Below are 117461 nucleotides of genomic sequence, written 5' to 3' on the forward strand. Positions count from 1 at the left end.
TGAATAAGCAAGGTCCAAATTGGTTTAATGGTTATTGTAACAATGAGGAGCATTGATGAACAAAACACATTAGTTAAATACAATAAATAATAACTATTTTATATTCCCTCCAAGCTTGCACTTTGTAAATCTACGTAATAATAATTTATCATACAGTACTTCGTCACATAAGATTCAGGACAGTAGGTCACCAGCTTCACTGCCTCTCTGTAGACAGTTTAGTTGCCAAATTATTCATCACTTGAGACGCGTAGCAGACCTCTGCTTGCACTTCTTGTAATTCTCACCACAGCATCGGTCAGCTATGCTGCCAAGGAGAAAAGGCTTTCTCCATCCTGTGGCCCTTCATCCCCATATTGATGCCTTCAAGTGCTCCTTGTAAGCTCTTGTCACTGGAAGCGCAGCATTCAAGTGCACTGGGTCAGAAAACCGGAGCCTGTGAGAAAGTGCTTTTTTTTTTGGCGTTGCTGTTGTTATCTAGTGTTTCATCTCAGCAACTAGCCAGTAAGGAATGTCTTTGTGATGCAGCAACAGAGCTAAATAAAGACATTATAGCCAGCACTCCATCAGGGATGAAGGGCGATTCATGTTTTCATCAGTTTAGATCTTTGCAAATGAAACCGTACCTTTCTATCCAGGGATACAGATAATTGTATTAATCTCAGTTTAGCCGTCTTCCTTGGATGATTTTTAAAGCTTTTTGAATGTCAGAATTGAATATTTATTTCATAGATCTTATAATATCAAAACAAATCGTATCAAGTTGATTTAAGTCCACTTTAGAGTTATTCAGTTAGCTTAGGTTTGGTCGTGAACATGTAATAATTTGCGTCTGTAAATACAAATGTAACATTGTAAAGATGTTTTTTACTAAAAGAGAGAGGCTTGGAGGTAAGAAAACAGATCTATTACCTTTAATGAAATAAAATGAATAAATAAGACACATGACATTACATCGAAAACCTGTAAACATTATGGTACATTAGACTAAAATGCAATGATGGTGGTGCAATTCTAAAATTCTTTTTGAGGTTGCAGAGTGTTGTGTTGCAGAGTAGTGCCTTACTGATGTAAAAGAGCTATACCTGACAAAACAATCTCATCATAAAATCCATTAGTAGCTGTTCTGGAACGTTTGATCATGTCACACAATCTTTCTTTGTCAATTTTTTTTGTCAAGAAATTGAATTTTTTTAAAAAGTAAAAAGTTTGAAAAATTCCAATTTCTCTGTGCAGTGTATTGTTTTCTTCCCATTCATTTTGGGTTAAAGGTTGAGATTAAAAAGTAATTCCTGCAAAAGTAGCTATACAGCAATGTTAAAATACTTAATACTAAATAAAAGTCCTGCATGGAAAATCCTACTTTTTTATATTACAGTAAAAGTAGTGGTTTGGTCCCTCTGACTGATATATTATTATATATGACATCATTAGATTATTAATAGTGAAGCATCAGTGTTAGAGCAGCATGTTACTGTTGTAGCTGCTGGAGGTGGAGCTAGTTTACACTACTTTATATACAGTTAGCTAGTTTAGTCCAGTGGTTTCCAACTTAAGGTCAGCAGATAAATGTTAGGGGTGGTGAGATGATTGATGGGAGAGGAAGGAAGAAAAAGTTCCAATACACAAATATGTTTTCAGTTTTTTGATTTGATTTTTTGCTGAAATATTGGATCATTTGAACATTTATCTAAACGAAACCATTTGAGAAGTTTAGAGGGGAAAATCACTATTTGGTGGAGCTGTTAACAACTCGTAGACATCTGAAATGTGACCCCGACTACACGCTGCTTTTTGTAAAAAGACAAAAAGGTTGGAAACCACTGATTTCATCTTTAACACTGTGTTGTATTTTAAAAGCTTGTTATATTATCCACTGTGTCAAATCTTCATCTGAAAAGTAACTAAAGCTGTCAAATAAATGTAGTGGAGTAGAAGGTGCAATATTTCCCTCTGAAATGTAGTGGAGTGGAAATCTAAAGTAGCATCACATGGAAATACTTCAGTAAAGTACAAGTACCTTTAGTAAATGTACTTAGTTACTTGTCACCACTGGGTTTGGGTTTATACATTTATATTTACCTGAACCTCAGTAAATTATACTTACCATTCAAGAACTTCCATAATTAGCATTATCAATTACAACAGCAGCTCATCAGGTGCCAACCACCATAATTCCAACAGCATTTGAAGGCAACATACGTCTCCAGAGGCAGGAGACACGCCCCTGTCTGCTGAAAAGAGGAGACCCCTTCGCTGGATTCATCACGTCTGCTATTGGTCAGTTTTCCCGTTGCTCAGGTTCTAACGGCGTCTGATTGGCTGTTGCCCGACTGTCGGCGAAGAAGCATCTGCTGCTCACACTGTGCCAGCTGTCCTCGCGCACTCGGCAAGAGCTGGGCAAAGCAGAGAGTCTCCTGTGGAGGAGGAACCGGGAACCTGAAAAAAAAGGGTAAGCAGCCAAAAAAATACAGGAAAATAAAAATGTCAGCCTTTATTATTTAGACGTCCAGTATCCGTTAATAAGACTTTAATTAATTTATTATAAATATTCTCATTTGGACCATTATAATTATGTATTGTACGTTGTTTAACGTAAACCGTTAGGGCGTTTAATGTGAGTTTATTTTCAAACAGCTAACGTTACATTAACGGTAGCTTAGAATGAGATATTTCTGCTCCGTTAGCTAATGATGTGCGTCTAATTTGAATGGGAATTTATTCATGCAAGCATTATCTTTAACAATAAGACAAAACAAATGAATGGCATTGTGTTATTTTCACATAAATCCGACGATAAATCGAGAATTTGTGTGTTACTAGACAGTATTGCGTGATTTTTGGCGACGAAATATGGGTGAGATGTGAATGTGTGTGCGTGCGTGCGTGAGTGTGTGTGTGTGTATGTGTGTGTGTTTGGCGTGCCATCAGTGCAATAAGGGTGTGTGTGTGTGTGTGTGTGTGTGTGTGTGTGTGTGTGTGTGTGTGTGTGTTGCCCGTTATGTAAGTCTTTTATTCGTTCATAGGTTATTCTCCGTTCTCCCAAATAGATCGAGTCACGTTGATGATGATGATGATAATGATGATGATGAAGAGGGGAGGAGAGGTTGTCATGCATACAAACGAGTCTTTTGGTGTCGGTGTGTGTGTGTGTGTGTGTGTGTGTGTGTGTGTGTGTGTGTGTGTGTGTGTGTGTTGAGTACATAATGTGAACTGAACAGGTGATTGGAGTCCCTCTTCTTAATCTTTTATCGGGTTCAGTGTGGAGAGGCTTTTGCCTTGCAACCATGCTCGGTGTGTGTGCATCAGCGGATGTTAAAGGCCTTCACATCCCGGGGTTTTGTGGATGCTCGAGGGTGCTTGAGGGGGGGGATCCGCGGGTCCTCTGTGCAGCACAATGAATTGAATACATTATAAAGGATCCTAATGAGATGACGTAACTGTTGGCCTACACATTGTATTCCATTAGAGCTGAAAACAATGCAGGTTTTTTTATTTATTATTAACTGCATTATCAGCATCTCAGAGGACTGGAAACAGCAATTAATGGTAAATGGGCGGCACCGCGGTCCAGTGAGCGACATGGTTTCTGGGTTTGAATGCTTCTGGCTGTGTCTGTATGGTGTATGATAATGGTGCTCAGTTTCTTCCCACAGTCCAATGAGAGCAGCTCAGGTTCACTGGTGACTGCCTGGAGATGTGGATGCTTGTCTGTTGTAGCCCTGTGTTAGACTGGCGTGTTCCCTGCTTCACACCCATGTCAGCAAGGTCAGCAAGTCATGTTCCTGCCGCGGATGATGGATGGATAGATGATGGATGGATAGATGATAGATGGCTTCAGCAATCCAGCTCATCAGTTATCAGCACTGTCTGTATTTAATCATTTAATATCTATTGATACCGTATACAGTACAGACATGAATTATATCATTTAGTCAATTAGAGTGTTTCCATCAAAGACTGGAGTCAAATTCACAAAACCCTTTTAGGAATTTGATGGGTATAAATAATGAATGGATAAATGTCTAAATGCTAGGTGTGCTTGAAATGAATTAGTTCTCACATTATTTTCCAACTCTATTATAGGAAGCTGGTACCTGACCCAAAAGATGGCATCCATTAATTAACTCCCCTGGCCAATAAAGTCGTCTACCTTCCGGGTTTTCTTCTGCGTTGCCCGACTCACTGCACATGTTCAGTAGCGTTTAAAAATCACTTTTCTCAGCTCTGGTAAAGTTTTACAAATATAAAAGCATAGCAGATTTAAAATTCTAATATAAAGAATAATAATTGATGTTGTTTGCAGCTCCTGTCAGCAGTTATACAGACGTCTCTTGTATAATAGTAATTTTTTAGGATTTCTTTTTTGTTGCACTTCCATAAGTGGCCACTGTGTGACTTAGACCATGGAGCACATACATGATCTAATAGATGTCTTTATAACTGTTTCAAGAGGCCACACTTGAAGACAGAGTTAAAATCCTGCCACACAAGTACCCTGTTGAGCAGAGCAGTGCATATTTTTTGACCCTATGTCCTAAAGCAGGGGTTCTCAAACTTAATGGGGTCGGGGACCCCTAATGGCGCAAAAATATTTTGCAAGGACCCCCTCTTAATCACAACACAAATTTAGGCTTACAACTTACATCATATAGGCTTAATATCTGTTCTGTCAAATACATTGGAACATTTTATTACCAGAACATGTTATGTTGATACCTCAATAGTTTCAAACAGAATCATTTCATTGCATTTTGGCCATAACTTGACCTGTAGCAAACTGTTTCAAGGACCCCCTGGCAATGGCCTGGGGACCCCCGGGGGTCCCCGGACCCCACTTTGAGAACCACTGTCCTAAAGCATTCACAGTGTTGCACTCCTCTACACATAAAATAACAGAGGTGTGTCCAATGAAAAATGTTCAAATCCTGCACACTTTATGTCACCTGCACAGCCAGCCCATTGCTGCATAAAGTGGGTTTGCTGGTCAGACTGCTGACATCAGGAAATTAAGAGGAAGGGGGTTTCAGACACTGTTTAACCATAGTCTGACCCTCTTAAAAATTAATGAATGCTCCTTAGATGATGCCATGTTAATTACAGCCTTCAATATGGACCGTACCCTACTCTCCTCAGAGCCTCAATGTTAAGTTATATTTTCCATATCCATGTAGGGTGAAGTTCTGCTGGCATTAATATCATCATCTGCTGCTTTGGACTTGGCACCCTGAAATTTATAGTAGACCAACATGCCAACTGGACATGTGTCAATACATTCAATGCAGACATTTAGTGTGGTACAAACTGTACTGTCATGTCAAGTTTGTCCTGATGGTGGTGCTTTAGGAAACATCCTCAGGTCATTACAAGGATAAAAATCACAGTTTTTCAGGTTTGTGTCAAAAACAGTACCTGTAGTGGAAGGATGGAAACAAAAAGAGGTAATCTGGCACTAAAAAGACAATAACTTTGAACGATATTAACTTGATTTGACTCATTTGGACGACTGAAGCTTCATTTTTGCTTCTAATAAACTTTGAGATATATTTTTTTGTTCATTCAGAAAATTTTAAAAATCTGGTTTATATTCTGAGGAGCATGAGTGTGTTCAGTATGTTTCATAGAAGTTTTCCCATTAATAAAATCGTCAAATATCAGTGTGCAAAGTTGATATTTTGGCCTGATGGTGGCACCACAGATGAGTCAAGGGCTGCTACTACTAAAGGTCAAAGGTCAAACATTGGTCATTAAATAAATGCATAAAATAAGTACAGGTAGAATGCATTTAGAAGCATTATTATATTGATTTAGCTCATTTCGCCAGTACTAGATAGATAGATAGTCAAGGGAAAGATGGAGACACACCTGTCTGCTGTTCACTAAACTAGAGAAGGGTAGCAGGATGGAGTGAGTGTAGAGAGAAAGAGAGACGTGGCACTAATCCTCAGAGTGATGTCCTAGTTAGTTGTGCGACTGCTGTTGTTATTGTCTGTTTAACTGTGCGTGATTTACTAATGGCTTATTCATCCATGAACCTCCAGTAGCACCCACCACTCTTATAAACCCCATTTGAGACTCTTTGTGTGTGTGTGTGTGTGTGTGTGTGTGTGTGTTTAATTTCTATTCTTATCTCCAATCGGTTGTAAATTTGTCACACGTTTGTTCTGGATTTTTAAATAGCTCACACACACACACACACATCCTGCACTCTCTAGATCAGGCAGGAGTCAGCAGCTGTCTCCTCCTTTCTTCTCACTTACAGCACGCATCAACACACACACACACACACTGACTCACACACACATATATTTCCACGGCACACACAGACAGTCTGCACTCGGCCAGTAAAAGACATCTGAGGACGTCAGCAGCTACTATGTCAAATTAATAATAGATGTTCTTAAACTTTCTTTTCTACATGGAAAGCTGGAGGTTTTCAGACTGTCTCGACCACATGTTGATAAGAATTAAGAGTTCTTTAAGGTGCTTTTTGTGAAAATGACAATTTTTAAGTTATATGAGTGCAAGCATTTTTTAAGTAAGCGTTAAATTGAGGTTTTAAATGTGTTTTTTCTCTAAAGACTGACATGCAACTTAATCAATTAACAGTAATCAACACTGATTGAAAACATTAGGTCAACTTGCATGAAAGATACATTTTTCTCTTGTTTTATTTCTTTTCTTTTAGTTCAGTAGCTCACGTTTGTGTGTCTGGTTTAGGGATGTTGTCTGCGTGACTTAAGGGGGCCAAATGCTGCCTTCTGCTCCTCATTCATTATTAATTAACACCCCCATTAAAAAATACTGTGTGCATGAAGAGAGAAGAGAAGTTAGGGTGTGTCTCAGTGTGTGTGTGTGTGTGTGTTATGGCAGCTGGTCGGACTGTGAGTGAGAAATGCTGCCTGGTGTATGTCTTTGTCTTTGGCTGCCTGTCTGTCATACACACGATGACACAGCAGAAAACACACACACACATACACACACAGACTGCTGACCTACACTTAAGAACTCGAGGACAGCTCTCATCCTGCTGGTACTTTTGGGTCTAATTGAATGTTTCCCTTTCAAACATGACGTCCTGTCCACACCTCCTCCAGACTGGATAAATATGTGGATGTGTGGGCGTGTCAGTACAAGGCTCGTTGGTGTGATGTGATGTATCTTAGTGATCGAAGCACCAGTAGAAATACTAACCATTAATTCTGACTTGTAACCTAATACAATTCCAAGCGAGTGCACAGTGATTTATGTGTTTGTTCTCCCTCGCGTTAGGGTTGTACAGCTCTGGAAACATCATCACGGCAGCCATGAGTCTTTCTTCCATCCCCACAGTTTATTGGTAAACAGCATAATGTTACATGGTAAACATGGGCGTCATCGGTGTGTTTGCCGGCTTACGTGATTAGTCAATGCAGCTTGATGTCGGTTTGACTTCCAGTAAAAGTTGATTCCGGTTTAATTGCTTACCGGACAACTGCTGCAGTTTTTTGCTGAGTCATATGCAGTCTTCAGTCCAGCAGTGTAAATGAACCACACCCATTAGAATACATGGGAGGGCTGCTGGTGTTCATGCATTGCCGAAGGGCTTACAGTAACGTAAGTCTTCCTTCACTAAAACATTTTTTTGTTTCTTGTTCCTTGTTTGACACTGGAAGCCTGTTTTCATATTTATCTGCTGAAAGTGGAGAGTAATAAAAGATTTTTTTATCTATTCTCTGTCTCAGGTGATGTGATCACAACTGGACAGAGCTAAATACAAGTGAGACATTTGACCACATATCTTTTGAAGTGTAAACACTAATGCATCCTGATCTGTCCCTGGCCAGGATGGAACAGGAAAATACATCATCAATGCAGGACGTGGTGGTTGTTTTGGTAAATGGTTGAAAAAATGGAAAGGAGCACAGATACATGGTTGGGCTAATCTGAACAGTTAGAATAGCTCATACATGTTTATTAGTGAATGAAACATTTTTATTAGCTGTTATCAGCAGCTATCGCATTCTCTGAGGGAGTTTAATGATGGACAGAGACCCTCTGCTCTGTAGTAATTAAAAAATGAGATAAAATTAGTATAAAAATCATTGACACCAAGCTGACTTCTTATAACTAGCGGTGACAAAGACGTTTGCACCTCCTCACGTCACCTCACGACGCCTCACAACACTTCATGTGCACTCTGCTCCATCAGGTCGCATCACGTTGCTTCACGTCACCTCACATCACTTCAAGTTGCCTCACATCTCCTCCAAGAGTCTCTATTTACTGATCCAGAAACGTCACTGAAGGTAAAACAAAGACTTATATGCAAGAAGGGAGACAAAGGCTTTCAGTGGAAGAAGCAAAAATTACAGTAAAAAGGTGGAATTACTGATTCACTACTACTGTCATTACTACTGCTGATATTTTCCTTGTAAAAAAACACATATTAATTTAAGATGACCAATGTAGATTTGTGTTTGTTTTTTAAAGCTGTAACAAAGACAAACTAAAAGTGACAGTTGTTTTTGTTTTCCTGTCCTCTGAGCGGCTGAAGGTTGTATTGTTTGTGTGTGTGTGTGTGTGTAAGTGTGAGTGTGAATGGTGTCACTGTGCAGAATGTCAATTATATAAGATGACTTTAATTGTCTTTGGCGTTACAGTCCTTTACGGACACACAAAGCTTCCAGTGTGGATCTCAGAGGTCTGTTTAGTCAGCGTTCTCGGTCCCACACACACACACACACACACACACACACACAGAGTCAGCTGTGTGGGTTCGGACGGAGCCGACTAGAACAGCAGCTTCAGCTTTAAAGTGTCTGTTTTTCATGTACGCATCACTCTCTCTGTCAACTTTACTATCTCTTTACTTATTCTCTCCATTTTCCCATAAGATCGAACACAATTGTGTGTCTGAAATTGAATCATCATTTCCTTCTTCACTGGGAATTTATGGTGGGAAGAGACACTACAGACTGTTTCTTTCATATTTTCTATTCATACAGGAGACCTATACCGCCATCAGCATCACATACTATTTAAAAATTAAAATGTGGGGTTACCTCAGAGAGAATCCAGCCGCCTCACAGATGAATGTCAAGTGCAGTTTCAGGTTCAGGAAATCGTTTTTTGCACTAAGAAAGTGCTGAGTTTCTAAAAAAGAACCCTTTCAGTGATCTTTGAAAAGGTTTGATAAGTAGTTTGATTCTTTATTTAAGAGTCATCCAGAATAAACTTTTAAAGCTGTTTGATAACTGCGGTCTGGGGGGCTCTTTGGGTCTGGCCTGGTCTGACTGAGGAGAAGTATCGAGTATTTGTGCTACATCTGAAGCTATGCTGAAGCTTCTGTCATAATCTACAGCAGGGGTGTCAAACATACGGCACACAGGCCAGAACCGGCCCACCAAGGGGTCCAATCTGGTCCATTGAATAAAGTAATTCCAGTTTTTGTGCTGCTACAGACATTTTTAAACTCTGACCAGAATACAATTCTGAATACATATTGTGGTCATATTTAAATCATTCATATATTGAACATCAATTAGCAGCTTCTGTTCAAAATTATCTGAAAAAACTGAGAAATAATATTGTTGAACTTGAACTCATTTTTCTTATAGTAGATAGATGGTTTATTATAGTAAAATTATAATAGATGTTATATATTATTTGTAGGTTATTATGTAATGGTTTTACTGGTCCGGACCAATTGAGACCAAATTGGGCTGTATGTGGCCCTTGAATTAAAATGAGTTTGACACCCCTGATCTGGAGGGTGGAATGTGTCAAATTAACTTTGTGGTTTTAAGCTGAGTCACAAGCAGCAGACATTTAGCCTGAGATCCACTTACAGACTGTTTGCCTCATACAGAATATTATCTGTAAGAAAAGATGCAAAGTCATTGTGACTGATGCTGAGAGGAAGCAGTAAATAGGCTCTGTTATTGTTATTAATCTCAGAGAAAAAGGATTGCATTGCCTCTTTAGTTCTGAGATATAAATACAAAATCTCTCTTTATAGATGTTATAATGAATCCGGTTTGTTTTTTTGCCACCGTACCAATCTTTTTTGTGCTTTTACCAGTGTGGTCTTCCTCCATGGTGCTCGTTTCTTACTTAGGTGCTCAACAGGAACTGAAGGCAGAGCTGGTTTGGCTGAATAATGTGCAGGTGTTTTTGCTGACTTAGCTTTTTTCTGATTACTTCTGTTTTAATTCTGCTGGTGTCAGCAACGATTGTCATTTTAAAGAAAACACAGTAATGGTCAGAAAGAGCAACATCCGTCACCACAACCTCTACACAAATGTCTACACTCTTAGAAATAACTAGATGCAGAATATGTTGCTTGTTATGTGTTGAGTTTGTTACATGCTGGGAAAAAAACGATTTGCTCGATCGGAAGATCCAAACTGAAGCGCAACATGTTCAAAAGAGCCAAACCTCCCATATGTCCACTGTCTGCACTGTTAGACATCATTAAATAAAGTGGTTAATCCTCTTTAACACTCCAGCCTCCCTGATAAACACGTTTGGGGAAGCTGATCCAATTAGGGAGTTTAATTAAAAACATAAAATCAATATTTTTTGTGGGTGTTTATTTTGGACCCTGATCATGACACAAACAGTGCACTGGAGTCAGTTACATTATGTAGATCAATGCAAACTTACCAAGTGTGCAGCCGCAAGTTACAGCTCACACAGCTGATGTTGTCCCATATAATAATCTGTTAGAAATAAAAGTGAGGTTTAACCAAAGCACCTCTAAGTCTGTTATAATGCAGAGTGGTGGCTTCCTCCTCCAGACTCTGTTGTGTCTGATTAAACAGTGAAATATTCAACCTTTTATCATCAAACTAATTTTATTCCAAATACATTGATATTTTAAAATGTTTAGTAGTACGATGTTTTAGTGTCTAGTCGCTAGCGTGACGTGGTAGACGGGAGTGTTTTGGGAGACCCATATATTACCATCCTTGAAGGCACCACGACAGAAAATATGGAAACATAGTTTTTACTCTAAGGCAGATCTCCATTCATAGAAATCCTCAAAGTTTCCCATTAATGACAGAATACAACATCTTTAGACTCAAATCTTTCTAATACTCAACACAGAAAATCATTCCAAACCACTAATTGTCCTGATAAAGGTCTGAAGGTCGGGCAGGTCAGGCTTTTATTTAAATCAACCTAAACAATATTTATCTGTTTGTTGATTAAATATCAATTTGACCTCAACTGGCAAATCAGTGTTGATGTTTTAGTATGCATCACCATACCGGCATGTGTGTGTGTGTGTGTGTGTGTGTGTGTGTGTGTGTGTGTGTGTGTGTGTGTGTGTGTGTGTGTGTGTGTGTGTAGCCATTTTTCTGCTGAAAGCCCTCCAGTTCTCATCTCCTGGGAAACGAGTCTTTTATTGAGGCTGCCAGGCCTTTAGGGCTCTGCTTTCCATACCGCACACCCCCCACCTCCGTGTGTTTACCACCATCACTGTAACTTTCATCTCTACACAATCACCCCCTTCTACTCTCCTTCTTTCTATCACGTCTTTCTTCAGACGTCCCTATTCCTCAACCTCTATTTTTTTTTAAAGTTTCTACCTTATTTTCATCTCACCTTTCTGTCCTTCTCAGGTCAATCTTCTCTAAACTCTCTAAAATCACTCTGACCTTGAGCTTGACCCACATCTCTGTGTTTAGAGCAATAAACTGCCAGAGCTCAGCTTACTATAATTCAGCCTCGCGAACACACACGAGGTAGGACGCAGAGTTTGAGTCTTGTGTGGTTTAGGTGCACATTTTAGGCTCAAAATCATTTCACCCCTCATTGATCTGTTCAGTGTTCCTCTCTCTCCTCTCTCCTCTTTCTCTCCTCTTTCTCTCCCCTCTCTCTTCTCCTTCCCCCCTCTGTGCTCCTCCATCTCTTTGAGTTATTTCTGTGTGAATGGGGGAGTATTGTGTCCTGCCATCAAACACATTACATACAACCATCCATGCAGAATACACAAACACACACACACAGACACACACACACACACACACACACACACACACACACACACACACAAACACACACACATACACACACACACACACACACACACACAGAGTGGGATGTTTGTCCAAGGACCTCTCAGGTCTGAGATCAACAGTATGGGACTTATTCAAGCAGTTTTTTTCAATGTCTTGTTAAATCTAACAGTATCATGTGGGTTGAACTTATTGCTCTGATATGTGATCAGAGCAATAGGTTCAACCCACATGATAAAAATACACTTTACAAGGCATCATTCAAACATATTGATCATTTATAAGGAACAACATTCAAAATACTTGTCTCATAGCAAATATACACATAAAAAAACATGTTAAAATCACTCAAAATATAGGAACAAAATAAATTATCAATAAATATATGTCATATATGTATATATATATATATATATATATATATATATATATATATATATAAAAATATTTGAACATCATAATATACAGTAATATTCAGGTATTTTTAGTTTTTAGTTTGATTTTGGAATTCATCATATTATATTATTCTTATTCTATCATTCTGACATATGCTTAGCTCAAGGTGTTTTCAAATGTGCTTAAAATTCCCAAACCATCAGTCATATATCTTTTCTCACCTTTATTACTATAATTTTAAAAGGATTACTTATTTCAAAAGAAACAACAAGATCATACACTGGATTTCCAATACCCATAAAGTGGGTACCACATTTACTGTAACACAATACAGTAAAATTACCATAGCCAGAAGCTATAGTTATCTGTAGAAGAAGAGGGGGCAGGGGCACAGAAAGAGCTCATTGTTCAACATACAGTAGAAATGCCTGAAATGAGGTTAATTATTTCTATGTTTCTTAACTAGAAGCTCTGCAGGATCATTAATATTCATCTTGTTTTATTTATATTTGTTGCCGGCGTCCTCAATTATTGAATGTCCAAAACATCCACAATGAAGTCTGCTTCTTTAAAACCTGAAACATCAAAATACATTAACTATTAGTCATTTAAAATTTCTGCCATATAGCTTGTTAGTAAGCACTGTTCTTTATTATTAAGAAGAGACCAAGGTAGAAGTATGTTTAAGTTATGAACATCAACCATATCCCCCTGTTCTCCACCAGTCTGTTATCATTTACATCCAGATACTGTTATCCATTTGTAAATTATACTTCCGCTACTCACCACTTCATATTTCATAGGCTGACACACTCAAAGCTTGGAGGAAGTTTTCTGTTTCCTGAGACAAAAACACAGAATGTCTCATAAACAGTGTGACTCTGTAAAAAAAATATCATACGAGCAGACTTGCGTAATAATACATGATTTGTTCTCTTTTGCTCTGGAAATGGAGGCAGGCTTTGTACTTGCCCTCTGAGCCTCCATAATGCCACTCTGGATGTTTGTTGCATTCATCCTTGTCGGCACCGGCTTTAGATTAGTTCAGGAATTACTGTGAAAGGTTCCTTCTGATTAAATCTGCCAGTCTCTCTCTTTTTTTGTTGTTGACCAAATACTATTTCAGATAATTCTTGCCTTTAAGGCTATTTTTGTCTATGTGAGGCCAAGCCTGGAAAGAAACTTGGCTCGCGGTTAGCTAATGGTTCACATTAGGCAAAATATCATTTACTTTGCGGTAGAATTCATTTACGCAAGGAAATATTGAAACACAGTCTTGTGGAAGGAGGCTTCAGAGCTGAAATAAAAAGTGTTTTTCCAGATGAACTGCCACTCAAAGATACCCAATGAGTCACACATGCATAACCCACTTTTATTCCCACAAGAGGTTTCCCTTGCAGAAGTCAGGCTCTCGATATTAATGATGATTTTTCTATATTTTTCTTATTGTCCACAAATCTCATGAGCCAAACCAACAATGAATGTATATTATATACATATATATATATAATATATACAATATGTATTTCAAGTATTATGTGTGTATCAAAAGCCTGAAATATCTTACTCCTCTGCATCATTTGGAGTCTGTTCTTCTCTTGCACACATTACACTGATACATTACTCTTGTTGGCTTTTTACCTACAAAGCTTTAATTGCACTTACAGTAATGTAACGAGTGTAGCTGAGTCAACTCTCTGCGCTCTGTGTGTGGAAGGGTTGGAACAGAGAGCAGAGAAACGAGAAACTAGCATGACTATAAATGACCATAATTTATGTGCACTTGTTTCATTTCAACTCAGTGTGAGAGTCTCTGCTGCGTTTTGCTGTTATTTATGGTCATGTTGTTCTCCTCTGCTCTGTGCTGCACACACAACAGAGCAGAAGAGAGACACTGAACCAGGTGAAGTAATCGAGTTGATGACAAATACACTTGTTACATTACTGTAAGTGCAATAAAAGCTTCATGAGTAAAAAGCCAAGAAAAGTAATTCATTTGTTGAATTTACAAAAAATTTGCTATATCATGATATGTATCGTTATCAGGGTAAATTATCTATATTGGGATATGAGATTTTGGTTATATCGCACAGCCCTACTACATTTTTGTTTAATGTCCTTTTTTGTTTCTCTCGTAGGACAATGGCTGCCAACATGGGGTCCATGCGTATCCTCATCAAGGGAGGGAAAGTGGTCAATGATGACTACACCCAGGAAGCTGATGTGTACATTGAGAACGGCATCATTCAGCAGGTACTGTACATTAACACACACACACACACACACACACACACACACACACACACACACACACGAGGAGGCTCTCACACATGCACATGCATTTTTTCTCAGGTACTCACAATCACTGACCACTCCAGTATGTCCCCAGCTGTTTGTTTGACTCAGCTCACAGTCATACAGTATGAAGAGAATGAAGCACTCGGTGAACTCTGCGACCCCGATGCGGCAATGGTGAACACTATAATTAGCTCGCAGAATGTTGTCATGGAAATGAGCATCGGCTTATTTGAAGGGGATGCGTTTGACTCAGAAACCTGGAAAGCTCAGTTTTACACCCACTGAAACACCTCACTTGCAAGAGAGCACACAAGCTTTCTCATATATTTGTCAGCACTGACTTCCATTCAAACAACAGCATCATAAATCATACCGTAGCTAAGTAATCATTTTAAGAAGCTTCTGTAAATCGCTGTGCTCAGTTAAACACACGCATGCAGAAGATGCTTCATTTTTAGCAGAATTGAAAGAACACAAAGACACACACTTACTATGCTGCTTATTCTCATTTGCCAGTATTTTGATCTGTTTTTCAAGGCATTATGTAAATGATAATGCAGAATGAGGAGTCCTAATATAAAAAGAATAGACCAGATGAAGGCCAAAAACACTTTGATGCAAAGTGGCATCCCGCTGCCAAGTTCACGATACTCCTGTAAAAATGCAAAGTGCTGTATGTGTTGGCACAATGTTTGTCAGCTCTCCAATGAACATTTATTACTCAAGCATGCAGGAAAAGCCAAGAAGCAGGTGAAAAAAGCAGGCTGGCAACTATTGACTATTTTCATTATTGATTAATATGCCAAAGCCCATGGTGACATCTTCAAATTCATTTCTTTACTGTCAATCGACTAATCAGTTACTCGACTCGGCTAATGAGCGTATTAATGAAGTTGTGTAATTTGTCTGTTTGCGTTCTTTCTGGCAAGGTTGGAAAGGAACTGATGATCCCGGGTGGCGCTAAGGTGATTGACGCCTCCGGAAAGCTGGTGTTGCCGGGCGGAATAGACACCAGCGTGCATCTGCAGGAGTCCTTCATGAATGCCGCAATCCAGGATGACTTCTACAGCGGGACCAAGGTACATACACCACACACACACACACACATACACACACACACACACACACACACACACACACACACACACACACACACAGACACCGTGCCTATATGACTATGTTCGTCAGCATGCCTGTGATAATACATATTTAGAGTCCGGAGACAGCTGTCATACACAGACATGCTTTTCTCCGTCACTCTCTCTATAGTCAAATGTTCATCAAGACTAATGACCACATATGTTTTCACTCTGATCCTATAGAAAGCCAGTCCAAACAGCTGTCACCAGTTTCTGGTTGAAAGCAAAGACTTCTCTTTTTGCACCCACACACACACAGCTGTTCAGTCTTCATTTGCAGAGTTTATTTGTTCATTTTCTACTGATGATCTGAATGTTTTCCACTCATCCCCTGTGACTCAGAGCAAAGAGGATGATTTAATAATAAGAAGACTTAAAAATGTAAGAGGGAGGGTAGTTTTTGCCTGCACATGCATGTGTCAGAGGATGTTTGGGCTGGATTAGTGTTTAGTTGTTGTTGCCTGGTATATTTTTGTCACTGAGGGCTTTACTAATGGGTGTCAACTGGATGTATGAAGGTGTGGCAGTCACTTGATATACATTACACAAACACAAGCTGGGAACAGGACAGGAATCTGTTTTACTCAGGCCATTAAGCAGAGCATTCTCAAACCTGAAATACATTGCTACTGGTTACACACTGTTTTTCACTGGAGCCAGTTTGAAGCTCAGAATTGCAGCTTTTGGTCAGCGCCATTTTTTCCATTTGGAGCCAGGACCTTTTTTAGATAAGGTTTAACCTTTTAAGCTCTGGAAACACACCACGCTACCTTAGACCCAAGCTAACAATAGCTTACTGGGAACACTGAGTGGTGCACACTTGGGCTAACGTTAGCTGCTTTAGCTAAACTATGCTAACACATCCCTCTCAGTGTGAATCCCAGAGCCGGGAAGGTGAGCCAACTGTCAATCACAGCTGTCAATCTACGTCCACATGGCAGACATCAAAGCTACTATAAGTCTTCAAATCTTATTAAAGGAGCAATAATCTCTAAAATGACCACCAATGCACTTATTAGAGGGTCTGCATTAAGAGATTGAGAGTATTATGACTCATTGAATAAGGACTTGGTATTTCTAGAGAGAATTTGACACCTATTCAATGGGAGTCAGTTGGGGCAGCTAGCAGCCCTTGGTGGCACTGTATATTTCTGCATTGGTTTCAACCTCAGCCTGTGGTAGTTGCTACTTGGATATATATTAATATTAAAAAAGCCTACTAGTTATAAAAAAAAATGTTTTCCATCCATCCAACCAGCTTTGAATATTTGCAAGTGATGATCTGGAAAAGATCTTCAGCAAGTCTTTTAGTATCTTTTTTTCTAAATACCAGCAGCACACTTGGAACATTTCTTGGAAATTTACACAGACTTTGCAGTGCTGCAGCTTAGTGAAATAACACATTGACTGCCAACTGAAGTAGGGTGAGAGGAATTTGCGGGGAAGCCCTCCGTATGCCAGTTTACCCCAGCAACCCCCACAATCACCATCCTCCTAACCACTGACCTCGCTACCATGGTAACTAACCCCATTCTTGGCGTGGAAATCAGGATTGTGTGTGTGCACGCATGGCGATGGTAGTATTGTGTGGTATCTATGGCGGCCGCGTTACCGTGACAACAGCTCGTGCAATTGTGATGAACCACAAAACTATTTCCCTCCGTGTCTGTCGTCTACTACTCTGCCTCTCCCTCCCATCGTTTTTGGAACAGTTTGCTCCCTCTGCTGCTTTCCTTCCTTCCTCCTCTTTCCCATCTCCTCTCTGTCCTCTGCTTCACCCCCTTCTGTCTCTCCACCAGCCTCCTTCATACAGACTCACAATGAGCTGCAGTAGGAGGAGGATTTATGTAAGATGGTGAAGTGATGGAAAGTATAAAGAAGGCACATGCAGACAACATTTCCAGAATGTTTTGCAGATGTGTCACTAAACATCTACCTAGCTGAAAGAAGAGAAACCTTAAAAGTTCCCATAGGAATTCTGGAAGGTATTATCTTTTTTGCTTTTTATTAAAGCCAAACTACAGTAAACAATATTATATGATACATTAGATGTATCATCTCTGAATTTAAAAAGCAAAACCTGGAGGCTGAACAACTTCTTGGAAGACAACTATGTAAAATACTTTGGGGCATTTATGTGACAGTAAAGGGAACAGACAGGAAACACAGGGAGAGATTGACAGAGAGAGAGGGATGACAGCTATATTGCAGCTACTGTATATGACAGGCGTATTAACCCCTCAGCTAACTTTAACAAAACAACCAATGTTAATACGACAATATGAGCACTGGCCACTTCTAACACCATCTTCTCCCCATGTTCTCATATTGGGATCAATTACATCACCTGAAAGCCCTTTATTGTATTTATATTTAGTTTATGATGCATTACAGTCAGTCTTTTAAACACAATTTAGACTATTTTAACTACAAGCTAAAAACTGAAACCATCAGCAACAATCCTACATTATCTGTACTATCAACTCCTAACAAATTACACAGGATTCTCTACGCTAGTTTAAACCTACCTCACTGTTGTCCCCAGTCATTCTGCACAGTTCAATGCTGATCATATGAGCTGTCAGATTTGCAGCACTGGAGCAGATCAGTGGGGACCAGTACTGGCCCGAGCTATTGGCAGATCAGCACCTATCACAGCTGGCACTGCAGAGATCATTGAAATGTCTCTGCAGGCAGGAGAGGAGGAGGAGGAGGAGGAGGAGGAGGGGGATGAAAGAAGAAGGTGAGGTGTTCAGCTGTAACGTCGAGTGTGAGCAGAGCTGATAGAGGCTGATCAGAGAGCCGCAGTGATCATCTGTCTGACATTGACAGTCCAACACACACAGATCCTCTCATCCTCTCAGATCAGTCATGTCTCACTCACTCTCACATTCTCCCTCTCTCTCTCTCTCTCTCTCTCTCTCTCTCTCTCTCTCTCTCTCTCTCTCTCTCTCTCTCTCTCTCTCTCTCTCTCTTTCTCTCTCTCTCTCTCTCTCTCTCTCTCTCTCCACCAGGACTTTAATTTAATTGCTCGTTTGATCTGACTTCTAAGGGCTTATTAGTTATTTTTGGGTCACAGCTAAATTAATTATTGAACTACGAAATCATATATTTTCACTGCATACTGGAAACTAGGCATTCAGTGATCATGTCCATTAATTATTTGGTCTATACACTGTCAGGAAATGGTGTAATCTTTTGAAATTGCTCTTTTAAACCTTCAAATGTTTCAATTTACAATGATAAAAATACATGAAGGCACCCAATCCTCATATTTGAGAAGCTGGAACCAGTAAAAGGTAATGAGGTATCAAAATAGTTGTTTATTTTCCGTCTCTCCATCATCATCACATTTTTTTTGTGCCAGTTTTTTTCCTTTCTCTCCTCCTCCATCGTCTCTACCCCTCTCTAACGCTATGTTAATGCTTTCTTTCCAGGGGGATTATCTTCACAGTAGGGGTTGGAGGGTCTTTAATAGAGTGGGGGGATTCATGTTATAACACTGTTTGGGTTTATGTGTCACCACCATCCTCTTCAGCCGTGAGACGTTTAAGAAGTGAAGGGGGTGAACTGCAATTCATGGGGTTTAGTGTAGAGAGCTATTACATTAAAAAGCTGTAGTGTATTAAAACACACTCAACTTCACCATGTGTTTATTGTAGGAATATTTTAGCTCTACTTTTGGATGTCAAACATAATGACACCTAAATGTGTTTTTGTGCTCCATAGTTTAAACAATGAATCAGTTTCTCTGTCAGCTTTATGATTATTGCAAAAATAATACCACATGCTTATTTAACCAGCACTGCTGCAGAACAATAATAATAAAGAAAAAAACATCTTAGAGAGATTTCATGGCTGTTGACACTCATAATAACATGTAGTAGGTTCATTTCTCTTCAATTCTAGCCCACTGATTAAGGTGCATGCTACGTAATCGCAACATCCATGGTTCAAATCTGTTAGTCGATCATGATTTCCTGTCATCTGTCACTATAATAAAGGCATACAATTACCCCAAAAGGTATTTAAAAAAACACATTTCTCAAATCTATTCTGTAAGTTTGATCACGTTTGTTTGTCTTTGTTCACATGTTCAAATTCACATACCTAGGATGAGCTTGGAAGCATAATTTTAACACGAGAGTCCACAGTGAAGTCTTATAATGCTGCATACTGTGTACACATAATGTTTGATTCTAAAACACAGAATTATTGATATCTTGATAATCCTTTTCTTACCTACAATCTAAAAGAAGATATTTGGGAAGGATGAAATTAATGATTCATTTTTTTTGCTCATCAGACAAGTTCTGCCTGCTTATGTCTAACTGCAGATAGAGCCTGTCTGGGAGGATTGGGACCGTCTTGGATCTCCTTCACACATTTATAATTTAGCACAGTCTAAATTTGGAAGATAGTCCGGTGACTGTATTTGCAGCCTAAAAAGAACAAAACAGGGCAGGATGAAAGACATCTCAACCAGCAGACAGCTTTTTTATTACTCTGTCTGCTGCTAGCCTCTCAAACCCTCACACTGATAAAAAGATGCACGCTCATATTCTTCCTCTTCTTCTTTTTCTACCTCTTACAGTCTCTCTCTGGTGGACTAGCAGTAAATTTTAATTAAACCCATGCAGACAAGACAGTGTAAATCCCACAAATCCCCAGCTGTGCCCACATCCTCTGATCTCCGACACACACACCCAGTCACACATTGACATTGATCGATGACACTATGCTCCTCATACATACACACACGTTACCAGAGAGAGACCTTCGATGCTGACGCTGCAGACGATTCAGACTGGTTTCTATGGTAATAGGAAACTTGATAGCTCGTTGGCTGGTGGAGCTGTCACTCGAAAACGGACGCTCCTTCCCTCGTCTACGACACGTCTGGAGTCTGGAAGAATGAGGCATGCACAGAGATCAGGCCTCCTCACATTTCCTCATCACAAGTTCAGTCGTATTAATGATGGAGAATAAATGTTTTATTTTTGGTGTTTATTTGGCTCATCTGGGCTGAAAATTGGAGATGGATTGAGGTTCATTTTCCTGTCAGTGTCTTGCACGATCAGTCATTTGCTATCACTCTCAGTTCATTTCCTGTTTAATAAATGATTATTGCTTGTTTTCCCATCAATCCTCAGTGCAGTAGCCCCGCTAGACTGTGAGGATATTGAATAGGTGACTGGCAGTGCAGTTGTGGATAAGGAGGAGGAGGAGGAGGAGGAGGAGAACATGTGACAGACATGGCAGAGCAGTAACTGTTGTCATGGCTACAATAAAAAAAAGTGCATTTACCGTTCAGCCAACTGAGACGAGTCACTGCAGACCGCTCCCTTCACCTCATCTGTTTTCCATCCTGTCATCCTCTTCCTCTCATTCCACCCTTCTGCTTTTCTACATCAATAATTTAATCTCATTCTTTTCATATTTCATCTTTTCCTTTTTCCATGTTACTGCTGACTCACAGTTGCTGTGAAACACTGGAGACAGACTGGAGATTGTTTGTGAGTTTTTAGGAAGAGGTTTCAGAAAGTTTTTATACAAAGGCTCTTCATAAATGATGTCAGATTTTTGTCAGTAAAAGGTTTTTATAGAGGGGTGCATCAGTGATGACAGCACTAAAACAAAAGGCAGTTGCTCTCACAGGGACATTAATACATTGATTATTATGTCCTTTTTTTCTCTGTCTTTTGATATCAATATTAAAATATAAAACACACTTACTGTATTATTATCATTTTTAATTTAAAACAGATATAATCTATAACAGAAGGTTCAAGAATCACATATGTTTTTTTATCTGTGATTATTGTACCTTAGAAAAAGTACCTTTTTAACACTCAACTTGCAGGAACTGAGAAGTATATTTGTCACAATGTATACAGTTATATGACAAGACATCTCTTATTAACTGTAACTTAACTAGAACCAATAACACATGTATAAAACAAACAGAAAGATATAAATTCAAACATTATACGTACATACATACCTTCAAATAACACATTTATGTTCAAAATATCAAATAAATTGTGCTCTGAATAGCAGAGGAAAAAAGAAATGCTACAAGTTTAACCTAATAAAGGGCTTTTCTCATCATCTCAGGCTTTGTCCATACAGCTGCTTAAATTAAATGTTTTGTATAATAGTCACCTCAGTGTTTGTGCATCAAATAGATCATGATGAGAAAACAGTAAATAAGAAAGGACTATAGCTCACTGTCACCAGGACAATCAGTGTCTATGTGCTTTACAGTGGAATCATTGTTCTCTTTTCTCTCCTCCTTCCTTCTTTACTTCCTTCCTTCCTTCCTTCCTACCTTCCTTCCCTCCCTCCTTCCTCTCTTGCTCACCCTCTCACTTCACCCAGGCTGCTCTTATGGGTGGCACCACCATGGTGATGGCGATGGTCCTGCCTGAACAACACTGCTCCCTGCTGGACGCCTACGAGAAGTGCCGAGCTCTGGCCGACGCCAAGACATGCTGCGACTACGCCGTGCACGTCGGCGTGACCTGGTGGGGACCCAAGGTAAGACCGAAAAAGGGGTGAGAGTGTGACACGTACCAGGAAACACTTCCGCCCATATCTTTAAAGACTAACATTCATTCTTCTCCATTTGGCTCCTCCAGCTTTTAATTCTTCCTGAATGAATAATCAAGCAGTCAAAGCATTTTTTCATTTGTGGGTGAAATGTGTGATGACCTGGATTAAACCTTACAGAAACTAGGTTAACACACATGCTCACTGGGCACGTTAGGCAGACTCTATGAGTCAGTATGCTTCATTCAGCCCTTGGCTGTAAGGTCTCTACTATACTGTATCATCTGCTGACTGTGTGCATGTGCCACATTTTATTATACACAGTGAAGTCAGTTCATTTCATGCCAGATTGATTTAAATTTACTCGTTAGATCCTTTTAATACCATGAATACCACGATGATGATATAATGGAAACTAGCCCTGTAACTAAGAATGATTTTCGATCAATCTGACAGTTATTTTCTCATAATTCATTGATTCTTTTTTTTATTAAACGTCAGAAAAACGAAGTGCTTGATAAGCATCACTGAAAAAAGAAATGACATTTACAAAATCTTACATCCTTTCTGATGAGTTTGAGTTGTTTTCCAGGTATTACATAAAAGCACATACACATACAGTTGTCCATTTTACACCATATTTTCTATCAAGAAGAGGAAACCTTGAGTGAAGAAATATTTATTGTTTGTATTTTGCTTCCATCAACAAGACCATGATGGGTTTTTTCAACTTTTTCTTTTTTTAAATCATAGCATTAAAACCGTTTTACTGAAGTGCAATTTGAATATTTTACTCTGCATAGACCAAACAGTTTGTCTTTACTGCATTTTTTTATTGGATTAAATAGATTTCTCTGTGTGGTGAATGTCTCTTTGGGACTGTGAAAATCACCAATGTGAATTCAGTCTGATCTCATTCTGGCTGCTCTCCAAGCTCATTTCACACCCCATATAACACACACAATAACACGCAAGTTTGTCTTTATATCCTTGTGAGGGCACTCATTGGCATAATACATTCCCGAGCCACCTCTTCACAATGCTGGTTTTCAACCGAAATTTAAGATAGAAAGACACACACACACTTTCCCTCCACTCCCATACTCACACTGTATAAAGCACTTAACTGTCTATCTTCACCGATACATACTTCAGTTCAAATCCCTGATGCCACACCTTTCACCCTGTGATCAGGTGCGTAACGAGATGGAGACCCTGGTGAGGGAACATGGGGTCAACTCCTTCCAGATGTTCATGGCCTACAAAGACATGATGATGCTGAGGGACTGCGAGCTGTACCAGACTCTGCAGACCTGTAAGGACATCGGGGCCATCGCACGCGTCCATGCTGAGAATGGAGAGCTGGTGGCGGAGGTACACAACACACAAACAATCACACAGGCACAAAAAAACTGCACAAATAATCTTATGTGTGTTTTTTAATATTGAGGAAAGAATTAGAAGCTGAACTTATGTTGAAGTTGTGTGTTTGTGTGTGTTTAGGGTGCCAAAGAGGCTCTGGATCTGGGCATCAGTGGACCAGAGGGTATTGAGGTCAGCCGACCAGAGGAGGTGAATTTACATCACAGATTCTTATCTCACTTATTTGGCTATTAGCCTGCAGCTGTAACATACACAGAGAGAGTTTGCATTATCTTCTGCACTGACTTCTCCTACTGCTCCTTTTTTTCATCCATTCCTTTTGATAAGCAGCTTTCAATGTTGATAGTTGAAGTTAAATGTAGCCTTATTTTTCCTCACAGTGAAAATGATATAGGGAAACTGGAAGCCTGGAATAAAGAAAGAAGCTAAAATAGGACCATTTTGAAAAGATTACTTCTACACTATGAGTTGACACAAAAGCTAACATGCAAAATCCAGCTATTGTCACTGATTTGCATCATTCTCTTAAGGGGATACTCCCATAAAGATAACACAATGCTATATGTTACTGTAGCATTCAACTTTTACTGTTTTTTATGGACATACGTTTCTGATAAAAAGAATATTTGAATGTATGCTCGGTTCATGTTAAACTTCTCATCTTGTGATTCTATCTTTGTCTATAGCTGGAGTCTGAGGCTACTCACAGAGCTGTCACCATCGCCAACAGGGTAAACACTAGATTTTAATATCCTGCCTGTATGTCTATGTCATGATAAAAGAACAAATATATGACTGAATGAATTTGTTTATGACTGCAGGCTCACTGCCCAATCTACCTGGTCAATGTATCCAGTATGTCTGCTGGAGACATGATCGCTGCTGCTAAGATGCAGGGTGAGTCACCCGCTCAGTGAAACAATACCAGCATGAGGATGGTAACCTTGACGAGGATGATGATGATTTTCCCCTCCTCTCTCTTCTTGCCATCTCTCCAGGTAAGGTGGTCCATGCAGAGACCACAGTGGCTCACGCGGTGGCTAACGGGATGCAGTATTACCACCAGGAGTGGGCTCACGCTGCCGCCCACGTCATCGTCCCTCCTCTCCGCCTTGACCCCAACACACCCAGCTACCTCATGGGCCTGCTGGGCAAGTGAGTGCACAGAACACACACAAACATACTGTATGCTGGGGTTTTTTTTATCATTTAAGCTGCAGTTCTTAGACATGAACATGTATTTCCTGTTTCTAGTGACACTCTGAGCGTTGTGGCATCAGAGCACCGTCCATTCAGCACCAAGCAGAGAGCCTTGGGCAAGGAGGACTTCACCAAGATCCCTCACGGAGTGGCTGGAGTCCAGGACAGGATGAGTGTCATCTGGGAGAGGGGAGTGGTACGTACACTCACACGCGAACACACTCACAGACACCTTTTTTCTGCACAACAGCAGGTTTAATGTTAAAGAAGTTACTTTAACAGTATGATACTAAATTCAATTTAGAATTCCTATTAGAACAACTTTGGGTTAGGATTAAACTGAGACAGATTCAGATGTGTAGGATGTGTGTGTTTATAAAATAATGCAGATATCAGCTGTTGAAGAAGACAGACATCTCAGCTTAGATTTAGGTGCTTAATTTTTTTGACAGAATGGGGTTTTTTCAGTCTTGGTGCGGTTATCGTATATGACTGTATATTCAGTGTCAGTTTTAGTTTATATTTGTCATGTCTGCTGCCTTACTGTAACACTGACCCAAATGAATAAAGTCCATACATGAGCATTGCCTGAAACAATCCCCCAAAACTCCACAAAATGATTCTGCACATCACTGATTTCCTTTTTTCGTACCGATCACCTGACCTGTTCTGGAAATTAATGATGTATAATACTTGCCTGTAGGTGACAGGAAAGATGGATGAGAATCGTTTCGTGGCCGTGACGAGCTCTAACGCCGCAAAGATCTACAACCTGTACCCACGCAAGGGCCGCATCATCGCCGGGGCCGACGCTGACGTTGTGGTGTGGGATCCAGACGCAACAAGGTACAAGTCTCTCATTACAGCATCAGGTGTGGTTAAAAAACACAAAGTACTGTGCACAACACACACACACACACTGATGCCTCTTCTTTTTGTGCAGGACGATCTCCGTGAGCACTCAGGTGCAGGGTGGAGACTTCAACCTGTACGAGGGGATGCGCTGCCACGGCGTTCCCCTGGTGACCATCAGCCGGGGACGTCTAGTATGCGAGAACGGTGTGTTCATGTGCGCCGAGGGCTCTGGAAAATTCTACCCCCAGCGCACCTTCCCTGACTACCTCTACAAGAAGATGGTGCAGAGAGAGAAGGTGCGTTCGCTTTCACCATCTCACTCTGCTCACTTTAGAAAGACTGAATCAAAATATAGAAAGTGAACCAGCTTCCGGTTGGACACCAAGGCTCACACAGTGCTAAGATATGCTGTGTCAGGTGACAGCTAGCCCACTGAGTACACACCCATCATGCTGTGTCTAACCGCACTGATTTGGCAGTCTATAAAAGGATTTAATGCTCTCTCTGTACGCTGACACTGTTTTTCTGCAGCTGTTGCTGCTGTCTGCAAAACCTCCATCTCAGCTCCTACATGTTCACTTTGGTCCTGTTTTATGCTCACTACATGATTTATTCATGCTTTCAGAGCTTGTTATTTTTGCTTATTCATCTGTGAAAAATATGTGAGTTTATCTGTTTGTTATTAATATGAAAAATGTGTGACAATCACAAACAAAGGAAGGAAAGGAAAGAAAACACCTCAAGATTAGAACCATTACTGTCATGTCAGATAAATGTCAGAAGTTTCATCTCCATTTGAAATTCATGATGAGATTGTTATTGACAGGACTATTATTATTTATCTCTTACTAAATACCACCTGCAGCCACAAAGTATAGACAAAAGGTTTATGCACTTTCACTCTTCGTGGAAATTGGAGATTCATTTTTTACAAGCAAAACAAGATCAACACATTTCTATGAACAACATGTTAATATTTACAAATAATCCATGTTCCAGACTTCATCTCAACAGTTAACGCCACATATTTAAGTTCAACTAAGTTACTAATAGCTTAACAATTCCTGTCTATAATCTATATGTCTCTCTGTTTCAGACTCAGGGTTATAAAAGCGTTGACAGGGACCCTTACTCTGGTGACGTGGTCAAGGTGGCAAACACTATGAAGAAGGAGCTCGGTTTGGGCCCCATCGATGGAGAGAGCCCCACCAAACAATCCGGCCCTCGAGGACACCATGGGGGCCGAGACCTCCACGAGTCCTCCTTCAGCCTCTCAGGTAGGCAGAACAACAGTGAAAACCTCATCACCCCAGTTTTCTGTGACTCCAATCCCATCTAAATGTACGTTGTGTTTCTCTCTCAGGGTCTCAAGTTGACGACCACATCCCCAAGAGGTCCTCGGCTCGGATCCTGGCCCCTCCCGGCGGGCGCTCCAGCGGCATCTGGTAATCTCCACTCCCGGAGCTTCAAACCGTCCAAGCCTCCGTGTTTTCTATGTTTCTGAACAACCAGGAAAACTGCACTGATTTTCAAACACAGGATTAAAGCTAAGAAGGGAAAAAAACAAATTAAATAAAGCATGTGTGTGTGATTGGTGACGAGCTAACCGATGATCAGTGATTCGCCAAAGTGACTTTTACAATATCTAATTTGTGTCTTAAATTGGAGTGACTGACCTGATTAACTACGCAATGAGTGAAGGGCTACCAACGAATTCAAACGTTTTTCTCCAAATTCGAGCTGATCACACTAACATTGACAAAGTCTGCTCATTATCACCCTGCTCGTATCCCGCCAAAATAAACAAACTGTGAAAGATCAAAACCAGTACAGTTTTTGATGGTTTGAACCGAAGTGATGTCGACCGAATTATTTAAAACTCGTAGAACTGGATTCAGTGAAGTATCTACCCCACCCTCCTCACCCTATCAAACACAACAACATGCAGTACACTGTAGACACCCCTAGTCTCATATGAAGATGTGTGTGGATTCTGTTTGTGATTGAACACGCCCGCCGTGCTCGGCTTCCTGCTGCACCGCGGGGTTCCCTCTAACAGTGTTTCTTTTTTTGTTATGTTTCCAATGGACGAACCGTGCTGTGTGGTGGTGAAATCCAACTGCTTCAAACACCCCTTCCCCCCCCTGCCCGCTCTAAACAGAGTCAGACTCCACCCCGTCTACCCTCACACCTTCACTGCCTCTGACTGATAAAACACAAGTCACAGAAACAATCCCAGCCTCACCTGCAACTAAGAGTCTTCTACTTATAGCTATAGAAGTACACAACCTGTGGGCTCACCTGGGATCAGCTACATGTAGGCATTTCTGTTATGGAAACTTCATCATCTATAGGCCTTAAGAAGTGATGGAAGAGAAAGAAGCTCAGTTTCTCTTAAAGTGAGGGTGGATAGTTGATGATCGTAAGACAATAATGGGGATAATTCGGTTTGCTACTGATAATAAAACAGTAAAATAGTGCTTTTTGTAAGTTACATCAACAAAGGGGAATACAGTGCCTTCTCATTCAGATCTCTGAGTGAAAACAGGAGCTGTTTAAAAGCACTGAGGGTCTCATTTATAAAAGCAAATGCATAGAACAGGTTCTAAACGTGTGCATATGAACCTCTCTCATCGTAGGCACAATAAAGTTGGTATAAATCAAACATATCTGTCCGTTTTTTAAAAGGAGCGACTGTTTCCTTATTTGAATCGAGGGTCTTAGGATAGAGGATGTTGTGCTATATACAGATTGATATTTGGCCTTACAAAGAAAAAATGACCAGGCTCAGTTACATAAAGAAGATGTGATTTATGGTCAATATCATTTCTTTAGAAAGTCCTTGTACCTTTAAGCTGCACTAATCAATACATTATATAAATGTGAGTGATAGGTGTTGCTTGTAGTGTCAAGACCACAGAGAGTTATCATCTGAGCCTGCACTTCCTCTCAGCTCTACAACACTTTTTAGTCTTTCAGCTTTTTTTCAGTATTTTGGTTTAACAACTTCATCAACCTTGTTTCCAGCTGCAGCAGACAGCTGTTTCATTAACTTACTGAACGCTACCTACCCAACATCAAACAACAGGCAGACCAATTTAGCAATTAGCTGGTAAACATAGTGGAGCATTTAGCAGCTAAAGATCCAGATAAACAGAGGCAGTATGGTTGAGCTAAACGAGGTTCAGCAAAACTAAACTACTAACTACTTTTCAGATGTGTCATACTTAATATCGGACCAAGAAATGTACTGACTTTAAATGAAACTCACCTAAAAACACTTGAGTTCATGTGTCTGATTTGGGAATTGGTTTAGCTGTGATTACACTTCTCTACCACTAGGGGCTTTTTCGTACGCATACCCTAAACTCACTTTCTCAAGCACAAAACTGTCCTAATGCACAGCTGATAAATGAGGCACCAGATTTAACATCTAGCAACCTGAAAGCAACCAAAAATATAAGATCAAGTTGTTGAGTTTCAGTAGCATCTGCTGGATTTCATTTTGAGAGTAAACGTCCTACTCTAATAGGAAATAAAAGGGGGTTTGTAATTAGAGCGGTGTCTCCACAGAGCAGGAAGATTGAGCTGCACATGCTGAAGAAAAACCACTGATCCTCTCACCTCCTAATGATGTCTCATTCCTGCCTATAACAGTATTATATTTATTCATGATCACCTCTTCTCCTCGTCTGTGTACTGTATATTTAGGATGTTTTCCTTTTATTAGTTGAAAGAATAAATGTGCCAATGTGAATCACCCGTGCCACACACACACACACACACACACACACACACACACACTGACACCCATGCATGAAGAGCACCACATGGAGACGGAAAAGTCAGATATGTCTGGAACGCCACAGGTTCACAACAACTGGTGCTGTTTTTTTACGATTACCTACGATGACATGATTTTATTGTTGGATGGTTTTGTTGTTTTGAAGGCACTGTGACTGGTCAGTGGCTGTGTGTGTTTGTAGATTCTTGTTGTGTTGGACAGTGAACCCGTTGAATCTGTAAGTGGCTGCTTGTTTCTTACCACAGAAATAATGGCAAAAGAATAAAGTGAAAAAAACAAACCTTCATGTGTGTCTTCTGATGTTTTCAAAATGATAGATAGAAAGATAGATAGATAATTGAAATGATAAGAAACAAAATAGATAAATGAAATATTTGCACCGCAGATTCTTATGATAAAATTAATATATATGGAAACATAAATAAACTGCACATGTCTGTCAGTGTAGCACCAGATATTGATATCTGGTCAATCATTTTATGTAGTTAATCCTTTGTAGAGCTGCAGTCATTAATGAATTAGTCAATCAACAGAAAATTATTGTTTTGAGGTTTTTTTTAAATGAAGAACACCCAACGTTTCTGGTCAGCTTCTTAAAAGTGTCTCTCAATCTCATAAATCTCTGATCACCATAAAGGCAACATGTTTGGTATCAGTTGCTGTCAAAATACAGTAGACTATAAGGTATTATCAGAACGTTTACAGCTGCAATATAGCTGAGATTCCTTATCAGGTTGATGAATCAGATTGTTTATTTTGATACTGGAATAAATACAGGAGTCACCATTATGAGTCAAGTCACAAAATTCTATAGGCCTTTAATGAAATACAATAAATAATAAACCATTACTATATTTCCCTGTGGTTTGCATTTGCACATTCAGTATATTCTTTTAAGTCGCTTTTGAAAACAATTTTTACATCTTCTTTATTGATTTATTTTACGGTCTATTATAGTCAGTTACTTTATATTTGTTTTTAATAATACATATGTGCCAATGTCTGCTTATCTGGCATTGTATTCTACCTTGTGTTCTTTTGCTATTTAAATCAACTTGATTATTATTACTATATAGTTGGTATTTATATTGATACTTTGGCAGGGAGGGAAAAGCAGCACTGGTCAGCTTAATCATAATAGATTAAGCATGAGCCGCAGCAGACAAGCTGTGGGACCCTTTCACCATCATGGCTGCTTCCCAGGACTCCAGTTTCACAAGAAGTCCTGTGAAAATCCTGCAACTACATCGCGCATGCGCACACATGCCAACGGCTTAGGTCGGAGTGGTCTCGCGCAACTTGCCGACAGTCGGGGTTGTGGGTTGTAGCAACGGAAAGCCCATCATCTGAAACAACGGCACAGTGTCGCACTTCTGTGAGTAATATTAACTCAACTTAAGTTAGAATAAGCTTATTTACGGTTGAAACGGTCCTATTTTACCGCTAAGTTGACTCATGTCTCAAATAAATAGTTGTACCGTCCCGTCGGTGACATTAGTAATGTGCGTGTGTAACGTTATGATAGAAAAGGCCTCCAGAGGGGGTACCGTTAGGCTCAAAGAGTCGATTTCAGCTTCACTTTTTTGTATATTGAGTTTGCTAACATCGCTGTGGTGAAACTAAATCTGCTGGAAACTCTCCGATGTCAACAACAATAATGAACTGCCAACTTAATCACGCTAGCAGAAGTCGGCTAGGAGCTAGCATTACAATACTGCCTGTCGCACCGTCGGCGGCTGTAGTCAACTGTCAAAGCAGCCAGACTGAGCCGTCAAACCGACCGGTGTTACACCGCATTTGGTGACCCGTCAGATTATATGACATGCACTGATATTCTTATATTATGGGTTTTTTTCTATGACTCATCTATGATATTATATTACCCTTACCATGTCACTCCTCATGCCTAATGCTGCGGTCCATTTAAATCTAAGCAACAATGCAAGTCACAGAATCTGATGGGTCACCAAACATGGTGCAACACAGGCATCATTCTAGAAAGTTCACTCGTAAATGGTAAAACACAGGGCGTTTTTGTCACATGTTATAACGCTATTATAACGTTGTTAACTGCCGTGTCACGGTAATAATAAGTGAATGCTTTTACTGCCGCCGGTTTTGCACCAATAAAACGTTATTATCATACTTTTATCACATACTTCATTTTGATAGTAACTGGTTTCAAATAGGATGCATTCATAGTCGATAGTATTTAGTCAGCGTCACTAACTTTAATACGTGCAAAGGGCATGATACAGATATAATCACATTTATATCATAGGCTTTATATCATAAACTGGGTCAACAATTTCACATAGTTAATAATCAATCCGTCGATTTACCTATCATTCAGTTGATAGAAAGTTAATTAGCAACTATTTTGCTAATCAATTATTCGTTTTGAGTATTTTTTTTAAAGACCAAAACATTTTCTGGTTCTAGATAGCTTTTTTTTTTTTATTGAAAACGTTACGTATTGGGTTTCTAAACAGATAACAGAGAAGTAGTATACTGAGCAAACAACAAAAAACAACAGATTTGGTAAGCTTTGAGAAATAAAAAAATGTGTAGTTACATGGCAAAATTACAAGTAAACATCTACAGTATGTGTGTATACAGCATACGCAACAATAAAACACAAAGTAAGTCATTTCAATGAAAAAAGTAGGAAAATTGAATATGGTGTGCACGTTTATCAGTCTGAGATGACAGTAAAAGTTAGTTTATCAGCATATGTGAGAAAATGGTCCTCTTGAAACAGATGACCCTCTGAGCATGCACCTATTTTATTTCCTATAAACAAAGTAGAACATATGTCAAATCCAAGAATGACAGGCAGGTGCAGCAGAAGAGAATCACACAAAAAGTTTTTCATATGATTTAATTTGACAGATGTGAAGGAGCCTCTGAATAAGGCAGTATTTGGTGATGGTTTGACAGAGACGGAGATCATTAAAAATGATATTGAACATTTCCAACCAAATGCTATGTGTCTAAATCATGTGGCTATGTAGCTGAAGACTGACGACACCTTTCAGTTCTTTAAATGAGTAAGCACTTTAGGTTGCATCTTTGGGAAACAATGATAAACATTTTTTCACAATTTCAGACTTTTTACAGACCAAACAACTAACTGATTTATTGAGAAAACAATAACCAGATTAATCAAATATGAAAATGATCGTTGGTTGTAGCCCTAACAGAATCTGAATTCAATCACTGCTTTTAAATCTTTGGTATCAGCTGCTGTCACATTAAGTATTATGTGTATTATTGTGTGGGAGATAGTGGTAAGAAAGAAACTTGCCTTTTAGGAATGATATATTTTGTTTTTATGAGGAGAGACACGTACTCTAATAACAAAGTCTGTGTGATGTGTTGAAGATAGAGGGAATGTTTTGGAAATTAAAATAGAGAGAGGGTGTGTCAGTCATTGGGCAAGTCCAGGTTTAAAGTTACACTCTTACATTCATGCATCTTATTATAAATCACTGACACTATAATTAACACACATAGCTGTAGTAATAGTTTATTTTTAGTTTATTCTCATCAGCGGTTTACTTTATTTATTTATTTATTTATTTTATGAGACAAAATAGTCCCAGAGGCTGAGCTGATGACATCACAGGTCTTTTTTGTCTGAGCAACAATTTAACACTTTTAATGACTTTAGAAATCTTCACATTTTAGAGGTTAAAACCAGTAGATTTGAATCATTTTGGCCTGGAAAACAACTTAAATTGCTTAATCAACTGTCAGAATTAAATGAAATCATTTAATCTTCTTAGCAACAATGAACACCAATGAATAAAAAGGTAATTACACTGTTGCTCTTTGTTAACATGGATTTTGAGGGGATTGTTTGTTCTGCTCTGTGTGCAGTTTTCGGTATTTATGAACAGCCAGGAAGAAAAACAAACTCTCAAATCAACATTTTACAAACTCAAACCAATGGATTAGTCAAAGTAGATTTCTGCAGTATTTTTCCACACTGACGGGACACTGTGGGAACTTTGTGTAAAGACCGGCATAACTGGCACATTGACCAGTCACAGCCAAATTAGCAGCATTTCCCTGCTGGGCAGTGTCACCTCTGTGAAGGCCTGCAGTCAGGAAGTGATGGTTCAGCACAGCAGCCCAGCACGCTGTTGATTTTGGAGTCGGTCAGTTGACAGGAAACGCTTCGCTCCTGTTGGATGTTTCCTTATCTGCGGCCGTCAGCGTGATGAATCGTAGCTGTATTGAGTTTTTCTGCCTGTTGAATTCACTTACCGCTGATCTCAACCTCCTAACTTTGATGAGTTACATCATGTTGAACCTGTAGAAGAGGATTAACCGAGGCAGAGATTAATGCCCCGGTGAGTCAACTAGTGACTCGCTGTGTGGTGATCTGTGCTGTGTCTCCTTGTAAGCCTTTGAAGGTGCTCTTGAGAAGGACTCTGCTGTCTTGACCCCTCACCGGTTCACAGCGCAGTGTGAATATAAGCAGGACTGATCACTCACACTTGATGCTTTCTGTCTCCAGGTCTTTCTATAAGGTGGTCCAGCACAACCCGGTTCTTAACAGTTTCCACCAACACACACCCAGCACAGGTGAGTAACATGTCTGTTTCTTTTTATCTTCTTTTATCTAGCCATAAAAATCCAAATCAGTCAATTAATAGCTGTGTTAAATACAAGTTATCTTACATTTGCAAAATATACGACTATTCCTGTACAAATATTATAAATTAAATACAATAAAAATTAATTTTAGTGGTGAATTGAACACTATAATGTGTTCCTGATGCAGATAACTTTAATTAATTGTTCTTGCTTCTTCTGTCTAGCTGTAATTGTAGATTTGCAGAATGTATATTTCCTTATCCAGTTAGTACTGATGGAATATGTATAATCTAGCCTATTGTTTTGTATCACTTCATATTATTATATTACTCCATTTTGCAGTCACAAGCAGTACATCTCCCACTGTCCAAAACACAAGAGACAACACACCTGTGTGTATTCATTACCTGACTTTGTCACGTGGCCCATCATCAACATATTAGCTGCCCTCTTGTGGCCTCAGTGCACTAATACCCCAGAAATGTATAAAATATCATATTGGCTCCAGCACATGATTTAGTTATTTGAATCACATTTTGATGTAATCCTATAATTTATTATCATGAAGTATGTGCAGTATTTCTATCATCAAAGGAAGATTTATGGAATCTGAGGTTTATTGTCTATAAATAACCTGTTTCCTGTCACGTCACATTTTACCAATTATTTTATAACTTTGTTACAGTTTTTTCTTTCGAAAAAATGTATTTAAATTATTTGTGTTGCATGATCGACACAGTTTAAAAAAACATACATCAGAGGGTTAGTAACGTTTTCTTAGGGCTGGGCAATATATTGATAATGCACAAATTTAGGTTGTTACAGATCTCATATGATTCCTACCTGACAGGCTGAAGAGACGAATCAGAAAAAATCCAATGCCATTCAGACAATAGATGACTGTTGATGTTGTTTGATCTCACTTTACAAATATCTACTTTGTACTGGCACAAAATAGTATCTAAAACTAAACCCTTATAATCTTTATCAGCCTTCAGAAACTGCTCATTTACAGTATTTCTGTGTGTGTTGCAGGAGGATGGCGGTGAATGTCTACTCCACCTCTATGACCATAGAGAACCTGAGTCGCCATGACATGTTAGCATGGGTCAACGACTCTCTACAGCTGACCTACACAAAGATCGAGCAGCTCGGTTCAGGTAAACAAGCACGCACTCACGCACACACACGTCTCTCGAACTGTGATTGAATTCAAAATGCAAACTTAGCTCTGGAAGTAAATGTGTGTTTTTTTGTGTGACCTGCTCTCTTCAGGTTCTGCATACTGTCAGTTCATGGACATGCTGTTTCCAGGGTGCATATTGGTGAAGAAAATCAAGTTCAACGCTAAACTGGAACATGAATACATTCACAATTTCAAGGTTTTACAGGCTGCGTTCAAGAGGATGAATGTGGACAAGGTGAGAGCACTGCTGGGTAAGCAGTAAGTACACGTCAAAGAAAAAGGGTCCTTGCACTGAAAACACCACCGGCTTACCGTCTTTGCCTTCATATAATACCAATACGCTGTAAAAAAAAGTGTAAAAATACTTAATGTTACACCTTTCATAGCTTTTCAATATCTTCTTCACACTGAATCGCCACAGTTAAAGACACTTCTACTACAGTATTTACTGTGTAACTGGGTAAATTCTTTTTTCTATTTATAATACGCTCATTCTGTATTTAATTTTCCATTTTTTCATCAATGTTACACAGAACTTTCACGGAGTATGTAACGATCCTATAGGCTTATGTTATGACCAGCATTTTTGTCTTTTGGGAATCATTTGTGATGGAGTAAAGGCTCCAAATACTAAAATACCAGAAGCCGGTCAGAGGAACAAATCACAGCAGTAACAAATTGAAAAAGCTGCATCATTGAATTTTTAATCAAAACAACATGCTGTAATCGCTGATGTTCAGTTTATTCCAAATTTGACCCAGAATTCATAATTGATTTAAGCTGTAGGATATGTTTCCAGTTGTGTTGTTAGTGATGCACTTAACAGAGTTTTAAGCTCAGAGATTGGATGATTTTTTTTTTTTTTTTTTTACCATAATGTACCACTGGGAGTTGTATTTAACTTCTCAACTTGCAATTTTGCAGACTTCAGCTTTTTTAACCAGATATTTTCTAACATGGTTTTTCATTTTTTTGTACTGTTAATTTAAAAAGGATCATTTTATGCTGGTCAAAGCCATAGAAATGCTCCAACTGTCACCTCACAGTGTCTATGTAGAAAATGAAGGAGACTTTAACTTTTAGCAGCCAGGGAGCCTGAAATAGCCCATTTACAACTTTATCCAAAAAACTTCCTAATTACAATTTTAAAAATATAAACTAGTGACCCACAATCTCAAGTTGGTCTCTCTGTCTTCAGGGCAGTGGGTTTCTTGGCATTTCTACCATGACTGTTAAATACATACTTAGATGTGGTCTTTTCTATGTTTTAATAATCATAACAGATTGTCATCACATTCTCTCTCTCTCTCTCTCTCTCTCTCTCCCTCCTTTTTCGTGTCCGTCAGATCATTCCTGTGGAGAGGTTGGTGAAGGGGAAGTTCCAGGACAACTTTGAGTTCCTTCAGTGGTTTAAGAAGTTTTTCGACGCCAACTACGACGGGAAAGAATACGACCCTCTACAGCAACGGCAGGGCCAGGATGGCACGCCACCTCCGCCCAACCAAGGTACGACACACACATATACACACGAGTGTATAAGACGCTGTCAGCTGTGTGAAGACATGCTTCATTTCATTGCCTCTCACCTCTTCATGCAACCACATCCCCACCTCTAACCCAGGTGAACCCATTCTCCACAAACCTAAAAGACCCATTCGCTCAGGTAACCCTCCATCTGGCATGTGTGTGTGTGTGTGTGCGTGTGTGCGTTCGTCAATGCTTGCAGAGAGTCATACGCACATTCACTCAGTGTGTAATTTCTGGATTGGTCTGCTCTGACTTTTTGTGGGCATTGAATGCATCACAGTAGTTGTGTGTAGCTGCAAAGTTTTAAATAGGCATATTACACAGTATATTTCTCTTTGTTTTATACAATCCTACAGTAGGTAAAACCTGCAAAAATATATTATAGTATTCCTCTTTAAGGTAATCAATCAAAACACACTGAAAAGACATCCTAATAGGATAAGACAAGATAATCCTTCATTATTCCCACGATGGGGACATTTACAGTGTTACAGTAGCAAAGTGGACAGCAAAAATAGAAAAGAGCATCAATAAAAAATAAAGAACAATAAATAATAAGAAAGTAAGCAAGAAATGTGAATAATAGGAGACAATAGACAATATAAAAAATAGGAACAATTGACCAGAGGAATTATAAAAAATAATAGCAGTATAAACAAGAGGAATAACGGTATTGTCAGAATGATAAAAATACACAAGTGAGATATTGATTGATGGATTCTGAAGTGGAAAAAAAATCAAACTATTTCATACCTGAAGTAGTATTATCGCATTTACATAGTAAGGAGTAATCTGTGCGTGTTTGTAAATGTGTGTGTGTAGTCATTGTCATTGTGCTTTTACAAAGGAAACTTCTGTAAAGGGAGGAGATTGTTAGAGCTGCAATGATTAGTTGACCAATTGATTAGTTGATAGTCATGAATGAAATGCACTAGCAACTACTTTAATATTCATTTAATTGTTTCAGTCATTCTTCATTCTGTGGGCCATTAGGCAGGCGAAATAAGCAATTTGAAGCTTCTAAGAAATTGTAAATGCAACTTATGGAAAAAATGATCGACAGTTAAATCGATAATGAAAATAATCATAGAAATTACGACTTATGACATGGCATTTTGGTTTTGCCTCATCTCTTGAAGAGGCTGGTTAATGGTTGTGACTTTAAGGTTAAGGTTAGAAGTGGGTAAAGCTGGAGCTCATATTTATCTACACATGTAAGAAAAAACTGATTCAAGTAAATATGTAACCTGGTCATATTTATGCATGTAAAATGCAAGTTAAGCATGAGTGTCTACTGAAAATAAAGTGTACCTGTTAACTCAGAGAAAAAAATGCATCTACAGCCAATCTGATGCATAGATCCTATTGGAGTCGGTGGATACTAAATGCGTGTGTGTGCGTGTTTGTTTCTGTCTTCCAGGCCCCATGAGAACATCTCCCACAGTACCAAAGACTGTCCCCACCCCGCAGAGGCAGGTAAATGTTCCGGCCCCCCGCAGGAGCGCTCCCGTGACCCGCAACGGAGGAGATGCTGAACTCATGGAGCTCAACCAGCAGGTACCACCGCTGTGATTTATTCAGCCGTTTCTAATAACACCCCCATATAGTTCCCCACCTTTGCCAGCTCTCACCCATTAAAACTGCATCATCCCAACAGGGTTCAGGGATTAGGAGTCTGACTCAGCATATTTTCTTATTTTAAAGTCTGTTAATAACATTTATTTAATATATTAATGAAAAATAAGAAGTTTTACAGATATTGTCCTCTCCTATCATAGCAGTGCATGGCAGTGATGTTTTAGTTAGTGTCACTCTGTAGTTACTCACACCACTAATATCTTTTGTAGGTATATTACAGTAATTATTAGCTATAACCTTTTTTTGTCTGAGACTCAGCATCTTCTTGACCTGCCTCTGTATCATTTTTGTCTCTGCACACAGCTGCTGGACCTGAAGCTGACTGTAGACGGGCTGGAGAAGGAGAGGGACTTCTACTTCGGAAAGCTGAGAGACATTGAGCTCATTTGCCAGGATGGCGGAGACGAAACCAACCCGGTCATCAACAAAATCATGGAAGTACTGTACGCTACAGAGGTAAATACAATATCAAGCGCTTGTATATGCAGCAAAAATATTACAGGTTTACAGCTTAATACTAACATGAAGCTCAACCTCATTCTGGAACCACATCTTTTTATTTTTGCTGTATAAATGATAGAAGACTCTGCTTCCTGATTTTTCTTCCTTCACACTGAAAGTTGACTTTTATCTCAGACTGTCAGAGGTGTTGATTTAACTTTCTGATCATATTTGAGTCAATTCTTTGTAATGTTATATGTCTTTTTATGTGAGGGTCTTTCATTCATCACAGCTTCTTTTTATTTTTTATTTTTTTGACGTTTCCCCTTGATCCATCACAGCATTTAGCATTTAACTTTGTTGACTCAAGCAGAACAAATACCAAATAGCAGTATGTGTAAGATGTAATAGAGGCCTGATGATGACCTATTTTAGAAGTGATGTTTCAAGGCCTGAGGGACAAAATAGCGTTCTAACAGGCTCACTTGTTAAGACCACTCATCCTGCATCACTGACCTGACACTTTTCTTTTTTCTTTTTTGCAGGATGGATTTGCACCCCCAGAAGATGAAGAAATTGACGAAGGGGCACAGGGAGACCAGGAGGAGTTCTGAGCTCATCCTCTTCACCATCTCTATCTGTGATCATCTGTCCTCCTCCTTCCACCTCCCTCACCCTTTAAATTCCCTAATCATAATTGTCATCTTTCCCCCACCCCTCTTCGTTCCCCCCTTGTCTTTTACTTTTTTCAATCTCTCCTTACTTCTTCCATCTTGTTTGTGGCTGTCCATATCCATGACGACTGTGTTTTTTTTTTTGTACAGCCTAGCTTCCAAAAACTCCTACTAGTAAAGGACACTTTGCCCAGACCTGTCTGGACTAGGGCCCAGCAGCCTATGTTGGCTTATTTGACTGCTTCTCACCTGTTAGCAGAGGCGACAGCTGCACTGCAGGGCTGCAGAGTCTGTCAGAGGTTTAAGGTTAATAGCAATGAGATTACAGGGATCCAGCACTGACAGCCTTGAGCCAACAGTGCTATCAATCGGTGTGTCTGAAGAGGCAGGGTCACTTTTTCTCACCGTTGCACTCTGATTGGTGAAAACACACACACTCACGCGCGCATCAGGGTTCTCTGCAGAGTTTATATATGAAACCATATGATGTTTTCCACACAATGTGATTAGATTGAGGATATTTTTGGCAGGAAATGACACGAGGTGAGATTATAAATGGTCCTTTAAAGAAAGGCCTGCACATGCATATATTTTGAACATTTTGCACATGAATACACATGTGAACGTACAACGTTTAGCCCAGCAGACATATCACAGACTTTGAACTGATCACATGTAGATGCTTAAAAAAAAAAGTCATCATTCCAAGGTTGAAAAAAAAGAAGAAAAAGCTAAAAAAAAAAAAAAAAAAAGACAAATCACAGAGTATGTTTTTATTCATCAAGTTATCCCACCAGAGAGGGTTTGCTCATCAACGGTTATGACAGCTTGTTTATGAGACAGCATGATGTATTTATGTTTTTATTTATTTATCTTTTTTTAAACTCTGCTCTATACAGTTTCTGAAGAAAAAAAAAATTGTGGTTTGGATTTGGGGAAATTGAAAGTCTTGCACTAAATGTAGCGAAACAAACCGACTGAAATGATCCAAAATGCCAACATGCAGTGACTGGCTGCAACCAGAAAGATACAGGAAGATGCAACTTTTTTATCTCGTAGATTTGTTTTTTATTTGCATTGAACTCCTCAATGGGCACGTAAGTGTAAAAACCTATTTATCAGACAAATGTCAGGCTTTGAATTCTATGAATGAACAAATATTTTGAAAAAACTCTAAAAGATACTACAGACAGACACTACTAAATACTAATGTTTGACCGTGTTAATTGAGTTAAACATTTTAGCTGCTATCTCTATTTTTCTGTTGCCGTATTTAATTCAGATTTCATATGTTTAGCATTAAAAACGCCACAGTGGCTGCCAAGAAACTAACTGTGCTTGTGGTTTATTATGATAGGCAGCCAGGCTGAGTGTGATTGACATTAGTTGGACCAGTCTGAGAGAACTTAACATCAAAGCCTCTCTCTACGTTTGTTGCCATGGCAGCCATGTGATAAACTCGCATCATTTGGAGTTACTGCTGGATTGAAATAAAGCTCTGAGGTTCAACAAAAGCAACAAACTGTGTGCTATTTGCTGTGTTTCTGCTGTATTTCTCATTTATTTTCATTTATTTATTATTCTTGTGCAAATTACTATTGGACTCTTGCAAATTGTTCACATTACACAAACACACACACATTCATAGTGCAACCACAAGTATGTTCTGTCTACTTGAACACATATTTTTGTGATGTATTTCTAAGATGACGAAATGTACAATAGACTTGTAAAACATTAACATATTGAAGCAGTATGATGTCCACTGTAATCAGTGTTTAAGCTTCCTCTCACATTGAATGGAGCAGGTCTGGACAGAGATCCAGGAGAGTTGTGCCAAACACTAAGCGACTCATTTGGGCGACAATAAGTACACTCTTCTGAGAGACACTGCAGCCAACACTGACCGTCTGTTCCACAGTCGGTGGCCAGACAGAAAATTGCAGCAGGTCAGCTGGTTTAACTGAACCATTTGTCAGTGATGAAGCCCACAACACTGAGTTCAAAGGGAGGAGACATAACTCACAGTGTATTTCCTTTTACTGTTTTGTATCCTGATGATATCTCAGTTCCTACTATATATCAGAGGGAGAGGTGAACTTTGCCTAAAACTAACTGGATTAAATGTCTTGGCTATCATTTGAGTAAACATTAATGTTAAATGTATTGTTAAAGATGCAAAAAAGACAATTAATAGCAGATCATACTAGTGTACATAAAAAAGTCATGTATCTGGGCTGATTATATCACTACCTATGTTAGACACTAGTACCACAGCTTCTCTTCTTGGGCATTGTTAAAAAATCTAGACCAAACTCCCAAGTTTTCATGAACTCTGATTTGAAATGATTAAAAATTGACAGTTACCATGATGGACATATTCACCCACCTCATATCTGGCAGGGCATGCTGCTCAAATCAGGACTGTTATCAGTTACATCATTTATATTCCTGTAAATACAGGGTTTATTTGGTTTACTGCCAAGTTGGTTCAAACTGCCAGATATATCTTAATGATATGAATTATGAATGAGCAGTTGAGTTATGTGAATTATATAGGACTATAACTTTTTTTTGCTGTATTATTGAAAGATCTAGTTAGCTCTTAAATCAATGAAAATATCACAAAATTTCCAATTACAATTTTGCAGAGCAAGGCAAGGTCTTTAAATTGCTTAATAGATGTCCATAACCCAAAGATATTCATTGTACTATCATAGAGTACAAAGATTATCAGCAAGTATTTACATTTACATTTGAGAAACAAGAATATGTGAGACATTTTTTGTAAAAAAAATAAATAAATAAATAAAAAATTACCAAAGTTGTTCCTGGCTATTTTTCGTGGTATAAAAATAGTTCATTAAAAGTCCTGCATGAAAAATCCTACTTCACTCAAAGTACTTAGCATAATTTGAAGTATTACAGTAAAAGTAGTGGTTTGGTCCCTCTGACTGATATATATTATATATGATATCATTAGATTATTTATAGTAAAGCATCAGTGTTAGAGCAGCATGTTACTGTTGTAGCTGCTGGAGGTGGAGGTAGTTTACACTACTTTATATACAGTTAGTTAGTTTAGTCCAGTGGTTCCCAACCTGGGGGGTGGGTGAGATGATTAATGGGAGAGGAAAGAAGACAAAACAAAGTCCTGATGGTCCTGATATATAAATCTTTTTGCAGCTGTCAAATAAATGTGTAGAAGTAGAAAGTACAATTTCCCTCTGAAATGCAGTGGAGTGGAAGTATAAAGTATCATCATATAGAAATACCCAAGTAAAGTACACGTACGTCAAAATCGTAATTTAGTGTATTACTTGAGTAAATGTAGCTATTTTCCACAAATACTATTTCACATATCAGCTAATTATATGTCAAACACAATTTAGACATAAAGAGTAACAAAACGTACATTAATTGTAAAATAAGTAAGGCTACTTGGGGTGAAGCATAACAAATACGTGTATGAACTTGTCCACTTCCTCACAAATCTGAAAGTAACGGGCCGGGGACGAACGCATCACTCTGACGTCATACCGACAAGGAAACGTGGCACACTGACGGTTAAATGATCAGAGCCTTTCAAACTGTCGTCCTGTGTCATTCAGCAGGGAGGAAGGAGCTAAAAACACCCCGTCCAGAACAGACATGGCTTCAAATAATGGCTCAGTGGGCAAATGGGAGGTAGTGAAGAAAGGAAAGAAAGGCAGCAGCTCGGGAGGAGGTAAAAACCCGAATGACAAGAAGCCCGGCGGCGGCAGCGGCGTTGGAAGGAAAGCCCTGGGCGAGTCCAATCTGCCGGCCAGAGGTAAGTGAACACGGCCCGCTGTTAGCTGCTCCGTGAGTCCCTTCGCCTCACCGCCAGGGCTCACACGAAACAGAGAAGATAGAGCCAGCAGTATGGCTTTATTCATTCCTCTAACTGGCTCCTTTTTTCCTTTTCTTTTTTCCATGCGCTGCTTTCGAAAACGGCTCAACTGATTTGACGAGCTAATTAGCTTTAGCATCATGCAATACTTCCTGCGTTAATTTGATGTCAACCCGAGTGGCAGCTCTTCCCCGCTGCCAAATTGATTTCACAATATCAGCACCCTAAGCCCTTCTGAGTTGTGTTTTCCTGCCAATGCAGCTACAAGGAGTTGATAGTGGGCTAGCTACGGTGCAGTTAGCTGGCTATCAGCCGTGTGTCAACAATGGCAACGTCATCTCTTGAGGAGCTGCAGCTGAGAAGTGTCTGAAAGCTTTAGTCTTTGTGCTGCTGTCACACTAATACTTACATCTTCAAGGTGGTGCTTCATTGTAGAGAAACAGTCAGGCTGACGATTTAACTAAGTACATTTACTCATGTACTAGGGTGAAGTATAACTGTGAGGTACTTCTACATTTATTTGACAGCTTTAATAACTTGTCAAATGAAGATTTGACACAATTGATAATATAACAAGCTTTTAAAATACAACACATTGATAAAGATGAAACCAACGAACCTTTTTTTTTTTTTTTACCTTTTTACATCTTATGAAAAGCAGTGTGTAGTCAGGGTCCCTTTCCCTTTAAACTTCCCTGCATCTATGCATGATACATTAACATGCGTGTACTACACTAACATGTACTGTAGTTAGTTAAAGTTAGGGCACTTATTGTTTTAAAGAAAGGTCAAAATTGAAGCAGCAGAGCTAAATGACTCAATCTGCAAAAAATGCGTGTTTCAAAATGCGTGTTTCAGTGTTTCAGTCTATGTCTGGTAAATGCCACGTCTTTCAAGTTTCACCTCCCCACTTTGTAGCTCAAACTGTCAAGTGCCAGCTGAGACAACCCAGATGACATGACGGGGGTTATTTATTTCAGACAGAAATTCAGAAACTCTCCTTAAGAGCTGCAGAGGACATTACCGTTGATTAGCATTCTAATGACAACATTAAAAGTAGAGTCAGTCATTCCGGAGGAAGGTTGTTTGATATTTGAACTAAACACCCAAACAAATACAGATGTGCAAATCCAAGGTAAAGTCCAAAAGAGGAATTTTAGTAAAATTCAGAGTGACACATCAGCTGTAGAGTCACTTCCATCCCCCTCACACTCTATCATGAGCGTGAATATAATTTCGTAATTTCTAGCACAACAGTCCATCCACACTGTCCGTCTTTCTGAAGCCTCCTCCCTTCTCAGTCGACCTGCGTTCAGAGTTTTTATTTATAGATTAATTGATATGATAGATGATGTGAAGTTAACATATATATATATGTGTGTATATATATGTGTGTGTATATATGTATATATATATATATATATGTATGTGTGTGTACAGCAGGATATTTGTGGGATTTAAACAGCTGCCTGCTCAGATTACACTTACTAAATGTGACAGAAACTGATGCGTTGCTGAAAACATGCAGGAGATTCAGTGTGGATTGATACATTTGATAAAATGGAAGCATTATCTATTACGTGAGAAAAAATTGTCTATGTGAATTGACCATGGCGTCTCTGTTCCACTATACAACGGCTGCTGCAGACAGGAGACTGTCATATCCTCACACAGACATCTGCTCTGATGACTTCCCCCTGTCTGTGCACCAGCATGAATGCCCGTTGCTGCTGATTGGCTGAAATAATGTCATGTGGCCTTGTCTGACCCACTTTGTTTGTATTTCATCCAAGAGTCTGAGCTGTGTGTGAACATTAGGTGTTTTTTTTTTCAGCACGCACAGAGAAGGGAGCTAGCGGACTGTGAGGAGACATTCACTGTAACTTTATGAAAAGTGTATTAAACAATCTGTCTGCAGAATGACTGATTTAACCTTTAACCTAATTTCTAGACTTTCAGTATTTGTGTAGATGCGTGATGTTTTACCTTCCATTCATAGTTCAGTTTTCATCTGTAGATCTTAGTTAAACTGCACTAGAGCTCAAATTGATTGATTTGTCAGTTTACAGACAAGTAATCAGCAACTATTTTAATAAATTATGAATTGTCTTTGTGCGATCAGTATATTCACATTTGAAAAGCTGGAGTCAGAGAATTTTGGCATGGCCAAAAAAACTCCCTCAAAACGATGAATCAATTATCAAAAAAATGTCAGATTAATTTTTTGGCAATCAACTCGTTACATCTCTAGTCTCAGTCATTTTCCATGCTTTAAAGGCAGAAAACATCAGTGCTGGATCACCAACTGAGCTAAGTGGGTGTCTTCCTTTCATTAAACTCCAGGCTGACAGTGTGTTTACTGGTTTGAACTGATTTTATTTACCATTTGACTGTAAACAGACCAGTTAAACACATTATCAGCTGACATGATAAGCGACTCAAGGGTGGACCTGATTTATTACCTGATCATGAAGCCCTGTATCAAAATGTAGTTGCTATATCTTGATTATATCAGCTGTGCTTGCATGCTCTAAATTCCTGAATGTATTTAGTTAAACCTTAAAGCTCACCTGCAGCCAGTATAGAAAAACTGGTCCACTTTGCTGAAACAGGTCAAACATCACAGCAGACCTTTAAACTCTGACTGAGTGTTATTGTATCATACCTTCACTGGCGTCCAGCCCAATAGGACATAATTACAGTCATCTGATTGACTGTTTGCAGCTAACACACACACACACACACACACACACACACACACACACACACACACACACACACACACACACACACACACACACACACATATACCCGCCACCACCTCACCCTCTCTACAGGTATGTCTATGTAAATAATGTAAACATGACAGAAAAGATTAGATCACACTCTGCCGTTGCTTATTTGTTTATGCACCAGTTTAATCAGTCTGATCAAAGTCTCTCTGGCCTGTAGAAGAGCAGAGCACAGTGACCATGACCGTGTCAGTGGAGAGGCGGTGTCAAGCTTTTATCTAAAGGGAATAATCATCAGTAAATAAACTCTGTAATCAACAAAGTATCTATCTATTTGCACCTGAATGCTTAATACTGAACATGTAGAAATGATCAATATTGTCACACTATCAACAGGCCCTCGTTGTTAAATCTCTGTCCATTCCTTGTAGGCCTCCAACACTCGGATCATGAGACCGATACTGTTGAGTTTGTGGGTTTTGGAACATTTAAAATAATCCTCCGGCCTCGAGTTGAGCTGTAGGCTTCAAGATCTGTTAGAGCAGGTTCCAAGATATCTGTGGGCGGCGTCTAAGTGAGGAAACATCAGAAAGAAAATAACACTTCAGAAATATCTCGATAGAAATGTGATATTTTGCTAGGAGCTGTGTTTAACAGACGAGACTCAACATAATATTTATTCACCATGTCTATACAGTCATTTTTTTGATCTTATATTGAATTAAAAGTAAATAACTCTGTCCCAGCCCATAATGACAGTCTGTGTTTTAACGAAAGTGTAGTCCCCACTCTCCAATCATGCCCCCCTTCCATTAGTGGAATAAAATGATCAATGAGATGACAATAATATCGTTTATTGCGATTATTTCTGAGACAATATATCGGCCAACAAAAGTAGTTTATCCTGACAGAGCTAATTAAAATACATTATTATTAACTACTTTAACAAGCTGATATTATAAAAAACAAAAAGGTCTTCCACTAATTTGATTTCTCACTTAATAAAAAGTGTGAAATCATGCCTGTGAGCTGTAAATAGTTTATATCTGTTGTATCACTGAATAGTTTTTCTGTCCTCCATTCAGTGAATACCAGAATAATGATTTATTACACAGTTCATGCATGTTTTAGTGTTCACTGCCAGAGAGACACAAGCTGCAAATCCAACAGTTTTAATAAGAGAAAAGAGGCTCTGTATGTTGATCAGTGTCTTTTTGTCTACATGTGAATAATCCTGCCTGCTATTCTTCTGCTAGTGTGAGTATCCTCTCTGGTCCACCCTGTTACATGGCTATGTTGGGCCCTCAAATTACCACTAAGAACCTCTTCCAACACACACCCCGTCTTATTCTCATGTACAACAGGTTTATTATGTTGTGATGTACAGTATATGTCACATTGATGCCAGTCTCTAGTCCTTAGGGACTGTCACGCAGGGCTTCCCTCCAGCTGATCCAATAAAGGTTTACGCATCATCATCATGACCATTTAATTTCATCAGCTGTTAATCAGCAGGGTTTATTATAACCCCTTACAAAACAGGTGGGCTGGACACTGTTTGTGTAAGATGTCCTAAAATAAGACACAGGCTGTGTAGTGATGCCAAGACTGTGCTGCTTTATTACTCTGTGAATTCAACAGTGAGACTTAAGTTTGTGTTAAAGCCTTTTAATGTTTCCACGGAGACAGTTTAGGAGTAAGGATGAATATCAACCTCCACAAGGACACAGAAGTAATTTAATATTCATCTAATGTAACACATACACCAAGTTTACATTATAAATAGCAGAGAAGTGAAGCTTTTCAGAGTCAGAGCCCAAACAGATGAATCATTTGAACTCAATCAGAAGTAACAATGTAAAAGGTATCATATATACTGCTGTAATCCATTCAGATGATACAAATAAGTCAGGTAGTCACTCCTCCTCTTTTCTGTCTAATGTTTTTGGAATATCAATGCTCCTGTTTTTGTATGCACACCTTTTTGAGTTAAGTCTAACATGTTTTATCTTTAGTGGACACTCCTCTCTTTATCTTGTGGTGTTTGACATTTCCAAGGCTTTTTGTACTTGGAATATTTGGATTGTTGTGAAATTTGGTCCTAACATTAATGTTGCATCAGGATAGAGTGTGTTGACTGTAGTGATCTCTTCACGTTTCATTTAGCTCCATCATAAATTCAAAATTGGCCAATATTTTGGTTTATGACAACATACCTGCACAGCTGATCCTGCTAGCCTCACCTGTTGTGTTTATTACCAGTTAGCAATGTTAGCGTGCTACATTAAGTTAAAACATTATAACGGCTAAACATCAACCTGTTAGTATTATCATTGTTAGCTTAAGTGCAGCCTCACAGAGCTGCTAACATGTCTGTAGACTCTCACTCAGTTTCAGTCTCATTTTTAGTTACCAGTCCAGTCCTGTCTTGTCTTGTGGCTTCACTGGGTGTCACCCTCTGTCACCCTCTTACTGTTTGTCACTGAAGCAGATGTCTTCTCATGTCAGGAGCTGCCACTGGAAATGACAGACTTCTTCACTCTTACGGGTGTTTGTTTTGTATCAATGGACACAAACCTGATCAGATTGTCTTATTCTCAGCTGTCAGTGCTTTAATCATTCTTCAGCTCTGCTTATGAAGCTGTTTATTCTTACATGCCTGAGCTTCATCAGACCTCATTTTTACCTAACACATTTATAGAGATGACTACTAAAAAAAAAATCTCCAAAATGTTACCCCTGAGTCGAGCCTGCTTTAAGTGACGGCCTTATATCAGCTCAGCAAAGTGTAGAATGATCCAACATTTGAAATGGGGAAGTTATGGTGTCACTTTAGCTGAGGAAATAGGAGACGCTGTGATGAAGTCCCGTCTTTGCGTCACAGCTATGCGTTGTGCCGACACACACATACACACCCCCCAATATAGATTTAGGTTCCTCAGCAACAAGTACGGCCGAATGATCAGCGAACAACTGCTGACCTCTGTCAGCACCGGCTCAAGACTGTGGGTTGGGTCTGACAGGAATTCCTGCGTGCAGTCGCCAGGACTCGTAGTTAAATATTGTAAATGTGTCTACTACATGATTTAGAGCCCTGTTGAGCAGATTTTAATAGAACGGGTTCACAACATGGATTAATCCTGTTAGTAAGTGTTGTTTTCTGTAGCCAAAGAGCTGATATAGTATATTTAGCTCCATTGTTGGTCAAATGCACATAAATGAGCCAAACTGTTACACTGTGTTTCTTCTTTATGGTGAACATGGGCCCTGTAGTTAATTTAAAGTCATTTACACACATAGTGCCACAATGATTTTAATCAGAAAGTCTAAAACAGAAAAAAAAACTTTGATTGACAAAAACTTTATCAGCAACAAAAGAAGAACTTATTTTATGGTTTTAAAATTGAATATAAGTGTATATGGAATTAGTCAGCTCCACACACAAATACCAGCATTAACCATCAGAACTGATGGCCCAGCTCTAACATGGCAATTCTTTAACTCAGTTGACCTGCATGGCGTTTGTTTATAAAAGGGTCTTAACAAGTAAGACACGGGGGAATACTAGGAATGTGCTTAACTCTGGTCCCTTGTGGATTGTAACTTGTGTTGCATGAATATTGTCTAACACAGGCACATTATGCAAGGCATGGAGGGAGGGATAAGAAAAGCACTGTGAAGGGGCGGGGAATGCAGCGGTCTCATGGATTAACTTGATTTTAAGGGCGCAGTGGGAGGATAGATGAGAAAGAGTTAGAAGAATAAACAAGTTCAAAAGGACGCCGTGTTTGATATCTGAACGAAAAAAGAAAAAAAAGGGTGTGTCTGACCACCACTGCCTCGTCTCTTTCAGCGCCCCTGAAGATGTCAGAAACCCTGTACGACGGCTTCGAGAAGATGGGCAAGAAACAGAACAAGGAGCAGGTCCCACCACCGGCCGAGCCTCAGAACAAGAAGCCCTCGTCGAGTAAACCATCCAAGAAGTCACACTCCAGCAGTACACCACCCCCGGCCCCTCACAAGACCCTCGAGGAAGCCTTCAAAACTGTGAGTAATAAACATTCTCATGACTTTCGTTTGTCTCATGACGTTTTAAAGCATTCTGCGTGTGCTTAATCACCTCATCTGTTTCTAAAAGTTTAAATGAGAACAAAGACCACGTATCTTTTTAAAGCACTGGTGTTTGACCTTTGTGAACAGGCTTTGTAAAACTGTTGAAGGTTGTAAATATCTTAATACAATCACACAGAAACAATGATGCACTGTGCCGTCTTTACAGAAAAATATCACATGCTGGATCACAGTGTCATCTTTATGTAATAGATGCTGTTGTTGGAGCGGCGTTTTAATGTTTCCTCTGTCCTGTCCCGTTCTGTCTTTAGCTGGATGTCGGGGACCTGAAGCAGCAGTTGGCTCGCAGTCAGACCCTGTTCCCAGAAAACCCGTCAGTGTGGGTTAAAGATCTGGCGGGATACCTCAACCTCCATTTGACCACGCCAGAAACGGAGCCCACACTCAGCAGCTATGCTCACGGTCCGTCACACAAAGACAGAGAAAGAAAAAAATTGGACATTCAATGTAGCTTTTTACTCCTTTCTTCTTTTCTCATGGTTTCCTGCAGCTTTTTATATTGTGTTTGTTTATTTAGATCCCAATGAGCTACTGTTGTTGTGGAGGAACCTCATTTGTGTCTCACCTAATGTCTGAAGAAATGATTACATTTTGGTGACTGATAATATGATGCTTATAATGTTCAGGGAAAACAATCTTGTATTTGTAATCTTTGTATTTATCTTTTTACGATGCAGGTTATAAAGCATAAATGATTACAAAACTCTGAATATGTTGCATGATTCAACAGGCAGATATTACAAGTTTGTGTAAACACTGACACCAAAATCATCCTTATTAATTTCATATCCATCTCTTTCTGTCTTTCGTCCCCAGATTACCCATACTGCCTTACAGGAAAGGAGCTGAAGGGCGTCATCAAAGGCCTCATTGGACGTTGCAGTGACATTCTGCCAGATTTCTTCGACCACTGTATTTACACTATGCTCAGGGAGCTGGACAGACAGCCAGGTACGGGCAAGAGCTTGGAAATCATCAATCTTTCTTTTCTTACTGCCTCCACTGTCACCATACTTATCTTTATCATTGTTTGAAATGTGGAATGATGAGTTTTCAGTAAAACGATGTGAGCAGATTTTGAAATTTAGCTTACTGCTTCACTTCTGTTTGTTATCGTTCAAGTTTGTCATCGATCATGGAGAGACATGTGGTAGAACATGTATGAACATTTTACCTTTTAAAGGACCAGCATGTAGGATTTAGTGGTGAGGTTGCAGATTGCAACCAACTGAATACACCTGCCTTCCCCTTCCAAGTAAGAAAAAGAACCTAAGGTGGCCCCAAAACTAGCGAAACATGCATAGTCCCTCTCTGCAGCCAGTGTTTGGTTTGTCCATTCTGGGCTACTGTAGAAACATGGCGGGCTCCGTGGAAGAGGACCCGCTCCCTATGTAGACATAAAGAGCTCATTCTAAGCTTTTCAGCTGATTAAACACTATTTAAAAATATTATATTTCATTTCTTCCAAGTCTGTTCCACCAGATGCCGCTAAATTCTACACACTGCACCTTTAATTGTGAAATAATGAAAAAACAAAATGAGATGCCTCTGTTTTGTGTAGAGCATTGAAACTATCAGCATCAGTTTGATATGCCCATGTTCAGAATATACAGCAGTGGCAGTGTCAAGAACAAACAATCCAAACCTTCAAAAAACACCAAATTAGTGCTGAAAAAACAGTTTCGTAATTGTTTAATCTGCTGGTTATGTTCTCGATTAGTCTCGCTTGATAAAATGTCATAAAATAGTCATCAGAGTTTCCAAGTTTACATCTTGAAATTATCTTGTTTTATCTTTCTAACCACCCAAACCCCCAAAATATCTAGTTTACTGTTGCATAAGACAAAGAAAAGTGGGAAACACTCATATTTTAGATGTTGGAACTAATTCATGCTTGACAGATGATTTATGTTTCTCTTTTGTTTCCAGGGGAACCACTGCACGGCTACAGAGTTTGCATTCAAGCAATCTTACAAGACAAACCCAGAATAGCCACCCAAAACCTGCCAGAGGTAAGTGTGTGTGTGTGTGTCCTGCCCCTATCTGCCATGAATGTGCTTTTTAAAGATTAAATCACAAAAACCAAATTGTACAATTGCTTTGGTTTTCTAAAAACGCTCACAGTTACTTTTTTGAGCTGTAAACTGAGCAACCGACCAACGAATCTACGTGTAAACTCTCAGTTTCACTTCCTTGCAGAGATTTTTATGTTGCAATATCTCTCTACCCTGTTGTAATACCTTCCTCTGTTGCTTCTCCTCTCTAGTATTTGGAGCTGTTGAGGTCTGCTCAGAGTCGTCCAGTGAAGTGTTTGACCATCATGTGGGCTCTGGGTCAAGCTGGATTTTATGACCTGAGCCAGGGACTAAGAGGTGATAGTCTGAAATACATTTTACACACATTCACACAGTATTTCATCCTCATCTGTGCTGTACTACTGCTGTTGCATCTCTCTCCCCTTTCTCCCACTTTCCCAATAATGTGTGCCGAAATCAATTTTGGATCAAGGGTTAATGAAGCAACATTCCACATTAGAGCTGTAACATGTTATGACACACATCTGCAAACCTAACACACGATAACGTTTAAAAACTCAGCTGCTGCCACCAGTATGTGTTTGAGGTGGGTGTCAGTTTGTGGGAATGAGAGGATGAATATTCCTGGAAGATTATATAACAACCTTCATCTGCGGGCGGAAAAAAAAAAAAAGTATCATTTGACTCCCCTAAAGGGAAAGAAAGACACAATTTGTCTCATTCTGAGGCGGCAGAAAGCTACAAATACAAAACATTCTGTAGTCCAATGTTCTGTCTGGTAATGTGAACATGACCCCGCTCGGGAACACTCTAATCTCATCATCAGGAATTTAAAAAAGCAATCAAGACTTTCCAACCTGAGCTGCAGACTGATATGATTTGACTTGGCAAATGTTTTACTGATATTAAAATATTTACTGTACAGCTAAAGATACACAGCAGGGATGTGGAAGGGGGAAGGATATCTAAAACATCAACAAAATGACACGTGGAACACATTTAACATGACTCCGCACACACAGTTTTCCCTTGATAGCATACTGAAGAATGCCTGCCCGGTGACCTTCTTCCTCCCTCATGCCGCTACACTTTTCATCTGGTTAGCGAGCTGTGTTTTCTGCTTTATCTTCTACTTACAAAGGACAAAAGCCACTGTCACCAAAGCTCAATAGGCTCTTTTGTTCTGTAACCAGAGTCAAGTTTTAGGGGGTGATTTATAGACTGTGTGTTTTTCAGTGTGGCTGGGAATCATGCTTCCTGTGCTGGGAGTGAAGTCCTTATCATCATATGCCATCGCCTATCTGGAGAGACTTCTGCTGTAAGTGTGACTCATAATATTTCCCCTTTTTCACTGTAGTAGTAGTAGTAGATGGCACTTAAATTCATTTTAAAGATATAGTATGTTGATAGCAGGATGTTTTGTAGCCCTGCTTTTTTTATTTTATTATTATTTTATGCACAATTTTCACTTTATTTTTTTTTTCTTCTAAAGATGCTTTACCACTATATTTTTGTGTTTGCTTTCTTTCTCCAGACTTCATGCCAACTTGACAAAGGGATTTGGCATCATGGGCCCTAAAGAGTTCTTTCCTTTACTGGATTTTGCCTTCATGCCCAAGAATGCCCTTTCATCAAGGTAAATGTCAGCTAACTTCACAGCAGCAGCTAAGCCTGATAGACAGAGGGGAGGCTCTGAGTTAATACACAGTAGAAATGATGAGAGAGACACAGAATCCATGCACAATAACCAATTTGTATGGATTCTGTGTCACACAGAACAGAAGCCAATGTGTCATGATGCATAAAAACATCCTGATCATGTCCATCATTATTGACACATGATAAAGTTGCAGCAACCAAATTGCACCTACACATTTAAAATGACTAACAGGATATTAGATTTTATGTATTTTGTATATATTTTATTTCTTTAGAAACACTAAGGAAAAGCACATTTATTTGTATAGTACATTTCAACAATAAGGCAATTCAGAGTGCTTTAAATAAAAACCAAATACATCAAGACAGGATATAAAAGCAACACATGGCAAAATAAGGACATTTAAATATGACTAAAAGTGTTAAATTGGAAATAAATTTATACTAAAATAGAACAAGATAGATAAAACAGGAGAATAAAAAGTTATAGTGCAGTGTGAGATATTAACCCTAAACGTTTGATTTAATAAGAAGCAGCTGCAAACAGAAAATGCCTATTCATCCATTTTTCAAGAACTCTCCCCCTAAAAAAACGGATAAATGGTTGTTTGATCTGATCCGTCAGTATGAGGTGAACAAAGTAATCCTGGTGAAAATCATGGCTGCATAGCGTAGCAGTAAGTGGGTGTAGAGAATGGATGGATAAGAATTTGACTGGATGTTCACCCCTAACTATACCAAATCAAACAACCACAGGATGTGACTCTGGGAAGAGAAGAGCAGAGAGATCAGGTTTCATCTGAATTCGCGGTTAAGCCACATTTTCTAGAGATTTTTATAATCTGTCAAAAATGACAATTATTGGGAAAACCCCATTTGTGTTATTCCCCTTTCAAAGTAAAATCTGTTGACTTGACTATATTTGAACACATGGACCTCATCTTTGTGTGTTTGTGAGTGATTTTTATCTCCCCGGTGCTTAAACAAAAACCTATTTATGTTTTGTGTGCAGTCTGCAGGAGCAGCTGAGGCGCCTGTACCCTCGCCTAAAAGCCCTCGCATTTGGAGCCAAACCTGAGAGCACATTACACACATACCTGCCATCCTTTCTGTCCAGAGCCACGCCACACTGTCCTGATGACATGAAGAGAGAGGTGAGACCCACATGACACACGTGTGCTAAAGCTGTGCTGCTGCAGAAGTCTGAGTGTACTTAAGTGACCTGTGACATGCATTGTTACAGCCTCATTATTACAATCAGGGTCATAAACGGTCATAATAGCATATTGGCAAACAGCTAATCTTGAAGGGAAAGTGGAATAACAGTCACCAGCTGTGTATTATAAGTTTCTCCACTTTCTTCGTTGATTTATTTGTTCCATATTATTCTATAGATAACTGCCAAATATCATTACTGCCAAATATTAGCATCATGTTAGCTGTGATGTTACAATGTGTCTCTTGTCTAAAACATAAAAGACTTCAGGGTAAAGCGCGAGTCCTTCAGAATTCAAAGTGGCCGTTTTGCATGGATGTTTGACAATCACAGACTGTTGTAGTCATCAACAGTAGTAAAATACTTACAATATGTGCAATATAGCTACAAGACATATTGTATTTTTAGCCATGAAGTGGTTGATTTGCTACAGCTGCCACTACTGACTTTTCTTTTACATAATAAGCCACAAGTTAACACTCCTCTGGTAGCAGAGCTTTCAAATGTTGTTATTCCTTACATAATCACACTGTCTCTCTTTGTTCCTCTCATGATGTTACTCACAGCTTCTCAACAGTATGACAGAGTGTTTGTGCGTGGATGTACAGAGTCTCGGAGTGTGGAGGCAGCTCTACACCAAACACTTACCCCAGTCCAGGTGAGTTATACACACCTAACATAGACCAATTGCCAATTTTGCATTGATTTTTATCAAACAAAGCTTTTATGGATAAAACCATTCATGTTCCATGTAAACTGTGATAATTATAAAGCATTGAAACTATTTTGACTAGTACTCGGATACTACAAATGAATTGCTCAAGTGAATATGTGGTGGACTGTGAACACATTAGGATGTAGTTAAGATTTTGGAGCTGACAGTTCATTCCTCTCTCCTCCTCTGCAGCCTGTTGTTGAACCATTTATTGAAGTCCTGGAGAGTCCTGCCACCAAAGGTATGAATGTCAGCATGAACTCACCTCCCTGGAGATAGTAGAAATAGAGCGTGAAGGCTTGTTTACACTCCTGCTGTCACTGAGAGCCTCTTTTTTAATCACACCAAGTCTCAGGGTTAAAAATGAACAGTGTGGAGAGGCGTCGACACTCATTAAATGAATTTACCATCATCTTGATTCATCCTGGGTTTGACTCTTTTATTTTCTATTTTCAGCTGAGGAAGAACCTTGAAGAAACTGTCCAGTCTTTCAAAGTGACCAACGAGGAAATGAAAGAAAACACCGATTCTCAGGAGGTGCAGGAATGCAATAACCTGTGCCAGGTAAGAGGATTATATTAATGAGGGATAATTAATAATAATCATAAAGTAACAATTTAAACTTCATTGAATATCAGAACTAATGTCAAAAGTCCTGGTTTGGTTAGGACACAATTATACACAACATCAATACAATTAAGTTCTTTATGTGGATATATGGATGGTCCTTTATTTGACTTGTAATTGAGCACCTCTAGAATATATATGCCGTATATTTGTGTAGATTTGGATTTTGCTCAGTGTTACTTTCCCGTTTGCAGAACCTGCAGGTGAAGATGAAGGGTCACGGGTTCCCCTGGTCCAAGCTGCTCATGGTCATGCTGGTGTTCATCGCCGGCTTCATCGCTCATGATGTCAGATCTCACGGCTCCTTCGCAGGTCTGACTCGACTCACCAGTCTTCATTTTTATAGATACGATCAGATGTTGCTGTGCGGTAGCAGTGAAATGCAGTTTGGTTGTTAAGAGTCTAATATTTGTTGTATTTCAGATTCAACAGCAGCCAGATATCTGCGCAACTCAGGGGTTACAGCTGTTTCTCAGCAGGCTTGGGGCAAAATAACAGTCTATTCGAAGCAGGGGTTCAGGTACGTCCTCAACACATAACACACCATTAATGAATAAACTTTATGTAAGAAGCTCTCTCCCCAAACAAATATGCTGAATTCTTCTTATTATTATTATTATTATTTTCCACTATGTGTCAGATACTGGTGAAGTGTCTCTGGATCTTTTCAGACTTTATTCCTGTTGACCTCTGTACACTCTGTCTGATCATGAGCCAGTCTAACCAAAACATAAAAATATCTAGCAGGCTTCTGACTAATTTCCTGTTCAGACTTCTGTACACAAAATATTTTTTTCACTGTCTGTTCGACTGGCCTGAAACATTTTCCCTAATTAATGTTTTCGACACTAAAATTCCATTTCAAGTTACTTTATTACATTATGATGATAGTATTTGGTTCCTTAATATATATTATATTCTACATATTAATGAGACTGGCACTCATCAAAAACAGAGCAATTGTCTCACTTTGCATTGCCAACAACTATTGAGAACATACTATCTTGTTACTACATATTGAAGTAACAAGAATAAAGTGAGTAGCTGATCCCAAAACAACAGTTATCTGAGGAATATTAATATTTTGGAGCTCATCCTGTGTGTGTGTATAAATAGTTTTTGACTTACAATGTTTGTTTTTTCTCTTCAGTTGGATAGAGACAAACACTCCTCATTATTACTCTGAGTGTGTGCGGGTGATGGGGCCACTAATGGAACAAGGTATGGAAAAAGCAAAATCAGCAGCCATCTTCATCTCTGAAAACACCACCCAGTTTATCCTCTGGGTGAAAGAAAAGACACCGCTGGTCATAGAATGGGTAAGACTGTACATTCAAATGTTCACTTATACACAATATATCACTGAATCATAATGAATCAAAGAGTCATATGTTACATCATTGTGACTGTTACTTCTCTCTATGTCTTTTCTCAGGTGAACACCAACACACCAGACAGTGTATTCCAGGTGTTGGCATACCTGAAGGAGCTGCTCCTCCTCCTTCACAAGAACTACATCCTGCCAGCGCTGGCGTACATGTCTGACCTGCTACAACGAGCATGGACCAACCTTCAGGAGTCCTGCAAGTCAGTACCCTGAGACTTTAACATTTATTCATTTTCATTGTTATTGTAGATGTGAGCTGTATAGAGCACATTTACATCTGGCTTTGAAAAGTGTGTCGGGAGTCGGCTGCACCAGCTGCTCTTAGTTCAGACTCTAAGAACTCTGTTTGTAGAGTCTAACCTGGGCTGTGTCTTTTGTTTTCTCCTGCAGTGGTGAGGTGTCCGTATCGTGCCTGCAGGGCCACGCCGTGTCCATCACCAACTCAACGTGGCAGCTCCTCCAACACACAACGTCCGCCATCAAGACGTGGGCTCAGGAGCTGCTAACGCGAGCATGATAAAAGCCGATTTACACACACGCTCAAAATATACACACACGTGAAGTTATATACACACACACACGCCGACCCAATGAAGCTGCCTTTCAATGCGTCAGCTCCCCCTCTTAAGCCGTGATTGGACACTGCGGGGCCAGACAACAAACTCTCACTCACAGAGGACCCTTCTATCGCTTGTTTTTTGGCTAAATTTTACCAACCAGTTTCGCTGTTGTATGGATGTTTTTTTTCTACCGATCTTTTTGTCACTGCTGGATGCAGAGGTCGTCTCTCCCTCTCCCTGAGTTTTCTACTGCAGATTTCAGCTGTTCCTTTTACTGCTGGGTTAAAAAAACATATATGTAATTTATAGAGAAGATGTAGGTTTGTAGATGATTTATAAACCATTTTTATTTAAAGATATAAAAAAAAACTTGGAAAAGGGCAGGGAAATGACCAAAAAACAAAAGAAAAGATATTCCAGACTTCTATGAGCCACAGACCTCTAAGAACCGCTAAATTCTGGGAGACACTTTATCTCCCACACCTGGTCCTGCTCACCAGAAAGATGCAGTATGGCTGTGTGTGTGTGTGTGTGTGTGAGGGTGTGTGTGTGTGTGTGTATGTGCAAAGCCATCATAAATAAAGCCTTGGGAAGCTGTCCAGCAGGCGGCGCACGATGTAAAGCCTAAAACAAGAAAGATGAATTTAGATAATTGTGGGGTCAAATCTGCTGGTGGATTGACTCCTTTGAGAGTGGACGGCATGAACCAGAATAGGACTCGAGGAAGTCTCACATCAATCCACGAGGTCCAGAAGGAGAAGAAATCTACTCGCTGCCTTCTCTGTCCTGCACATCACCTCGTCTTGTCTTCGCTGCTGCTTCTTCATCTTCTTTGTCCATCCTCCTCCTTTTGCTGCAGTCAGTCGCTCCACACCTGAGCTACAAGCAGCACAACGGTTGTGTTACTCATACTTGAAGGTTGATGACATTCTGTGTGTGTGTGTGTGTGTGTGTGTGTCTGCCTGCATGGATGCTTAGTCTAGATAATTGTACGGTGATTAATCCCCTCCACCTTCCCGTGCCAATTTCCTCTTGTACACTGCAATCTGACAAAGTACCCCTCTTCTGACCGGCTGATTCACTAACCCTGAGATGTTTGGATGGATATGGCAAATGACTAATGTCTTACTTTGTAATGTAAGTGATTTATAATAAAGACTTCAACCCCATGCACTATTTTTTCTGAGTTCTGTGTTTTGTTTTGTTTTTTATCTTAAATGTGAATACTCTCTGGGTCTTCTATGATGGTAAACTGAATGTCTGGTTGTGGACAAAATAGGACATTTTAGACATTGTTTATTATGGGTTTTGGGTAAATAAGTGATTGTCATTTTTCACCTTTTTCTGAAAATGAGTTGACTACTTTTCAAGTCTAAAAATAAGCCTGCAACATACACTATATTGCCAAAAGTATTCACTCACCCATGTAAATGATTGAAATCAGGTGTTCCAATAACTTCCATGACCACAGGTGTATACAATCAAGCACCAAGGCATGCAGACTGTTTCTACAAACATTTGTGAAAGAATGGGTCGCTCTCAGGAGCTCAGTGAATTCCAGCGTGGTACTGTGATGGGATGCCACCTGTGCAACAAATCCAGAAGTAGTGAAATTTCCTCGCTCCTAAATATTCCATAGTCAACTGTCAGTGGTATTATAACAAAGTGGAAGCGATTGGGAACGTCAGCCACGAAGTGGTAGGCCACGTAAAATGACGGAGCGGGGTCAGCGGATGCTGAGGCGCATAGTGCGCAGAGGTCGCCAACTTTTTGCAAAGTCAATCGCTACAGACCTCCAAACTTCATGTGGCCTTCAGATTAGCTCAAATTTGGTGTGGATGAACTTGACTGGCCTGCACGGAGTCCTGACCTCAACCTGATAGAACACCTTTGGGATGAATTAGAGCGGAGACTGAGAGCCAGGCCTTCTCGTCCAACATCAGTGTGTGACCTCACAAATGCGCTTCTGGAAGAATGTAAGTGATATTCAGCTTCAGCAGTCTGAATTAGTCATATCAAGTGGATATCTGACACATTTACTGTCTTTTTTTAGCATCAAATTCCCTCTATGTTTCAGACTCTGTGTTGAGCTGCATGTATAGTAACAAAAAGAGGCTTTGGCTCTAAAAGACTTTTTGTCCCTATCACTTACATTGTAAGTGCATTATAAAGGGATCTTGTAATGGTCAGTCTGAACAGGGGGGATTACGGTGAGAAAAACATATTTCAATGTTTATTTGGGCTCTTAACTGACATTTTAAGACACACTTGAACAATGTGAACCTATATTTAAAGGGTATTTGATCATTTACATTTTTCTTTATGACATTTGCGCCACCAAAAAACTAAGGCAAATCTTGCAGTATTAGTTAAGTTTATAGAGGGTTCAAAATATAGTTAACGTTAGAGCATGCGGCATCGTGGTAGTGCTACAGGGGGTGCTACGTTCAGAGAAGATAGATTACAGTAAAATTAGATTGAATTGTCTTGAAAATTCTAGTGTACAGAAGGTGCTACTCCAGACCCTTTTGAAAACGCGAGATGTATTTTTTTTTTTTAATATTTAGAAAAATGTCTCTCCTTCGAGCCGGATTTGAACCAGCGACCTAAGGATTCCCATGTAACCACTACAGTCCTCCGCTCTACCAACTGAGCTATCGAAGGGAGTTGCTCACGTTGTTAGAGACATAACATTTTTATAACATGATCCATGTGAACAGACAGTCGTTTTTTCTATATTAAGTGAATGACGGGCAAAGTACAGATTTGGGAATGATAATGGAGAAGAAACTCTCCTTCGAGCCGGATTTGAACCAGCAACCAAAGGATGTCCATGTAACCACTACAGTCCTCCGCTCTTGAAGGAATCCTTAGGTCGCTGGTCAAATCCGGCTCGAAGGAGGTTACTTTTTCGGTTAGACTGTAACCACGGGGCTAACTCATGGATGTATAAAGACAACTAACTAAAAATAGATACGCCAGCTAAAACACTCAGGATCATGGTAGGATTTAGCCAGTGGTCATACTGTGGAATTACAACTTCCAGGTCTGATGGGGGTTGAACGAATAAGACAGTTTTAATTTTTAACTGAGTTTATCTATAATAACGTTTTGGATATCCATAAAAGTATTTCTCCTAGTCAAAATGGTATTTAGTCTCACTAGTCAGACTGTTAATTAAAATCTTCCACAATAACTTGGAGAAATTGTATTTTGATACATCTATAACTTTGATAGTACTAGTCATAAATAGGTCCTTAAAAAGTATAAGTGGCAGACTGGATATATATTTCAGAATGCAGATATATGTAATTCAGTTCTTCCTAGTTAAAATGAACATTTCAGATACCCACAATTGCATGATTTCACTTTTACCATTCATGTGTACTGCGCTTTCAATGTCACATATTCACGATTACATTTTTGATATCTAGAATAAACCTTGTGGATATCTACATTGTAGTAGGTCTTGTTCAGATAACACTTGATATATTATACATACCAGTCAAATGTTTGGTACTGTATATGAGTCCTTTGACTGCCTCCATCACTGTATCCAGTTCTCTTTATACATCCATGCACCAGCCCCATAGATGGATGTATAAAGAGAGTGGGATATAGCGTTAGAGACAGGGCTCCATTAATTCCTACAAAAGTTGCTCAGTGGACTACTGTGCATAAAATTACACAGACCCAGGATTGTGGGACCATGGGTGTATTTTAATAGCTGGATATTGGACTAAAGATGGTGGCCATTCAGTCATGATTTGGCCACTTAAGTCCAGTGATTTTCCTTGGCATGGCCAGCCTCGAAAGTCTTTAAGTGACTGTGTGACTGACTGAGTGATGAAGTAACATCATTGATCGGCTGAATGCCCCTGTTCTGAAAAGTTGACCTCCTCAGGATGACCTACCAGTAGGCCAGGCTTTCATTCAAGTCTGATAAACTGACCTACCCACTCAGGATAACCTAACCTAAAGAAATCATGGTAGCTCATCCCGTCAAGTAGGGTAGCGCATCCTGTCATGCTGGAAATATCTATCAGAATTACCTACTACCCATTATATTATGCTTAAACCATGAGTAGCACAACCTGTCAGGTGGGACAATTTCCATCAGAATGACCTACTATCCATTATATTGTGCTTAAACCATGGGTAGCACATATTGTCAGGCAGGAAATATCAGAATGACATACTGCATAATGTAATGGGTAGTAGGTGTTTTTTTTAGCACAATATCATCCACTTCGGCAAGACGATAGACTATCCTGTGTAAATCCACTTCGGCAAGATAGACTCTCCAGGGTAGGTTACAATTATGGGCGGGTCCTCTGTGAACTCTGTCAACGCACTGCACATGCGAACATCGTGTAGGTAGGTCATTCTGAGAGGTAGGTTACATTTTCAGAACACCGACACTTCTTGTATCGTTTCAAATGAAAAGCGCTCATGTCCCATAAATTGTTTTTTTTTTTTGTAACGCCATCCCTCACTTACCACAGGAATTAATATGTCTTTAACCTCACAATGCAATGGATTTAATGCAATTTAACTGGTAACATTTAAGAATGTTACTTTGATAACGGATGAGGATTTGTAGTCAGTTCAACATTAATTTAATCAGCACCCAGACTGTCTCCTAAATACAATGACGTCAACTTCCTGTCAGCATCACGGGGGATTAGCTCAAATGGTAGAGCGCTCGCTTAGCATGCGAGAGGTAGCGGGATCGATGCCCGCATCCTCCAGCCTAACTTTTATTTTCAAAGACCCTAACCTAATGATTTTAGTCCTCCGGTGAGTTAGTTTCAGCATTCCTCGCTCATGAGTAATAAGAAAGGTGCAAACAAGAACAAGCAGTTTAAGTTCACTTGCATGACGTGCATCAAGAAACTGGTGGAAAAACCGCTGGCAAAGGTTGTTCCCCCCAGTCAACGTTTCCACAGTTTAGGGATTTAATCCATTCTTGACATCACTACAATTCAGAGGGAAATATTTTACTTTCTACTCCATTTAACAGCTTAGTTACTTTTCAGATGAAGATTTGACACATAACAAGCTGTTAAAATACAAAACATTGTTAAAGCCATTTCCAATCTTTTGGTCTTGACATCTTACAAAAAGTAGCATGTAGTCAGGCTCACATTTCAGATGTCAAATAGTGATTTCTCTAAACTTCTCACATGGTTTCATTTCAATAAATGTTCAAATGATCCAATATTTCAGCAAAAAAAAAAAAGAGATTAGAAAAATGTCCAAAAACACATTTACGTATCAGAACTTTTCTTTCCTCTGCCATTAATCATCTCACATTTACCTACTGACCCTTTGGAAGGGCCCCACCAGACTAAACTAGCTAACTGTATATAAAGTAGTGTTTTCTTTATATAATAATGCTTTCCTAGACCTTCCATCATAGCTCTCAAATCACATCCAAAATGCTGCATTAAGAGCAAAGGAGACGTTGAAAAAACATAACGAGAGGGGAAAAGCTTTATTTTCCAAATGCAGATTACAGAAATGTTATCATTGATTCTGATGTTTCATTTCATCTGATCTACAAAAGGTTACACTTGTGATCCTGTGTTGACTGTAGAATACCACACACATTGATTAAATGAGTCAAAGTTGTCCATCTGGTCTTGTTCCACAGATGAAGGGAAGACTATCTTCACAATTTTGATCATTCCACCCTAAAAAAGGGAAAAAAAGAATGCAATTTTTTTTTCAATAAGTATTTTAGAAATCAGTTAAGTCCTTAATCTTCAAAGTTGTGATCAAGTAATTTAAAAAGATACTCTACCTTTATCGATAATTTCATTGCATTTTTCCTCCCCAGCCCGGTTATTCGGCTCGCCACTGGCCCAGTTAGTGTAATCAAACCTGGATCCATCAGTCCATAACCAAGTGAGGTTCTGTTAAGAAAAAAAAAAAAAAAAAACCTCAAACATTTCAAAGATTTAAAAATCACTCTACATTTTGCCTTTTGAAATACAGACATGATTGACAAATGTGACTGACAGAAACAAAACACAGATCAGTCTCTCTACACTGGATAAGTCTTCCTCACTTTAACAGCATCTGAGCCACCGATCCAGGCTCTCTTTTGATTTGTCCCTGATGCAAGTCTGTGGAGAAAATCATGTTCCTCCGGGTTGTGGATGGAGGCGAGGTGGGCACCAAACATCATACAATATTTCTGTAAACAAAGAGACGAAGAACTCTTAATGACGGACATACTTTCATGTCAATGCTTAATGACGGAGTGCTTCACTCTCATTAAAGTGAGTATTTAAGCAGAAGTACTGTAGATCAAATACAACCCTCTGTGTCAGGGTCTACCTCTGCATCGATCCAGGTCTTTGGTGTGGTGTAGAGTTTGAGACATCTGGATCCATATGGCTGCCACCCAGGCAAACAACCATCCCCACTTGACATCGTGTCACCCAATGTCCTGTTTCCTGCCTCCGTCACAAGTGGCTCCTCTTCAGTCTTTCTTTCAACCGCTTGGGTTGACAATGGTCCTGGTGTCGCCTCTGGAAAACAAACCAATTTATTTACTTCATTGTTGAAATAATTCCCTGTGTAGAGATTATGAATCTTTGCTCAGTGGCACTTCCGCATCATTTAGTACAATCTACAAAGACACTCATCACATCCTGTTGAAGAGTTGAAGTGTGAGGCTTTGGTCTGCTGTCCAAGATTATCTCTTACCTTGAGTCATGTTCGGCTGCACGCCCAACTTTGTCTTAATTGGCTCTGCAGTAGAATGAGAATTAACATGTAATAAGTACTTAAAAAAAAAAAAAAAATCAATCAGTGGAGACATTTTTCTCTCTGCTCTGAAACACATTCAAATAGCAAACTAGCTAGTATAAGAAAGGTGTAGAGACGCAGCACAACTAGTGAAACATTAACAACATCAGCACTACCAGTAAAAACATTGACCAGTAGGTAAAATGTTTTTTATGTTTCCCAGGTTTAATAAAAAGAAACATTTAATGTTTTATTCCATCAGTGTATTTTGTTATGACAGCCAGAGTAAGTGAAAGAGTAAACACCCAGGTTTGAAAAACATGAGGTCTAATGGTTTACTTTTGGTCTTTGTAACAGTACATTAATAGAGTAGTGGTTAGTCTCACCTGTTGCAACCCTCAGAACGAAGGCAGCACAGAGAAGAACAACGATGCTCATTGTGATGTGTTGGACGGCTGCAGGACAAATGTAATAATCAGAAAAGAAACAGAAATGACTTACACTGAACTCCTCAACGACTTCATATGAAGACATAATATCATAATATCTAAAGAAAAGCTGCTCAGTAAAATGAATATAACCTGTAAATCTCACCTGCTCCTGCAAAGTTGAATCTTTCCACTGATCGTTCTGCTTCACCTACTGCTGGTAAATTTCAATTGACCTCACCCCTGCTCCTCTCCTGCTTATCAGCCACATCCACCTCATCAGCCAACTCTGTACACCTGGACTCTCAGCTGCAGCTCATCCCCAATCAACCCATTATATATACTTCTGTTGACCACTCACTCTTGGTCAGATTGTCTTTGTCTACATGCCAGACCGTCCAGCACTCATTTACGGACTGTTTTCCTGGTTTCGACCCTGCTTGCCCTTGGACCTCTCCTCTCCTTGTGTCTACCCTGGTCAATGCACCAGCCTTCTGCCCCTGACCTCGAGTATCGCCTGTTCCAGATGAAGGAAAATTCGCAATTGCAATCGTTCCACCCTAAAGGAAACGAGAGGAAATTTGAAAATGTCAAATGGTGTAACCACAAAATAATATTTTATCCACCTACAGTGTATTTTAGTGTAGGCTACTTATACAAATGTGTGTTTTTAAGTAAGTGTAGTTATTTGTTACAACGTTTTAATGGTTACGGCCTTGAGCCGTCAGTCTTGTTTCTCCCCTCCCTCTGTGTGTGTGTCCCACCCATAGACTGTATATACGGTTCCACCCCACTGTAGCAGCCATAGATTGTATCGTTGCAGCGGAGCATCTGAGTAGATCCCTGGCGGCAGATGGATGAGGCTGATTGGTGCCGGGCTCCGCCAATCAGAGAGCGACAGCGCGAGGGAAGCAGATAAAATCCCGGGGTGCTCTGGGGACGCTGGCAGACACCGTAGATCGATTCGTGTGTATTAGTCTTTCTGTGTAGCGTAAGCTCTTGACTTGTTTTGTTACCCAGATTTGGGCCAGGGGTAACACTCACTACTGACTTTTGGTTAACTGCACTCGCTGTTAGTTTTATCACACTGTTTCGCGACACCAGGTTTAGGGGTGCTGATCATTTGTATTTGTTTTCATCTCGCACTAGAGTAGTTAGGTTTTTGTTTTAAAAATATTTGACTTGTTCGTAATTCACATTAGTCATTAGACAGTTAGCTCCATTTTATTGTAAGGGGTCCTCTTTTTGTTGTTTATTGCTTTGACGGCACCTGGCGGCCCTTTTCTGTTGGTTTTGTCACTTGTCGTTTAAAAAAATAACACTTTAATTTGCAATCCTTCCATCAGGTTGTGTGTTACTTCCCTTTTCCCTTAACGAGCTGGGTTCGTAACAACACCACTTAAGGATTGTACAAACAAAAGGGAGAACGTTCTAAAAGCGAATTGAAACATCTGAACACGGCAATGGTATTCAGTTTATCCTCCCGATTTTTATATGGAGCCTTCCACAGTACTGAGCACGGGGGATTAGCTCAAATGGTAGAGCGCTCGCTTAGCATGCGAGAGGTAGCGGGATCGATGCCCGCATCCTCCAGAGCTACTTTTTGCAACTTCGTACTTAATAGCATAGAAACACAAAAGTACACAAACTTATTTAATAGTTTGACAGTTTTTGTATTAACTCTGGTTGAAGTCTCCATTTGTCACAGTACCAATTATTTTGATAGTCATGTGTCAGCATTCGAACACAATACTGCTGATTAGACTGAGCTACTGTATAATGAGCCAGATTCAATAATTTGACAAGCTTACATCTATTAAGAAAACTACTGATGTTCACAAAGCATCTTCATTATTATAACTAAACATTTATTTCGATTTATTTTTATTGGATTATTTGTCAGACAGTGTAAATAAACATTACTGTAAATATGCCAGAATTAGTCCAAAAGGCTAGTTTTCATCTGTTGTCCCTGGCCATATTCAACAATGGACAGAAGTAATGTTCATACCATACACTACTTTCTGTTACCAATCCCACATGGTCCACATTTTAAAGAAGCTACCATCATGCGACTCTACAGCTGATGGTGATGACAAATTACTGCCACACTAATTTGACTGCTCTTGCCAGCTAACCAGGTCAAAATAACAAGAGTACGCTGTAGAAATAATCAAATTGAAGCGCTCCAAATACAAAGATGTGAGCTGTGATGTTGCAACGGGGGATTAGCTCAAATGGTAGAGCGCTCGCTTAGCATGCGAGAGGTAGCGGGATCGATGCCCGCATCCTCCAGCCTAACTTTTCTCATCATCCAAAAGATAACATGGATAGAAAACCCTTCTTCAGAAAAAAAACATCAATATTCTTGTCAGGAAAATAACGAAAATAACAGTTTAAGATATGAACACAACCAATAGTATGGTAATAATCACCAGTTCTACATGTAAAATATACACGCATGCATATGTTTTACTTCATTTAGTTTCATTGTCATAGACATTAGTCTAGTGTTGCAGGAAAACATATGAAAACCTCAATCATCTGATTTGAAACACTGCAGATAACATCTTGAAAAACAACTTGAAAAATCAGAACTTATGAATGAAGTTATGTGAAATATAAACATTTTATTCTGTGCTTTATATGCAAACAGCACATAGGGCAGCCTTACAACCACACTCACCACATTTCCTCCACTCAGTTACAGTCAAAAAAAGAAAAATGATCATTTTAGACCTGCAGGTTTCCAGCATGCATCTGTGATATAGATGTCCTGATGTCGCCACCTAGAGGAAATAAGATAGCTGCAGTTTTCAAACTTCCACAACCTGCAGGCAAGAAGTGCAGTTTTGGACTTTTTTAATAGCTGCTACATTTAGTTTAAAATGTGAAATGTTAGTTGCGTTATCTGCTGAATACTGGAAACAATATTTTTAATAATCATTTTGATAGCACGTGTTAAAATGCCAAAAAACTTCACTCAAAGTTCACTTACTAGCTTTTAACTGAACTTTCAGTTGACCGTGACAGATGTCTACAAGCTCAAAACCATTTAAAGCAGATCTTAAATCAAGATTTCTACTATTTCCAAGGTCAGAAATGAACTTTTATGTTTCACTTGGCACTACTATAGCCATGAAGAGTCCTGAAATATGTATTTTTAACACAAATTATTAACTCTTGCACACAAATTGGATCTAATATTAGATAACCTTGGTGGTGGTTGTGCGGTATGGTGATATTGGCAAAGAATATAATGGAAGTAGGGTCAATTACTAACTAGAAAGTTAAGTTTAATTTAGAGCTGCAACTAGTCATTATGAATTAACCTGACAATTATTTTCTCTCCATAAAATATTGAATAAATGCTTGTTTTAATTTTCTTAGAGCTCTAGATCACACCACATTTTGCCTGATCAACTGTTCAAAATCCAAAGATATTCACTTTACTATCATGTATGACACAAAAAAACATCAAATCTTTGCATTTGAGAAGCCAAATCTTGTTATTATTCATTAAAAAAAAGACAAACAAAAATGATTTGATGATGAAAACAGACAATTTTCTATCAATGGACTAATTGTTGCAGTTGTAGTTTAGCTCAACTGGATTTTATTGAATAAAATCTGACATGCAAAATAACAGACACATGGAGAAAAGTGAACAGAAATGTTAGCAGCCTCAAAAAAAATACTGCTACAGAGGATTTTTTTTAAACAAATGCACCCATACACACACTTGTTTTACATCATCATCACTCTAAACCTTCTGCTATCTGAGTGTTTCTCCCCCCTTAAAATAATCCTCAGTGTTCCCGTTGTCTCGTGTTGCTCCTCCAGAATCACCCGTCGATGTTGTGAGGCAAGCCGGCTCGGTTTTGGTTCGGTAGCAGCGTCTGAACCAATCAGCAGTGAGGAATAGTCCCAGCTCTGTCAGCTCATTGGCTAGCTTTCTGCTCCCCGAGTGTCCAAAAAGCAAAAAGAAACAGTATCCGTTTGTCTTTTTTCAAATTTTTTGTTTTTTCCCCCCCAATGTCAATGCACTGTAGCAGCAAGCAGAAGCAGCAGGGGAGCACCCGCCCGCCCGCCCCCCCACAGCAGGTCTGAGAGTCGGAGGAGGATTGTGTCTGCTCGCCGCCTGGTCCTCACCTCTCACATGAAGTCGTCTGAATCGTTCCCATCCTGTAAATAACACAGACAGAAGGAGACGTTTATACTATCTTCAGCAGTCTCTGTTAGTCATATCAAGTGGATACCTGCCACATTTACAGTGTTTTTAGGATCAAATTCCCTCTTTGTATTTCCCTGTTGAGCTGTGGTGGAAGTACAAAAACAAAAAGAGGAACTTTGACGCTAAAGAGACAAACCTGCCCTTTAATAAGTTTTCGTTTCTGTCAATTGAGTGTGTAAGAATGAATAAAACCGTCCTCACCTCATTAGTCTGCATATTTTCATCCTTCATCAGTGAAGTATAGCTCCTAGAATGGGATAAAAAAAAAAGTACAAAGGATTCATTGTAATAACAGCTCAGAGTTGAGGTTAAGCTTTACAGCCGATGATGTGATGTTCTGTCCAACCCACTTCAGCTCGTCCATCTCTTTTCTCCTTTTCTGCTCATCCTTCTCTCGTTTCTTCTGATCTTGGAGCTCAGCTTTCTTCTCGTTCCTCTCCTCTCGGTCTCTCGACTCTTTCTCCGCCGCCAGGTCGGGGTAGCGTTCATCTTTCGTTTTCTCCAGGCGGTTTACCATCTCGTTGATCTTCTTCTCCACTGCTACGAGCTTCACCTGTGAAACGCGGGTGAGAATATAAAATAAAACGATCAGGACTGTTGCGTGTTTCCAGGTGAAGCAGATTTGCTGATTCGCTCATTCAGGTAAGTATGACAAACAACCAATCCATCACAATGAACCTGATATTTTCATTGGGTTTAATCAAATCTTTTTCTATCCTTTTTGTATTTTTCCAGTGTTGAGTTTTCAGTTTACTGACCTCTTTCTGTCGATGGAAGCCGATCTGACCCACGTCCATGTCTCCAGTTTTCTTCAGGTTGGCCCACGGTGTGTAAACCACATTAATGTTGTTCATCTTACAGCCTGACAACACACATCACGCTGATCATTAATATCTACAATATACCTTAATTGTTCAATCTTACAGGATGATGGTGACAGTGGTTGTTGTAATGATCACTCCCAAAAAAACAGTAAAAAGCAGCTTTTACACTGATTCTGCATGATGCATAACTTCCTAATCCCAGTGAGTGCTCCCAGTTATTCTTTCTATGACATGGCGTCATCTTTACCTTGAATGCTATTGTTTTTCACCAGCTGTGCGCAGTCTATCAGCACCTCTGGAGGGATGTCATTGATGGTGTGACCCTGGAAAAAGACACAAAACAATCAGCAATGCCAGAGATTGTGTGATTGAGGTAAGGGTTGGATGCGACATAATACAGGAGTAAGTGACAATGTACAATCTAATATCAACCAATCATCACAGTCACTTTAGACATGAACATAGCTACATTATGGCTGTATGTATTGCGTAGCTGAGACGACTTGACGAGACAATGAAACAAAGTAAAAAAATTGCTTTTTACATGGTACTTTAAATGTTTAGAGTAGAAGATGATGTAGTAGTTCATTTCTCAAATACACTCCTTTGTGTCCTTTTCCCACTTACGTGTTTTGTACGAGGTTATATGTAAATAGACACAGAGAGAAAGTCATTTCTTCAGGTGATGTTTTGGTCCAGTATATATATAATAATACAGTATAAGCAGGAGTAATAATAAGGAATAATCATTTGTTGCAACCCTGATCGTTACCTTTGGCAGTCTCAGATAAACGTGAGCCGAGGACAGTTTGTCCACATGAAACCTGGGCATGGATAAAACAGCAATATGTCACAAAACTTCACAATATTCATGTTCATATTTTTGTTGATTGTGTGTACAGATTATTACAGTATATAAATGACATTAATAAGCACTTTACACATCACTGGGCTCTGGAACTGCACATTTTCATCTAATACTTATTTAAACAGCAAAGTAGAAGAAAGCACATGTGTTACCAAGAGAGAGAGAAGAAAAAGAGGAAACATTTCAATCTCACCAGATGTCTTCAGGCCATCCATACTTGATTAGATCCTCATCTGTGGGCAATAACAACCTCAGTCAGTTTAATGTGAGGGGACAAAATAACAGAAACACAAAGACAACAGATGAGTGAATAGATTGACTTACTTTCATACTTGTCCTTCCCCATGTAGATAGTGTAGGGAGGGTTCACAACTGATAGAGACACATGACATACAAAATATCAGTGAAAGAAACTTTAACAAATACAAGCAGAAATATAAAACTAAAAGCCAACACATCTTATCAGTTTAAAGGCTAACCAGGCTAGAAGCTAACTGCTGCTAGCTCTGCGTTTGAACTTACCGGCACTTTTGAAGTAAAACACCATCTTAGATGAATTAAAACGTGTTTATAGATATTGAGTTAGTGTATAAAGTTGACAAGCTACGTTTATGAACAGAAGTCAATGTAATCTCAGCTGTTTAGCTACTGCTAGCGTTGCCGCTGTCACTTTTCGCATGTACAAGCTGACCTGGGAAGTTGTTAGCCAGCTGCTTCAAGCTAGACCGAATTAGCATGCGCATTGCGCAAGACAGGAAATAAACAAACGTGTCTACAAAATAAGTTTAAAATTTTATTAGACGGGTTCACGATTTTTGAAATCTTAAAATAACAACCAGTTGGCAACTAATCGATTAATTGACAAAAAAGTTAGTGTATGGCATTTAAATGACAGATAAAGTTACCATTAGTAGCTTGCAGTGCCGATTTTAGACCCTTTTTAAGGGTGCTCAAGGGCCCCTAAATTAGATTTTAGCGCCCCTAAAAATACATTAATAATGATTGTATTTTTTCCCCCTAAAAATTATTTTATAAAACTTTAATTATGTTGTGAGCCTGTCTGTTAGAGATGGGACAAACAATTATGCTACAGGTTCAAGGTTTTTATTTTAACAGCTTTAATGTACTTTGGATAGTTCTCTCATTTATATATAATCTTTCCTTCAGGGTTCATTAACTATCTCAGGGTCCTCTCTGTAGAAATATGTGATTGTTTATTCTGAACCATTATTGTTACACACTTTAGTAGACCACTCTACTATGTATTGATGTAATTTAAGCTATTCAGTGAAATTAGTAGTTTAGCAGGGGGTTTGAACACTTGCTGGGCATTGTATGTCATATTCTCATTAGGAGCTGAGCCCTTCCAAAGGTCAGATCCTAGAATCGCCCCTTGTAGCTTGTATTATTTTGAAAGCTGTAACCGGAAGTCTCAGTGTGGTTTTATTATGTCAAGTCGCTCACATGATTCTGTTTCCGGCTCCGGTCCAGTCTGTTTGGCGCTCTGTTCAAAACACAGAGAAGAAACGCGGCAGCAGCAGTAGCAGCAGCAGTGAACCCGCCAGTATATTAATCCTCCACGTTTACTGCTATAACATTTATTTTCTTTTATGTAGCTCGACAGAGACTTCCGGTAAGAAATCTAATCAATGTTTCATGTTTTCATACTTAAACTAGCTAGCTTGTCTCATTAATGACGAACTTACTTAACACAGAGTAGGTTAACCTTCACTCGGTGAATACAAGTCACCTTTATGTTGAAACTAACCATATTTATTAAAACTACTAAACACGATGAATATCACTAATCTGGAAACACTCTGCTGTGGTTCAATGTAGGAAACGACTGATCAATATATCGATAAATCAGTAGGTTACACTTTTGTTTAGACTCATCCCGCCAATTATCCATTCACTTTGCTCTTAAATAAGCGCTTTGTCACTTAACATGTTAGCGCGAGGCAGTCATCATTAATTAACTGCTGTGTTGTTTCAGACACGATGTGAACTGTTGATGATAAAATTGATACATATAATCTCTCAGTAAGTTATCGAGGTTGTGCACAGTCACACCAAACTCCTGGTTCAAATCTGACAATTCAAAACGAAAAAGTCTGAATGAAAACATTTACACATAAGACCTGAAGGTTTGTGACACTTCTGTCTGCAGCTTCAACTGTTACAAAATCAACATGTCTCTCTTTCCTTAGATATGAATATAGAACTGCAATAGAGTGCAATAAAACAACACATTGTGAACAGCTTTATTCATCCCTTGCACACAGCACAAAAACATGCAAACACAAATAAACAATACAAATACAGCACACATCATGTATAGAAAACATCAGATGGCTGTATGTGTAATAAAAATCCATGAATGATAAAAAGATCAATGACCGTAGTGTTTAGTAGTCTAACAGCTGACAAACTGAATGAGTTAGATTAGCAGTTAGTTTTACAAGCAGATAAAACATAATGACGCCACTTGTAAGACTGTGTCCAGAAGAAGTCGACACACTTGTGGCTTTCTGGAAGATTTGCTGGTTGTAAAACAATTCAAATGTCTTTTTTTCACTCTGGGGATCTTTGAACATTTGATTTAAAGCTAAATATCCAGGCAAACAGGCCCAGTGTTCATTTAAATGTTGAGATAGGTAAAAAGATAAATTATATACAATAACTAAATAAAGTGACCCAAATATATATAAAAAATAGAATAAATATAAATAGCTTAAGGCGTAAAAGGTTGGATATTGTTGAGTAAATAAGGTGCATGGTTGGTTGTGAATATTGATACTTGAATGATGCATTATGTATACATATGATAACAGTATATACAGACATTACAATTTGAATATGATGAAAATATGAAGCTGAAATAATAACCGATGTGATGGATTATATCTGAGTCCAGTAGAAATGTACCTGATTGTTTCACATGACCAATGAAGAGCTGTTATTGTTACTGTGTGTGCAGGTTAGGTTTGTCAAAATGATGCTGACTACCACAACAAGGAAGAGGAAGCTCACCTCTTCAGACTCTGACAGGTGAGAGTCATGCCGCTTTTTTCCCCTAGCACTGAAGTGTGTGTTTAATATGAAAAATATACAAATATACTGAAGCATAATTAGCTTTTCGGCAGAATCTGTGTCACTCACGTCTCACTCGTCTTATTTTGCTCTACTACCAGTCACCCGACCCAGAAAGGGGTGAGGGTGGAGGCGTCCCCGATGAAGAGGACATCCCTCAGGAAGAAAGCAGCTGGGCGTCTGGAAAAAGAGAACTGTCCTTCACCGAAGAAATCCCCACGTAGACTAGCAGGTAGGAACAGTAGACTGAATATATTTGAGTTGGGAGACAAAACAAGACATTGATCTCTTTTTTTTTTTTAACCTTGTCTATCCATATTCTAGGCTCTCCAGCCAAATCACCCTGTAAATTGGTTCCAAGATCCTTCTATGGGCAGAAGAAGCCTATCTATCTCACTCCACTAGAAAGGAAGGCCATAAAGGATTCTCTGCCTTCTCCTCCTCCTCCTCCTGCTCCTCTCCCCTTGCCTCCTTCCCAGGCAAAGAAGACAGAGAAGAAGAAGAAGAACGTGAAAGGAGGCAGCAAACCCAGAAAAACAGCTGGAGGATCTAGTCATGCAGGGAATATGGGCTTTAAAGGCTACAATACATCTACAAAGGCGATAAAGCTGTCCAAACTTAACAGCAGGTGTGTTTAAACTTAAACTCAGGGTCCAAAGTAACATCCCTCACTTGACTACTTGGGCAGTTGATCAAATTTTTTACTATTATTTTAACTTGTTTTTCTGTTCCAACAGTACTACTACTAAACCAGCACCCACTCCAGCAGCTGTTCCCAAAAATACTACCAGCAAGCCCACAGAGCCAAAGAAGGCCATCACCATCACTTTCAGCAGCATGAAGCCCAAGCCCAAGATCTTTGTTGGAGCTGCTTTCTTCAGTACGGGGAAGAAGCCCACCTCCATGTACAAAAAGTCTGCACACAAGTCCTCGAGCAAGCCGGCTGCAGCACAGGGGAAGAACAAAGCTGTGCTGCCACAGACCAAGACTGAGAAACCAATGCAGCAGCAGCAGCAGCAGCAGCAGCAGCAGCAGACCACTAAGGAGACAAACCCACCACAGAAACATCCTGAAAAGGTGAGGAAGGTCGATGCGTATAATATACTAACATGATCTTCAGCTGCCACCAACATGTCTGATGTGTCCATACCATAAAAAGGCTACAAGTAACTACAAGTGTTGGAACAGGGGCAGGAAGTTGTTTAATCATCTTTTTGAGTCAGCTGACAACATTATTGTGTCAACCGTCAACTTTCAATCTTGATTAATATTATGAAGGTCTCACACATGCTAACTTATGCTATAACTGACTCATCTTGAAAACATGAGCACCAGTTAAAATGGAAACTTAAAATCAGTCTCACGCCTGATCTCTTACTGCTATACTGTCTCATATAGATTATTGTCTTATTAGTATATTGTTGTGATGGTAACGTATCCTGGTTGTTATACCTGCAGGCTGCTGCTCAGCCAGTCCAGAAAGAAGAGAACCAACAGACCCCCAAACAGAGAGTCAAGTTTGATCCAACAGACTGGTTGGATTGTTTTAATGACCTGCCAGAAACTCCACCATCACTGAGGTACTGCTGAATGCTTGTAAAAGTTTAGCTACACATGAGTTTTCCTCCCAAATTAAAAAGAAATTAATCCAACATTTAACCAACATGAAACTGGTTCAGAGGGGGAATCCATTCTTCCAGGTGATCATTGATCTTCACCTTCTTTTCTCAGCTCTCCTGAAGTCTTGTCGGAGAAATATGGGATTACTAAAAATCTGAAGATCGTGCTGACGAGGACACCAACAGCAAGTCCTGCATCCACAGTCTCATCCCTCCGCAGTCAGGTACAGCAAGAGTGTACTCTACACTTTTTAAATGAGACTTCATGTTGAGAAATCAGGGTTTCACTTCATGAATTGTGTCTTCTTATTTTCCAGGGTGAATTTCTGGCTGATGGAGGATCTGTGCCTGTCTTTGACCTCAGTGATATAACTCCTGTCAGTGCTGCCTCCACCTCACCCAAAGGTAAAACATAGCAGACAGCCCCAGTACAGTGAAGGAACATGAACAAACCAAATCTTCCCTGTTACTCCACAAAATCCTTGTTTTTAGCATGTTTTCTTCTTCTTCTACAGAATCTGCAGCAGTGTATCCTATCTTTGGTTCTGCCTCCAAAAGGTAAGACAGTGTGTTTGATTTAAAGCTTTTAGATTTGGGTGATGGAAACATTTCTTCCAACATGTTAGTTCTTTCATAAAGACAAAGAAACCAGGAAGATGAGACAGATTTTTAAAAACAACTATTAATGATCCCACTGGTGTGAAGATGACTAGACTTATTTGTTTATGGCAATCATAATATGAAGAATTACTCAGTTAATATTATATGGATGGTGAACAGACTTGTTTGCATTTTAACAACCTCTAATCTCACTTGAATAATATTTCATCCTGTATTTTCTGTCAACACTTTGTTGTTATTATGTTGCAGGTCAAAGAAGGCAGCTGTACGGTCTCCGGTGTCCTGCAGCACCCCCGCTGGCCCAATGACCACACTGCCGCCTCATACATCATCGGCGAAGGAGCGAACTCTCCGCAGGAGGAAAGATAAACAGGATGACGACCAGCTCATTATCGTATGACAGTAATGTTTCGGGTTTTGTAGGTGGAGACGTAGATTTAGATACATTTTTGTAAGTGGCGGTGAACATTCTTTTCTTTGCAACATTTAGTAACTTCACACAAAAATGTTGCAATGCGGCTGATTGAATAGACGAGTTAAACATACTTTGAATTTCCTGCAGGGCTGTAAATGATTACTTTTATTATCAATTTTCATTTTGTTTGACAATGTCTATAAAATGTTAGAAAATACAGCAGGAAAAAAGCATGTTATAATTTCTAAGAGCCCAATATGATATTTTAAGATGTCTCGATGTCCACAACCCAAATATATTCACTTTACTATCATGTTTGACACCGAAAATCATCAAATTTAAAAGGTGCAACTGTTTTTTTAACTTGGCAAATGGTTTTTATACCATATATAATATTTTCTGTCGATCGATGCAGCTCTGCTTTCATTCATCATCTCCTGTGCTGACCGTCCTTTCCTCTGTCAGGACGCAGGTCAGAAGCAGTTTGGCGCCACCAACTGCGGCTCATGTGGGATGGTGTACAGCGCAGACAACCCAGAAGACAATTTCCAACACACCCAGTTCCACCAGCGCTTCCTAGACTCCATCAAATTTGTGGTAAAACTTTTTCTCTTTTCTTCCACCTCTCAGGACTCCAGTTCAAAGGTTTCTAAAATTAACTAAATCACTTGTATATAATTGTATGATTCTTAACATTAATAATCAATTGTGAATATCAGTCAATGTGATTTAAGAAAAAGAACGCATTGAATGATTCTAACTGTAAACTCCATCAAATCTTGAATATAGTGAAAACACTATCACAGCTATTTTAGTCAATGAATATCAGTTAGCTGATCGAAAGTTCACTTTTGTTTCTTTCAGTGAAACTTTGACACTTAAATGTACAGTTTTTATGGAAATGAGGTGTTTTATGATCTAATATGAAAAACAGGTTGAGGTCATTCATTCTTTAATCTCTTATTCTCCAAATTGTAACTTAGAGAGAAACAACTGTGTTCCCATAGTTTTTACCTTTTTCCCTGTGTGTGAAGTGACTTGTTTTCATTTGAAATACAGCACTTTCCCAGAGGTCTTCTGCCAACGCTGCTGGCCTTAGTTAGTTTCACACGAAGGTGGATGTGTGTGTGTGGGTGTGGGGCGTTATTGGCTTATAAGTGCAGCAGCAGCTTCTCTCTGTTGTGTTTCCAGGGCTGGAAGAAGGAACGGGTGGTGGCCGAGTTCTGGGATGGAAAAATTCTCCTGGTCATGCCAGATGATCCCAAATACGCCGTCAAAAAGGTGTGGTGTCTGAGCACCAAATGCACTCCAGAGTATTCCTCATAGTGTGTGTCATGTTATGTGTTATATGTCAGCAGAAAATACTAATACTAAATATGAAGTATCTAGAGACATATTTGATGTTTGACAGCAACACACTGGTTGCTGTTTTTTCTTTTACAGCAGTGACCTCTTGATTGGTTTTCACACTTTTTCTTTATTATGTGTGTGTGTGTGTTTGCAGGCAGACGACGTGCGGCGTGTAGCAGATAACGAGTTGGGTTTCCAGCAGTTGACTCTGAGCAGACCCACACAGTCTAAGACCTACCTGTTCATCAACACAGAGCGCATGGTGGTGGGCTGCCTCGTCGCTGAGCCCATACGACAGGTAGAGCTTTTAACTTGTGAGCAAAGTAAACGCATGACCCACTGGTATTGATCTACTGGTTAAACCTACGGTCATGTTTTAGGTTTTTTTATTTGAATACGTTTTAGTATCTTAAAGAGAAAATAAAGATTAGAGAAAAAAAAAAAAGAAACATAATTTTATAATAGCAGAAATGTTTTATCCAATGAATCATCTCCTTTGTCTTGCAACCACCAGTACAGGCCATGTCTTAACCTCTTAAAACAGGATGCTGATTGTAAACCAGTTCATTCACATTTCACATGAGTTGCATCATTGGTTCCAGAAAGGGGTCACCACAAATAGTTTTATACCTTAAATTTAACTTCTTTTTTCTTGGTAAATACATTCATTGAAAAAGTCCTGTAAGAAATAAGGCTGAACAATTTTGAAAAAAATATCTAATTGCAATTGTTTTTACTGATATTTCAATTGTGATATTAGAGGGAATGTTCATTTATACATAATATTTTCATTGAGAAACATTAAAATTATTACGGTAAGATTGATTTATTTTTGAGGGGATCTGTACCAAACAAAGATATCTCTGCTCCATCATAATATTTAATTTAAAGTGTTTAACAAAAAAATGATAATTTGATAATTGAAGTAGGCTATATTGCAATTTTAATAACATTTTGCTCTAGTCGGAGGTCAGAAAATTCCTGGTCTCTAATGTTTATCCAGACTGTTGATTTTACTGGTTGAAACTGTTGCAAATAAATCCAAGTTTATAAAGTTGATGTCTGTTATTGATATTATACTAATATAAAATGAAAAACACTGGGATGATTTTAAATAATTTGACACATTCCCATCTGTGCTACTAATAATCTTAAGGTGTGTAGCTCGGGCTGTAAATGGTGCTTGTTCAGTATGTTGATGGATGTTTCTCTTTCTGTCTGCGTCAGGGTTACAGAGTGCTGGAGCAGCCGGATCGGCACAAGGACATGATGAAGGACGACTTCATGGAGCGACACAGGGCCTGGTGCTGCTCCACTGTCCCAGAACAGGCTCTGTGTGGGATCAGCAGGATCTGGGTGTTCAGCCTGGCCAGACGACAGGGCATCGCAACACGCATGCTGGACACTGTCAGGTACAACGCACAGTCTTTTTACAGCGGCGTTTTCATCATTAAGGTTTTTAATCATCCAAAACTGAAATATTAACAAATAACCACAACAAAGTGACATCGTCAACTACTTTTTTAAAAGTTAACGTGGATTTATGGTCACTTCTAAACTTTATAGTTGGATTGAGGTGCAGCTTACTTTCTCTCTACCATTTCCTTTTGATTTCTACATGTCAAATGTGGCTTCAGTTACAGGAAAATTATATTTAATTACAACATGGGTTTTTATATTCGTATCTCTGGTCACCAATTATATTAATAATTACTGAGATCTTGGAGCAGTGTTGCTAAAATAAGTCATGAGATTGTCTAAACAGCACTATGACTATAGTACAGCCATATACGACAATAATATATGATAATATAGTTTAGTTTTTTTTCTCCCACTAATTACATTTTCCTTGTGTTTTTTAGGAGCTCCTTCATGTACGGCAGTCACCTGACTAAGGAGGAAATCGCCTTCTCTGACCCGACACCTGACGGCAAACAGTTTGCAACCAAGTACTGCAACACACCGACCTTCCTGGTCTATAACTTCATTGCATGACGTGTGGAAGAGTTGTGATTGAACTGGCATGTTTAAAGTATTACACATTAGCAGATTATGAGGCAGTGGTGCATTGTTGTTGTTTGATAAGCTGAGCTGCACCTGTTGAAGTCTTCCTGCTGACTAGTCTGGGCTTTAATTTGTTCTGGCAAATAAGCTTCAGTTGTAAAACCATACATTTCCATTAGGTAGATCTAGAGGTTGTTTTAAATGTTCATGACACCTTTTATTTATACTCAGATGTTTATATGATTTTTTAATAAGGAGTTTGAATCTGAGGTGAATGAGTATTTCCCAGTTTTGAAAACACCTTCTCAAGTTGCTCTGATCAGAGTATTTGTTGGATTATCATCTTGTTGTTCAGCTGGAAGCCTTTTTAACAAAACATTTTTCTCCAGCTTTTCTGGACACTAGAAGGAAAATATGTTGATAGATGCTGACCTGTTTAAAAGGTGGATGTCATCACTGTTTGGGTACATTCTACTCTGTAAATAGATTTAATAAACATATTGCCTTTGTTTTATCAACCTCGACTTCCTGCTTGACTAAATTACATCAGCTGTATGCACATGTCATGTTTTGCCCGACCAATGGTACAAAAGTTATTCAGTGGACTTTCATGTCAAGAAGCAGCAGTATTCTTAGAACCTGGAACAGGCTTAGGGTTATCAAAATAGTTGCAGCACTAAACACGTTCTTATTGTAAGAATGTATCATTTTTATGAATGTGTTCTTCACTTTGTAGATATAGGAATAACATACTTGATATATATTTAAGCTTGACAGTTCATTTGACCTCAGAAACATGACGATCTCAACTCAAGGTCCTCTAACCCACTTCAACACTCTCTCTAGCAGTGCAGATGAATTTTGCTTAGTTGTGTAACTGTCAATTTAATAAAAATATGCAAATATTTTATGACCAATGAGAAAACCTCATCTGAAGATTATACAGATAGACATATCCCTATCTTTTGAGCTGCTGTAATGATGAATTTTCCCCACTGTGGGATCAATACATTATCTTCAACAATCAAGTAAGTGTACTTTGAGTGGAGATTTTGTCAATGATTACTAAAAGCTTCACAAGTAACTGCTCAAAAAAAGCTACATTTCAAATATTAAACTGGCTGGCAAATAGATTTCAATTTTTTTTTAAAAGCATTGAAGTCCTGTTTAAAAGTTCCAGTTAAGTAACTTAGTTATACCACAGCCACTGATAAATCAGTAGAATAAAAATATGCAGAGCATTTAAAAAGGTGTACACACACACACGACCTGTGTTTTTAGTGTAATGAAGAGATCACAAGAGTGATAGACAAGTATAAAAGTTTACAGAAATGCAGAAATACAGACACATACAGACATAACTGGTAAGGACAGCGGAAAAAGAAGAATACAGACTACATACATATAAATGACAGTGATGTGCTGTTGAATGTGTAAACAGGTAAAGATATACAGTATAGTTTACAGTTAGCTTGAAAGTCAAGTTTCACCAGTGATTGTTGAGACTGATTCCTCTTAATATTCATTTGTTTCTGCCTAAGTGCATAAGTACAAAAACACACTTCATTACCCTCAGATCTGAGATCAAAATGATGAATTAGTTGTGTGAATCAGTCGATAACAATCACCTCACTGGGCATTTTCTCCAGCTGGGCGTTGCTCTCTAAAGCCTGGAGGATCTGGGAGGCTGAGGGTCTCTTCTCGGGGTCTTCCTCAGTGCAGAGATAGAAGAGCTCTACCATCCTCTGGTAGGAGCCGCCCAGAGCCTCAGCGTCCAGGGCGGGCCTGGTGCCCAGCTTCTCGTAGTACGCTTCCTCATCAAAGCTCTCCTCCATCGAGTCCTCTGAAATGCCAAAACAAGATTTTAATACACTGAGTAACTAATGCTGGTTAAGCTTAATTAACACTTACACTCTGTGTCTTACCAGGAGTACGATATTCCTTAATTCCATAAACAGCATTACAAGAAAATGTTACGAGTTCAGGACACCTCACCTTCTTCCTCCTCCTCATCGTGCTCCAGCATCTCCAGATGAGGCATGGCCAAAGTCATCATCTCCCACAGAGTCAGGCCAAAGGCAAAGATGTCAGCCTTGTCTGTGATCTCTCCTTCTTCCTCTTCCAGAGCCTCCTTCGGCTTCCACGGCTCGGTTCCGATGTACTCTGCCTCGGGGTCGGACACTGAGGGGAGAAGTTTCATTATAAAACAAATATTCAATCTGTCTGTTTCTACAGTGACATCGCCCAAAATGATGTTATTTTAAACAGCAAAGCTTATAATCTTTGAGCCTTTTTACAACTGCAACAAAGACACAGTTGTTTGCAATTAATTTAAATTAAACCCAAAAAAGTTGAAATAAAATGAGTTTCCCCTCACTGGATGACAGCATGCCTGTCAGAGCATGAGAGGCTGAACACTTTATGTTCCTGTCTGAACACAGAAACACAGTAAATCAACTGTTGTAAACAGTTTCAGCCTGAAGTTCCTGCCAGTTCTCGTGTTTTCGTCCATGATTAATCCCACTTGTACACACACATGCTGTACATGCTGTGTGCTGATATGAAATGTTTTAAAAATGGGACATAACTGATATGACTTTTTGATAAATGAAACTGAAATTGAGACAGTACGGCTTTGCTACAGTACACACATATTATCCATAAACTTGTTGTCAAAGGAACAAAATTATCCTAAAAACTGGAAAAGTAAGCGCCACATATTTCAGAATTTCTGCAACGTTGCACAAATTAAATGTAAGACTTTTTAAAGACTAAATGACCTGTTTCATGGTCATACTGGACAAAGAATGATGGGAAACCAGTTGGGACAATAAGGCATATACATTTATATTTACTGACATACTGTATCAATAATTCATAGTAATATAACTCATCAATTAACATGAGCTGGACCTAGATAGGTGATTAAGCTTGATGGATAGATTAACAATTACAAACCTATTAATTATTATAAGTTTTTGCTGCAATTGACACTTTTCCATAATGAGTGGACAAGCTCTTAGCTACTGTAATTACAAAAATATAACTACTGTCTTCGGCAGGGAAGAAATATATAATAAAAACCTTGTTTCTGAACTGAATTAAATGCTTTAAGACTTTTTCCAAGAGTCTAGAAACAAGAATGTATTGTTTTTAAGTTGTTTCTAGACACAATTATCAACACTGAGCAATGTGGGAGGCTTTTACACATTTTTATATGACAGTCACTTGGTTGATTTTCTCATACATGCAATGATTGACAGCGATCTCTACCTCTCATATTCTCATCCAGCTGCAGAGACACACCCACATCGCAGATCTTGACCGTCTCAAAGTCTCCTTTAATCACCACGTTACATGACTTCATGTCGCCGTGCAGCAGCTTCTTCTCATTGTGAAGATACTGCAGAGAGAAACAAACAAAAGCATTCCTGTCAATCGGGGCTTAATAACGTCCTTCTGTGTTTATTTTGTTTCATCAAACGATCCTCATCTCTAAAACTTTATTTTTAAAAGATGGCTGAAGTTAAGAGGACAGGAATGTTCTTTAGGAGAAAGAAAAACACTGATCTGTTCTGAGTGTGTTTGTCTCTGGTTACTCAGGGACACTTATTAAAATCACATTATGAACATGAACCAGCTCACTTATTCTTCCTGTGCCCAACTGAGGAAATCTACACTGTATGAACTTGTAGGTTTGGTTTGATTAATAATTCATTTACATATGAATTGATTCAGTGCCTGAATTTACAGGTTTTTTTGTCAAGTTAACTTAAATCTACACAAAGAGAAATGTGTTAAACCTATAAAACCTGCACATCAAACAGGTGGCAGGCAGTTTAAACAGTAACATATCTGTCAAAAATTGGCTTTAGGATACTAGAGGATGATTAAATGTAATATTAAAAGACAAAATGACAACAGCAGGGCTGCAACTAACAATCATTTTCATGATTGATTAATCTACCAATTATTTTCTTGATTTATTGTTTAAACTATAACATGTAAAACAATTGAGAAAAATGCCTGTTACAATTTCCAAAAGTCCAGTGTCACTAAAGAATCTTGTTTTTCTTCTTCTCAGAAAACAGTCCAAACCTCAAAAATGTACTTTCAAATCAGACAAAGAAAAATAAGAAGCTGGATTTTAGGTAATATTTGGAATTTTTGCTTGAAAAATACCTTAAATGGTTGATCAGTTATCAATACACATCATTAAGCTCTGTAGTCTAGACAACTGTGAGTATGATGCACTTGTTATAAGCGGACCAGATAGGACTCACATGTTCAGGTAGGAGGAGAGTCTATTTGTTTGTATGATTTACCTGCAGGCCGCGAGCAACGTGCAGCGCCACTTTTTGGATGTTGGCGGCAGGAAAAGCTCCGAGGCCGTCTTCTTTCCTCTTCTCAATCAGGTCGTTGAGGGACTGCTCTCCTCCGTACTCCATGGCCAGACACTTGGAGCCATCTTTGGCCGTGGTGAAGGCACGGAACCCTTGAAGTTACAAATAGGAGACGCAGGATTAACAACGGGAGTATGATCCCAATTAACATGTTCATTGATCTCAAAGAGCAAAATTAAAACAACGTGAAATCAGCTGTCACTTCCAGACTTGTAACACCAGTTATTGATTAAAACAAACTAAACAATAGCAAACTAAAAAGTCTACTCAGTTTCAGGATTTGCTGTTGCATGTATACACTATGTGTGAACCAGAGAATGAATTATGCTTGTTTCGTTTCCCCCTGCATCTTTCAAAATGTATAAAACAGATGGAAAAGAGGTTGATGGTTAATTGTGGCGTCTTGTGGTCAATAAAAGGAAAGGAAGACTTTGCTGATATTCACTTTAAAATAAAGGAATTTTTATACTTCTGTCTTTGAATGAGTTTCAAAAGTTTGGAGGCTGTGATTTTACAGTAGTTTGTTTCTGAAGTGTAAAATGTTTTTTTAAAAGTATAGCTGTGGTTTTTGATGAATTTGTGACCATATTCTACATGCCTGAACATGCACATATTTCTGGAAGAGACTGGCTGCCAGCCCATCCTGGATCAGGTCTGGCATCATATGAAGAGCAGCAAACACCACACTAACCAAACCTACCGAGGATTAAAACCATCAAAGGTTTGACTGACTTTTAGTATGACTGTGTATACTGCACTGGCTGTAATGCAACATGCTACATCACAGTGAATCTACTTTTACTTGTCTTACCAACAATGTTTGGATGATTGATTCCCTTCAGGACCTTCGCCTCTTCATTGAGCCGCTTCTGGTAAACTGCCACCTGCTTGGTTGCACATTTAGTGTTGATCTTCTTGACAGCCCATGGTGATGCATTCAGCTTTCCCACTCTATGATTAAATTGATCAGGAACACTTTGTTCAGTTAGTCATGAAAACTTCCATATGAAGTAGCACTGGGAACAATGTTTACACTTTATACTGAAGATAGGTTGTCACGGTTGGGGAAACTTATTTTTATGCCCACATTTGGTATTTCCAATTAAAAGCACATAGTTCATTCATTATGACATTATGATCTCAAAGTGTATTAGTATTCATCTACAGTACAAATAAGCAACTTTCAATTAATAGGCAACTATTCTGATAATCAAATAATTCAAGTAATTTTTCCAGTAGAATGGCAAAACATTTGCTAGTTGCAGATTCTCAAATTTGAGAATTAGTGGCTTTTCTTGATCTTGCATTACTGTAAATGTAATATTTGGGGTTCTTGAACTGTTGGTTAGACATAATAATAACCATGGACTCCAGGATATTTTGATGGGCATTTTTTCCCACCATTTTCTGATGTTTTATTGATCAAATTATTATAGTAAAAATTATCCGCAGATTCATTGATAATAAAAATAATCATCAGTTGTAGCCATATGTGAATTATCTACAGTACCATTCAATAGTTTGAACACACCTTCCCATTCACTTGAATACGAAAGAGTGTCCAAACTTTTTAATGGCACTGAATATGATAACATTTAATTAGATCCTGTTAGATACTTGAAAGTATATTCTGCCTGGTGTGTGCATTTACCTATTAACAAATCTGCCACAATAACATGGCACTTTGATGTGATGAATGTATGGAGGATGGAGAGAAGAGAAGGAAAACGGGCTGATAAATGCGAGATGAGGTGTAAATCCATTTGATTGGTTTACTTTTTAACCAGTATTAGCCAACAATACCAACCTGTCCATAAGGTAAACATTCACTCCAGTCCCACAGCCCAGCTTCTTCATGAAGGGTGAAGCTGGGATGGTGATCGGGGTGCCTCCGCTGCTCACAAGGCTCCTCACTCGGACGTTTTTAGGGGTCTTGTATACGGCAGGAGCCTCCATTCTGTCAAGATTCAAGAGAGTTTATTACCATTCACATAGACACAGGAACAATGGAATATCTTATGCAGTTCAAGCAGTCAGGTTAAAAATAGAAAAAATGTTCACTTAATCAAATAAGTTTAAAAGAAAATGAAAAGAGAAAGGCAAGGTCTGAGAGGTATTACATTGATTACAGCATTCAATCAGAGTTTCTAATGAAGTACTGGAGCAGCAGTATGGATACTAATGTACAAATTATACTAGTTAACATGAGAAAAACACATAATGAGATGCTGTTAACGATTCAAACTCGTGACTGGTAGCATTTAACTACACTGAGCATCACTTAATAGCACTACAACACAACCAGCTTCATTACCTAACTAACCTGCACTTCGCTACAGTTCACTTCCAGGCTTGCACTGACTTGGGTAAAGTTAGAAAGAGATTGGCAGATTCGAACTTCAGCGATCAATAGCTCACAAACGAAACATTGTTAAAACATAAAAAATGCCTCTTCCTATCGTGGTAAGGTAGACTATTGACTACAAACTCATTTTCGCCAAAACGAGTCGTCCTCCAGGCTGCAGGAAATATATTGCTCTCTATGCGCTGCGGGCGGAGAGGCGAGTGCTTAGGGACCGTCTACAAAGTGCAGTACCAAAACGAAAAATATTCAATGTCTCCACTTTTATTCACTGTAGTCTCACCAAATTCACTCCACACACCAACAGTCACCTGATAATCACACTACAACAGTTATTGTTACAAAATGTGCTTGTGTATAATACTTCAATATCATCACTGTCATGTGCTGTCGTTCCATTGATTTCCCTTTAATAGCATCAATATTATACACAGTAGTCTTCACTATATTCACTCCACACAACAAGGGTCACCTGATAATCATACTACAACAGTTATTTCAGAAAAAAAAATCTTTTTGCATATTTTTGGGGAATTCTATTGTGAAAAATCGTCAATAGTGTTAATATTATAATGTAAGTGTAAGATGACCAAAATCATGCTACACAACAAGGGTCACCTGGCAATAATACTACAACATTTATTTTGGGAAAATTAGTTTTGATATAATTTTGGGGATTTTTTATATTCAAAAATATTCAATATCGTCAATATTATACACTGTATACTCACCAAAATCATGCTACACAACAGGGGTCACCTGATAATCATACTACATAAGTGATTTCATAAAAAGGTGTTTTTGTTTATTTTTGGGGAATTTTATTGTGAAAAATCGTCAATAGCGTAAATATTATACAGTGTAGGATGACCAAAATCATGATACACAACAAGGGTCACCTGATAATCATACTACAACAGTTATTTCAGAATTTTTTTTTCTGAAATGACTGTTGTAGTATGATTATAATAATATTGTTGTGTTGTGTAATATTGTTGTGTAGCATGATTTTGGTGAGTATACTGTGTATAATATTAACGCTATTGACGATTTTTCACATTAAAATTCCCCAAAAATATGCAGAAAGATTTTTTTTTCTGAAATGATTGTTGTAGTATGATTATCAGGTGACCATTGTTGTGTATCATGATTTTGGTCATCCTACACTGTATAATATTAACGCTATTGACGATTTTTCACAATAAAATTCCCCAAAAATATGCAAAAACACATTTTTCTGAAATAACTGTTGTAGTACGATTATCAGGTGACTCTTGTTGTGTAGCATGATTTTGGTGAGTATACAGTGTATAATATTAACGCTATTGACGATTTTTCACAATAAAATTCCCCAAAAATATGCAAAAAGATTTTTTTTCTGAAATGACTGTTGTAGTATGATTATCAGGTGACCCTTGTTGTGTAGCATGATTTTGGTCATCCTACACTGTATAATATTAACGCTATTGACGATGTTTCACAATAAAATTCCCCAAAAATATGCAAAAACTAATTTTTCTGAATTAACTGTTGTAGTACGATTATCAGGTGACCATTGTTGTGTAGCATGATTTTGGTGAGTATAGAGTGTATAATATTAACGCTATTGACGATTTTTCACAATAAAATTCCCCAAAAATATGCAAAAACTAATTTTTCTGAATTAACTGTTGTAGTACGATTATCAGGTGGCCATTGTTGTGTAGCATGATTTCGGTGAGTATACAGTGTATAATATTAACGCTATTGACGATTTTTCACAATAAAATTCCCAAAAAATATGCAAAAACAAATTTTTCTGAATTAACTGTTGTAGTACGATTATCAGGTGACCATTGTTGTTTAGCATGATTTTGGTGAGTATACAGTGTATAATATTAACGCTATTGACGATTTTTCACAATAAAATTCCCGAAAAAATATGCAGAAAGATTTTTTTCCTGAAATGACTGTTGTAGTATGATTATCAGGTGACTCTTGTTGTGTATCATGATTTTGGTCAACCTACACTGTATAATATTAACGCTATTGATGATTTTTCACAATAAAATTCCTAAAAATATGCAAAAACACATTTTTCTGAAATAACTGTTGTAGTACGATTATCAGGTGACCATTGTTGTGTATCATGATTTTGGTCATCCTACACTGTATAATATTAACGCTATTGACGATTTTTCACAATAAAATTCCCCAAAAATATGCAAAAAGATTTTTTTGCTGAAATGACTGTTGTAGTATGATTATCAGGTGACCCTTGTTGTGTAGCAAGATTTTGGTCATCCTACACTGTATAATATTAACGCTATTGACGGTTTTTAACAATAAAATTCCCCAAAAATATGCAAAAAGATTTTTTTTCTGAAATGACTGTTGTAGTATGAATATCAGGTGACCCTTGTTGTGTATCATGATTTTGGTCATCCTACACTGTATAATATTAACGCTATTGACGATTTTTCACAATAAAATTCCACAAAAATATGCAAAAAGATTTTTTTTCTGAAATGACTGTTGTAGTATGATTATCAGGTGACCCTTGTTGTGTATCATGATTTTGGTCATCCTACACTGTATAATATTAACGCTATTGACGATTTTTCACAATAAAATTCCCTAAAAATATGCAAAAACACATTTTTCTGAAATAACTGTTGTAGTACGATAATCAGGTGACGATTGTTGTGTAGCATGATTTTGGTGAGTATACAGTGTATAATATTAACGCTATTGACGATTTTTCACAATGAAATTCCCCAAAAATATGCAAAAACAAATTTTTCTGAATTAACTGTTGTAGTACGATTATCAGGTGACCATTGTTGTGTAGCATGATTTTGGTGAGTATACAGTGTATAATATTAACGCTATTGACGATTTTTCAAAATAAAATTCCACAAAAATATGCAAAAAAGATTTTTTTTCTGAAATGACTGTTGTAGTATGATTATCAGGTGACCCTTGTTGTGTATCATGATTTTGGTCATCCTACACTGTATAATATTAACGCTATTGATGATTTTTCACAATAAAATTCCTAAAAATATGCAAAAACAAATTTTTCTGAAATAACTGTTGTATTATGATTATCAGGTGACCCTCGTTGTGTATCATGATTTTGGTCATCCTACACTGTATAATATTAACGCTATTGACGATTTTTCACAATAAAATTCCACAAAAATATGCAAAAAGATTTTTTTGCTGAAATGACTGTTGTAGTATGATTATCAGGTGACCCTCGTTGTGTATCATGATTTTGGTCATCCTACACTGTATAATATTAACGCTATTGACGATTTTTCACAATAAAATTCCCTAAAAATATGCAAAAACAAATTTTTCTGAAATAACTGTTGTAGTACGATTATCAGGTGACCATTGTTGTGTAGCATGATTTTGGTGAGTATACAGTGTATAATATTAACGCTATTGACGATTTTTCACAATAAAATTCCCCAAAAATATGCAAAAAGATTTTTTTTCTGAAATGACTGTTGTAGTATGATTATCAGGTGACCCTTGTTGTGTATCATGATTTTGGTCATCCTACACTGTATAATATTAACGCTATTGATGATTTTTCACAATAAAATTCCTAAAAATATGCAAAAACAAATTTTTCTGAAATAACTGTTGTAGTACGATTATCAGGTGACCATTGTTGTGTAGCATGATTTTGGTGAGTATACAGTGCATAATATTAACGCTATTGACGATTTTTCACAATAAAATTCCCCAAAAATATGCATAAAGATTTTTTTTCTGAAATGACTGTTGTAGTATGATTATCAGGTGACCCTTGTTGTGTATCATGATTTTGGTCATCCTACACTGTATAATATTAACGCTATTGACGATTTTTCACAATAAAATTTCCCAAAAATATGGAAAAACAAATTCTTCTGAAATAACTGTTGTAGTACGATTATCAGGTGACCATTGTTGTGTAGCATGATTTTGGTGAGTATACATTGTATAATATTAACGCTATTGACGATTTTTCACAATAAAATTCCCCAAAAATATGCAAAAACAAATTTTTCTGAATTAACTGTTGTAGTACGATTATCAGGTGACCATTGTTGTGTAGCATGATTTTGGTGAGTATACAGTGTATAATATTAACGCTATTGACGATTTTTCACAATAAAATTCCCGAAAAAATATGCAGAAAGATTTTTTTTCTGAAATGACTGTTGTAGTCTGATTATCAGGTGACCCTTGTTGTGTATCATGATTTTGGTCATCCTACACTATATAATATTAACGCTATTGACGATTTTTCACAATAAAATTCCACAAAAATATGCAAAAAGATTTTTTTGCTGAAATGACTGTTGTAGTATGATTATCAGGTGACCCTTGTTGTGTATCATGATTTTGGTCATCCTACACTGTATAATATTAACGCTATTGACGGTTTTTCACAATAAAATTCCACAAAAATATGCAAAAAGATTTTTTTGCTGAAGTGACTGTTGTAGTATGATTATCAGGTGACCCTTGTTGTGTATCATGATTTTGGTCATCCTACACTGTATAATATTAACGCTATTGACGATTTTTCACAATAAAATTCCCTAAAAATATGCAAAAACAAATTTTTCTGAAATAACTGTTGTAGTACGATAATCAGGTGACGATTGTTGTGTAGCATGATTTTGGTGAGTATACAGTGTATAATATTAACGCTATTGACGACTTTTCAAAATAAAATTCCACAAAAATATGAAAAAAAGATTTTTTTTCTGAAATGACTGTTGTAGTATGATTATCAGGTGACCCTTGTTGTGTATCATGATTTTGGTCATCCTACACTGTATAATATTAACGCTATTGACGATTTTTCACAATAAAATTCCCTAAAAATATCCAAAAACAAATTTTTCTGAAATAACTGTTGTAGTACGATTATCAGGTGACCATTGTTGTGTAGCATGATTTTGGTGAGTATACAGTGTATAATATTAACGCTATTGACGATTTTTCACAATAAAATTCCCCAAAAATATGCAAAAAGATTTTTTTGCTGAAATGACTGTTGTAGTATGATTATCAGGTGACCCTTGTTGTGTAGCAAGATTTTGGTGAGTATACAGTGTATAATATTAACGCTATTGACGATTTTTCACAATAAAATTCCCGAAAAAATATGCAGAAAGATTTTTTTTCTGAAATGACTGTTGTAGTCTGATTATCAGGTGACCCTTGTTGTGTATCATGATTTTGGTCATCCTACACTGTATAATATTAACGCTATTGAAAATTTTTCACAATAAAATTCCACAAAAATATGCAAAAAGATTTTTTTTCTGAAATGACTGTTGTAGTATGATTATCAGGTGACTCTTGTTGTGTATCATGATTTTGGTCATCCTACACTGTATAATATTAACGCTATTGACGACTTTTCAAAATAAAATTCCACAAAAATATGAAAAAAAGATTTTTTTTCTGAAATGACTGTTGTAGTATGATTATCAGGTGACCCTTGTTGTGTATCATGATTTTGGTCATCCTACACTGTATAATATTAACGCTATTGACGATTTTTCACAATAAAATTCCCTAAAAATATGCAAAAACAAATTTTTCTGAAATAACTGTTGTAGTACGATTATCAGGTGACCATTGTTGTGTAGCATGATTTTGGTGAGTATACAGTGTATAATATTAACGCTATTGACGATTTTTCACAATAAAATTCCCCAAAAATATGCAAAAAGATTTTTTTGCTGAAATGACTGTTGTAGTATGATTATCAGGTGACTCTTGTTGTGTATCATGATTTTGGTCATCCTACACTGTATAATATTAACGCTATTGACGATTTTTCACAATAAAATTCCCCAAAAATATGCAAAAAGATTTTTTTCTCTGAAATGACTGTTGTAGTATGATTATCAGGTGACCCTTGTTGTGTATCATGATTTTGGTCATCCTACACTGTATAATATTAACGCTATTGACGATTTTTCACAATAAAATTCCCCAAAAATATGCAAAAAGATTTTTTTCTGAAATGACTGTTGTAGTATGATTATCAGGTGACTCTTGTTGTGTATCATGATTTTGGTCAACCTACACTGTATAATATTAACGCTATTGATGATTTTTCACAATAAAATTCCTAAAAATATGCAAAAACACATTTTTCTGAAATAACTGTTGTAGTACGATTATCAGGTGACCATTGTTGTGTATCATGATTTTGGTCATCCTACACTGTATAATATTAACGCTATTGACGATTTTTCACAATAAAATTCCCCAAAAATATGCAAAAAGATTTTTTTGCTGAAATGACTGTTGTAGTATGATTATCAGGTGACCCTTGTTGTGTAGCAAGATTTTGGTCATCCTACACTGTATAATATTAACGCTATTGACGGTTTTTAACAATAAAATTCCCCAAAAATATGCAAAAAGATTTTTTTTCTGAAATGACTGTTGTAGTATGAATATCAGGTGACCCTTGTTGTGTATCATGATTTTGGTCATCCTACACTGTATAATATTAACGCTATTGACGATTTTTCACAATAAAATTCCACAAAAATATGCAAAAAGATTTTTTTTCTGAAATGACTGTTGTAGTATGATTATCAGGTGACCCTTGTTGTGTATCATGATTTTGGTCATCCTACACTGTATAATATTAACGCTATTGACGATTTTTCACAATAAAATTCCCTAAAAATATGCAAAAACACATTTTTCTGAAATAACTGTTGTAGTACGATAATCAGGTGACGATTGTTGTGTAGCATGATTTTGGTGAGTATACAGTGTATAATATTAACGCTATTGACGATTTTTCACAATGAAATTCCCCAAAAATATGCAAAAACAAATTTTTCTGAATTAACTGTTGTAGTACGATTATCAGGTGACCATTGTTGTGTAGCATGATTTTGGTGAGTATACAGTGTATAATATTAACGCTATTGACGATTTTTCAAAATAAAATTCCACAAAAATATGCAAAAAAGATTTTTTTTCTGAAATGACTGTTGTAGTATGATTATCAGGTGACCCTTGTTGTGTATCATGATTTTGGTCATCCTACACTGTATAATATTAACGCTATTGATGATTTTTCACAATAAAATTCCTAAAAATATGCAAAAACAAATTTTTCTGAAATAACTGTTGTATTATGATTATCAGGTGACCCTCGTTGTGTATCATGATTTTGGTCATCCTACACTGTATAATATTAACGCTATTGACGATTTTTCACAATAAAATTCCACAAAAATATGCAAAAAGATTTTTTTGCTGAAATGACTGTTGTAGTATGATTATCAGGTGACCCTCGTTGTGTATCATGATTTTGGTCATCCTACACTGTATAATATTAACGCTATTGACGATTTTTCACAATAAAATTCCCTAAAAATATGCAAAAACAAATTTTTCTGAAATAACTGTTGTAGTACGATTATCAGGTGACCATTGTTGTGTAGCATGATTTTGGTGAGTATACAGTGTATAATATTAACGCTATTGACGATTTTTCACAATAAAATTCCCCAAAAATATGCAAAAAGATTTTTTTTCTGAAATGACTGTTGTAGTATGATTATCAGGTGACCCTTGTTGTGTATCATGATTTTGGTCATCCTACACTGTATAATATTAACGCTATTGATGATTTTTCACAATAAAATTCCTAAAAATATGCAAAAACAAATTTTTCTGAAATAACTGTTGTAGTACGATTATCAGGTGACCATTGTTGTGTAGCATGATTTTGGTGAGTATACAGTGCATAATATTAACGCTATTGACGATTTTTCACAATAAAATTCCCCAAAAATATGCATAAAGATTTTTTTTCTGAAATGACTGTTGTAGTATGATTATCAGGTGACCCTTGTTGTGTATCATGATTTTGGTCATCCTACACTGTATAATATTAACGCTATTGACGATTTTTCACAATAAAATTTCCCAAAAATATGGAAAAACAAATTCTTCTGAAATAACTGTTGTAGTACGATTATCAGGTGACCATTGTTGTGTAGCATGATTTTGGTGAGTATACATTGTATAATATTAACGCTATTGACGATTTTTCACAATAAAATTCCCCAAAAATATGCAAAAACTAATTTTTCTGAATTAACTGTTGTAGTACGATTATCAGGTGACCATTGTTGTGTAGCATGATTTTGGTGAGTATACAGTGTATAATATTAACGCTATTGACGATTTTTCACAATAAAATTCCCGAAAAAATATGCAGAAAGATTTTTTTTCTGAAATGACTGTTGTAGTCTGATTATCAGGTGACCCTTGTTGTGTATCATGATTTTGGTCATCCTACACTATATAATATTAACGCTATTGACGATTTTTCACAATAAAATTCCACAAAAATATGCAAAAAGATTTTTTTGCTGAAATGACTGTTGTAGTATGATTATCAGGTGACCCTTGTTGTGTATCATGATTTTGGTCATCCTACACTGTATAATATTAACGCTATTGACGGTTTTTCACAATAAAATTCCACAAAAATATGCAAAAAGATTTTTTTGCTGAAGTGACTGTTGTAGTATGATTATCAGGTGACCCTTGTTGTGTATCATGATTTTGGTCATCCTACACTGTATAATATTAACGCTATTGACGATTTTTCACAATAAAATTCCCTAAAAATATGCAAAAACAAATTTTTCTGAAATAACTGTTGTAGTACGATAATCAGGTGACGATTGTTGTGTAGCATGATTTTGGTGAGTATACAGTGTATAATATTAACGCTATTGACGACTTTTCAAAATAAAATTCCACAAAAATATGAAAAAAAGATTTTTTTTCTGAAATGACTGTTGTAGTATGATTATCAGGTGACCCTTGTTGTGTATCATGATTTTGGTCATCCTACACTGTATAATATTAACGCTATTGACGATTTTTCACAATAAAATTCCCTAAAAATATCCAAAAACAAATTTTTCTGAAATAACTGTTGTAGTACGATTATCAGGTGACCATTGTTGTGTAGCATGATTTTGGTGAGTATACAGTGTATAATATTAACGCTATTGACGATTTTTCACAATAAAATTCCCCAAAAATATGCAAAAAGATTTTTTTGCTGAAATGACTGTTGTAGTATGATTATCAGGTGACCCTTGTTGTGTAGCAAGATTTTGGTGAGTATACAGTGTATAATATTAACGCTATTGACGATTTTTCACAATAAAATTCCCGAAAAAATATGCAGAAAGATTTTTTTTCTGAAATGACTGTTGTAGTCTGATTATCAGGTTACCCTTGTTGTGTATCATGATTTTGGTCATCCTACACTGTATAATATTAACGCTATTGAAAATTTTTCACAATAAAATTCCACAAAAATATGCAAAAAGATTTTTTTTCTGAAATGACTGTTGTAGTATGATTATCAGGTGACTCTTGTTGTGTATCATGATTTTGGTCATCCTACACTGTATAATATTAACGCTATTGACGACTTTTCAAAATAAAATTCCACAAAAATATGAAAAAAAGATTTTTTTTCTGAAATGACTGTTGTAGTATGATTATCAGGTGACCCTTGTTGTGTATCATGATTTTGGTCATCCTACAATGTATAATATTAACGCTATTGACGATTTTTCACAATAAAATTCCCTAAAAATATGCAAAAACAAATTTTTCTGAAATAACTGTTGTAGTACGATTATCAGGTGACCATTGTTGTGTAGCATGATTTTGGTGAGTATACAGTGTATAATATTAACGCTATTGACGATTTTTCACAATAAAATTCCCCAAAAATATGCAAAAAGATTTTTTTGCTGAAATGACTGTTGTAGTATGATTATCAGGTGACTCTTGTTGTGTATCATGATTTTGGTCATCCTACACTGTATAATATTAACGCTATTGACGATTTTTCACAATAAAATTCCCCAAAAATATGCAAAAAGATTTTTTTCTCTGAAATGACTGTTGTAGTATGATTATCAGGTGACCCTTGTTGTGTATCATGATTTTGGTCATCCTACACTGTATAATATTAACGCTATTGACGATTTTTCACAATAAAATTCCCCAAAAATATGCAAAAAGATTTTTTTCTGAAATGACTGTTGTAGTCTGATTATCAGGTGACCCTTGTTGTGTATCATGATTTTGGTCATCCTACACTGTATAATATTAACGCTATTGAAAATTTTTCACAATAAAATTCCACAAAAATATGCAAAAAGATTTTTTTTCTGAAATGACTGTTGTAGTATGATTATCAGGTGACTCTTGTTGTGTATCATGATTTTGGTCATCCTACACTGTATAATATTAACGCTATTGACGATTTTTCACAGTAAAATTCCCCAAAAATATGCAAAAAGATTTTTTTTCATGAAATGACTGTTGTAGTATGATTATCAGGTGACCCTTGTTGTGTATCATGATTTTGGTCATCCTACACTGTATAATATTAACGCTATTGACGGTTTTTCACAATAAAATTCCCCAAAAATATGCAAAAAGATTTTTTTCTCTGAAATGACTGTTGTAGTATGATTATCAGGTGACCCTTGTTGTGTATCATGATTTTGGTCATCCTACACTGTATAATATTAACGCTATTGACGATTTTTCACAATAAAATTCCACAAAAATATGCAAAAAGATTTTTTTCTGAAATGACTGTTGTAGTCTGATTATCAGGTGACCCTTGTTGTGTATCATGATTTTGGTCATCCTACACTGTATAATATTAACGCTATTGACGATTTTTCACAATAAAATTCCACAAAAATATGCAAAAAGATTTTTTTCTGAAATGACTGTTGTAGTATAATTATCAGGTGACCCTTGTTGTGTATCATGATTTTGGTCATCCTACACTGTATAATATTAACGCTATTGACGGTTGTTCACAATAAAATTCCCCAAAAATATGCAAAAAGATTTTTTTTCTGAAATAACTGTTGTAGTATGATTATCAAGTGACCCTTGTTGTGTATCATGATTTTGGTCATCCTACACTGTATAATATTAACGCTATTGACGATTTTTCACAATAAAATTCCACAAAAATATGCAAAAAGATTTTTTTCTCTGAAATGACTGTTGTAGTATGATTATCAGGTGACCCTTGTTGTGTATCATGATTTTGGTCATCCTACACTGTATAATATTAACGCTATTGACGATTTTTCACAATAAAATTCCACAAAAATATGCAAAAAGATTTTTTTTCTGAAATGACTGTTGTAGTATGATTATCAGGTGACTCTTGTTGTGTATCATGATTTTGGTCATCCTACACTGTATAATATTAACGCTATTGACGATGTTTCACAATAAAATTCCACAAAAATATGCAAAAAGATTTTCTTTCTGAAATGACTGTTGTAGTATGATTATCAGGTGACCTCGTTGTATATGAAAAAACAAATTTTTCTGAAATAACTGTTGTAGTACGATTATCAGTTGACCATTGTTGTGTATCATGATTTTGGTGAGTATACAGTGTATAATATTAACGCTATTGACGATTTTTCACAATAAAATTCCCCAAAAATATGCAAAAACAAATTTTTCTGAAATAACTGTTGTAGTACGATTATCATGTGACCATTGTTGTGTAGCATGATTTTGGTGAATATACAGTGTATAATATTAACGCTATTGACGATTTTTCACAATAAAATTCCCGAAAAAATATGCAGAAAGATTTTTTTTCTGAAATGACTGTTGTAGTATGATTATCAGGTGACCCTTGTTGTGTATCATGATTTTGGTCATCCTACACTGTATAATATTAACGCTATTGACGGTTTTTCACAATAAAATTCCCCAAAAATATGCAAAAAGATTTTTTTCTCTGAAATGACTGTTGTAGTATGATTATCAGGTGACCCTTGTTGTGTAGCATGATTTTGGTCATCCTACACTGTATAATATTAACGCTATTGACGATTTTTCACAATAAAATTCCACAAAAATATGCAAAAAGATTTTTTTCTGAAATGACTGTTGTAGTCTGATTATCAGGTGACCCTTGTTGTGTATCATGATTTTGGTCATCCTACACTGTATAATATTAACGCTATTGACGATTTTTCACAATAAAATTCCACAAAAATATGCAAAAAGATTTTTTTCTGAAATGACTGTTGTAGTATAATTATCAGGTGACCCTTGTTGTGTATCATGATTTTGGTCATCCTACACTGTATAATATTAAAGCTATTGACGGTTGTTCACAATAAAATTCCCCAAAAATATGCAAAAAGATTTTTTTTCTGAAATAACTGTTGTAGTATGATTATCAAGTGACCCTTGTTGTGTATCATGATTTTGGTCATCCTACACTGTATAATATTAACGCTATTGACGATTTTTCACAATAAAATTCCACAAAAATATGCAAAAAGATTTTTTTCTCTGAAATGACTGTTGTAGTATGATTATCAGGTGACCCTTGTTGTGTATCATGATTTTGGTCATCCTACACTGTATAATATTAACGCTATTGACGATTTTTCACAATAAAATTCCACAAAAATATGCAAAAAGATTTTTTTTCTGAAATGACTGTTGTAGTATGATTATCAGGTGACTCTTGTTGTGTATCATGATTTTGGTCATCCTACACTGTATAATATTAACGCTATTGACGATGTTTCACAATAAAATTCCACAAAAATATGCAAAAAGATTTTCTTTCTGAAATGACTGTTGTAGTATGATTATCAGGTGACCTCGTTGTATATGAAAAAACAAATTTTTCTGAAATAACTGTTGTAGTACGATTATCAGTTGACCATTGTTGTGTATCATGATTTTGGTGAGTATACAGTGTATAATATTAACGCTATTGACGATTTTTCACAATAAAATTCCCCAAAAATATGCAAAAACAAATTTTTCTGAAATAACTGTTGTAGTACGATTATCATGTGACCATTGTTGTGTAGCATGATTTTGGTGAATATACAGTGTATAATATTAACGCTATTGACGATTTTTCACAATAAAATTCCCGAAAAAATATGCAGAAAGATTTTTTTTCTGAAATGACTGTTGTAGTATGATTATCAGGTGACCCTTGTTGTGTATCATGATTTTGGTCATCCTACACTGTATAATATTAACGCTATTGACGATTTTTCATAATAAAATTCCCCAAAAATATGCAAAAATATTTTTTTTCTGAAATAACTGTTGTAGTATGATTGTCAGGTGACTCTTGTTGTGTATCATGATTTTGGTCATCCTACACTGTATAATATTAACGCTATTGACGATTTTTCACAATAAAATTCCACAAAAATATGCAAAAAGATTTTTTTCTCTGAAATGACTGTTGTAGTATGATTATCAGGTGACCCTTGTTGTGTATCATGATTTTGGTCATCCTACACTGTATAATATTAACGCTATTGACGATTTTTCACAATAAAATTCCCCAAAAATATGCAAAAAGATTTTTTTTCTGAAATAACTGTTGTAGTATGATTGTCAGGTGACTCTTGTTGTGTATCATGATTTTGGTCATCCTACACTGTATAATATTAACGCTATTGACGATTTTTCACAATAAAATTCCACAAAAATATGCAAAAAGATTTTTTTCTCTGAAATGACTGTTGTAGTATGATTATCAGGTGACCCTTGTTGTGTATCATGATTTTGGTCATCCTACACTGTATAATATTAACGCTATTGACGATTTTTCACAATAAAATTCCACAAAAATATGCAAAAAGATTTTTTTTCTGAAATGACTGTTGTAGTATGATTATCAGGTGACTCTTGTTGTGTATCATGATTTTGGTCATCCTACACTGTATAATATTAACGCTATTGACGATTTTTCACAATAAAATTCCACAAAAATATGCAAAAAGATTTTTTTTCTGAAATGACTGTTGTAGTATGATTATCAGGTGACCATCGTTGTGTATCATGATTTTGGTCATCCTACACTGTATAATATTAACGCTATTGACGATTTTTCACAATAAAATTCCCTAAAAATATGCAAACATTTTTTTTTGCTGAAATGACTGTTGTAGTATGATTATCAGGTGACCCTCGTTGTGTATCATGATTTTGGTCATCCTATACTGTATAATATTAACGCTATTGACGATTTTTCACAATAAAATTCCCTAAAAATATGCAAAAACAAATTTTTCTGAAATAACTGTTGTAGTACGATTATCAGGTGACCATTGTTGTGTAGCATGATTTTGGTGAGTATACAGTGTATAATATTAACGCTATTGACGATTTTTCACAATAAAATTCCCCAAAAATATGCAAAAAGATTTTTTTGCTGAAATGACTGTTGTAGTATGATTATCAGGTGACCCTTGTTGTGTAGCAAGATTTTGGTCATCCTACACTGTATAATATTAACGCTATTGACGGTTTTTCACAATAAAATTCCCCAAAAATATGCAAAAAGATTTTTTTTCTGAAATGACTGTTGTAGTATGAATATCAGGTGACCCTTGTTGTGTATCATGATTTTGGTCATCCTACACTGTATAATATTAACGCTATTGACGATTTTTCACAATAAAATTCCCCAAAAATATGCAAAAAGATTTTTTTTCTGAAATGACTGTTGTAGTATGAATATCAGGTGACCCTTGTTGTGTATCATGATTTTGGTCATCCTACACTGTATAATATTAACGCTATTGACGATTTTTCACAATAAAATTCCACAAAAATATGCAAAAACACATTTTTCTGAAATAACTGTTGTAGTACGATTATCAGGTGACCATTGTTGTGTATCATGATTTTGGTGAGTATACAGTGTATAATATTAACGCTATTGACGATTTTTCACAATAAAATTCCCGAAAAAATATGCAGAAGGATTTTTTTTCTGAAATGACTGTTGTAGTCTGATTATCAGGTGACCCTTGTTGTGTATCATGATTTTGGTCATCCTACACTGTATAATATTAACGCTATTGACGATTTTTCACAATAAAATTCCCCAAAAATATGCAAAAACACATTTTTCTGAAATAACTGTTGTAGTACGATTATCAGGTGACCATTGTTGTGTATCATGATTTTGGTGAGTATACAGTGTATAATATTAACGCTATTGACGATTTTTCACAATAATATTCCCCAAAAATATGCAAAAACAAATTTTTCTGAAATAACTGTTGTAGTACGATTATCAGGTGACCATTGTTGTGTATCATGATTTTGGTGAGTATACAGTGTATAATATTAACGCTATTGACGATTTTTCACAATAAAATTCCCGAAAAAATATGCAGAAAGATTTTCTTTCTGAAATGACTGTTGTAGTCTGATTATCAGGTGACTCTTGTTGTGTATCATGATTTTGGTCATCCTACACTGTATAATATTAACGCTATTGACGATTTTTCACAATAAAATTCCACAAAAATATGCAAAAAGATTTTTTTTCTGAAATGACTGTTGTAGTATGATTATCAGGTGACTCTTGTTGTGTATCATGATTTTGGTCATCCTACAGTGTATAATATTAACGCTATTGACGATTTTTCACAATAAAATTCCACAAAAATATGCAAAAAGATTTTTTTTCCTGAAATGACTGTTGTAGTATGATTATCAAGTGACCCTTGTTGTGTATCATGATTTTGGTCATCCTACACTGTATAATATTAACGCTATTGACGATTTTTCACAATAAAATTCCCCAAAAATATGCAAAAAGATTTTTTTTCCTGAAATGACTGTTGTAGTATGATTATCAGGTGACCCTTGTTGTGTATCATGATTTTGGTCATCCTACACTGTATAATATTAACGCTATTGACGATTTTTCACAATAAAATTCCACAAAAATATGCAAAAAGATTTTTTTCTCTGAAATGACTGTTGTAGTATGATTATCAGGTGACCATTGTTGTGTAGCATGATTTTGGTCATCCTACACTGTATAATATTAACGCTATTGACGATGTTTCACAATAAAATTCCCCAAAAATATGCAAAAAGATTTTTTTTCTGAAATGACTGTTGTAGTATGATTATCAGGTGACCTCGTTGTATATGAAAAAACAAATTTTTCTGAAATAACTGTTGTAGTACGATTATCAGGTGACCATTGTTGTGTATCATGATTTTGGTGAGTATACAGTGTATAATATTAACGCTATTGACGATTTTTCACAATAAAATTCCACAAAAATATGCAAAAACAAATTTTTCTGAAATAACTGTTGTAGTACGATTATCAGGTGACCATTGTTGTGTATCATGATTTTGGTCATCCTACACTGTATAATATTAACGCTATTGACGATTTTTCACAATAAAATTCCCCAAAAATATGCAAAAATATTTTTTTTCTGAAATAACTGTTGTAGTATGATTGTCAGGTGACTCTTGTTGTGTATCATGATTTTGGTCATCCTACACTGTATAATATTAACGCTATTGACGATTTTTCACAATAAAATTCCACAAAAATATGCAAAAAGATTTTTTTCTCTGAAATGACTGTTGTAGTATGATTATCAGGTGACTCTTGTTGTGTATCATGATTTTGGTCATCCTACACTGTATAATATTAACGCTATTGACGATTTTTCACAATAAAATTCCACAAAAATATGCAAAAAGATTTTTTTTCTGAAATGACTGTTGTAGTATGATTATCAGGTGACTCTTGTTGTGTATCATGATTTTGGTCATCCTACACTGTATAATATTAACGCTATTGACGATTTTTCACAATAAAATTCCACAAAAATATGCAAAAAGATTTTTTTTCTGAAATGACTGTTGTAGTATGATTATCAGGTGACCTCGTTGTGTATCATGATTTTGGTCATCCTACACTGTATAATATTAACGCTATTGACGATTTTTCACAATAAAATTCCCTAAAAATATGCAAAAAAAATTTTTTGCTGAAATGACTGTTGTAGTATGATTATCAGGTGACCCTCGTTGTGTATCATGATTTTGGTCATCCTACACTGTATAATATTAACGCTATTGACGATTTTTCACAATAAAATTCCCTAAAAATATGCAAAAACAAATTTTTCTGAAATAACTGTTGTAGTATGATTATCAGGTGACTCTTGTTGTGTATCATGATTTTGGTCATCCTACACTGTATAATATTAACGCTATTGACGATGTTTCTCAATAAAATTCCCCAAAAATATGCAAAAAGATTTTTTTTCTGAAATGACTGTTGTAGTATGATTATCAGGTGACCTCGTTGTATATGAAAAAACAAATTTTTCTGAAATAACTGTTGTAGTACGATTATCAGGTGACCATTGTTGTGTATCATGATTTTGGTGAGTATACAGTGTATAATATTAACGCTATTGACGATTTTTCACAATAAAATTCCCCAAAAATATGCAAAAACAAATTTTTCTGAAATAACTGTTGTAGTACGATTATCAGGTGACCATTGTTGTGTATCATGATTTTGGTCATCCTACATTGTATAATATTAACGCTATTGACGATTTTTCACAATAAAATTCCCCAAAAATATGCAAAAAGATTTTTTTTCTGAAATGACTGTTGTAGTATGATTATCAGGTGACCTCGTTGTGTATCATGATTTTGGTCATCCTACACTGTATAATATTAACGCTATTGACGATTTTTCACAATAAAATTCCCTAAAAATATGCAAAAACAAATTTTTTCTGAAATAACTGTTGTAGTACGAATATCAGGTGACCATTGTTGTGTAGCATGATTTTGGTGAGTATACAGTGTATAATATTAACGCTATTGACGATTTTTCACAATAAAATTTCCCAAAAATATGGAAAAACAAATTCTTCTGAAATAACTGTTGTAGTACGATTATCAGGTGACCATTGTTGTGTAGCATGATTTTGGTGAGTATACAGTGTATAATATTAACGCTATTGATGATTTTTCACAATAAAATTCCACAAAAATATGCAAAAAGATTTTTTTTCTGAAATGACTGTTGTAGTATGATTATCAGGTGACCCTTGTTGTGTATCATGATTTTGGTCATCCTACACTGTATAATATTAACGCTATTGACGATTTTTCACAATAAAATTCCCTAAAAATATGCAAAAACACATTTTTCTGAAATAACTGTTGTAGTACGATAATCAGGTGACGATTGTTGTGTAGCATGATTTTGGTGAGTATACAGTGTATAATATTAACGCTATTGACGATTTTTCACAATGAAATTCCCCAAAAATATGCAAAAACAAATTTTTCTGAATTAACTGTTGTAGTACGATTATCAGGTGACCATTGTTGTGTAGCATGATTTTGGTGAGTATACAGTGTATAATATTAACGCTATTGACGATTTTTCAAAATAAAATTCCACAAAAATATGCAAAAAAGATTTTTTTTCTGAAATGACTGTTGTAGTATGATTATCAGGTGACCCTTGTTGTGTATCATGATTTTGGTCATCCTACACTGTATAATATTAACGCTATTGATGATTTTTCACAATAAAATTCCTAAAAATATGCAAAAACAAATTTTTCTGAAATAACTGTTGTATTATGATTATCAGGTGACCCTCGTTGTGTATCATGATTTTGGTCATCCTACACTGTATAATATTAACGCTATTGACGATTTTTCACAATAAAATTCCACAAAAATATGCAAAAAGATTTTTTTGCTGAAATGACTGTTGTAGTATGATTATCAGGTGACCCTGGTTGTGTATCATGATTTTGGTCATCCTACACTGTATAATATTAACGCTATTGACGATTTTTCACAATAAAATTCCCTAAAAATATGCAAAAACAAATTTTTCTGAAATAACTGTTGTAGTACGATTATCAGGTGACCATTGTTGTGTAGCATGATTTTGGTGAGTATACAGTGTATAATATTAACGCTATTGACGATTTTTCACAATAAAATTCCCCAAAAATATGCAAAAAGATTTTTTTGCTGAAATGACTGTTGTAGTATGATTATCAGGTGACCCTTGTTGTGTAGCAAGATTTTGGTCATCCTACACTGTATAATATTAACGCTATTGACGGTTTATAACAATAAAATTCCCCAAAAATATGCAAAAAGATTTTTTTTCTGAAATGACTGTTGTAGTACGATTATCAGGTGACCATTGTTGTGTATCATGATTTTGGTGAGTATACAGTGTATAATATTAACGCTATTGACGATTTTTCACAATAAAATTCCCGAAAAAATATGCAGAAAGATTTTTTTGCTGAAATGACTGTTGTAGTCTGATTATCAGGTGACCCTTGTTGTGTATCATGATTTTGGTCATCCTACACTGTATAATATTAACGCTATTGACGATTTTTCACAATAAAATTCCACAAAAATATGCAAAAAGATTTTTTTTCTGAAATGACTGTTGTAGTATGAATATCAGGTGACCCTTGTTGTGTATCATGATTTTGGTCATCCTACACTGTATAATATTAACGCTATTGACGATTTTTCACAATAAAATTCCCAAAAAATATGCAAAAACACATTTTTCTGAAATAACTGTTGTAGTACGATTATCAGGTGACCATTGTTGTGTATCATGATTTTGGTGAGTATACAGTGTATAATATTAACGCTATTGACGATTTTTCACAATAAAATTCCCGAAAAAATATGCAGAAAGATTTTTTTTCTGAAATGACTGTTGTAGTCTGATTATCAGGTGACCCTTGTTGTGTATCATGATTTTGGTCATCCTACACTGTATAATATTAACGCTATTGACGATTTTTCACAATAAAATTCCACAAAAATATGCAAAAAGATTTTTTTTCTGAAATGACTGTTGTAGTATAATTATCAGGTGACCCTTGTTGTGTATCATGATTTTGGTCATCCTACACTGTATAATATTAACGCTATTGACGGTTGTTCACAATAAAATTCCCCAAAAATATGAAAAAATATTTTTTTTCTGAAATAACTGTTGTAGTATGATTATCAAGTGACCCTTGTTGTGTATCATGATTTTGGTCATCCTACACTGTATAATATTAACGCTATTGACGATTTTTCACAATAAAATTCCCAAAAAATATGCAAAAATATTTTTTTTCTGAAATAACTGTTGTAGTATGATTGTCAGGTGACTCTTGTTGTGTATCATGATTTTGGTCATCCTACACTGTATAATATTAACGCTATTGACGATTTTTCACAATAAAATTCCACAAAAATATGCAAAAAGATTTTTTTGCTGAAATGACTGTTGTAATATGATTATCAGGTGACCCTCGTTGTGTATCATGATCTTGGTCATCCTACACTGTATAATATTAACGCTATTGACGATTTTTCACAATAAAATTCCCTAAAAATATGCAAAAACAAATTTTTCTGAAATAACTGTTGTAGTACGATTATCAGGTGACCATTGTTGTGTAGCATGATTTTGGTGAGTATACAGTGTATAATATTAACGCTATTGACGATTTTTCACAATAAAATTCCCCAAAAATATGCAAAAAGATTTTTTTGCTGAAATGACTGTTGTAGTATGATTATCAGGTGACCCTTGTTGTGTAGCAAGATTTTGGTCATCCTACACTGTATAATATTAACGCTATTGACGGTTTTTCACAATAAAATTCCCCAAAAATATGCAAAAAGATTTTTTTTCTGAAATGACTGTTGTAGTACGATTATCAGGTGACCATTGTTGTGTATCATGATTTTGGTGAGTATACAGTGTATAATATTAACGCTATTGACGATTTTTCACAATAAAATTCCCCAAAAATATGCAAAAACAAATTTTTCTGAAATAACTGTTGTAGTACGATTATCAGGTGACCATTGTTGTGTATCATGATTTTGGTCATCCTACATTGTATAATATTAACGCTATTGACGATTTTTCACAATAAAATTCCCCAAAAATATGCAAAAACACATTTTTCTGAAATAACTGTTGTAGTACGATTATCATGTGACCATTGTTGTGTAGCATGATTTTGGTGAATATACAGTGTATAATATTAACGCTATTGACGATTTTTCACAATAAAATTCCCGAAAAAATATGCAGAAAGATTTTTTTTCTGAAATGACTGTTGTAGTATGATTATCAGGTGACCCTTGTTGTGTATCATGATTTTGGTCATCCTACACTGTATAATATTAACGCTATTGACGATTTTTCACAATAAAATTCCACAAAAATATGCAAAAAGATTTTTTTCTCTGAAATGACTGTTGTAGTATGATTATCAGGTGACCCTTGTTGTGTATCATGATTTTGGTCATCCTACACTGTATAATATTAACGCTATTGACGATTTTTCACAATAAAATTCCACAAAAATATGCAAAAAGATTTTTTTTCTGAAATGACTGTTGTAGTATGATTATCAGGTGACTCTTGTTGTGTATCATGATTTTGGTCATCCTACACTGTATAATATTAACGCTATTGACGATGTTTCACAATAAAATTCCCCAAAAATATGCAAAAAGATTTTTTTTCTGAAATGACTGTTGTAGTATGATTATCAGGTGACCTCGTTGTATATGAAAAAACAAATTTTTCTGAAATAACTGTTGTAGTACGATTATCAGGTGACCATTGTTGTGTATCATGATTTTGGTGAGTATACAGTGTATAATATTAACGCTATTGACGATTTTTCACAATAAAATTCCACAAAAATATGCAAAAACAAATTTTTCTGAAATAACTGTTGTAGTACGATTATCAGGTGACCATTGTTGTGTATCATGATTTTGGTCATCCTACATTGTATAATATTAACGCTATTGACGATTTTTCACAATAAAATTCCACAAAAATATGCAAAAACACATTTTTCTGAAATAACTGTTGTAGTACGATTATCATGTGACCATTGTTGTGTAGCATGATTTTGGTGAATATACAGTGTATAATATTAACGCTATTGACGATTTTTCACAATAAAATTCCCGAAAAAATATGCAGAAAGATTTTTTTTCTGAAATGACTGTTGTAGTATGATTATCAGGTGACCCTTGTTGTGTATCATGATTTTGGTCATCCTACACTGTGTAATATTAACGCTATTGACGATTTTTCACAATAAAATTCCCCAAAAATATGGAAAAACAAATTCTTCTGAAATAACTGTTGTAGTACGATTATCAGGTGACCATTGTTGTGTATCATGATTTTGGTGAGTATACAGTGTATAATATTAACGCTATTGACGATTTTTCACAATAAAATTCCCTAAAAAATATGCAGAAAGATTTTTTTTCTGAAATGACTGTTGTAGTATGATTATCAGGTGACCCTTGTTGTGTATCATGATTTTGGTCATCCTACACTGTATAATATTAACGCTATTGACGATTTTTCACAATAAAATTCCCCAAAAATATGCAAAAAGATTTTTTTGCTGAAATGACTGTTGTAGTATGATTATCAGGTGACCTCGTTGTGTATCATGATTTTGGTCATCCTACACTGTATAATATTAACGCTATTGACGATTTTTCACAATAAAATTCCCTAAAAATATGCAAAAACAAACTTTTCTGAAATAACTGTTGTAGTACGATTATCAGGTGACCATTGTTGTGTATCATGATTTTGGTGAGTATACAGTGTATAATATTAACACTATTGACGATTTTTCACAATAAAATTCCACAAAAATATGCAGAAAGATTTTTTTCTGAAATGACTGTTGTAGTATGATTATCAGGTGACCCTTGTTGTGTAGCATGATTTTGGTCATCCTACACTGTATAATATTAACGCTATTGACGATTTTTCACAATAAAATTCCCCAAAAATATGCAAAAACAAATTTTTCTGAAATAACTGTTGTAGTACGATTATCAGGTGACCATTGTTGTGTATCATGATTTTGGTCATCCTACACTGTATAATATTAACGCTATTGACGATTTTTCACAATAAAATTCCACAAAAATATGCAAAAAGATTTGTTTTCTGAAATGACTGTTGTAGTATGATTATCAGGTGACCCTTGTTGTGTATCATGATTTTGGTCATCCTACACTGTATAATATTAACGCTATTGACGATTTTTCACAATAAAATTCCCCAAAAATTTGCAAAAAGATTTTTTTCTGAAATGACTGTTGTAGTATGATTATCAGGTGACCCTTGTTGTGTATCATGATTTTGGTCATCCTACACTGTATAATATTAACGCTATTGACGATTTTTCACAATAAAATTCCCCAAAAATATGCAAAAACACATTTTTCTGAAATAACTGTTGTAGTACGATTATCAGGTGACCATTGTTGTGTATCATGATTTTGGTGAGTATACAGTGTATAATATTAACACTATTGACGATTTTTCACAATAAAATTCCCGAAAAAATATGCAGAAAGATTTTTTTTCTGAAATGACTGTTGTAGTATGATTATCAAGTGACCTTTGTTGTGTATCATGATTTTGTTCATCCTACACTGTATAATATTAATGCTATTGACGAGTTTTCACAATAAAATTCCCCAAAAATATGCAAAAACAAATTCTTCTGAAATAACTGTTGTAGTACGATTAACAGGTGACCATTGTTGTGTAGCATGATTTTGGTCATCCTACACTGTATAATATTAACGCTATTGACGATTTTTCACAATAAAATTCCACAAAAATATGCAAAAAGATTTGTTTTCTGAAATGACTGTTGTAGTATGATTATCAGGTGACTCTTGTTGTGTATCATGATTTTGGTCATCCTACACTGTATAATATTAACGCTATTGACGATTTTTCACAATAAAATTCCCCAAAAATATGCAAAAAGATTTTTTTCTGAAATGACTGTTGTAGTATGATTATCAGGTGACCTCGTTGTATATGAAAAAACAAATTTTTCTGAAATAACTGTTGTAGTACGATTATCAGGTGACCATTGTTGTGTATCATGATTTTGGTGAGTATACAGTGTATAATATTAACGCTATTGACGATTTTTCACAATAAAATTCCACAAAAATATGTAATAAGATTTTTTTTCTGAAATGACTGTTGTAGTATGATTATCAGGTGACCGTTGTTGTATAGCATGATTTTGGTGTGTATACAGTGTATAATATTAACGCTATTGACGATTTTTCACAATAAAATTCCACAAAAATATGCAGAAAGATTTTTTCTGAAATGACTGTTGTAGTGCGATTATCAGGTGACCCATGTTGTGTAGCATGATTTTGGTCATCCTACACTGTATAATATTAACGCTATTGACGATTTTTCACAATAAAATTCCCCAAAAATATGCAAAAACAAATTTTTCTGAAATAACTGTTGTAGTACGATTATCAGGTGACCATTGTTGTGTATCATGATTTTGGTCATCCTACACTGTATAATATTAACGCTATTGACGATTTTTCACAATAAAATTCCACAAAAATATGCAAAAAGATTTGTTTTCTGAAATGACTGTTGTAGTATGATTATCAGGTGACCCTTGTTGTGTATCATGATTTTGGTCATCCTACACTGTATAATATTAACGCTATTGACGATTTTTCACAATAAAATTCCCCAAAAATTTGCAAAAAGATTTGTTTTCTGAAATGACTGTTGTAGTATGATTATCAGGTGACCCTTGTTGTGTATCATGATTTTGGTCATCCTACACTGTATAATATTAACGCTATTGACGATTTTTCACAATAAAATTCCCCAAAAATATGCAAAAACACATTTTTCTGAAATAACTGTTGTAGTACGATTATCAGGTAACCATTGTTGTGTATCATGATTTTGGTGAGTATACAGTGTATAATATTAACGCTATTGACGATTTTTCACAATAAAATTACCGAAAAAATATGCAGAAAGATTTTTTTTCTGAAATGACTGTTGTAGTATGATTATCAGGTGACCCTTGTTGTGTATCATTATTTTGTTCATCCTACACTGTATAATATTAACGCTATTGACAATTTTTCACAATAAAATTCCCCAAAAATATGCAAAAACAAATTTTTCTGAAATAACTGTTGTAGTACGATTATCAGGTGACCCTTGTTGTGTATCATGATTTTGGTCATCCTACACTGTATAATATTAACGCTATTGACGATTTTTCACAATAAAATTCCACAAAAATATGAAAAAAGATTTTTTTTCTGAAATGACTGTTGTAGTATGATTATCAGGTGACCCTTGTTGTGTATCATGATTTTGGTCATCCTACACTGTATAATATTAGCGCTATTGACGATTTTTCACAATAAAATTCCCAAAAAATTTGCAAAAAGATTTTTTCTGAAATGACTGTTGTAGTATGATTATCAGGTGACCCTTGTTGTGTATCATGATTTTGGTCATCCTACACTGTATAATATTAGCGCTATTGACGATTTTTCACAATAAAATTCCCAAAAAATTTGCAAAAAGATTTTTTCTGAAATAACTGTTGTAGTACGATTATCAGGTGACCATTGTTGTGTATCATGATTTTGGTGAGTATACAGTGTATAATATTAACACTATTGACGATTTTTCACAATAAAATTCCCGAAAAAATATGCAGAAAGAATTTTTTTCTGAAATGACTGTTGTAGTATGATTATCAAGTGACCCTTGTTGTGTATCATGATTTTGTTCATCCTACACTGTATAATATTAACGCTATTGACGATTTTTCACAATAAAATTCCCCAAAAATATGCAAAAAGATTTGTTTTCTGAAATGACTGTTGTAGTATGATTATCAGGTGACCCTTGTTGTGTAGCATGATTTTGGTGAGTATACAGTGTATAATATTAACGCTATTGACGATTTTTCACAATAAAATTCCACAGAAATATGCAAAAAGATTTTTTTTTTCCTGAAATGACTGTTATAGTATGATTATCAGGTGACCCTTGTTGTGTAGCATGATTTTGGTCATCCTACACTGTATAATATTAACGCTATTGACGATTTTTCACAATAAAATTCCACAAAAATATGCAAAAAGATTTTTTTTCTGAAATGACTGTTGTAGTATGATTATCAGGTGACCCTTTTTGTGTAGCATGATTTTGGTCATCCTACACTGTATAATATTAACGCTATTGACGGTTTTTCACAATAAAATTCCCCAAAAATATGCAAAAACACATTTTTCTGAATTAACTGTTGTAGTATGATTATCAGGTGACCATTGTTGCGTAGCATGATTTTGGTGAGTATACAGTGCATAATATTAACGCTATTGACGATTTTTCACAATAAAATTCCACAAAAATATGCAAAAAGATTTTTTTTCTGAAATGACTGTTGTAGTACGATTATCAGGTGACCCTTGTCATGTAGCATGATTTTGGTCATCCTACACTGTATAATATTGACGATATTGAAGATTTTTGAATATAAAAAATCTCCAAAATTATATCAAAACTAATTTCACCAAAATAAATGTTGTAGTATAATTATCAGGTGACCATTGTTGTGTAGCATGATTTTGGTCATCCTACACTGTATAATATTAACACTATTGACGATATTTCAAAATAAAATTCCCCAAAAATATGCAAACTTTTTTCCCCCCTGAAATAACTGTTGTAGTATGATTATCAGGTGACCATCGTTGTGTTGCATGATTTTGGTCATCCTACACTGTATAATATTGACGATATTGAAGATTTTTGAATATAAAAAATCTCCAAAATTATATCAAAACTAATTTCCCCAAAATAAATGTTGTAGTATAATTATCAGGTGACCCTTGTTGTGTAGCATGATTTTGGTCAATCTACACTGTATAATATTAACACTATTGATGATATTTCAAAATAAAATTCCCCAAAAATATGCAAACTTTTTTTTTCTGAAATAACGGTTGTAGTATGATTATCAGGTGACCATTGTTGTGTAGCATGAATTTGGTGAGTATACAGTTTATAATATTAACGCTATTGACGATTTTTCACAATAAAATTCCCCAAAAATATGCAAAACATTTTTTTCCTGAAATGACTGTTGTAGTATGATTATCAGGTGACCCTTGTTTTGTAGCATGATTTTGGTGAGTATACAGTGTATAATATTGACGATATTGAAGATTTTTGAATATAAAAAATCCCCAAAATTATATCAAAACTAATTTTCCTAAAATAAATGTTGTAGTATGATTATTTGGTGACCCTTGTTGTGTAGCATGATTTTGGTCACCCTACACTGTATAATATTAACGCTATTGACGATTTTTCACAATAAAATTCCCCAAATATATGAAAAAAGATTTTTTATGAAATAACTGTTGTAGTGTGAATATCAGGTGACCGTTGGTGTGTGGAGTGAATTTGGTGATACTACAGTGAATAAAAGTGGAGATATTGAATATTTTTTGCTTTGGTACTGCACTTTGTAGACGGTCCCTAAGCGCTCGCCTCTCCGCCCGCAGCGCATAGAGAGCAATATATTTCCTGCAGCCTGGATGACGACTCGTTTTGGCGAAAATGAGTTTGTAGTCAATAGTCTACCTTACTACGATAGGAAAGAGACATTTTTTATGTTTTAACAATGTTTCGTTTATGAGCTATTGATCGCTGAAGTTCGAATCTGCCAATCTCTTTCTAACTTTACCCAAGTCTTGCACTGTAACTTCATTTGGTTTCTTAACATTTTATAAAAACAAAGGTTTTTTAGATACATGTGCTATGAGCCGAATCAAACCCTGATGTATTGCCTGTTAGACTTACTAGTAAAAAGTAGCCTTTATCTTTGACTACATAAAAACGACAACTAAGGGCTGGTGTGAGACTGTTGAGTAACGCCAATGCTGTTGTGAAGAAACGTCTTGTGCCTCAAAGTAGTTTATTGTTTTTATTATTTATAAGTCGAACTCTTTCAGCTAACCAGCGGAGACACAGTATCAAGCAACCTTTACGTCAAAACAGCCCACATGAACGCAAACCAATGTGAAGTTAACGTGGCTTCTACGCCAACAGTAAATTACTTTTAAAACGGAGCATTACTCGCCTACTGAAGCCAATGCGAAGACATACATCTTAAGGTTGTGTTTAATGTATTTTGAGACAGATAACTGAATTATTTAGTCAATAAATGCAACATTACCTGAGTTTTCTTTCACTGACAACAAAACTGCTAACCGCCCAATATTCAAAATACTAGAGCAGGCGGTACGGGAACCTCAGAGGGACAAACACGATTCGAGGGCGAAAGGCGCTGTAGCAGAGTAATGTAGTAGTGATGTAATGCTTTACTAAACTTTATAGTTTGTACCGTCAAGATAAAAGTGTATTTTATAGCAGTGTAATTCACACTACTTGACGGATGACTGACAATAATTAAGCAGAACAGTTGTATACAGTAAACAGTAAAACAATTTGCACACAATTTAGGCACACAATTAATAAGAAAGACGGAACTGCAATATAATACAATTGATTTAAAAACTAGAATATATAATAATCAATAAAACGAACTAAAATAAAATTTAAAAAACAAACGCAAATAAATCGGATAAGAGGATAAATTAATATCAGTCATAAAAAATAAAATATACAAAACATAAATATAATTAAAAGGTGAGTTAAAAATTAAAGTAGATGTGTATGGGCTGAAGTTTATGTTTAAATATATCAATACTTCCAGCTGCTTTCAGTAAAACGTTCATCAGTTTATAAGTTTTGTCATAGTTGTAATACAGCTTTTCACCACCAGAGGTCAGTCAGCTGTAAAATGTAAACAGCTGTTTCAGGTGCAGGTGTGTAAATGACAGAATTTGGGATATTATGATAATAATTACAGAATTAATTTTCATTAGTGATTATATATCAGGAATTTAAACCTATGTAACAAATTAGTCATAGAAAAACATAAACGCTTAAACTAGAATCAGCAATGATTAATCGATTAGTCAATTGTCAGAAAATTAACTGGCAACTATTTGATAATCAGTTAAGTCATTTTGAGTATTTTTTAAAGGAAAGTCAAATATTGTTTTTGCCTTTACCAATGAATATTATGTTTTTTCCATCAGCTTTTAACTTTGATCTCAACTACCATACTAGTGGTCTTGTGTGCAAAGGAGGAACAGTGCACTCTTGTTGTTTATCAAATTTCCAACCAAATCTGACCTGCTGCAGTATACACAAAATGCAGATCCTCATACTGATGGTTTTACTTTTGCCAATAGTTTAGTGCTGTTCTGCCTCACACTGTGTTGCTCTGCATCCACGTTGCCTGAAAACACTGGAAAACACAGTGTACTGATGATTTAAAGTTATTGCAGGCTGCAGGCTGAGCTTCATCTGTGGGCACATGTTGGCAATAAGTTTAGAGGAGATTTGTGGTATTTTCATTATTGTATGTGCCTGTTTGCTCTTAAACGTCAGAGACTTGTCAGAAAGAATTTTGTCACTGCTGACGACGGTGACCTTGACGTCAACTCTCATCATCCTATTTTTTGTTTCATCTCCCTCACATTATGCAGATGGTCTTGGTCCGGTCTACTCATTGTGTGGACAGATAACCATATCATTATGAGGAAGAGGAGCACAAATGTGGTCCGGTGACAAATGGATGTAGATGAGAAGACTCGGAATATTACTCTCCCTTCGCTCTCTTTCTCCTCATTCCTCGTTCCCCTGAAGGGAATGAGCTCATGTTTGTGGGCTCTGCTGCCACATGTTTGTGGTGCACTTTATAGAATAAGGACTCAATGGTCAGACCACAGAGAAACTAGAGAGAGAAAAAAGAGGAAATGAGAAACACAAATATATTTCGTGTAATTATCCAAGTACACAGAAAAAAGAGGAATATGGTGAGTAAACACTTCTCTGTTATGTCATTTACATTCATTATGCATGTAGCTTGAAGCAGGTTTAATTT

The 117461-nt window shown here is 36.9% G+C and overlaps 6 protein-coding genes and 4 non-coding genes across 12 annotated transcripts; 7 read left to right on the forward strand and 3 right to left on the reverse strand.

Annotated features, from left to right (window-relative positions):
• The first annotated feature begins 14543 nt into the window (after positions 1-14543).
• LOC133997331 (dihydropyrimidinase-related protein 5-like) lies at positions 14544-27381 on the forward strand. Its single transcript, XM_062436902.1, has 13 exons — positions 14544-14654; positions 15629-15778; positions 22220-22378; positions 23585-23764; positions 23894-23962; positions 24460-24504; positions 24595-24670; positions 24772-24928; positions 25028-25169; positions 25677-25819; positions 25917-26124; positions 26925-27105; positions 27192-27381. The coding sequence occupies exons 1-13, from the start codon at positions 14544-14546 to the stop codon at positions 27275-27277; spliced, it is 1707 nt and encodes a 568-aa protein (XP_062292886.1). The 3' UTR covers positions 27278-27381.
• A 3579-nt stretch (positions 27382-30960) lies between these two features.
• LOC133997548 (microtubule-associated protein RP/EB family member 3-like) lies at positions 30961-41226 on the forward strand. 2 transcript variants are annotated; one of them, XM_062437182.1, is made up of 9 exons: positions 30961-31008; positions 34159-34226; positions 35274-35398; positions 35514-35659; positions 36771-36930; positions 37046-37087; positions 38372-38508; positions 38893-39045; positions 39576-41226. In XM_062437182.1, exons 3-9 carry the CDS (start codon positions 35278-35280, stop codon positions 39642-39644), a joined length of 828 nt encoding a protein of 275 aa, XP_062293166.1. In that variant the 5' UTR covers positions 30961-31008; positions 34159-34226; positions 35274-35277; the 3' UTR covers positions 39645-41226. The 2 variants fall into 2 exon arrangements, with proteins under 2 accessions (XP_062293166.1, XP_062293167.1); XM_062437183.1 differs by lacking the exon at positions 37046-37087.
• Positions 41227-43300: 2074 nt separating this feature from the next.
• tmem214 (transmembrane protein 214) lies at positions 43301-59814 on the forward strand. Its single transcript, XM_062437305.1, has 17 exons — positions 43301-43515; positions 50161-50354; positions 50690-50840; positions 51255-51389; positions 52368-52450; positions 52705-52810; positions 53711-53792; positions 54009-54110; positions 55146-55287; positions 55916-56007; positions 56257-56305; positions 56521-56628; positions 56886-57003; positions 57115-57211; positions 57842-58010; positions 58127-58278; positions 58469-59814. The coding sequence occupies exons 1-17, from the start codon at positions 43356-43358 to the stop codon at positions 58593-58595; spliced, it is 2067 nt and encodes a 688-aa protein (XP_062293289.1). The 5' UTR covers positions 43301-43355; the 3' UTR covers positions 58596-59814.
• Positions 59815-61216: 1402 nt separating this feature from the next.
• On the reverse strand, positions 61217-61302 carry trnay-gua (transfer RNA tyrosine (anticodon GUA)). Its single transcript is given in 2 exon segments — positions 61217-61252; positions 61266-61302. It is a non-coding gene; the product is annotated as a tRNA-Tyr (tRNA).
• Positions 61303-63316: 2014 nt separating this feature from the next.
• On the forward strand, positions 63317-63389 carry trnaa-agc (transfer RNA alanine (anticodon AGC)). The gene has a single exon. It is a non-coding gene; the product is annotated as a tRNA-Ala (tRNA).
• A 3956-nt stretch (positions 63390-67345) lies between these two features.
• Positions 67346-67418, forward strand: trnaa-agc (transfer RNA alanine (anticodon AGC)). Its single transcript has one exon. It is a non-coding gene; the product is annotated as a tRNA-Ala (tRNA).
• Positions 67419-68047: 629 nt separating this feature from the next.
• On the forward strand, positions 68048-68120 carry trnaa-agc (transfer RNA alanine (anticodon AGC)). Its single transcript has one exon. It is a non-coding gene; the product is annotated as a tRNA-Ala (tRNA).
• A 1286-nt stretch (positions 68121-69406) lies between these two features.
• ccdc25 (coiled-coil domain containing 25) lies at positions 69407-72466 on the reverse strand. The gene is made up of 9 exons (XM_062437274.1): positions 72274-72466; positions 72076-72123; positions 71945-71984; positions 71656-71707; positions 71131-71206; positions 70818-70921; positions 70410-70612; positions 70261-70306; positions 69407-70010 (listed from the first exon to the last, which is right to left on the reverse strand). The coding sequence occupies exons 1-9, from the start codon at positions 72296-72298 to the stop codon at positions 69981-69983; spliced, it is 624 nt and encodes a 207-aa protein (XP_062293258.1). The 5' UTR covers positions 72299-72466; the 3' UTR covers positions 69407-69980.
• An 826-nt stretch (positions 72467-73292) lies between these two features.
• esco2 (establishment of sister chromatid cohesion N-acetyltransferase 2) lies at positions 73293-81353 on the forward strand. The gene is made up of 15 exons (XM_062437467.1): positions 73293-73384; positions 74732-74802; positions 74946-75064; positions 75178-75472; positions 75582-75921; positions 76303-76424; positions 76576-76687; positions 76781-76868; positions 76979-77021; positions 77334-77478; positions 77965-78096; positions 78691-78780; positions 79004-79147; positions 80077-80261; positions 80712-81353. The coding sequence occupies exons 2-15, from the start codon at positions 74747-74749 to the stop codon at positions 80842-80844; spliced, it is 2004 nt and encodes a 667-aa protein (XP_062293451.1). The 5' UTR covers positions 73293-73384; positions 74732-74746; the 3' UTR covers positions 80845-81353.
• A 767-nt stretch (positions 81354-82120) lies between these two features.
• Positions 82121-115707, reverse strand: pbk (PDZ binding kinase). Of its 2 annotated transcripts, none has more exons than XM_062437472.1 (7): positions 115683-115707; positions 87064-87213; positions 86068-86207; positions 85179-85348; positions 84127-84256; positions 82849-83034; positions 82121-82696 (listed from the first exon to the last, which is right to left on the reverse strand). In XM_062437472.1, the coding sequence occupies exons 2-7, from the start codon at positions 87210-87212 to the stop codon at positions 82464-82466; spliced, it is 1008 nt and encodes a 335-aa protein (XP_062293456.1). In that variant the 5' UTR covers position 87213; positions 115683-115707; the 3' UTR covers positions 82121-82463. The 2 variants fall into 2 exon arrangements, with proteins under 2 accessions (XP_062293456.1, XP_062293455.1); XM_062437471.1 differs by having other exon boundaries at positions 82121-82694; positions 82844-83034.
• Between the last annotated feature and the right edge of the window lie 1754 nt (positions 115708-117461).

The sequence above is a fragment of the Scomber scombrus genome, chromosome 17, assembly GCF_963691925.1.
Source record: "Scomber scombrus chromosome 17, fScoSco1.1, whole genome shotgun sequence".
In the NCBI taxonomy this organism is placed as follows: Eukaryota; Metazoa; Chordata; class Actinopteri; order Scombriformes; family Scombridae; genus Scomber; species Scomber scombrus.

What these genes read in the sequence shown, in the direction of transcription:
- LOC133997331 (XM_062436902.1), top strand. Translation starts at nt 14,544, where the DNA reads ATGGCTGCCAACATGGGGTCCATGCGTATCCTCATCAAGGGAGGGAAA. An exon ending in CGCTGCTGCTAAGATGCAGG is followed by an intron (nt 24,671 to 24,771) that starts GTGAGTCACCCG and finishes CCATCTCTCCAG; the next exon opens with GTAAGGTGGTCCATGCAGAG. An exon ending in GTCCTCCTTCAGCCTCTCAG is followed by an intron (nt 27,106 to 27,191) that starts GTAGGCAGAACA and finishes TTTCTCTCTCAG; the next exon opens with GGTCTCAAGTTGACGACCAC.
- LOC133997548 (XM_062437182.1), top strand. Translation starts at nt 35,278, where the DNA reads ATGGCGGTGAATGTCTACTCCACCTCTATGACCATAGAGAACCTGAGT. An exon ending in TAAAAGACCCATTCGCTCAG is followed by an intron (nt 37,088 to 38,371) that starts GTAACCCTCCAT and finishes TCTGTCTTCCAG; the next exon opens with GCCCCATGAGAACATCTCCC. An exon ending in AAGTACTGTACGCTACAGAG is followed by an intron (nt 39,046 to 39,575) that starts GTAAATACAATA and finishes TCTTTTTTGCAG; the next exon opens with GATGGATTTGCACCCCCAGA.
- tmem214 (XM_062437305.1), top strand. Translation starts at nt 43,356, where the DNA reads ATGGCTTCAAATAATGGCTCAGTGGGCAAATGGGAGGTAGTGAAGAAA. An exon ending in GTCCAATCTGCCGGCCAGAG is followed by an intron (nt 43,516 to 50,160) that starts GTAAGTGAACAC and finishes CGTCTCTTTCAG; the next exon opens with CGCCCCTGAAGATGTCAGAA. An exon ending in AAACACTTACCCCAGTCCAG is followed by an intron (nt 56,008 to 56,256) that starts GTGAGTTATACA and finishes CCTCCTCTGCAG; the next exon opens with CCTGTTGTTGAACCATTTAT.
- ccdc25 (XM_062437274.1), bottom strand. Translation starts at nt 72,298, where the DNA reads ATGGTGTTTTACTTCAAAAGTGCCG. An exon ending in GTTTTACTTCAAAAGTGCCG is followed by an intron (nt 72,124 to 72,273) that starts GTAAGTTCAAAC and finishes TGTCTCTATCAG; the next exon opens with TTGTGAACCCTCCCTACACT. An exon ending in AAAATATGCAGACTAATGAG is followed by an intron (nt 70,011 to 70,260) that starts GTGAGGACGGTT and finishes TGTTATTTACAG; the next exon opens with GATGGGAACGATTCAGACGA.
- esco2 (XM_062437467.1), top strand. Translation starts at nt 74,747, where the DNA reads ATGATGCTGACTACCACAACAAGGAAGAGGAAGCTCACCTCTTCAGAC. An exon ending in TCTCATCCCTCCGCAGTCAG is followed by an intron (nt 76,688 to 76,780) that starts GTACAGCAAGAG and finishes CTTATTTTCCAG; the next exon opens with GGTGAATTTCTGGCTGATGG. An exon ending in TCGCTGAGCCCATACGACAG is followed by an intron (nt 79,148 to 80,076) that starts GTAGAGCTTTTA and finishes TGTCTGCGTCAG; the next exon opens with GGTTACAGAGTGCTGGAGCA.
- pbk (XM_062437471.1), bottom strand. Translation starts at nt 87,212, where the DNA reads ATGGAGGCTCCTGCCGTATACAAGACCCCTAAAAACGTCCGAGTGAGG. An exon ending in ACGTTGCTCGCGGCCTGCAG is followed by an intron (nt 84,257 to 85,178) that starts GTAAATCATACA and finishes TTCTCTCTGCAG; the next exon opens with TATCTTCACAATGAGAAGAA. An exon ending in GCTGGATGAGAATATGAGAG is followed by an intron (nt 83,035 to 84,126) that starts GTAGAGATCGCT and finishes TTCTCCCCTCAG; the next exon opens with TGTCCGACCCCGAGGCAGAG.